The following is a 143,448-nucleotide window of genomic DNA, read 5'->3' on the forward strand; positions in this document are numbered from 1 at the left end:
TTCAGTTGTTAATTGGTCTCCCCACCCCAGTCTTATTTTTTCAATAGCTTTGTGGGTGATTTAAATACTTCTCTAACATTGATTTGGTCAACATCATTAAAACCTGCATTTTGGGAGGCAAGATACGCAATTTCACTTTGCAATTGCTTTGTCTCTATTTGTTTTGTGTGGTAGTAACTGCCCACAGCCAGCAGAGGCTGACAAAGACCTTTGCCACAGGTGTTAGGTCAGGCTGAGACTGCAGTTAAACGGGAAAGAACAAAATTGAGTGAGGGGTTAAGGTTAGAGGGTGGTAGGTTGATTAGTAAGTATTTTTGTGTTATGTTGACTTTTGTGTCCCAGCACCACCTGTGAGAACCGGCGAGCTAATACTCAGTTAACAAGAACCTCTGAATTGCCCTTCTGACACTTTGATGGTAATTAGGAACATACTCTGAGTTTGCAGTTGTAATTTCCCGACCATGGAAGGCATCTCTACACAGCTCAGCCTGCATGTGGAAGGGGTGAGTGTCTTCCAGAGTTTAGAGCTAATGAGTGGGAGTCACGGGGCTGTGGTTTCAGTTCAGTCTAAGGAAAAACTTTTTAAAACGTAGAATCGTTAAACTTGATGGGCCACCTTGCGAGGTAACGAGCTCTCTGTCACTTAAAGTATTAAATCTGGGATGAGATGATGGGGCCTTCGTGGAGAGAACTCCTGTGGTGGGTGGGAGCTGAGGCTAGAGAACACTTCCAAACCTGAGAGGCGATTATTCTACATCTTTTGTGCTAGGGCACAAACTCCTGTGGACAGGACTGGATTCTTTTCATCCCCATGTCCCCAAGCACCTCATAAATACAGTCATAGCAGCTTGGTTGAGTGTTAGGGAATGAATGACTGACCGGGTGGATTGAATGAATGAACCAGTTCTCATCTTCCAAATGGTCCTCAGCACCTGGCCACTCCAGCAGCCAAAGCCAAGGTTAAGTTTCCCCCAGTCCTTCCCAGGGGAACCAGAGTGGGCAATGGGGCTCTGAGGAAAGATTAGAGGTCCTGGAAAGAGGCGCAGCCGGGCAGTTCATACAGTGTGTTTCAAATGCACTGAGCTCCTGCTACAGTGGCTCTCAACCCTGACTGTACATTTAAGTCACCGGGAGGCTTTTTTAAAAAGTAGTAATGTCTGTATCTAACCTCTAGAGACTGATTTAATTGGCCTGCAGTTGCTGGGCACCTAGTTTTCAAAGCTCCCCAGGTGATTCTAATGCACAGCCAAGGTTGAGAACTGCTACCTAAGTGCCAGGTGATTTCCATCTATTTTCTCATTTAATCCTCACGGGAACTCATGAGTTAGGTCATTGCTTCTCATAGAGTGGTCCTGGAGCAGCGGCACCCTCTTGGGAGCTTGTGTTAGAAATGCAGATTTTCAAGCCTCACCCCAGGTTCGAGGTTGAGCCCAGCAGTTTGCGTTTTGACCGCCGTCCAGGTGTGCTGAGAACCGTGGAGGTACTATAGCAACTCTCATTCACAGATGAGGCAGACAGGGGTCGGCAGCACCCCAGGGTCTCAGGGATAGTAAAGATCATGGCAGGGATTTAAATCCAGGTGTATGTCTCTGTGTAGACACACCACACTGCTTATGGGCAGGAGACTGAGATATCTTGCTGATCCTGGGTCGATTCTTTCTCCTTCTCTTCACTTGGTGCCAACACGTCGCTCCACCTGGAGTCCAAATGCTTTTGCCCTGGGGGAGCAAAGGGCAGAACATCCCGGGATTCATTCTAAAACAGTCTTATTAGGTGCTTAAAATAGCTTCTGGCAAATGGCGTGTAGAATGGGGACTGGAACAGAGCTGCAAATGACATTTACAAAGTTGTGTGTGTTTGTGCAAACACATGGACGCACGTGTGCACACAGCTCATGTGTGTGCGTGGGGGGGGGTCAGAGAAGTTGAGGAATTGGGGAAGGGGAGTAAAGGAGAAATAGAACATGATGGATGATTCTAATCTACTCAAGATTAAAGAGAAGGGCTTGAGCCTGGGTTTCCCAAGGCACTTGGGTGAATCCTGTGCCCTCCCTGGGCACATGCTTGTCAGACGGATGTTGTTAAGTGGCTGAGCGAGCTCTCCTGTGGCTCTCGGGGCTGGGGGACCCATGGGGCTGATGTGGGAGGGGCAGCGGAGTTCTAGGGAGCTTGTAGGTTTCTTTTTTTTTGCGGTACGCGGGCCTCTCACTATTGCGGCCTCTCCCGTTGCGGAGCACAGGCTCCGGACGCGCAGGCTCAGCGGCCGTGGCTCACGGGCCCAGCCGCTCCGCGGGATGTCGGATCTTCCCGGAATGGGGCACAAACCCGTGTCCCCTGCATCGGCAGGCAGACTCTCAACCACTGCGCCACCAGGGAAGCCCGAGCTTGTAGGTTTTGATGGGCTAAAAGCTTGAAGCTTTGATTGAACGTTAGGAGCAGACATAGGAGCCCCTGCTTTGCAAATGACAACACTGAGACTTCACTTCATCTTCCTTATTTTAAAGGAAATGTCTATGTAAGCAAATCTGAATCCATTTAGGTGCAGAGATGGCGAATGTTCATCAACCGAATCCTCCCTGACAGACCTGCAAAGTGTTGTGGGTGGCTCTGTTTCCCTTGGCAACTCCCAACTGGAGTCTCGAGTTCTACAGCTGTGAGTGGGACTGTAGTACCCTCTAATGCAGTAATTCTTGATCTTTCTGGGGGTTTTGACCCATTTCAGAGTCTTATTAAATCCAAGGTGCCCTCTCTCCAGAAAATGTTACGTATGCATGTGCACAGAAAAATTTGCTAGCCTTCACAGCAGCCCATGGACTCTCCATCTTTGAATGACTGGCTCTAATGGAGAGCCCTAGTCCAGCCCTGCCCTGAGCCAAAAGGTTGAGATTCTGGTTCCCCTCCTCTTCTCACTGTGAAATCAACAGAGATAATGATATCCAGGCCATTAGAAGGCAGGGGCCTAAACCAGATGACTCTGTGAGGCTGGCTTCAGCTGTGAGAGGTGGGACTTCACCAAGCAGTGGCCTCTGAGCCCTGGAGCCAGGCACTGCCGCCGCTTACCCTTCTCAGCTGTGGCTCCTCTGCCTGGGCCAGTGCCGCCTCCACGGTCCTGGAGTCCATCTGTGGGCTCTAGCTCCTGCCCACCCAGCTTCTGTGATCCTTGTCAGTACAAGTGATTCCATCTCCTCTCTATTCTCTGTCGTCAGTACCTGGTTATTTCCATCCAGCTCCACACTGCATCCCCCCACCCTGAGAGGAGTGCACGCCACTCACTCCTTGTTTTTGATGGAGAACACGGTGTGGGTAGGTGAGCAGAGCATGGGAATTCAGAATTAGAAGACTTGGGTTCAAATTCCAGTTCTACCTTTATTGGTTGTGTGACCTTGGTTACTTAAATTTTCCAAGCCTCGATCTCCTTACCTGTAAAATGGGAATAAAAATCATATCCATACAGCATAACTCACTGAGTTATTACTAAGAGCAAGAGAGAGTAAATATCAATGAGCTTAGTAATGTGCCACCACATACTGCCACTTATTCTTATCATGTAGGTTGAGCCTAGGTTCTTTCTTCCCTTCTCACAGGCTGATAGCCAGATCATTTTTTATTTCTGAGGGTAGCAATGAAGGAATGAGGAATAGTGCCTTAGCACTTCCTCAACCTCCTTGTGTTCTCTTGTTGCCAAGGGAGCTGCCATTTCCAACACTGGCCCTTCGTGCTCTAAGACATCCACAAGCAAGACAACCAGGTCTCTTTTTGTGCACAGTAGGGGTGGGAACTATGGCAATTGGAAATTTCTACAAACAAGGCAGAGGGGAGCTCTTGGTTCCCTGGCTGGGGACTATAGGAAAGGGAACATGGAGGGGCACAAAGATTTGGAGTGTGTGGTGGAGGTGGAGAGTGGGGATGCTGATTCACAGCTGTAGCAAGGCAATGGACGTTCACAAGAAGCAAAACCAGATTTTGGATGCAGATGAAAGGAGAATGGCTCAGGAGGGCCCTGTGGTATGAGAATGATACGGGTCACTGGGTCAGAAGGAGGCCATGGGGACCGTGTTTTCTAACTGATGCTATAAAATGGGCGCAGAGGCCAGAGGAAGCAGTGACAGGACTCCTGCCACCTAGATACTTGCTTGGTGCGTTGCTTGGCTCAATGTTGAGCCTCCGATGAGCTCCTGACTTGGCCAGCCGACGTCTGAGCTCAGAAAAAAAAAGGAAGCCCGTGGGTAAGGGCTGCTCTGGATGCAGTTCTGATCAACAAAGAAGAACCAGTTGGTGAGGAGAGAGATCAGAACCTCCAGAGGAAGCCGCTGTGGAGGTTTAGAGTTCACAGTATCTAAGGAAGGAAAGGATGAGGGGGCAAAATCAGACACCCAGGCTTCTAAAATGCATGTTCCAAAAATTCAGAGAAAAGAATTATAAGCTATGATTCTCAAGGGAATATAGTTCAAGAGGTTTTAAAATTGAAGTCCTGACAATAAAGCCACAAATTATCCTGAGTTTAAAAAAAGAGGACAGCATCTAAAAATATGTGTGGCTGCACAGAGAGTGCTCTAAAATCTGCACACAGATTTTAGAAGTTCTCATGTTCTCGAAAACTACTGACATACTTTTAAAGCGTATGAATTTGAATATAGCAGAGCAGTAGTTAGAAAAGAGCTTTTGGAGTCAGACAGCGTTTGAATCCTGACTCTGCCACCTACTAGCTCTGTGACCTTGGATAAGTCCTTTAGCCTTTCTGGGCTCTGATATCTAAATTTGTAAAATGGGGGTAATTGTAACCACTTTATAAGGTAGCTGTGATTGAAATGAAGTGGTGCGTGTGAAATCCTTACTAGAGGGGCTAGCACATAGTAAATGCTTGACTTTAGGCATTATTACCATTCTATAAAAATTACAAGGAGATACTCTTAACCAAAGGGCATCTGTAAAAGGAGAGCCCAAATGGGTAACAATCGTACTGGGAAGGCTAAGGACAGGTTGATCTGACATGTGTGAAACTTATGAGGAACACACAAGCGTTCTTTTGGTAAAATCATCAAGAAGGAAGGTAGACGTCAGGCCTGGTACAGCCAATGCGTTGTCAGCACATTGCATTTGCAGTGTCCACGGCAGTGCGCTGTCAGGGAAGAGGCAGGATAAGGACTCCTGCCACTGCTGTTTCTCCCTTGGAATGACTGACTGCTTGAACGACAAACACAATGAAGATGGAAATTAAAGCCAGTGAGGATCATCCCTCACTACCTTACATAAGTTCCCGTCTCTGTTATGAGGCACTGACAGAAGTAGCAGATGTGATGGAGGAGCCTTGATCTGCATGAGCTGCCTTGAAGAACCATGGGGGGAGAGAGCGAGCGGTCAGGATCCTGCGGAAGAGTAAATGTGGCTTTGATTTTCAAAAAGAGGGGAAAAGATAGATTCAGGAAAGAGAGGTACACTTCGTGTCCATCCCCAGCAAAGTTCTAGAAGCGATGGTTAAATGGAGATGATTATTGCAGTGTTCTCCTAAGTGACCTCTCCGCTTCTGCCCTCGGCCACCCCACACGTCCATGCTCTGTTCTCAGTCTAGCAGCCAGAGGGATCTGCTTGAGCCAAATCATGCCACGTCTGCTCAGCACCCTCCAGTGTCTCCCCTCTTACTGGAAGGAAAAGTCCAAGTCCTTCCAGCGGCCTATGAGGCCCAGCATGATCGCCCGGCTACTTCTCTGCCCTCAGGTCTCACAGGTCCTCTCCCTGCCCCCCTCCCCCTTGCTCCGGACACAGCGTCCTTGCTCTTGGCATCCTCCCTTACTTTCCTCTCTTTCTGGACCACTCTTCCCCCAGATAACTGGTTGGTTCCCTCCCCCACAGCATTGCTCAAATGTCAGCTTCTCAACAAGGTCTTTCCTGAACCCCCCCCATGTAACGCCCCCTATCCCGACTCATCCTCTTCCTTGACTTATGTTTTTCTCCATAGTACTCACTACCGCCCAACATGCTATATAGTCTTACTTATTTGTCCTGTTCATCAACTTCCTTCCCTCACTAAAATACAAGGTTCATGGGTTCAGAGATTTTTATCTGCATCCCTAGTTCTTAGAACTGTGCCAACCGTATAGTCACGTTCATTAAATATTTGTTGATTGGGAGGCAGAAGGGAAAATGGGAAGAAGGAAGGTGACCAGTACACTTAGAAAGAGGTCACTAGACCAGGGTGACCAACCATCCTGGTTTTCCCAGCACTGAGAGAGGTCCTGAAACAAGGGACTTTCAGTGCTGAGACCAGGAAAGTTCCAGTTGGTCACCCTACACGAGATCAGCCAACCTCGTTGACTTCTGCGATACAGGGACCAGTATGAGAGCTGCCAGGACTGCCTCACACTCACTCTCTCCTCCTATTGGCACAGCCCTCCAGGAAGTCCGCCTCCTGGGAGAATGCAGGAATGTGGGCTGCAAGAGAGTGTATTTAAGTGGCTTGTATTGACAGCTGGCTGAGCGGCCACCTCAGATGGGTTGATTGATGGGCCCGTGTGGGGCTGGTAGGAAGGCTGCTGTGGTGAGCCACAGAACTGTGTCCTGGCCCGAGTCTGCTCCACAGTCTGTCTGGGCTGCGGCTGAGGACAGAAAGGCAGGATAGGATCCTGCAGTGGTGTGCTCCCGCCAGGGACATATACAGTCAACAATTGAGCTGCATTTTGAAATCATCTCAATAGATGGAAATGACAGGCTCTCTGTAACAACTTAAAATTCAAAGTGATAAATATTCCTTTCTATTTAGGGTTTAAAAAAAGCTACCTTAAATGTCCAGAAGAGACCAGGCTAAATAGCTGTCTTGTTTGTTTTAAACCCAGCGTGTTTAGTTGCCCACGCACTCAGACTAGTTAAAAAGCTAACTGCAGCTCAGCTCTCTTTCCAGGAGAATAGAGGCCACTCACATCCTTTCTCTAGCTCACCTCACTTCTCTGGGGCAGCCACATGCTCAGGACCAGGGAATTCAGCTGAGAGAAAGGCTAAATCATCATAACTGCCTTTCCCCGCCAAGAAGGGATTCATTTTTAAGGGCTCAGTGCAGGGAGCCCCTGAGGACATGGAAACTGGGAGCCAGAGCTGCACCCCTTTTCCTCAGGGCTCACAGCTTCCACGGTTCCCTCAGGGCTTCCTGCCTATAACCGAGGAGTCTTCGGGAAAGGAGGGTAGCAAAGATGTCTTTCAACTTCCAGCCTTTCCATCCTCCAACCGCAGGTACCTTTACAAGTATTTCGTGCTTGCAGGATCTAATGTGTGCCGGGGTCACTTTTTGGGTTGCTATGACCGAGCCCTGAGGTCTTAGAGGAGTTCTGGGATGGTAGGGGAGGAGTTGATGGGAGAGGGTTGCAGGGCTCACAGGCTTTACAGGGCTCTGGGTACTTATGGGACCAGCACCAGGATTCTCCTTTGCCATGTGGGCCCATCAAGAAAGGCAGCACCTCCCCTTCATCCTAGACAGGAGAGGCGTTGATTTCTAACTTGTTTTCCATGATCAGCACAGGCCCTGGCCTGCCTCTTCCCCACAGAGCCTCTGGATCACAGAGGATGAACCCTCACCAATGGCAAATAGGCTGGATCCCACAGGCCAGCCCCAGTTAGTTGGCGTGGCTGCCCGGAACTTGGCTATGATGGTCCCAAAGCTTTCCCAGCTCCCTCCCCTAAAGAACAGGTAAGTTGCCCATGGGAAAGAGCACATGTGGATGGAGCCTGGTGATTCAGGGCAGTGGGCTGTCATTTGAAATGGGGCCGAGTAGCCCAGCAGTAGAGGGGGCAGGAGCTGAGGGGCCATCCTCCAGCCCCTCCCCAACTCTCTCACGGGACCATAACCTGTACTGCTGTGTATAAAAAAGCTGGGACCCTGAGCAGAGGAAGTGAAACATTCTAGCCACCGCAGGCTGGAGCTCCATGGTTCTCCAAGTGTGGTCCCCAGACCAGCAGCATTGGCATCAGCCGAAAACTTGTTAGAAATGCAATTCTCAGATCCCACCCAAATCTAGATCAGAAACTCTGGGGGTAGGACCGGCCCGCTGTGTTCAGCCAGCCCTCAGGTGATTCTGATGCAGGCTGACGTGTGAGAACCCTTCTGCCCAAGAGGAAAAGGCTTCTAAAGTGGCTGTTTGCTGAAGGTCTTCAGAGAACCCTGCTCTCTTTGTGCTTGCCGAGAGAGAAGCATCATCCTCTGGCTTGGGGTGAGTGTTCTCTTTCTAGGTTCCATGGGGCCTGATGCTCTATTGGTCTGGCTTCCACCTGTGTCTACATTTGCAACCTTAGGGTGACTTAGACGCCGCTTCCTACGAGTCTGCTAAATGTGTCTGTAGCGCAGGAGACGTCAGGTTCACGTGTTGCTTCTTTTCGGTCTCAAGAGACCCATCTCAGAAACAAGAGCTGTGGCCCAGCGGCCTTTTGCTCTGGAACCGCCCTTCGGCTGGCCACAGCAGCCCCTCCCCTTGGCTCTTCTGCTTTTCCAAAGATGGTTCTCTTCACATTTGGTCCTAAGAAGTCAATCCATGAAAAAAAAAAAACACTGCAAAAGCAAACCAGGCTCATTGCAGATTATACTGAAATGGACCAGAAAGATAAATGCAGCAATTTTCTTGTCCCACAGCCCTCCCCTCCCCAAATCCTCCATCACCCCACAACCCGCTCCTGCCCCAGTGAGCCCAAGTTCTTGCCGTCCTGATGATCTGCAATTCTCTGCATGACTCTGCCTCTTGGGTTTGTTTAATTAGAAATAGGATGGGAAGTGCTTCCCATGCACTGGCATGTTAATTGCTTATCACAGAAGGAGAAGGGGTGACAACATTTGGTGATGGAAATTTCCACTCTCCATCTCCAGGTTTTCCTCCACTTTCCTCTCCCGCCCTCTCCTTGTCTCTTCCTGCCTCTCGTGTCAGCCTCTCCTGCTCTTTGTCCCTCTTCTCCAGATCTCCAGGCCCTTTGGGGAGCAGGCCCAGAGGCACCTGGCAGGTCAGAATTCAAACCTAAAGGGAAAAGCTGTGCTCTCTCGCACCACGTTCCTCTCTCTCTCCTCCCTCCTCTCCCATTCCAGCCCCTCTTTCTGTCACCCTCAGGCTTTGAAGAGATTCAGAGCAGAGAGAGAGCTCTTTCATTATACTCAGTATTCAAAGGATTCTTTTTCTTTTGTTTCCTTCCCCTCCCCTTATTATTGTTCTTCTTATTTATTTTTATTTTTTACAAAACAGGAGAAAAGAATGAATTGGGTTGGGGGGAGGTGACACATTTCTCCACAAAGGTACAAAATTGCCTATAGAAAGTCAGCCTCAGAGTGCAGACCGGAAGGGTGCCGAGGAGAGGGTTCCTGGGCATCCCCCTCCCACATGTCCTTCTGCTCCAACGGGGGCCCCACTTTGGGAGCAGTCCCCCGAGGTGGGGAGGAGAGGCCTCCTTCAGCTCTTGCCCAGAAGGGGAAAGAGCAAGCAACTGAGACTGTACAGAGACAGAGAAGAGGAGGGGGCGCATCCTGTGGGCCAAGGGCCTGAGGACACAGGCAGGGGACATCCAGGCCCGGGAGCCTCTGGGCACACAGACAACTGGGGAGGTGGGCAGCTTTAGCCAGAGTCCTTCCTGTTCCTTGGAGATGCTCTTCAGAATGGCATCGGAGGAGCCCCCAGAAGGTGAGGGCAGTTTCTGGAGGCTGCAGGAGCACCCCCTAGGGCCACAAAGCTGGCTGTCTTGGTCCAGCTGCCAGGCCTCAAGCACGTGGATCCATGTTACCTTCCTGGCAGGGAACCTGGCCCAGATTGCTTCCCTTTTGGTAAAAAGTAGTCCTAGTTATTTCTCTACTGCTGAGAACAGGCTGAGCTTCAGGAGTTTTGTGACAATGGTGGTGACAGTGTCTCCCCTTCTGAGGACCTGGGCAGCTTCCTCCCTGGATTCCAATGCAGGACAAGGGGTGCAGATACCACCCGGGCTGAGGGGGTGCTCCAGCCCCAGAAAGCCCAGGCTGGAAGGAGAGGCCGCCCACCCACTCCCTGCCTGGGCTGGCCAGTGCCAAGGTGGGCTGCCAGCCCGGCTGCCAGCAGGAGGATGGTGAGAGCCAGGATGGCTATGAGCCCAGGATGGTCCCCTAAGGCTCTGTGACAAGGAGTGGCCTCTTTCGTCCTGGCCCATACACATGCCAACTGGGTGTGGGCATCAGCAAAGGCCACTTGCAGGCAGGCCCAGTACTCCGTGGCCTGAAGGAGGCGGGTGATGTTGTAGCTGTGGGTACCCCGTGGCAGGCGGGCCAGAGCAGTGGCCCTGTGGCCCTGGAGGGCGGAGGCACTGGACCAGGTGAGGTTGGTGGAGACCGTGTTGGGTGGGGAGACCCAAGACAGCAGGATGTGATAGGGGTGAGTCTCCTGCACCTGGAGTTCCAGACCCCATCCCTTGCCTCTGCCTGGCTGCAGGGGAGCCCGGCCAACCACCACACTAACCGTCTTAGTGTCAGCCCCTACCAGGTTCTGGGCCACACAGGTGTACAGCCCTGCCTCTTCCGCCGTCACCCTCCGCAGCTCCAGGGTCCCCTCAGGGTACACCCGGTACTTCCTGCCTGCCCAGGCAGCCGTCAGTCGAACCCCAGCTGGAGTGACCCAGTAGATCTCAGGTTCTGGTTCAGCCAGCGCCCGGCAGTGCAGCACCAGGCTCTCTCCACTGGCCACCTGGAGGCTGGGGGGGAAGCTGCGGGGGGAGATGAGGGGCAGGCAGTGGTCCGTCATCTCCCGGAAGGGCACCTCCCGCACTGGGCGGCGCTGGAGGTCTGGTGGCTCGGCGCACAGGGTGGACTGAGGCTCGATGAAGCGGACATGGGTGCCCGTGGCATTGGCCCAGCGGATGACACAGTCACAGCGGATGGGGTTGCCATGGAGACCCACCTCCTGCAGGTTGGGCAGGGACTCCACCGTCTGCTGGTGCAAGGCACTGAGAGCATTGTTGTTGAGCATGAGGGTCTCCATCTGGGGCAGGTGATGGAAGGCGCGGGGGTGGATGAAGGACAGCCGGGGGTTGTTGGTGATGTCCAGCTTGGTCAGCTCAGGGAGGTTGACCAGGGCAAACTTGTCAATGGAAACCAGTTCCTCCATGTTGTTCAGCCCCAGCTCCTTGAGGTGCAACATGTTGGCAAAGTCCCCGGGCCCCACCCGCTGGAGCGGGTTCTTGTTCAGGTCTAGGAACTTGAGCCCAGGCACCTGCTCCAGCGCCCGCCGGGGTACCCGGGCCAGCAGGTTGTCATAGAAGGAGAGGCTCTCCAGGCTTTGAAGCCCCTCCAGGGCGTAGTCAGAGATCTCGCGCAGGTTCATGCCTGCGAGCACCAGGCTGCGCAGGTTGGCCAGGGGCCGGAAGTTCATGTCCAAGATGGCGTCCACTTTGTTGCCGCCGATCATGAGGATCTCCAGGCTGGGCAGCATCTCGAACCAGCGGCTGTCCACGGCCCTCAGCAGGTTGGAGTTGAGGTGCAGCCGCAGCAGGTTGCTGAGGCCGGCGAAGGCCCTTGGGGCGATGCGGTAGAGCTGGTTGTGGTTGAGATAGAGTTCCTGAAGGCTGGCCAGCCCTGCAAAGCTGTGGTCCTCCAGCCGGGTCAGCTGGTTCTCCTCCAGGTGCAGGCTCAGCAGCTGGGGCAGGGCACGGAAATCACAGTCTCGGGTGTCTGAAAAGCTATTCTGGGACAGGTCCAGCTCTGTGAGATTGGCCAGGTAGCCGAGCTCACTCTGGTCCACGCGGACGATGCCGTTGCTCTGTAGCAGCAGGGTCTGCGTGCCTGCGGGCAGCGCCGGGGGCACGGCTGTCAGGAATAGGTCATTGCAGTCCACGGTGGTGGCCTCGCGGTAGGACGATAAGGGTGTATACCAGGGCCGGATCTGGCAGGCACACCGAGGGGGGCAGGGCACGTGCCAAGGTACCACGGGCACAGTGGCAGTGGCACCAGCCACCCAAGCTAGCAAGAGGGGGGCCACAAGCAGCCTCATGGTGGAGCTGCAGGGCAGGGGACCATCCACAAGACGAGTCTGGAGTCCTCGTGCTCTTAGCGGTTTGCAGGCTGAGGGTCAGCAGCCCTGCCAGGGCCCGGGGAACCACTCTCCCTGGGCAGTCATTCTATGCGGGGATGGGTGGACATCACTTCCTGCCCTCCCGGGTGCGGCTCTCCATCCTTGTCCGCTGGCGCTCGGTCTGCTCACTCATTGCCGTGCCCCATCGGGGCAGCCCTGGAAGAAGAGGATGCAGAGTTAAGGAGGTTGCAGAGAAGCAGAATCTACTCCCTCCTCCTGTGTCTCCCCCGTTTGACTCAAGAGGTCAAAGGAGCTGAGGGGGGTGGACAAGATCAGAGCCAGGGCTCCTGGATTCTGTCCTACAGTCCTCAGGATTTGTTGTCCTTTTTTTAATCTGCTGGGGGAGTGACCGGGAGTCTTCAAGGAAGGCGCAAGAGATTGAGCCTTGGAAGCTTCCAGGATAACTCGCAGAAGGTGTGTGTGTGTGTGTGTGTGCGTGCGCGTGCGTGCATGTGAGGGGATGGCTGAAATTGTCATCTTCAGAGTCCTTCTGAGCCCAGAGAGATCTGGAGTAGATTCTCCAACCTTCCTTACATCTCTCCTCACTGAGTAAATGGGAAATAAAGCGACAGTTTTCAGACATCCCTCTGAGCAGTGTGGGTAGAGGGTGGTAGAAACAAATGCGGCTTCTAAGTTCCAGGGTGCGCTCCCAGGACTTTGAAAGTTGAAAGGCAGTGGACCCTGACCCCACACCCAGACAGGCTGGGGGAGTGGGGTGGTCACCTGGGGCCTGCTTAGGCTCTCCTGGGATAGGGGACAGCTTTGGCTTTTGCCAACTTCCCTACCTGGAGGCAGGGGCTTTCCCTTCCCCTGTAGCCTAGCCGAACTGCCAGGAGGAGGTGGTGGGTTTAAGAAGCCTGGGTCTGAGCACCTCAGTCCTGACCATATGTGATCTGGCCTCAGCCAATTCTCCTGGCTTTTGCCATCCTATTGACTCACTGTGACCAACCTTTCAGGTCAGATTTACCCAACACCCCCCCAACCCCTGTCTCCCAGACAACTCCCAGTTGTTCTTCAAGACTCAACCTAAGGTCAGTCACCTCCTACAGAAAGCTGCTTCTAACCCTCCCCACCTCTGGATGGCTAAGGGGCCTGCCTTGTGCTTTCACAGTACCCCATGCTTTCTTGTCACAGCCCTGATCACATCATGTGGAAATGTCTCCCCAACTGGGGACCTGTCTCACTCATCATCATGCTTGTAGCCCAGGACAGGTGCCCAGTGAGGGTTGATCGTATAAATCAATCTCTATGGTCCCAGGGCCCCTTCCTCCAGGAGGTTGGGTCCCTACCCCCACTCCAGTCTAGAATCCAAGCCCCTGCTGTTCCTTCCTCCTGGGTATGAACAATCAATCTGGGTTCTCTAGAAGAACCCATGGCCAGGATGCTTCGCCCTAGACGAAAGTCCAGCCTTGGCCTAGAACCGAGATGGGCGAACCAAAGGGGGGCCCCTGGGCCTGGTCTGACTCCTGAGTGGAAGTCTGACTGGGTAGTTTTCCAGCTGCAGACATCAGTGGAGTGCACAGTTATTGAATGCCTGCTATTTGCCAGGACCTTTCAAAGACTATGTCTTATTTCACTTAACCCTCATAAAGAGTCTACAAGATAAGCATTAGTACCTCCAGTTTGCAGATGAAGAAACTGAGGTTTGGAAGAGGTTAAAGAATTTGGCTCAAGCCATACAGCTGGTAAATGTCAGGAGACACGAATTCAGAGGTTGTGCCGTTTACACTGTACTTCTCTGCCCCCAGATCTGGCCCGACCCTACCCTGGATACCCTGAGCTGTACTGGCTGCTGAAGCAGCAGGCTGCGTGCCCATTCTTGTCCCCTGAGGAGATGACTCCCTTATCAGGGAGCTGCAGGAAGCTGGGAGCTGTGTCTTCCACCACCTTCCAGGCAAGTGCCTCTCAGCTGGCCAGCGGGGCTCTTTGCCCACCTCATCCCACTTCCAGGATGCTGGGCCCGGGGAGGGGAGCAGTTGGAGGCCTCCCTTGAGCAAGGGAGCGGCATGCCTATTTACATTTGACTACTTCCCACCTTCCTCTGCAGCTATTTCTGAAGGTGGGAAAAACAACATGACTTAAAATGCACAGAGGTTTTGAGTGGAGGTGTGTGTACACTGACACGTAAAACTCAGGGCAAACACACGTGCACACCCGCATCCACGTGCAGAGGGGAGCCTGGAGTACTCAGCCACCCAGGCCGGTGAGCGGTGGTCAGGAAGAGTGGTGGGGATTCTGCCGTGTGCTATGTGAGTGGAGAGGCAGCGGGGACAAGCTGAGCCCTGGGATGGCCCTGTCACGGAACTAGGGCTGTGGTCCTGCCACACGTGCACACCAGAGGCTCCTGCCTCCTGCCCAGGCCTCACCCAAGAAAGGTGAACCCACCAGCAAAGAGATCTTACTATTACCACTTCCTACCAGAGCACCCTGGGAAAAGTTCACTGCTCTGAGCATCTGTTCCTTATGTGTAAAGTGAGCTTGTCATTAGGATTAAAGGAACTGGGTGCGGTGCACACAGAGAGCTCAGCAAGGCTTAGTTCTCTTTCATCTCCCAGGGTTGGGAAGCTCCCCAGCTATAGGACTTCTTAGTGGGGGATAGAAGTTGGATCCCAGGACTCAACAAGCCCCTATTAAGCTTGCCCACCGTGGGCCCAGTGTCGCCCCCAGGTGGGATGGGGAGCTGTGAGCAGGACTAGATAAAACGTCACGTCTTTAAGAGTGCCACTCTGGCAGGACCAAAAATGTAAAATGATTAGGAGAGCCCAAGAAAAGTTCGTTAAGGGGAGAGGAGGCTGCAGTGGGTGGAGAGTGCCTTCAGACCTTGCCCGAGCCCCAGGTTCCTCCTCCAACATCTCTGTCCTGGCACCTTTGTCCTACAGATGCTCAACTGTATGGATGGGATCGAGAAGCCATTTAAAAGTTCATTCAAAACGTCCAGAGATTCGCCTTTCCCTCCACTCCAGGCTCACCCTCCTCCTTGCCCCTGTGGCTGGGCTGGGGGGCGGGTGGTGAGCCAGAGCTCCAGCCCCTCAGCCAGGAGCCTCGGGCTGGGGCTCGGCATCCAGAGGCCCAGAGACGATGACTCATGTTTGTACGCACCTCTGGTCCCAAGGCTTGGCAAAGGCCCAGACAAGTCCTCCCCCTCACTGCTGAGCACACAGCCCCTTCCAAGATAGAACTCAGAGCTGCCCACTCACCTGCCATCACCACTTAAGGCTGTCTTGCACATGGCCCACTCATGCAGGCTTGATTAGCAATTTCTGCTGGGAGCCAGAGCTGTAGAGAAAGCTAATTGTCTTTTATCTATAATCTCCCGGGGTGAGCAGGAGTTCAGACTACCACGCGTACATTTTCCCCAACTGGATTTCAAGCTCTTTGCAGTAGGGGCTATGTCTTGCATGCTTTTTGTGTTCCCGGTGAGCCAAGTGTAGGATTGAGCATGCAGAGGGTACTGGTGAGTGGATACAAATTGTGAAGTGTGTAACTCTCCCATCAACCCTGTGTGCAGACAGAGAAGGGATTGTTTAGTCTCATTTTACAGGGGAAGCAACTGAAGCAAGGAGAGGTTAATTGACACGTCAGAGCTTGCACAGCTTCTGACGTGGTGGGGTCAGAATTCAAACCCAGGTCTTTGACTCTGTAACCTGCCCCACCAGCCCAGCCAAGGTTCACTGCCTGGCAGCTCAACGCCCGCCTTAACAGAAGCAGAGTGCAGGGCTGGTGGCCCAGAATGCCTACTTCAGGTGCCTGTCCTTTCAGAAATGAATGGGTCCCCTGCCCCTCCCCAACGCTACCTGAGGAGGCCCCTCAGACACCATTCCTTCATTTCTGGCTAGAGTGACTTCCTTGGGGGGACACATGGGGAAGACCCTGTTCCTCTGAGTGTGTGGCTGGGCCCGGAAGCACAGGGACAGACACAGCCAGCAGGCTGCACAGAGACCTCAGCCTGCCTTCGGACTGGGGGCTGGGTGCTCCTCTTTGTTCAGGGACAGCTGGAGCCATGACCGTCAGTGACAGGGGAAGCAGGGTTGCCCACTGCAGGAGCAAAGTTTCTCTTGGAAGGGCTGGCTCTGCAAGCCCCAACGGACCCACCTCCTCCCGGCAGCGGCTCTGGATTTAGCAGAAAGTATGGAATTGATCCCGTACACTCCCCATTAAACTCCAACCCTTGGCAAAGCCCCAAATGAAGAATTTTGGAGAAGCTGACATCAGCAGCCGGAGCTGCTCGTCTCCCTTTCCTCCATCTCTGGCCCTGCCTCCAGTACAGTCCCAGGCTCCTGGCAGCACTGACAGCAAGTTGCTCCTCCAGGTGGCTGGTGGATACAGAGCCTCTCCCTCCCCCAACTCCTCTCCCGTCCCCACAGCCTCTGCCCAGCCCCTCTGAGCTGGGAGCCCTCCGGAGGGAGGAACAGCCAGCGGCAGTGATCAATTGCCTGGCCTTCGCTGCTGCTTCAGTGCCAGGTCCCCCTGAGCTGCGGAGACAGATGGGCAGCATAATTGAGTGTAGCATTGATAAACTCCGGCCTCCTCACCAGCAGCTAAGCGCTGGGTTGGGGGATGCAGAGGTGGGGGGGGGGCATCGCTCCATCTGTACACCTGGCCTCCACTCCTCCTGAGAGGTGAGCATGGCCCCTCACTCCCACCTCTCATTTAATCACAGACAGCCAGGACCTCAGAGCTGGAGGAGACCTCGGCATTTATCTAGTCTTCCAGAGTCTGAATTCCATAAATAACTTATGCAAAGGAGGAGTGGTGGAGCGGAAGGAGCCTGGGCGCTGTGATCAGAGTATGAGTCTGGCGCTGCCGCTCACTGTGTGACCTTGGACGAAGTTAGACGACCCAAGCTGGGAAGTGAGGATGAGACCCTCTCACAGAACTGCTGTGCGGAGCCAGGATGCAAGGTCTATGACGTGCCTGTTAGTTGCCTTCATTGCCCCCTTCACCATTGCCTCTCCTCCCATCTTAGCCCCTACTTCTCATCTCTCACCTTTCGTCATAAACCTTTCCTTTCTATTATGGTATAACTTATGTACAGGAGAGTATATAAATGGCACAAATCCCAAGTGCACAGCTTGATGGATTTCTACCTTAGTAGAAACCAGTAGATACCAGTAGATACCTAGTAGATACCAGTAGATATCTACTTAGTAGATACCAGTATAACCACCACCCATAGCAAGATATAAGCATTTCCAGCCCTCCCGAGGTTCCTATGTGGCCCTTCCCAGTCAATGTCCAGCCCCCACCTGGAGTTAACCATTGTCCTGACTTCTATCATCACCAATCAGTTTCATCTTTTAAACCCAGAATTCCCCTTCCTTCTCCATCACAACTTGGAACCAGGGTCTTTGGAAACAGTTGACTCTGGCTTTAGGGAACGCCAGAACCTCAGAGCTGAAATTCACTTAATTCATCCTCCTGCTTCATAGTGGCTATAGCTTCTCAGGGTCTCACACTTAATCAGCGATCTTCAGGAAGGGAGACTGATTCCTCTTGTTCCTCTTTCTTGTTTTACAATTCCCATATCTAGAAATTGCTCTATGCCCTAGGGTCCCCTCTCCGGTTGGAATCCTAGGACTTGGGCCTGTGAGCGTCATGCTGCCTTGAGGCAAGAAGATGGCAGGATAACCTCCTGGCAGCCCTTCCCCAAAGCCCTGCTGGGTCTTGGCCACCTCCTGGGGCAGCATTGCCTGGCCCTTTTTGTTGCCAGACCCCTAGGTATTCTGATTACAGAATCTGGGGCACCAGGCAGAGGACAAATGGGGGAGTGACCAGGAAGGAGAGACCCAGACGCACTTGTAACTGCCCCAGACCTCTCCACTAGCCCATTTCAGAGGCTCCTTGCACTCAACTTGTCCCAAGCCCAACATCTCCCACCAAACCTGCTCAGGAGGCACTGCCATCCACCAGTCTCCAAGACTGGAAATCTCCGCCATGGTGACGCGTCCCTCCCACCTCACACACACCCACCACAGTGCTCACGCTCACGTTCCCTTTTCATTTCTTGACTGTCACAACAGCCTCCTCACCCTGGAGTGACCCTCTCATTCCCAGGCACCTCATGCTCCTCCTAGACTAGGCTTGCTATTTCCTTCTCCTCCGCGGGCCTCTCACTCAAACAGCAAAACCTCTCCCCAACTTCAACTATCAAAGCCCTCTTCAGCCATAAAAACCCATCCCAAATGCCACCTCCTCTGTGACATGTTCCCAGAGGGCCTCCTAGAAGGGTGGTTACACCCACCGCAGTCCCGGAGACTCTGAACAGACCTCCACGGTAACAGCTCCTTCCTTATTGTCATTCTGAGAGCCTGTGTTCTCAACCAGGCTGGGAGCTCCTGGAGGAAAGGATGGTTTGTTATTTATTTTTGTCTTCTCAGAGCCTAGTGCAGTGCAGAAGTTCCTGGTAAGGGTGGGAGGTGTTCTACAGCCATGAACTATGAATCGCAACCCATTAGCAGGTCATGAAAACAGTTTAAAGTGGATAACAATGTACATTAAAAAAAATGAAATAGAAAATAGAGTGCATAGTATGTAGCTAGACTAAGTGTTGTTTTGAGAAATTTTTCCCCTCTGTTTTACACACACATGCACACACACACACCTGTGTACAGACGGATGTGATGCAAAATCATGCATTTTTGCCCTTGAGTCGCAGCTATAAAAGCTTGAAAATGATGAGTCTGCAGAGCCTCTCTCTGAGTGAGGTGAGTCCCTTCAACTCTAGTTGATGCCGCTGGAAGGATGACATAAATCAAAGTGTCAGAGGGAAGATACGACGCCCCCGAGTGCCTTCTATGTGCAGGATTTCTATTTGCTCGCCACTCTAGAGATACCTCATCCTATCCTCCCAACAACCCTGTAAGTAGGTACTTTTTAGAAGAGAAACCTCAAGCTCAGTGGAGACAAGGGATCAGACCCAGGTCCCACAGCTAGAATGTGGAAGAGCCTGAGTGCGAACCCAGCTGTGTCTCACACACCAGCCCTTTCTACTTCCATGATTCTGGTGCCAGAAGCTGAATTCCAAGAGTGGAGGATACTGGGGAGACGGGAGGAGAGAAGGGAGGAAAATGAGAGGGCATCTCCTGGTGAAAGGATGAGGTTTCTCTTGTCTACCCTTGCCCTCCCCTTCCCTCTGGAGTGAGAAGAGTCAGTTCCAGTAAAAACCCTTTCCTGGCCCGAGAGGGAAGGGACTTGTTCCCAGGAAGAAATATCTACATTCCCAGGTCTCTGGACTGGCCCTGGACAGAGGGTGTTGCAATTCTACTGCCTGGAAGGGAGCCTGCCTCGTTATTTCTTAAGTAGGAGTGGAGGGCGCCAGTAGGTAGCCCCCAGTCATTTTTGTCTGGTTGCACTGCACCAAAGAGGCTTCAGGGGAGTGGAGCCAGCTTTGCAGGGGCCTGGAGAGCAGCGCCAGGCTGAGCTCCACCGCCACCCGCCGCCAGCCTTCTGCTGACTTCTCTGCCCATCCTCAGGAAACCTTCTCTGACCCCTCCATGCCTCTCCTGGGCTCCTCTGGTGCCTCAGCGTCCCTCCCCTCCATCATACACTGGCTGTTTACTTGTCTGTCTGCCTCTCCCTCCAGACTGTGAGGCCCTCGGGGGAAGAACTGTGCTCCAACTTGCCAGTTCCTCCAACAGTCTGGCACACAGTAGGAGCTCAGAAGATACCTACGGAAGGAGAGAGAGAAAGGCAAGGAAGGGCAGGGCACGAGAACAGAAGGGGGATGGTTGCTTCAGAGCTCCTAAAAGCAGGTGGACCTGAGTCTGGCCTCGTGAAGGAGATCCAGAGCGCACCTCCTGTAGGCACACACCCGGGCTCCCCTGCCCTGGCTCTGGCCACTGCACGGCCACTATAGCCCTTCCCTTGATGGAGAAGGCACTTCAGACTTAACTTTCTGCCTCTGGATTCCACCCTACGATGATCCTCCCCCTCTGGAGCTCCCTCAGGCGCCCCCTCTGGAAATCCTGTGGACACTCTGAGATCTTAGGTTAGCGGTTCAAAGGAGGGCTTTGGAGTCGAATCCTGGTGCTGGCTATGTGACCTCGAGCATCCTTACTCAGATTCCTCCTCTCTAATGCGGGGAGAGAGCCTACCTCATGGGGGGAAATCTGCAAGAATGAGGCCTGCTAAGTGCCTGGCGCTCACCGGAGCGCTCTGCCCTTTTCATCTACCTCGGTTTGTCTGAGGCACAGTCCCTGGCTTCCAGGCCACCTGGCCCGCACCAGATGGCCTGTCCATGGTCGTGTGGCCTGTAACACAGGCAGCCTCTCCTAGGAACCCTTCCATCTCAGCCTGACACTCCTTCCTGACGGAGCTGCCCTCTCCTGGGTCAACTTTAAGCACCCCCCTGGGCCTCCAACCAGGGTCCAGTTCTCGTCTTTAGGATTCGAGAAGGCTCTAGAACTCAGTTCATTTACAGGTCACCAATGTCTGACACACTCTCACCCAACAGCTCACTCTTCCTGCCTTAGGTGAGCAGCTCCTCTATTTGCCCAGGTGCTCCTTGGAAGGGTTGAGAGGGCCCCTCCTAGCAGAGCTCTAAATGTCCCAGCTTGACCGCAGCCTGCGGACATTCCACACTGGCCACAGGCGCAAGCCAGAGGGGCGGCCAAGCCCAGCTGCTGACCTCCAGCCTCTCCCACCTCTCTCCCTATAATTCTCCCTACCCTTGCTAGAATTAGCCAGGGGTGCTGGGCAGACCCTGCAGCATTCTTGAAAGGCTCCCTCCTGCAGCCCTTCAGACACAGTGGATCCCTGGGAGTTAGGTGCAGCGGAAGGAGAGGGAAGGCTTCAGATAGATGCAAGCAGTGCTCTTTCCTGCCCCTGTGCCTTTGCACATGCAGGGGCCTTGCCCAGAAGTCCCTGTCACTGCTTGTGTGCTCCCATCTCTGAAGTCTCAGTTCACACTGGCCCCCTCTGAAGTCTTCCCTGACCACCGCCCACGCCCCATTAATCAATCCCTTTCTCCTTCTCCCATCCTTGAAGAACCCATATCCACTGTGATGCTCAACTCCTCTCTCAGACTGTGAGCCCCTCGAGGGCAACTCTGTGACTCATGAGCCCAGAACTAACAGTGAGAGAAGCACCAAGGCAGGGTGGGGGTGGGAGGAATGCCTGGGGAGAGGGCTTGGGGCCTGGGTGGCTGAGGAGAAAGAGGCTGAGCAAATGGGGAACAGACCAGTTAAACAAGGAGAAAGGCCAAAGCTCTTCTAGCGGAAGAAGAAAATGAAATCAGAATGAAAATTGATGAGGCAGAGAGAAAAGGAGACTCGTTTCATCAGCAGGTTTGCCAGATGAAGCTCAGAGATAAATCACGAGGCGGAAGGAGCCCTGGTCTCGGTGTGGCTCACTGCCTTCTCCTTCTGTCAGCTGTCTCGGGCAAGCCTGAGAGATAAATGGCTGCAGCTGAGGCCCCGCAGTGGGTTTTTTTCCATCCCCAACCGCAGTAAGAATGGCCTGTCAGTCGTCATCGCCTCCTCCAGGCCTGCCCTGCCCACGCCTTCACGCGCTCCCCTCCCGTGGCCCTCCTCTTCCCCTGATCCCCTCCTCAGTGCCGCTGGCCTCTCCCTCAGCAGCACCCCCATCATCCCTCCCCAGCTCGGGGTCAGGCCTGTGGAGAGCATTTGTCAGAAGCCCTGTCCAAACTTCTGTGCCCCTATCCAGCTTCTCTGAAGTCAGGGTGGGAAGGAGAGGTCAGGGCATGAGAACTGGTGGTAGAGGACATGGGACAGGACAGGACTGGGTTCTAGTTCTGGCCTGGGACAGACCTTGGAGTGTGTCCTCTTACTTCTCTAGCCCTTGGGCTCCTCATCTGTGAAATGAGGAGGTTGGGCTAGAGCAGTGGTTCTAAAGCTGAGGTCCCTGGACCAGCAGTATCAGCATCACTTGGAAACTTGTTAGACATGCAGATTCTCAAGCCCACCCCAGACCTCCAGAATCAGGAACTCAGAGAGTGGGGCCTAGTTACCTGTGTTTGAGGAAGCCATCCAGGTGAATCTGATGTATGTGCATGGAGAATCACTGGGCTAGATAACCTCCAAGGACCCTCCAGATGAGATTAGAATTCTGTAAACGAGAACAGTGCCCGCTAGGAACGCTCAATTAAAACTAAGTGGGGGGCTTCCCTGGTGGCGCAGTGGTTGGGAGTCCGCCTGCCGATGCAGGGGACACGGGTTTGTGCCCCAGTCCGGCAAGATCCCACATGCCGTGGAGCGGCTGGGCCCGTGAGCCATGGCCGCTGAGCCTGCGCGCCCGGAGCCTGTGCTCTGCAGCGGGAGAGGCCACAGCAGTGAGAGGCCCGCGTACTGCCAAAAAAAAAAAAAAAAAACTACGTGGGGACTTCCCTGGTGGCACAGTGGTTAAGAATCCACCTGCCAATGCAGGGGACACAGGTTTGAGCCCTGGTCTGGGAAGATCCCACATGCTGCAGAGCAACAAAGCCCATGCACCACAACTACTGAGCAGGCACTCTAGAGCCCATGAGCCACAACTACTGAGCCTGTGCACTAGAGCCCGGGAGCCACAACTACTGAAGCCCGTGTGCCACAACTACTGAGCCCACACGCCTAGAGCCTGTGCTCTGCAACAAGGGAAGCCACTGCAGTGAGAAGCCCGCCCACCACAACTAGAGAAAGCCTGCATGCAGCAATGAAGACCCAATGTAGCCAAAAATAAATAAATAAATAAATAAATAAATAAATAAATAAAAAGCTATTAAAAAAAAAAACCCCAAAACCTATGTGTATGATGAACTCCTTATCATTATCCTGATAGATAAGAGTTGAGTTTTCCAGACCCCTCTCACCTTCTCTGTCCCGGCCACAAGGAAGCTCTCTACCCAATGAGCATTAATAGAGCCCTGACTGTATGCTGGCGCTGTGAGGGGATAGGGATACAAGGTCATGGGGAGGGCAGGCGGGAGTCACAAATTTAAAAACAAAACAAAACAAAACACTCTACTAAAGTATGATAAGAGTTGTCACAGAAGTACTTACCAAGGGCAACAGGGGCATAGTCTGGAGGAGAGAACACAATTCTGTGAGGAAATTTCTAGAAGTCATTGAATTATACACTAAAAATGGGTAGATTTGTTGGTATGCAGTGTACTTCAATAAAGTTGTTTTTAAAAAAAACCTCCCAGGGAAGTGTTGCCTAGGTCAGCAGATGCACAGATGGTAGAAGACCATTCTATACATACTGGGGACACCAAGAGCAAAGGTGCTGGGATAAAAATGATGGAGTGAACTCTAAGAACTGAGTGGTCCCCCTTAGTTTCCAAGAGTGTAGGTGAGGTGAAGAGGCTGGAGCAGCAGGCTGGAGCCAGAACAGTCTGGACATGATATTGGAGGTAGAGGGCAGCCAAGAGGGCATCTAAGGCAGTGACCACTATAGCCATCAATAATATCCATTATGACTGGATGCACCACCTTGCAATTTAAATTCTTCCATCTCCACGATCCTGTGTGATATTCACAATAGCCTTGCAAGGTCATAGATGCCATTATCCCCATTTTAATGGAAAAGATATTAAGTGACTTGCTCAAGATCATACAGCAAACAAGTAATGGAGCCAGGGCTAAAAGACAGTATGCTTCGAAGTCCAGACTTACTTTCTCGGTGGGATGGCAATGTTAATAATGGTAGACATTGACCAAGGACTGCCTATGAGCCAGGCCTTGGGCTGGGCTCTGAAATGTGATTGCACTCAATGCTCAAAACCACAGTAAGATATGGGGATTACTAGCCCCATTTCACAGATGTAGGTACCTTGCACAAGAACATCCAGCTGGTAAAGCCAGGACTCAGACAAGGTCTGGCTGGCTGCCAAAGCCCATGCTCTACACTCCGACCCCACATCGCCCTCCTCCAGCTCCCACTGCCCAGCTCTCTTCAGGCCCAGGATGGAATGGGAGATTTCCAGCTGACTTCTTATTCAAATTCTCTTGAGCCTGGGCCAACCCAAGAGAAAGAAAATGGCCCCCAGCCTAAGCTGAACAGCCCTTCTTTAAGGGAAGGCCCTTTCCAATCTGGCAGGGCCTTCTTTCCTCCAAGCCCATCAATGCCTTCTGAGCCCCACACACCCACTGGGGGACCAGTGCCTTCCAGGGCCCGGAGCCCAGTGGATAGAAGCACTTCCATCTCATGATCAATAACAGGCATAATTCAGTGACTGCAGCAAGCACAAAGGAGTGTGTAGGTTAAATCAATATTTAGAAGCTTCGAAATGAAACTAATTAAGAGCAAGCCTTAATGATTTTTACTGCCTGGGAATAAAAAGGACAAAAAGCCTGCCCATATTTCATGAGTCCACCTTAGTAGCTTGTAATCATTTGGAAGAGCAGAAGATGAAAAGCGCTCCCAGCCAGCCCCACTTTCTGCATTGCAGGAGAGGGGAGCACCTCGTCCTTGGTAGCAGAAGACGAGGAGGAGAAGATGAATGGGATGGAGCACAGGATGCAAACTGCATTGTGGAAGGCCACTGGCTTAGGTCAGGGATCGTTACGGATTGAATTGTGCCCCCCCCCCAAAGATACAGTGAAGTCCCACTCCCAGAACCTGTGAACGTGACCTTAATTTGGAAACAGGGTCTTTGCAGATGTAATCAAGTAAAGATGAGGTTATACTGGGTTAGGGTGGGCCCTAATCCAATGACTGGTGTTCTTATAAGAAGAGAGGAATTTGGACACAGACACAGAGACACAGGAAGAATTCAATGTGGTGATGGAGATTGCGACTGAAGTGCTGCAGCTGCGAGCCAGGGAAGCCAGGACCAGAGCCTGGGAGAGGCAAAGAGGGAGTCTCCCCTACAGGTTTCAGAAAGACCACGGCCTGGTCCTGCTGCCCTTCTGACACACTGATTTCAGACGTCTAGACTCCAGAACCCGAGACAACTAAGTTTCTGTTATTTAAGCCATCCAGTCCAGTTTGTAGTACTTTGATACGGCAGCCCCAGTAAACTCATGCCGGGATCCTGGATTCTGGTTCCCACTCTACCACTTACTAACTGTGCAAGGTTGGCAAAATGCTTAACCTCCGTGAACCTCAGTTTTCGCCTCTGAAAAATGGGGATAAGACTAGTCCCTTCCATCTTTTCTGTCCAGAGATCTGGTTCCGATCTAATGAAAACATGAGTGTGAAATATGCTATGAGCTGTGAGGGCTACACAAATACCACCTAGGCTCACTGCTAGTGGAGACAATCTGGGAACGACTCAGGAGCTGTCAGAGGGGCAGGAAGTTCCTTGCCAGCTCACAGGGCTGTGATCCAATCAGATCACAGGTGTGAGGCGTCTTTGCCTCATTAGAGATATTATATACATGAGGAGTATTTTCATTGTCGTTCTCAACAGAGATTTTATTTGCTGCCCACTTGGCCCTAGCTTTCTCATCTGTAAAATGAAAGGGTTGGACAACATTATTAAGGTATTTTTCAGCATCAATTCCTGGGCTTATTCCTATATACATATTAATATATATTTGATATATATACTTAAAGTAGTATATCTTAGCCTCCCAACCTCATTCTCATCCCAGTAGCCCAGGACAATGCAGAGGGGTGCCAGCTAAGTACTGTGGTGAGAGATAGGAGTGCTGGGGTTTTGCATCCCTTTGCCCTCCACTGCCTGGGTTAAGAGAGGAACCAGAGCACTTTCCTCTCTCCTCCCTCAAGCTTACCAGGCATGAAAGGAACAGGAAACCACGCAGGCAGCAGATAAAATCTCTATCGATCATGGGATGGCTGGCATCCCACGTCCGGCTGGCTCAGGGCTGTTCATCTTCGATAAACGTTCCTAATGACGCGCTCACACTGAATGCTGGGGCTGTCTTGTTAAAGTGCAACAGAACAGGGTGGCCAAATGTGGGGCTGCTGACTCTCTGCCGGGGCCTCTTCCAGGGCTCCAGGGGGGATAAGGTTCTCAGGTGGCCTCTCAAAATTTTGGAAGGAGCTGCACCTTGCAGCAGTGGGGTTCTCAAATGTGGGGACCAAGCTAGCTTCCTGCCACATGACAACCAACATTCTTCCCAGATGTGTATCCGTGTGGCGAGTGAGCGTGTTTGCATGCCGCCCTCACAGGAAGGGAAACATCAGCATCAACAGAACCACCACCACGATGCTATCACCTGAGATTTACCAGCACGGCGGTCACCCCACCTGCAGCACACCACCTCTATCAACATCACCACCCCATTGTCATCATTGTCCTCAGCCGTGATCACTAGGACCCCCACGCTCACTGTCATCACCACACATCACTCTGAACACCCTCCACCAGCATCATTATCCCTCCATCCACTGCTGCTACAATCCTGGTCATCAGAGAACCCTGATCATCGTCAGAGAACTTGTTTGGCTTCATCTCTGTGACTTATTCAACATCTGAAACAGATATGGGTAGAGAACTTGTTTGGTTTCATCTCTGTGACTTATTCAGTATCTGAAACATATATGGATTTCGCCATTGGGACATATGAGACCTTACAAGGCTAACGTGAGAATGGGTGGATTCACATGTACACAGAGATCCATCCTAACATAAGCAAAAACATGGACATGTGATGTACACACGGAGAGCACCAGGGGGAAGGGGAGTGGGGTTGGAAGGACAGGCAGGGGACAGGTCAACCAGAGCTCCACATTCTCCTTAGGAGAAAAAAATTACAATCCTTTGTCTCCTATTATCTCTGTTTTCCAACTCTGGCTGCACCATAGATTCATATGGGGATCTTTTAAAATATACTGATGCCTACATCCCACTCCAGACCAGTTAAAATCAATCTCTGGGGGTACAACGCAGGCATGGAATTAAAACTCCCCAGGATTTCTTTGTATGTAAATTTTACATGAAAAGAAAAACAAAACAGTAAAATAGAGTTGAACTCCATAGTCGTTAAAGTATTTAGGGAAAAGTGTACTAATGTCTGCAATTTACTTTAAAATGCACCAAAAATAAGATGGATTGATGGATAGATGAAAGAGATGTGATAAAGCAAGTCTCGTAAAAGGTTAATGGTACAATCTAGGTAGTGGGTATATTATTGCTCACGGTAAAATTCCTTCAACTTTGCTGTATATTTGAAATTTTTCATAATAAGATATTGGGAAAAATATCCAATTGGTGGTACTGTGAAGCTAGAGCTGAGAACCACTGCATCTAAAGGAAAAATCCATAAGCAAGTGAGTTTCTCTTTCCTCCACCCTCCATGAGTGAAAAAACATACCCCCTTTCTCAACAAACCAATCAGACTCTTGTCCAGCGTTACCCACCCTTCTTGGGTCTCATCACACGTAGACAAGTGGATTTGGATGGTGCACCAGGGGAAACGGAGGCAGCTGCTTGCTGTAGGAGTGGGCGGCTAGGGAGACACCTGGCTGCCCAGGCCTCGCAGGGCTGGGCCTGGGACCCACTGCCATACCAGTTGGCCAGCTCTGCTCTGCTCAAATGGCCCCGAGTCTCCTCTTTCTAAAGCCTCGGCTCAGCATTCTTAGCAAGGATTAAATCCTTTCCCAGGAAAACCAGGCCAGAGTCTATTGCAGAGAGAGAGAGAGAGAGAGAGAGAGAGAGAGAGAGAGAGAGAGAGAGAGAGAGAGAGAGTGTGTGTGTGTGTGTGTGTGTGTGTGTGTGTTAGATACTGCGGGCAGGGGCCAGGCTCCACGTCTCATCTGTATGCTCCTCCACAGCTGGCTCGTCCTGGCGGGGGAGTGCCATGGCAACACCGTGCTCTTTAAACACAGGAGTTTGTGCTGCCATCGCAAAGCAGCATTAGGCAATTTAATTAAGGAGCAGGCAGCAGACAAACTCTGTGAGTTAAAGGCATTGTATTAAATCCCATTGTATTATGCAGCTCAGTTCCCCCAGGAGCTGCAGAGCTGGGGGAGGACAGAGGAGAATTTGCTGGGGTTTCTTTTCTCTTCTTTGCTTTTTTCTGGCCTCCTTTCTGCTTCATGAATGCATTCACTGAACGTAGGGGGACCCCAACTGTGACTGCCTGCTCCCCCCAGCCCAAGCGTCAGGCCCTGGCATAAGGTCTGCTGGCTGCAGTCTGGGCAGTATCATCGCCAGCACTGACCCCGTGTGTGTATCACCATTCACAGGGCACTCTCAGCGCGTTATCTCAGGGCCAGGCCTCCAACCCGAGCTTCTGTATCCACTCGGCACCAAGCTCAGTGTTTCCCATGCAGGGTCTCACTGAATCCCCCCACACCCTCGGAGTAGGAACTTCTGGCAGCCCCATTCTACAGATAAGGAAAGTGAGGCTTACAGATATTACGAAGCCTGCCCAGGATCTTGTAAGTAGTATGTAGCAGAGAAGCAAGCCCAGACAGGCTGACTGCAGAGGCCAGGGTTCACAACACTGCTCCCTGTTACCTCTTAAGGTTGGTGATTTTCTCCTGTTCCAACCTTCGGAATGGGTTCTACTCCAGGTGACCAGCTAGGAAACTAAATTCCAGTGTGAAGCTGGGGTGGAACTAGGCATTCTCCAGGACCCTGACCTCCTAACCCACCACACCTAGAATGTGTGAATGTGCCTCGCGAAAGGTCACACCCAAGCGCTGAGAACATGCTGGCACGTTCAGGGAGTCCAACCTGTCCCCCTGGCCGCCTCAGGGAGAGTGTCTGGCTGGGGCCTGAAGCCAAGTCCATCTCCTCGAAGGACCAGAGGTCAGGAAACCAGATGAAAGACCATAGGCTGCTGTGGCTGGATGTGGGGAAGAATCTCCTGGGTGAGAGAGAGGTTGAAATAAAAAAGGCATGTCTTGCCAAGAAACTGCATTTTAGCTCATTTGCCCCAAGAGGGAGCCCACCCAGGCTCCTGCCTCCCGGCTGCGGAAGCATGTCTGGGGCTCGCATGCCTGCCAAGGATCCCAGCCTGAGGCCTCCCTTCCCTGGCAGCCCTCTCAGCTCCTGGCTTGTAAGAGTCCTTCCTGTGTGAGCAAGCCTAGGGGAGTCCAGCCCAGCCCCAGCAGTTCTGGGGAGGCCCACTGTCCCCCTGGGATCCAGCTGGCCCCTGGGCCACAGGGCCTCCCTCCTCAGCCTCTTCAGGTGCCCGGAGCTGTGCCAGCGAGGGGCGAAACGCCTTTCACTCTGCAAACGTTCACCGAGCTCCACCCACTCCCTGCCCTCCAGACCTGTAGACAGTTCTCTTGGGCTCAGTCTCCTTAATCCTAAACTAGGGGCAACGGCATACACCTTGTCCCACTAAAACAGATACAAAACAATTAGCTAATTTCATTAAGGGCTTTTTCTCTGCCAGGGACTTGCCACTCATCACCTCTTTTAATCCTTAGATGTGGGAACTGAGACTAAAAGAAGTTAAGCCTCGGGCCCAAGCTCATACAACTAGGAAGGGGCAAGAACCAGTGTTCTTAACAACCCCATTTTATATATATATAGACTTATACATGTGCATGTATATGCATATGTAGGTATATATATGTATATACATGTATAATTATTACATAATTATATATAAATAACAGCATTGAGATCTAATTCATGTACCATAAATTCAATCACATTATATTTGAAAAATAAATTTAATGGCCGGATTTGCCACCAAGCTTAAGGATGTTTTACTGTTACCCAACAGGAAGCTCCTCTTGGAAGGTGCATTCAGTAGTCTCAGCAAACGGCGCCACACGAGTCCAGCCATGGGGCTCCTCAGGAGCCAGCTGTGGGGCCTGTGTCTTCTCCCAGCCTCCACCTCTTTTCTTAATGCTCCCCCCTCTTCTCACCCCTCCCCCACTTTGCTCTTCATCCACCACCATCGTCTCCCCGCCCCCACCAGGCCCTGATGCTTCCTTCTGGCTTCCGGGTCTCCTCTACCTATCCCCACTCCCTCACCCCCACCTGGCAGAGACTGAGCCACAGCTGCAGGTGCTGTCCAGGTGACCCCTTTGAGAAGTCCCCAGAGGGGTGGCCAAGTGTGCAGGCAGGCCAGGGAGGACAGAGCTGGCAGCAACGGGAGGGCAAAGGGCCAACTCGACGGATGCCCAAATCCATACTGCCACCATGTAAGTCTCCCAGGGAAACAGCAGCATTCTAATCCCAGCTCCACCACTTACCAACTATGGGACTATCTCACCGAGCCCCAGTTTCTTCTCACTTGTAAAATGGGGATAAGAATATCTGCTCTGAATTTTCGTAGGTAAAATTCATTGAATACTTACTCTGTACTGGGCCTTTCACGAAGCTTAATTCTTATCTAACCCCCATAACAGCCCCCTGAGAGTGGCAGTTATATTTACTGAAGAGGAAATGGAGGCTCAGAGAAGTTAAGCAACTTGCCCAGGTCCCACAGCTAGTACATGTAGGAGCCATGATCCAGGTCCAGCACTGTGTGATGCTGAGCCCTCACTCTTCAGCACACCAACTGCCAGGCTGTGAGGGAGCCTACGGGATGGATGTGTGCAAAAGTGCTTATCAACAGAAATCTCCAGAACAACTAAAGCAGAGGGTCTTTCCCCCAACTCTCACAGGGCTCTGCTATATAGCCTGGCCAGTCTTCTTCCACCGAGATAAGAACAAGTGCTCCAGGGGCTACGTACCCTCCCTTCTGCTGGAGCAGCTTGGGCTGCACGTGTTTGTGTGCATGTGTCTGTGTGTCTGCGTGTGTGCACTTGTGTGTTGGGGAGAGGTGCGCTGCCCAGCCAGGTGAGCCAGCTAAGAGGGGAGCAGATTTGGAGGCTGTATTTTGCCACTGCTTGCTCTCCTGGGCTCAAGGCCTGGGTGGTGCCAGCTCGTTTCAGTCATTTTCCCAGGGAATGAACAGGGGAACATTCTCGTCTGTAATAATGATAAAAATAATAATAATTAACTCAGCTGTACCTTATATTTCTCCAGCATCTCTCTCCCCAGATCTCAAAACTCTGGGCAAAGAGCAAATCTGCTGGCTTTCTAGCCATACCCAAGAGCCTGGGAAGCCTTAGGTACTGGCAGATTTTCTGTCTCCTCCAGCTGGGTGGCAAGTCAGGTGCACAGGAGGCTGGTCCCAGAAGCTGCCCTTTGCCCCTAGCAGAGCTGGGAAACCACCCCAGGTGCTCTGGCTCTCCACCTTCTCACTCCATCACGTTCTGGGATCACCCTGTGTCCCGGAGCAGGAGAACAGGTAAGGAAGGGAGCAAGGTGTCAGCTGTCTTTGCCCAACCTTAAGAAGTTCCCCCATCTCTGGGCTCCCACAGAGTGGGCACTGCCTTAGGGAGAACGACCCCCTGCTCCTCCAGCCAATGGAACCAAGTCTGGCAGGTCTGGTCCCTGCAGAGGATGGCTGATGGCTTTTTCTGATCCCAGCCAGGAGTCATTACGCACCAAATGTCTAGTTTAAACAAGTGATTAGGCAGCTTTATTAAGAGCCCACGTGCTTCCCGCCAGGGAGGGACAGGAACTTCCAGAGGAGGCGGAGGACCTCAGGGCCTTGCAGCAATGGGCTTTCTCCTCCAAAGCATTCTCCAGTGAACCCAGTGCAAGGAGGAGCTCCCAGGGTTCCGGGAGCCAGCATCCTGGCAGATTTTTAGACACAGAGCCCACTCCTCAGTGTCCAGGCAGCCCACCCACGCCCTGATAGACATGAAGGACTCTGAGCAATTTAAATACAGAGAAGCCAAAGCTCTCTTGTGGCCTGTGGCTTCAACCTCCCCAAAGACATTCTTGAAAAGCAATTACTGGATCTGAGTTATTGATACATTTCCTTTGCTTCCTCCAGGAGCTGCAGGACAAGGAAAGGGTCAGAAGGGTAAACACAGTCAGCAACTGTGCTTATCGTAAACATATTCCCCCGGCATCTCCAGAGAGAAAAAGCCTACTTAATCTCCAGTCCACAGATGGACTGAAGAAAACACCTGAAATTGTGTTTGTGTGCACATGTGTGAGCGTGAGCGTATGGGTGCGTTTTTCTGGAGAGAGGTCCATAGCTTGTATCAGATCCTCAGTGGGGTCTGTGACCCCCAAATGCTAAGGAGCACTGCTCTACTGATTCCTTGGTCAGTTCTAAAGATGATGGGTTGGCCCCTTTCCATAAAGGTCTCTTCATCCTTCAGAAACAGCAGTGGATTTTTTTTTTTTTTTTTTTTTTTTGCAGTACGCGGGCCTCTCACTGTTGCGGCCTCTCCCTTTGCGGAGCACAGGCTCTGGACGCGCAGGCTCAGTGGCCATGGCTCACGGGTCCAGCCACTCCGCGGCATGTGGGATCTTCCCGGACCGGGGCACGAACCCGTGTCCCCTGCATCGGCAGGCAGACTCTCAACCACTGCGCCACCAGAGAAGCCCCAGCAGTGGATTTTGAGGCCTGGATTCTACCTGCTTGAAGAGGGGGGCTAGGACGAGTCTGGGGACACAGCTGAAGCAGAACTATGACAGGGAGTCTTTTGCCAGGTGGAGCTGTGGTCGCCTCTAATCTAGCTGCAGTGCTGAAGTGACTTCCTCGTCACCTCATTTCTCCCGTTGTGACAGCTCCATATCTGCTGTTCTCTGTCACCCCAGTGACAGCCTTCTAATGATGAAGGCAGCATCAATGTCATAAAAATCCCTCCAGAACCCCAGGGGCTAGAAGGAGATCAGGTTCAGGAAGCTGGGAGCCAAATGCTCTACACAGCAGAGTGGAGAGAACGAAGTCTTCAGAATAGGAAGGACTTGAGTTCAAATCCTACTTCTGCTTCTAACTAGCTGTGTGACCTTGAACAAATTACATAACCTCTCTGAGAGTCAGTTCCTATATCTGTAAAATGGGAATAACACCTCAAGGGGTATCTTGAGGATTCAATGAGGTAATACTGACAAAGAATGTGGCATAGTGCTGGCACACAGCAGGAGCTCAATAAATGAGTTCTTTTTCACAGCAGGCACGGATAGGGACGTGCACACCTACACCCTCCTGCTGCACTACTGCAATATCAGAGAAAAGGGGCCCCAGGGGAGAAGGGCTCCTTGGTAACACGTGAATGGCAGTCAGAGGCCACATCTACCCACCCTGACCCGAATCTCCCAATCCATAATTGCCATCTACGTTTTCCATCTGTATCGTGCAGCCTCTCCTCTCCTTCTCTCTCCTTGTGATGAGGGAGGCCACTGGCTCTCCTTGACCAAAGGGCACACCCCTTGCCTGCTTTAGCAGCAGCCCCCCACTCATCCATCCCCACCCACCTCTCCAGGGCCTCCCCTCCTCTTCTCTTTCCCTGAACTGTATAGCAACTGGCTGTTCTCTTTTGTGCTTGCAAGGCCTTTGAACTTGTTGTTCTGGAATGCCCTTCCACTCTCTGCTTGGGGAGCTCTTAATTACCCTCCAGTGCCGCTCAACTGTCACCTCGTGGTGACAATCCCTGCCCTCCCCCCTCTTGCTCCTCCAAGAACCTACCCTAGTTTAGCAGGAGCCCTGGAGTGTCTGCCTCCCTAGCCTGAGTTTCTCCAGAGCAGGGGGCTGGGCCTGCTCTAGCCTGGTTCCCCTTTGCCTCACACAGGGCTTGGCACACGGTTGGTGCTCAACAAATGCCAGTTGGGGGAAAAGAACAAATGGTGTCATGGCCCATGGCTGGCAGTGGGGTTGTCCTTAACAGGAGGCTTCCTGTAAAGGGGGCAGACCCACCCCATCTGTAAAAGGTGGCGAGCTTGGGTCCTGCTGGAGGAGGCCTAACCCTGTGTCTAGACTAGATGAGTAGCAGGTGACAATGAGAAGGCAGATGTGCCCATCCCATTTGGATTCTGCACTTGTCTATTTCAAGCCACGGGGTCAGGGCAGAGGGCTTCTGCCAATCACCCCAGAACCTTCTCTACCTTGCACCTGCAGGTGCACCTGCTACTCAAGGGGAGGAGGAGGGGAATTAACCATCGTGAGCACTGGCAGTGTTAGGGCGAGCTCTGTGAGGCTGGCGTCCTCGACTCATTTCACAGATGAGGACACTGAGGCTCAGAGGTGACTCACTGGCCCAGAGCCAGGCCAGAAGCTGCACAGAGCTGAAACTGGAGCCAGGTTGGTCCAGCTCTAGAACGAGATCTCTTTTCTTCACAAGATACTGTCTTCTGCAGAAATCATAACACAGCATCCAGAGGGAACAGGAATGGAGAAAGGCTCGCACTGAAAGATTGTGTGTATGCATGTGCGCGTGCGTGATACTTCTTCACCAACGACAAAGACAGAGAGAATGGATGGACGAAGGTTTGGACAGCCTTTCCTCCCGCGTGTCTGGATGTGGGTCAGAGGATTCCACACTGGGGTTCAGGTTCACAAGGCAAGCCTCTGAGCAGGCGTCACAGTCTCCAGGTACCGGTGGGGAACGGCTCTCTTAGCACAGCAATAAACAACTCAGGGGGCTTCAGCCCATCCCTGTTTCTATGCCACCATGCTTGGTTACTTGCACTACTTGGCCAAAGTCTCAACCCCAAAAGCATGGGAAGGAAGTGCGGGGAGGGGGAGGAAGCCCTCCACCGTGAGAAAAGAGGGGAGTCCAGACACAAGGGTGAAATGAGGGGAAGGAGCCGGGAACAAGCTGCTTGGACTGAACCAGCCCATCTCAGAGATTTAAGTACCTATATTTTTGATCAGAAATATATGATCTGGAAAATCTTGGGACTTCTATGCTTTTTGGGTTTTTGTTTTTGTTTTTGCTATGTGTTATTGTTTCTCTTAAATTTTTAGTGCTCCTTTTCAAAAATCTACTCGTTTCCATTGAAATTGAGAGAAAACTGGGATCGTAAGCACCTGGGTTAGTGCGTAGCCGGGGAGCAGCACAGTCTGCTGGGGACTCTGGAGGAGCTGGGGAGGGCAGGAAGAAGAGAGGGGTAAAGGGAGGGAGGACCAGCAATCACAGCCAGGAGTGAACAGTGGCTGTGAAGAAAGCTGGCGTTCCTTGCACACAGGAACTGTTTCAGGTCCAGGTGAGCTTCACGGGCAACCCCCACACCTGGATTCAGAGCCAGGGCCCTGCAGCAGCTGAGCAGCTTTTCCGGCTCCCGTACGGGTGCCTGGAGGGCAGCTGGCTTGCCTCCTGCTGGAGTGGGAAAAGGAGCAAGACTCTGACTCCAGGTAGCCAAGGAGCAGGAAGGCAATAAAAGAGGCTGGAAAGTTAAGGGGAAAGGAAGGCCTTGAGGAACCTGGTGTGGCAGGGTTAATAGTTTCCTTCAAGAGAGATTTCATGCCCCATTGAATAAACGAAATAACTGTGCATTTGCAAAAGAGCCGTCCTGCAGCATATTAGATACCACCACACTGTTCTCTGTCAGTCGCCATCACAGTGACTGATGACTTATCAAGAGCCACACTGACATTTCCAAATGAGATGTTTTGATAGAGGTGTCATTCAACAGGGCCCCAAAAGCCAGAGAGAACCTGAATGTAAATGAGGAACATTTGTCACCTTTGTCTCAACTCTTTAAAGGTTTCTTGTCTGACAACAAGTCCTCAGGAGAGAGCTATGGAGTGAGAGAGGTAGACTGGAAGATGGGCAGGGGAGAGGGAAGGGAACAGCACGATCCTGAAAGAGCCCAGAGGAAGAGGAGGACTGCCCCCTGGGAACAGTAGGAAGTCAGGGGCAGCAGAGGCCAGGGAGATGGCTCTGATTTCTATGCCGAGTCACTCTGTGACTCAGCCGAAAGGAGCAGCAGCAAGAACACAGGCCTGCACTGTCCAATGTGGCAGCCCCACATGTGGCCACTGAACATTTGAAATGTGGCTAGTCCAATCTGAGAAGTGCTGTACATGTAAATGCACACCAGCTTGTACAGATTTAACGTGCAAAAAGAATGCAAAATATTAATAATTTTGTTATGCTGATTACATTTTGAAATGATAATCTGGGGGGATATATTGGGTTAAATAATATGTTATTAACTTCACCTGTTTCTTTTTACTTTTTTAATGTGGCTACTCCGTATGTTGAAGTGTGGTTTACATTATATTTCTATTGAACAGTACTAGCACAGACTGTGGATCAGAAAGATGTAGGTTCAATCCCACCTCCACCACTTACTCAAGGCTCCCCCGTCCCATTCCTGGGAGCCAGGACTGAACACTCTCCTAGCCTCATCAATTATTAGCTGCACGCTCAGCTTTTCCACTGGCCCTCCATGAGAATCTGGGAAACTACTACCCCTTGGCACCTTGGTTTTCCCAAGTGTAAAATGAAGGGATTAGGGCAGATGACTTCTGAGTGCCCCCCAAGGCTCTATGACCCACAGTATGAATTATCCAACCTCGGCGCACCTGTTTCCTCACGTGAGTCTCTGTGAGGGGCAAGCAGCAGCAGTGGGCTATGGGCTAAAGGAAGTGCAGTAGTGATGCTCCTGACCTCCTAGGGTGACTCGATGTGCTTGTGCCTTACGGCAGACACCAGTGCCCTCCGGGCTGGGATCTGGGCCATGGGGTGCTGTGCCGAAGCCCCCACGCCACCAGGGTGTGGAGCCTGGGGCTGTGACCAGCCGAGCGAGCCCAAGTGAGGAATTCAAAGTGCTCTGGTCATGAAGTGTGTCTAAAGAAGGTGGGCGAGGCCTTAAAATCTTTACCCAGGAGCATCACGGCATTGCCTAATCCCTGGGGAAGTAAATATCCTTCCTACAGAGCCAGCCCGGGCTCCCAGCTGCTGCCCACAACCAGCCCCTCTCCTCTCCTGAGGCTCCCACCTCCCCAGGCCAGGGCAGGGGTAGGGACGAAGATCAGGATTACCAGGGGGACCAAGGTAGGAAGAGGGTGCTGACAGCAACCTGAAGACCTAGTTAGCCGGTGCTCCAGGCCTCTGACCAAGTCCGGCTGGGGGCTGATGGCTTCTCTCTCAGACTCTGAACTTCAAGGCCTTAAAGAGCAGGGGACAGAGCTCTTCTTGTCACATCCAGATCAAACAACCTTTCACAGAGGGTGGTCCGTTGTCCCCTTAAACCAGAATTAGGTTCAGAACAACCATACAGGGTGCTTGTTAATCCTGCAGATTCCTGGAATCCACCCAGACTTCTGGAATTGGATTCTCTGGAGGTGAGACCCAGGAACCTGCCTGCTTAACACACTCTGGAGGTGGTCTTTGGTAAGCACTGATGGAGATCCCAGTGAGGGTTAGTGTAATGACTTCGGGAGGGGGAGAACCCTCCCTACCCCCAGCCCGGAGCAGGATGCATTTCTGTCAACCCCATCAGCAGGCGAGCAGGAGATGTTCGAGCAGAAAGTGAAAGACTAGGTACGCATTGCAAGGGGAAGGGAAGGCTGGGGTCAATGCACCCCTCTTCTCGCATCTGTGCAGCCCTATACATCAAAGACGGTTCCCAGGCACCTGAGGAAAATGGGTCAAGCTGCAGCAGCAGGGGCTGCAATAGGAATGTCCTGCCATGAGGAGCCAGCCACACTGGAGCATCTGGCTTTTCTTTAGTGACAAGAGACAGGCCTAGGGGGATGAGCTCTAAGCGCCCTCCAAGGGGAAGGGGTCCTGAGGCTGTGGACCCAACCTTCCCACGCCTTTCTCTCAGGTCAGGCCGAGGAGGGAGATCTGGCAGCAGGTGGAGGCAGACACGGGTCGGGGAGGGAGAGGAGGAACTCAGGCAGGTGGCCCAGCTAAAGCCAAGAGGAGCAGTGGGGAAACAACACAGGGCTGGAGCTGGTTGGTTGGGGGGGGAGGGGGAGGGGAGGGGAGGGGAGGGGAGGGGAGGGGAGGGGAGGGGAGGGGAGGGGAGGGGAGGGGAGGGGGCAGGCAATGGGGAAGGTGCAGAGAGAATGCTGGAGAGGGCTGCCGTCTGTGTCTCCCTCAGGAGGTGGTGACGGAGGGGCCTGGGTGGAACCCAGATGAAGCTGTGGCCTCTCCCAAGGCTGCCCTCACTGGGGGATAAATCTCAGCTGCTGACCTGCCTGTTAACAGTGGAAGCCTGGGAGAGGACGTGACCCACTGGCCTGGAAGCTGAGGCTCTGAGAGGAAATCCCTTCCCCTCCTGATTCCCACTTCCATGCGCTTTCCACCTCCCCACGAGCCTCCAGTTAGTGCTCCCACCAAACTAAAGGATGGCACTCAGATGCGGTGGCACCCCCCAGGGCACACCAAAGACGCCCTCTCGTGCAGCACCGCAGGCTTTGTTCCAGGGGTCATGCAAGGTGCTCCATGCCTGCCTGCTGACGTGCAGACCTTCACCTGCCGGCCTCATACCATCCGCCCTGCTTTACCTACGAGGAACGGGAGGCTCACAGACTCAGGTTACCCGGTGGTGGTGGCAGCCCTGACCCAGGCTGCCCCTGACCTGATGGGAGTCTTCCACTAGCATGGAGCCGGGTGAGCTCCTGCCAGAGTCCCCAAAGGCGGCGGTGGAGGCACCAGAGCCAAGGCCCTGGCTTCAGGAAGGAGGAGGGGATTTGTGGAAGGTCACAGAGAGAGCCAGTGGCAAAGCCAGGATGAGGATCCTGAATTCCTGGTTCCAAACCTAGCTCCTCAAGCAGCAGCAACGCGACGACATGGTTGAGCTCAGGGTCCCTCCACAGCCAGAGGCAGGGGCCAGGGGCCAGCAGCTACTCCCTCACCCGCTGCTGCTCAGGATTAGTCAGTTCTCACTGAAGAGTGACCTACTGGAGGCTGGGACCCAGGACTGAACAGCTCCACACAGCACAACTACGAGGCTGTGAAGTCCTGGAGGGCAGGGATGGGTCTTGTCTTTGGATCCCAGCACGTAGCGTGGTTCCCAGTGGCAGTGATGGATGAATGAAGGGATGTGTGAATGAATGAATCAAACCAGCCTACTGTGTGAGGCTAAGTCGGGAGAGGGGCTTGGTAGACTCAGGACTCTGCATGTGCCTCATTTCCTGCCTCTGGGAGGATGTCAGGCATTGTGCTGGGGGTAAGCCATGGGCAAGAGAGCAAAGAAGCACCCAAGGAGAGGAGAGACAAGCAAGCAATAAGCATGATGGGCTGCGTGTTCCTCCTGAGGCCGGACCCCTGTGTGACCTTGAGCAAGTCCCTTCCTTCTCCAGGCCTTAGTTTGTTTCGTAGGAGCGGGGCTGAACTAAATGATGCAAAGTCACTCACAGCGACCCCATGAATAGCAGGTGGTGGGCACTGGATCCTCTCCCAGCTGCAGAGAATCACAGCTCCACCACAGCGGGGGCACTGAGGGGGTGGAGAAGGGCAAGGCCACGCAGAGACGCCCCGGCCCAAGGGAGGCAGACGCTCCTGGAATTTGGGTCCCCAGAGATTGCGCAGCCAGAGGTAACTGGCTGTGACAGAGGAGCGAGTCAGTAGTCAATTCCATCAATAAAACGTTGATTGCCTAGGAGCCTCGTAAACAGGCAGCTCCCCTGTGGGCCCGAGGCACTCTCTTTCCTTCTCCCTCCTGCCAGCACCGGCTCAGCCCAACCCCGGCCTGTACCAGCCACCAAACGTCCCTCAGTCTCTGGTGCAAGGTGGGCAGCCAAGGGTTAAATGCCCACTGGCAGGGGAGGGCCCAGGGCCATGGGACAGTGGAAGGGGGAGGGAGCCAGAATCACTTAGCCCTCCATTAGTCCAACTTAAAATCAGGAGTAAGACGACAATTGCAATTTGCAGTGGGCTAACTTTTCCCTCAGAAGCGGATCGTTTTGCAGACTGGGGAAATTAATTGTTTGAAGTCCCAGGTGGATTGGCTTTGAACCCAGCTGAGGCAAGCAGTCCCTGCCTCCTCCTGGACTGGTCCTCCCCCTCTTCACCACCCCTCAGGGCAGCCACCTAGCCTCAGGCTTCTGCCCTTTGGGATCCTCAGGCAGGGACAGACTGAGGGTCTGGGGGTCCTGGGTAGGCGGAGGGGGGAACACTGGCAGAGAGGCTGGGCTGGGGAAGCAGCTGCGCAGAAGGTGCAGCCGGTCAGAAGCCAGCAGTGCTAGGGGCTTCCAGCCCAGCTGCCAGGAGGGCCCACTGTAGCTGCAGGAGTCTCCCTGCCTGACCTCCTGCCATCTGCCCAGCTGAGGGTGGGCTCTAAGAAGCCTCTTTGGATTTGCCAGAAGCTGCCATATCCAATAGTCATTAGAACATTCATTCAACAAACACCAATGTGCCAAGCACTAAAAAAGGACGAGGGACACTGCAGTGAACAGTACAGATACCACCCCCTCTCTCGTGGAGCTGACATGGGGAGGAGAGGGATAGACAATAAATGGAGAATAAATACGTAGGTAAATAGAACACCCCATAGTGACAGGGTCTGAAGGAACAGGGTAAGCTGAACGGCCCTCCAATGACCTTCACACACTAGTCCCTGGAATCTGTGGAATCTGTTACCTTACATATCAGAAGAGACAGTGCAGATGTAACTAAGGTTGTGGACTTTAAGGGGGAGTGTCCCGGATTACCTGGGTGGGGCACATCTAATCACAGGAGTCCTTAAACACAGAGGACTTTGTCCAGCTGGAAGGAGAAAGGGAGTCCAAGCATGCAAGGATTTGGCGTCCTGTTGCTGGTTCTGAGATATAGGGGCTACGCACAAGGACTGAAGAGAGGCCTCCGGGAGCTGACGGCCAGCGAGGAAGCAGGGCCTCAGTCCTACAACCGCAAGGAACTGGGTTCCACCTGCCACCTGCATGAGCTTGGAAGTGGATTCTCCCTACAGCCTCCAGATGAAGCGTCCAGGCTGGCTGACACCTTATTTTGGCCTTTTGGAACCTGGGGCCGAGAGACCAGGAGAGCCATGGACTTCTGACCTACAGAGCTGAGACAACAAATACGTGTTGTTTTAAGCGGTCAAATTTCTGGTGATTTGTTACAGCAGCAATAAAAAACGAATTCAGGAACTAAACGTATAGGATAGTGACTTGGTGCTGCCGTGCCCTGGGTGGCCGGGAAGGCCTCTCTGAGGAGGGACCTGTCCTGAGACCTGAATGAGGAGGAGGAGGCAGAATACGATGATCCCTTTGTCCCCATTTCTCAGCTTTAACTCTGAAGTCCTGAATCTCAAAACGCCCTCAGTCCCAAGCAAACCAAATAGTCGGTCACTCCAGGGCAGAGGGGCTATAGCAGGGCAAAGGCTCTGAGGTGGGGCTTTCAGGTGAGTCACCGCTAAAGCATCCTGGGCCAGCTGCTGTCAAATCCAGGAGCAGGGGATGGAGCTGTGGGGACTCTCGCTCGGACTGGGCACTGAGCACTTCTAGCGAAGGTGGGCGCTGGCCCAGAGGTGGGGCACTGGCTCCTTCCAGAACCCTCTCCTTCCAGCTGCGGGGCTTAACTACCACTGCCCCTCCAGTCCTGTCCCTGGGCTACTTCCTCTCTCCCCTGCTCTGCCCCCTTCCCCAGCTGGCCTCTGCCAGCGCCCAGGTGTCTCCTCAGTGCCAGGGTACCAGGTGCTTACTGCTGCTTTCCCTAGTGGGATGCTGGTGCACCACAAGTGGCTCACAGCAGGGGGAATTATCTGAGATGTCGGTAGTTAGTGAGACAACAGGAGGCTGGAAAGAAGGGAAGACAGAGGTCATGGATGGCTTCATGCCCCATCAAGACGTGCCTGGGAGCCTGAGGAAGCCTGAGAACTAGAGGGAAAGGGAAAAGCAGAGATGGGCACGGGGCTCCTCTATTCCCTCTGTCCTGCTGTCCCACGGCAGCCCCACCTTTACACGAACCCGTCCCCCTCTCAGTGCAGGTCACCTCCAACACGGGAGGCATGCAAGAGGCAGCTGTTGGCCTAAGCAGGGAGCGAGAGTTGCGTAGTGTGAGAGTAAAGAAGGACCCCAGGTAAAATTTTGGCTCTTTGTCTCGTTAGCTGTGTGATGTCTGGCAAGCTCTGGGTCTCAGTTTTCTCTTCTGTACAATTAGAGTAATAATACCTACTTGGCAGGGTGGTTGTTGTGAAGATTAGAGATGTCGAAAAGTGCCCCACATGGAGTAGGTACTGGATACATGGTAGCTATTTCCATTATGAGCACTGAACCTCCCATCCCGAATCCCAGTCCCCTGAATCCAACAGATCTCAAATCAGAGTGTGCCCAAGAATCAGATGGAGTGCTTGTTCACATACAAATACCCATCCCACTCCTCTGGTCCCTGATTCCTCTGTGTCCCTGGTCCCTGGGGTTGGAGCCCAGAAACCTGAAGATTGACTCACTTCCAAGCAGGTGAATCCGATGTAGGTGCCTGGGTCTGCACTTACAGTCCCAGGCCAGTGTCTGCCTCCTGGGGGGAAAGCGCTGGCCCCAAACTGTCCGGCACCATATCCATTTCAGAAGCTGCCTCCGCAGATGAAAAGAGCTGGCTGGGAGGTAGAGCCTTTCCCCCCACCCTCTACCCTCGCGTGGAGGTGTGTGCCTTAGGCAGCCTCCACACCTAAGCAAGGTGAGTTGGTCCTCTACCTCCTGGGGTGTATGTTCTAAGAGCCTCAGGTGGTCAGAGCTCACCTCAGCCACTTCATTTTGCCTCCTTGCTTTTCAATGGAAGAAACTGAGGCCCAGAGCAGCAAGGGACTTATGCAAGGGTACTCACCGGAACTCGGCTTCTGAATCTGATCTGCAAGATAAAAGTCCCTGGCTATGGGACCACCGGTCCCTTTCAACTCTAATGTTTAGGGGATTATTTACTCCAGGAGTTGGCTCCACTCGCCCCAGGTTGAGGACGCCCAGGGCTGATTGCCTTCTTTGATCTCTAATCAACCTCTCTGATTTCCAGGTCAGGAGGTCTGTAAAACTTTGATTGCATCCCAACTCCCAGGTCTCCTTCACTTTATGGTCTATGTTTGGTGGGAATTCTCTCTTTCCTATTTTTCTGTTTTCCTCCTCCCTTTCTCTTTCTACATATTCATTCAAGGTTTGATTCTGTGCCTGCTCGCTGTTAGCACTGGGGATACACGAGATGAACAAGACTCAGCTCTGCCCTGGGGAAGCTCTCAGCCTAGCAGGGCAGACAGACAGACATAGGTCTCATGTAGGCCCAGGGGCTGTCAGATGTGTTAGACAGGGGCACCCACAGTGGGGGGTGGCAGAGGTGAGAGCCAAAAGGGCCCTCGGAGAGCCATATCCTCCCTCCCTGTCCTTTGTACCTCTCTCCTGCCTTTGGCTCTCTGCATTTGCCAACAAATATATAGTCATTGAGGTACAATGCAGCACTGTTATTGAAAAATGAGAAAAACACATGGAAAAAATTTAAATAATCCCCTTTCCCACCCCCCAATTCTAACTAACTGCTATTAACATTTTGGTGCATGTCCTCTCAAGCTTTTTCTTACGGTAGTAAATACTCTTGCTGTTATGTCCCTCTGCCTGGGTTTCACATCATCTTGCTCGTTTAGGTGGAGCACACTGTCAAGTTACTTTTGAAAAAGAGGTGAGTTTCTTGAAAATGTGCATGTTTGAAAACGTCCTCATTTAATCTCTGTAATTAATTGATAGACTGACTGAAAATATCATTTCAGATTAAAAAAACCTTCCCTTATATGTTTGGAGGAATTTTTCCATTATCTACTTGCTGCCAGAGTTCTATTGAGAAGTCTGCTGTTATCCTAAAGCCTGTCTTCTTCTTTCAGATACTTGTAGAATCTTCACTTTATCCCCAACATTTTGAAATTTTAATATGTGTCTTTGTGAGGCTCTTTTGTCATTAATTGTGCTGGGCGCCTAATGGATCCTTGCGATCTGGAAAGTATGTAATCATTTTCGTTTAAGGAAATGGAATATATTTTAAATATCTAAGAGTTCATTCTTGTTCTCTGCATTTTCACTGTCTGCAAATCACCCAAATGTCCATCAAGTGATAAATGGATGAATGTGAAATATCCATACATGCAATATTATCCAACCATAAAAAGGAATGAAGTACTGATAATGCTGCAACACGGATGAACCTTGAAAACGTTATGCTAAAGGATAGAAGCCAGACACAAAGGCCACATATTATACGATTCCACTTAGGAAATTTCCAGAATAGGTAAATGCATAGAGACAGAGGGTAGATGAGTAGTTGCCAGGGTCTGGGGAGAAAGAATGAAGAGTGATTGCTTATGGGTATGGGGTTTCTTTTTGAATGCAGTAGACTGAACAGATGATGTAACTAGAATTACATAGTGATGATGGTTGCACAACCTTGTGAATATACTAAAAACCACTAAAGAGCTTCCGTGGTGATGCAGCGGTAAAGAATCCGCCTGCCAATGCAGGGGACAGGGGTTTGAACCCTGGTCCAGGAAGATCCCACATACCATGGAGCAACTAAGCCCATGCGCCACAACTGCTAAGCCTCCGCTCTAGAGCCCGTGAGCCTCAACTACTGAAGCCAGCATGCCTAGAGCTCGTGCTCCGCAACAAGAGAAGCCACTACAATGAGAAGCCCATGCACCGCAACGAAGAGTAGCCCCCGCTCGCCGCAACTAGAGAAAGCCCGCGCACAGCAACAAAGACCCAACTCAGCCAAAAATAAATAATTTTTTAAAAACCCCACTAAATTGTTCATCTTGAAAGGGCTAATTTTATGGTATGTGAGTTATACCTCAAATTTTTTCCATTTTTGGCCATGCCATGTGGCTTGCGGGATCTTAGTTCCCTGACCAGGGATTGAACCTGCGCCCTCAACAGTGAAAGCACCGAGTCCTAACCACTAGACCTCCAGGGAATTCCTGATATCTCATTTTTTTTAAAAAGGCCCCTTGCTCTGTGAGTATAAAATCCTCCCCTATTTCTCTGAGGATATCAGTTGTGATGGTGGTGGTGTTTACATTTTCTTTTGCTCCCTGAATATATTTACCTTCTTCAATTTGTCTTATTTTGGCTAATGCTCTTTTTTTTTAACATCTTTATTGGAGTATAATTGCTTTACAATGTTGTGTTAGTTTCTGCTGTATAACAAAGTGAATCAGCTATATGTATACATATATCCCCATATCCCCTCCCTCTTGTGTCTTCCTCCCACCCTCCCTTGGCTAATGCTTTTTCATATTGGATGCCTTCCTTAAAAATCTTGTAGTGCTTGGCTGATGGCTCGTATTTACAAGTGAGGCATTTAGAAGCTGACTGGAAGCTCTGTGTGCATGTGTGGGTCTCGCCATGGGAGGTTTCAGTGGAGTCCCCCAAATGTCACTATTTGCCCAGCTACCAACATTTCCTAGAGCCAACAGGAGGAAAAGGTCAAGGGGCTCCCCCATCTGGCTTGCAAACATTCGGAAAATCCCCATTTTTCAATATATTGCCTCATCTCCACCCATACTTTGTACCCATGTTCCCAAGCCAGCTTTTCTTGGGTTCAGTCTCTCTGGAGAATAAAGTTCTCTCTAAGAGGCTGCTAGGGTACAGCAGGGACAGTTCTGTGGTGAAAAGGGGTGAGGAATCACTCTCCTGTTTTTGGCCCTACTCCACATTCTATCCTCAGACGTCACTGATTTCTGAGCCTATGTGTCGTTCAATGGCAGGAGTCTGTCCATTTCTCATTGGCTGCTCCACTGCGGACCTTTAGGTTTTACTTTCTCTATCAAGCCAAGTCAGTTAGCTTCTCAACTTCCAAAGCTGCACAGACATCACTGATTCACTTTGGCCTCCTCTCCTTTGCCCTTATGGGCTGGCACTTCTTCTCCTTTACTCTTGTTTACGTGTGGTAGTGGAGAGAGTGTTCAGTCTACCACGTTCAATCGCAGTCCCTCTCTGCTTCCTGTCATTCGAAAAGCAGCAGACACTTGGCATTCTCAAGTTTACCATAAGGTGGTTTCCACTGCAACAACCAACCCCGATCTGACATGAAATAGTGCACAGTGCTGACTTGCAGGCTGTGAGTCTGATTCAGGAAAACCTCCTGGCAAGCTGACAGTAAGGTGACTTTGCCCTCACTAGCCATCCTCATTACATTTCTCAGCCATACTTTACTACATTTTATGGGGGAAATCATAGGGTAGTCTCTAATCCATGGATTCATGACAGGCTATGATGTCTCTCTTGAGAATGTCAAGGGTCTAGTGTATTTCTATCGCTATGGAAACTAGTTCCCTGATGACAATCAGGCTTAGAGGCATCACAGTGGTGGGATGCACATGGATTCTGGCTCTGGTAACAGGCAGAGAGCAGTCCCTGGAGAGTTGGTTACACTCACCCTAATGACCACCTACATCCTTCAAGATGTCTCCTCTCTTCCTGAGCACCTAGCATGGGGCCTGGCTCGAAGCACTTCAGCTCAGAGAAAGAGGAGGCAGAGGGTGAGCCTGTCTGACCCACCAAGATCTAGAATCGTTCAAGTACTCCTGGAACTGCCCCCGAATCCAGCCCCCCGGGACTTCTGCTTCATGCTCACCCAAGCGAGGGAGAGTTGGCTCAGAGTTCTTTCAGGGGCCAACAGTTCTTTTTCTTTTTTTTTTTTTTTTTAACATTTTTTATTTCTTTAATGTTGTATCTATTTTATTTATTTATTTATTTTTGGCTGCATTGGCTTTTCCTTGCTGTGCGCGGGCTTTTCTCTAGTTGTGGCAAGTGGAGGCTACTCTTTGTTGCGGTGCGCAGGCTTCTCATTGCGGTGGCTTCTCTTGTTGCAGAGCACGGGCTTTAGGCGCATGGGCTTCAGTAGTTGTGGCACGCGGGCTCAGTAGTTGTGGCTCACGGGCTCTGGAGCACACGCTCAGTAGTTGTGGCGCACGGGCTTAGTTGCTCCGCGGCATGTGGGATCTTCCCAGACCAGGGCTCGAACCCGTGTCCCCTACACTGGCAGGCGGATTCTTAACCACTGCACCACCAGGGAAGCCCCTGGCCAACAGTTCTTAATCAACTTTCAGAGTGGGGAGGAAGGAAAGAGATGGATAATTTTAAAAAGTCACTAATGGACTTCCCTGGTGGTGCAGTGGTTGAGAGTCCGCCTGCCTATGCAGGGGACAGGGGTTTGTGCCCCGGACCGGGACGATCCCACATCCCGTGGAGCGGCTGGGCCCGTGAGCCATGGCCGCTGAGCCTGTGCGTCCGGAGCCTGTGCTCTGCAACGGAAGAGGCCACAACAGTGAGAAGCCCGCGTACCGCAAAAAAAAAAAGTCACTAGGGCTTCCCTGGTGGCGCAGTGGTTGAGAGTCCGCCTGCCGATGCAGGGGACACGGGTTCGTGCCCCTATCCCGGAAGATCCCACATGCCGCGCAGCGGCTGGGCCCGCGAGCCATGGCCGCGGAGCCTGTGTGTCCGGAGCCTGTGCTCCGCAACGGGAGAGGCCACAGCAGTGAGAGGCCCGCGTACAGCAAAAAAAAAAAAAAAAAAAAAAAAAAAAAAAAGTCACTAGTGTTCCGCTTTGAACTACTCTCCCGCCCCCAGCGTATTTACTATGCAAATGAATTAATACAGTTAAGTGCTTCGAACAGCCTGGCTCCTGGTAAGTGCTTTATAAGTGTTTGCTATTATTATTACAAAAATTGTATTTAGCTTGAATCCGTATGAAAACAAATTTGCACTGCCTGCTTCTCTGTAACTCCCTCAACTCAGAAAATGCATAAGATAGAGACCCAGGGATGGAGAACTCCTGGGTGTTTGACCCCTCTTCACACAAGAGCAAGTAAACCATCATCCAAATATTCTGCTTATTAGTTCTCCCCATTCAGGAGATTGGTGAGCTCATTCCATCAGCCCTACTCCTTGACGCTTTTTACCAAGAACCAATTAGTTGATGTCTGTAAAGCCATTTGTGAGCGCTCCCTCTCCAGGCTGTCCTCATGGCTGCCCCTTCCCGGTCCAGGCGGGACAGGCAGGCCCAGCTCCTCCTCCTCCCAGTTCCCTCCTCCCTGCCATTTTTTTTGTTTGTTTGTTTTGCGGTACGCGGGCCTCTCACTGTTGTGGCCTCTCCCGCTGCGGAGCACAGGCTCCGGACGCGTAGGCTCAGCGGCCATGGCTCACGGGCCCAGCCGCTCTGCGGCACGTGGGATCTTCCCGGACCGGGGCACAAACCCGCGTCCCCTGCATCGGCAGGCGGACTCTCAACCACTGCGCCACCAGGGAAGCCCCCTCCTCCCTGCTTTGTACCTATGGCTCCAGTACCTCCCTGGTCTTGAACCGGCCTTGGCTGGCCGTAGGGCTCTGGCTCCTCTGTTCGGCTCTCCTGCCCATCCCTACTTCTCCCTTCCAGCGCCTCCCCCCCTTTTCCAGATGTGTCTTCTTGCTTTTTCACTCACTGTCCCCATCATCTCACTTTCACTCTTTTCATCCCCTGGGCTGGGAGCCCCTTAAAAGCAGATCTTCTCTACCTTTACAGTCTGAACACCTAGCATGGAGCCGGGCACATAGGAGATGTTCAAAATATTTTTTTTTTTCTTTTTGGAATGATGGAATCTTCTTTCTGTATTGCCCTGTTTCTGTATCTGCTTTGCGTCCTCTATCTGTAAACCCTCACCCCATCCCACCCCACTCACACCCTGGCTGGCTTCCTCTCAAAGCCTCTCGGGTCGCCCCTCTGCTGGGCTGGGTGCAACGGAGCTAGTGTTCCCAGCGCCGGAAGAGCCCTGCTGACCTCAGCTGCAGAGAAAGGCCTGAACAGGTTGCATAGCTCAGTGTGTCAGAACTGGTCCCTACTGATGAGGAGTAGGCTTGTGCTGTGCAATTTCCATCTCATTTGTCTTTTCATTTGTAGCTTAAGTTGGCGAATTTCATCTGGAATGTGCCTGGACTCTGGCAATCCGCACACAACAAATGCGCGTCCCCTGTAGCTGTGACAGAGAGTCTGGCAGGGGAACAGGCTCAGGTCCTCCACGGTGGCACAGCCCTGGGTCCTGAGCCTCCAGAAGTGCTAATGCTTGAAGGATGGTGACCAAGAGTGATTTCTCCAAGGCCTGGGGTGGGGCAGGGACAGGGAGGAAACTGCAATGAGCGGGGTTAGGGTTAGGCCCTGGAAAAATTTGTTTTCTTTTTTTCCTTTTTTTCTTTGTTCCTATCTACCTACCTATCTTGAGGGAGAGAGTAAAGTGCAGGGAATGGAAGATACGTTGTTTGGGCCTTTAAAAGTGGGCAGCATAGGCACGATGTTAAGCGAAAGAAGCCAAGAAATCCCATCATATAAATTCAAAAACTGGCAAAACTAAAGTATGTTGCTAGAACTCTGAACAGTGTCAGAGTGTCAGGGGCATGAGGGAGGCTTCTGGGGGGCTGGAAGTGTTCTACATCTTGATCTGGGCTATGGTAACGTGGGGGGGTATGGTACACCCTGACAATTCATCAATTTGCCCACTTATGGTCTGTGTGCTTCACTGTATGAGTTCGACATCAATAAAAATGAGAAAAAAAAGTCACACCAAGGGTTTTCCAACTTTACAATGCATAAGAATTACATGGGAGCTTATTTAAAATGCAGATCCCACTACTGGGCATATACCCTGAGAAAACCATAATTCCAAAAGACATATGCACCCCAATGTTCATTGCAGCTCTATTTACGATAGCCAGGACATGGAAGCAACCTAAATGCCCATCAACAGAGGAATGGATAAAGAAGATGTGGTACATATATACAATGGACTATTACTCAGCTATAAAAAGGAACGAAGTTGGGTCACTTGTAGAGACGTGGATGGACCTAGAGACTGTCATACAGAGTGAAGTAAGTCAGAAAGAGAAAAACAAATATCGTGTATTAATGCATATATGTGGAATCTGGAAAAATGGTATAGATGATCTTATTTGCAAAGCAGAAAAACAGACACAGACGTAGAGAACAAATGAATGGATACCAAGGGGAAAGGAATGGTGGTGGGGTGAACTGGTTGATTGGGATTGACATACATACACTACTGATACTACGTATAAGATACATAACCAATGAGAACTGACCATAAAGCACAGGGAACTCTACTCAGTGCTCTGTGGTGACCTAAATGGGAAGGAAATCCAAAAGAGAGGGGATGTATGTATACGTATAGCTGATTCACTCTTCTGTACAGCAGAAACTAACACAACATTGTAAAGCAACTATACTCCAATAAAAATTAATATAAAAAAATGCAGATTTCTGGACACTGGAGTGCTGTCTGGGAATCTGCATTGTTGACATCCCTCTCCCCCACCAAGAGTGATTCTGAGACAATGGTCCACAGACAAGACCACATGGGGCTTGGACGTCTGTCCAGTCATGACCTAAGTGCCATCCTGCTGGGAGCCATGAGGGGCAGCTGCGTGGTTAAGGGCTCCCAGACACCCTTGGCAGGAAGGGTTAGGGGCTGCCGTGCTGCGGCACAGAGGAAGCGCTGTCAGACAGAAGTGGTGGTGGGAAATGAGGGGCAGCTCTATGAGCTAACTCAAATCAGGACAGGGAGTAGGCCCCCTCATCAGGGGAGGGAATTACTCTGAGCAGAGAGCCCTCTCCAGCACTCCTGTCCCCTGCGCACCCTGCCCCAGGATGGCCAGGCAAACGTCATGGAGATGCAGTGGTGGGGAGAGCTGGTCCCCAGCAGAGATGGAGCTCCACAGAATGGCCTAATGACTCCATAGGGATCAGAGACTGTGTTCGATGAGCCATGCATTCCTCAGCAAGCACCTGCTGTTGGACAGGAAGAAGAAACCCAAGACCGAGACATGCAGCTAAAGAGGAGACCCTGGAGAGGGTGCAGACAACGTGGCATTTCCGCAGACAGACGCAGGGCAGGAGTGTCTGGAAATGTGTGTAAATTATGTCTTCTGAGCCGTCCTTGATTTGAAGGCCTGGGAGGGGAGCTATTGATAGACAGGGGTGTGGGGAAAGTGAAGGGCGCAACGTTTGGGGAGCATCTACCACATGTCGGACCCTTTCCAAACGCCACGTCATTTGATTGTCATGATATTCTGACTGGCTTACTCATGTCCACTTTACGATGATGAAACCAAGACTGAGATGTTCACCAGCTTGTTCAAGGCCACAGACTTACAAACAGTTGGAATCTGAACTCGGGTCCGTATGACTCGAGCCCCACGACCTTTCCATATTCCCTGCTACCTCTCCCTCTCAACCTCCAACTGCGGTCAGACATTTAAGAAGTTGCCAAACGCTTTCTCACACGTTATCCTGTTTGATTTTTCACAAACACCTTGTGTCAGGCATGTATAAGTCCCACTTTATGGATGAAAAATTGACCTTCAGGTAAAGAATAACCTGCCCAAGATCAAACAGTTGGTAAGCAGCTGGGAACTCGGGCCTTAAGCACAAGTCATATGGCTCTAAATTTGCCACAATCCCTTGTCTGGACACTGAGAAACACAGTCCAGCCCTGTCACAAGTCTCAGAGAATCTGGGGACGCCACTGCTTAGAGCACAGCTTGGTTTCATGACGACTGGTTTTGCTAAAGCCCTTTAGGAACTGAGATAGAAAAATGTCCTAGCAGAGGCCCAGAGAACTCAAGATTATACAGGACACTGAGGCCGGAGCTGAGACTAGAACCCATGTTTCCTCAAACAGATCATTTCCAGATGCCTTTTGGGATATTCCTTCAATCTCATTCATATTCTTTGCCTCAGGGGCCCTCCCCTCCATCCTTCACTTGAACCATGAAGTGATGCCACAGGTGCAAAAGAAGCATTAACCATCCCTGACGGTGGGGTTGGGAGGGCAGGGCAGCAGCCCTGGGAGTCTTCAAAGTTCCTCTGGCAAAGAGTGTCCGGAGGCATCAGCTTGAAGACTGGGGGCATGTCAGTGAGGGGCAGGTAGGCACAGGGATGTGTCACCTTGGACATCTGCCCTGACTCCACCCACAGGGGTTTTCCCAGGCATTCTCCCTGGTACACCTGGTCATCAGAGGTCAACACACAACACACGAGGAGTACAGTGTTCTGGGGTGCCCTGCAGTATCTGGACGGCTCTGAGGTGCTGAGTGTTCACATAGGGGCAGCCATCACGGCCCCTCCATTCTGCTTGTGCGTGCGCTTGGGGATTATGCGCTGGGTGGCTTCTCCCCACGACTCCAGCAATCACTCTTTGCCCATCCTGGTTTCTCCTTGCTGCTGCCTTTCCTCTAGGCGACGCAACCAGTGCTCTCCAAAGCAGACCTCATGAGACCAGCACATCGGTGTACGCAAGTCGTCACAGCACACTCCAAGCACAAGGGGAAATGCTGTGTGGAGTATCCTGCAAGGTGCTGGTTGTGTCTGTTGTGTTTCCCTGGATTATCCATTCTCTGCTTACCGCCTTCCATCACCTCCCTAATGGAGAGGCGGGACGCAGTCCCCCACAGGCCAGCATTCATCTTCCCGGTCTGACCCTCTTGCAGGCTATTAAGCTGCTGTTGCAAGATCGAGGAGGGGAGAAAAATGAAAACAGTGCAAAGAGAGCAGCGAGGGCAAATGGGACTCTTTTAGAACCGGATCCATTGATAAGTCAGGACAAGAAGAAATAGCCTTAAGCTTTGAGAAGTGGAGAGAGCTCCCCAGATGGCAAGGCCAGGTGAGTGGACCTCCTGGCTGGGCTGTTCACAGGAGGAGGCCAGGCTGGGAGGGTCTCTGTAGAAGGCTGGGCCTCCTAGGAGCCCAGGCCCGAGGAAGTGAGGCAAAGGTTACTGACGTCAATGCTGCCCCTGCCTCAATTAAAAGATTAGCTATTCTCCCTATCCCACTCCGGTCCTCCCCTTCCAAAGCACTGTAGGAAGAAAATAGAGAAGCCTACAGACCAGCCATACAATAGACCCACGATACCAGCCTCACCAGGCCCTCTCTGCTGCAATCCTTTTATTCTTCTCTTGCTGCCACCCTGGCACACTCTGCAGAGCCCTTTCCTAGACCTGCTTCTCATTGTGCCCCCGTCTGCACCCTGTCCTCTGGACAGGTGGCCTTGCCGACTCGTGGGGCTGATGGGATGGGCAGGCATGACCTCCTGTGCCCCCCGGCACTGTGCCTCCCTCCCCACACACACCTCTGCCCAGCTGCTAGTCCTCTCTTCCCTCTGTCTTAAGGAAAGAGGTTTTCTCCTTTTAAAAACCAACCTCGTCCCTTCCCACTTGCTCAGGAAACTCAGTCCCTCACTTACCCTCTCTCTGCCTTTAAAACCAACAATAAAAATGCCACTTTTGTCTGGTCCTCCTCCTAAGCAGAGCCTTCTTGCTTAGCCACCTGTGAGCCGCTTTTCAATCTCACAGCTCTTCTCAACCCAGCAGCATTTTCTCCAGTTTCAGCCTCCGGGAGCTCTTGATGGACTCATCCAGCACCGCTAGAAGTCCTTCCTTCTCGGAACTCTCTCCCTGTCTTCGGTGCTCACCCTCCCTCCGGGACCAGCCTCTCCTGCAGGCTCATCCCCCCGCTTCCTTGGCCGCCTCCCCGGTACTCTCTTGTCCCACTGGCAGCACCATCACAGTGACCATCAAGTCCTTTCTCTCCATTCAGTCCCTAAGCTACCAAACTTCAACTTGAGTCCTTAGAACAGTGGTCCTAAATCAGACACGCCACACCCTCTACCCCAGTATTGGCTGCACCTCCTAACAAGCCCATCCTCTCAACAGTTCATTCTGCCTCCCCACCCATGACTCCGCTCTCTTTAGGGAGAGGAGTCAACTCTTCCTTTGAAGTGGCCCTGATGACAAGAGAGTGGTCATACATTCTCAGGGGTCTGAGGACATAGTCCCAAATGGCCTGCAGAAAGGTCAAAATGACTCTGGAGTCTTGGTTAAACCTCTGTGAACTTCCTGCCAGACTGTATTTGCTTTCCTCTAGTGTTTCCTCCCTGAGCCCGGGAGTCAAGGAGGTACCGCTCCCGAGAGGCAGGTCCCAGGCCTGTTCTTCCGTGTCCAGCTGAGTCGCACCTCCTCTATGACACCTTCCCCAGGAAACACCGTCTCTCTTTCCACCAACTACCACTGGCTTTAGGGCCTATACCATTTAGTTTGGTGTTTAATTAATTGCTTTGAGGCTGGGTCAACACCGTTAGCAGTTCCTTGAGGGCAGGGCCCACGGTCCCACCCTTTTTGTCTGTCCCTCCGGCACAGGGCCCTTGCTAAGGCCTTGACTGGACTAAAATCACAGGTTCCCTCTGAGGTCATGGGACACGTTTCCAAACTCCCTCCAAGAAAGTCCCGCCCTGGAGACCCCACTTGTCCCCACTGTGTCCCTGGAGGCTGAGGTTAGCTCTCTTGCCACCTCACCTCTACAGACAGAAGGATGGCACAGGGGTTCCAGCAAGCCGTCCCCGGGGTGCGGTGCCCGGGATCGAGACCAGTTAGCTCGTGGGGGCTTTCCAGTCACTTAATTGCATTTGGCTCCACACCTGAGGTTGAAGGATTCCAACTGCTCCACAAATCCTCCTTAATTAAACCTCCTGAGGCCCCTGCCGAGTGGCAATAACTCAGCTCCTCTTCTACAGGCAAAAACGCCCTGGTGGCCTTCTTGGCTTAGGGCGGGCACTTTCTGGACCCAACCCATGGTCTCTGCAGCCTGCACCAGCACAGCCTGCCTGGAGCAGCTGAGAGGGCGGTGGTGACAAGAAGCAGGGGCTGGAAGGACTTCTCTGCATTGTGCTAAAATGAGCAACCTGCAAATCAGATGCAAAACACCATGCAAATATGGCATATAGTAATTTGGAACCAATAGCTTTGGGCATTTTAGGCAATAAAATGCCAGCACTGTATGTGATCATATTTACTGCCCCGATTTTCCTTTTCTGATATTCCAAGTAAAACTGAAAGTGCAGTTACATAAGATATCGAGAGGGATGTGTTTCTCTCTTGTGAATGTCTAGGCACAGGGACAAGCTAGACATTACTGCTACCTATGTAAACACAGATGCTATTTCATCCACATCCCCTCTGGCAAACATTACTGAGCACCTACTGTGTGTAAAACACTAGGCTGGGCACTAAGAGCATGAAGAGCCATCAGTTGAGCTCAGTACAACAAACAAATCGATTAGGTGCCTATTACTAAACACTGACTAAATGCCACTTAACTAGTTGTGTGACCTCGGGCAAGTTAGTTTTCTCACTTGAAAATAAAGTAATGCAAACGTACTTCAGTGGGTAAGTAGTTAAACTGTAGCACACCCCTATCAGGGAACACTACTCATCAACAAAGGGGAACAAACTACTGATACAGGGGACAGCTTGAATGAATCTCAAGGAAACTATGCTGATAGAAAAGAAGCCAATAGCAAAAGACATAGATTGTATGATCCCAGTTATATAACATCTGTGAAATAGCATGATCATAGAGATGGAGGGCAGATTAGAGGTTGCCAGGAGTTAGGGATGGGGGTGAGTAGCTATGAAAGTTAGCACCAGGGAGCCTTGTGATGGTGCAGTTAAGTATCTTGATTGTGGTGGTGGTTACACAAAGCTACACGCACACAAATGAAATTTGGATAAGCTCTATGAATTTTATCAACATCAGTTTCCTGGTTTTGATATTGAACCATAGCTTCATAAGATGTGAATGTTGGGGGAGGCTGGATGAAGGGTACTCGGGACTTCCCTTTACATTTCTTTGCACTTCCAGTGAATCTATACTTATTTTGAAACAAAACGTTTTTCTAAAAATAGGGTATATAGTACCCACAAGATGAGTTTATTCTTAAGGTTCAGTGAATTAATATAAAGCACTTAACATATCTAGCACACAGCAAGCCTTCATTACATGCTGTTGTTGCTGTTACTACTACCTGCCAGGCGCTGGGAGCACCAATGTGAGCAAGTCACGGTCTGTGTTCTCAAGGAGCTTCCAATCCAGCATGATAGGAAGACGCAGCAAAGACATGTTTAATACAGCATGCTGAGTGTGCTCAGTACATGGGAGGAGGTCTCTGGGCTTTGGGGAAGGTTTCCCGGGAAAGATGTCACCAGAGCTGAGTGTTGAAGTACAGGGAGAGTCAACCAGGTGAGGAGTGTATGAAGGGCACCCAGGCAGAAGGAACAGTCGAGCAAAGCTTACCGGTGTGGAGCAGCATGGGAAGGCCAAGAGGCAGTTGATTCTACTTGGGCATTTAGAAGGCAGAGAGTGGCAGGGTGAGAGGCTGCAAAATAGGCAGAAGCCACTCCAGGGAGGCTGTGTATGCCCCAAGAGCCCAGGCATCCTCCCTCTGGAGGTGAGGGTGAGGGGGCCACTGTCCGACACCCTCCTCAACCACCCTCGTTCTCTCCTCTGGATTCTCCAGGCCCTCCTGCTCCTGGGACCCAGAGAGCCTGATCTGTCACTCTGTCCTGGCACTGAATGAGGGACTCTAAGTATCTGAGAAAAGTGAGAGGCCCAGTGCAGGCTCTGCAGAGCCCACGTAGACTGGCCTTAACCGCACAGGAGGTATATCTACACAAACCAAACTGCACATCACGTTCCACCCACCTCCTCCTTCCCACTCCATGTAGGGTTTTTTGCTTTTTTTTTTTTTTGGTACCACTCCTCCTTCCACTACTGTGGATAATCCAGAACTTGGGGCAGCCTCTTTTCTACAAGCATGTATATGCAATGGTGCAGAGAAGCACAGAAGTGGGGCCACAAGCACCAGGTTTGAGCTTAACTCTTTGTTGACCAGTCCCGTGGCTGCAAGCAAGCCACTAAACCTTTCTGAGCAGTAGTTTCCCCCACTGTGAAACGAGTGATCGTAACACATACCCCAGCTTCCTCATAAGGGTGGCTCAAAGTACATTAAAAAAAATCAAAACACCATGATATATGTGAAAGAGTTTTGTAGGTTGTTAAAAATTATTGCTATTGTTTCTGAAAGAACTATTGGTAAAGAGGAGTTTACACCTCTGATTGGAAAATCAGAGTAAATCTCCTTTGAAGCTGGGCAAAGTCTTTAGCTGGGGAAGGACAGTGAAGGGAAAGGAAAGGGGAGAGGAGAAGCAGCCCTGCTTCCTTCTACTGCAGAACACAGGCAAGGCAGCAGTCATCTGGTCACACTCTCAGCTTTTTCCATGAGATCCTTTTTTTTTTTTTTTTTTTTGCGGTACACAGGCCTCTCACTGCTGTGGTCTCTCCCGTTGCGGAGCACAGGCTCCGGATGCGCAGGCTCAGCGGCCATGGCTCACGGGCCCAGCCGGTCCGCGGCATGTGGGATCTTCCCGGACCGGAGCACGAACCCACGTCCCCTGCATCGGCAGGCGGACTCTCAACCACTGCACCACCAGGGAAGCCCGAGATCCTTTTTGTATTTAAAGACCTTTCACTAATTAATTCACTCCCCAAATATTTTTTGAATGCCTAATCTGTGCCGGTGTTACAACAGTGAACTAAACAGACAGTGTCTCTGCCCTCATGGGATCACAGCCTAGTGGCAGAGACGCACATTTATCTAATAAGCACACCCAATTATATAATTAGATATCATGATGTGTGTTATGAAGAAAGCATATAGGGCATTATGAGAGTGTTTAACAGGGGGCTGATAAAATTCTGGAGGTACCCTGGGGAAGCTTTTTTAAAGAAGGGTTATTTGAGTTGAGATCTGAAAGCTAACTAGAATTGAGGGAGAAATATGGAATACGAAGAGTGATTAAGGGACAGGGAACAGCATGTGTGAAAACCATGAGGCAAAGAGCTTAGCAAACAATGGTAAGAAGCCAATGTGTAGAGTATAGAGCATGAGAGTGGTGGGCGCACTGGGAATCATTGAAGAGTTTTGAGAGTATGGGAGACTGTGACCAGATCAGATTCGTGTCCTTAAAAGATCATTCTAGGGACTTCCCTGGTGGTGCAGTGGTTAAGAATCCACTTGCCAATGCAGGGGACATGGGTTCCATCCTTGGTCTGGGAAGATCCCACATGCCACGGACCAACTAAGCCCATGTGCCACAACTACTGAGCCCGCATGCTGCAACTACTGAAGCCCGCGCCACAACTACTGAGTCTGCGTGCTGCAACTACTGAAGCCCGCACGCCCATGCTCCGCAACAAGAGAAGCCACCACAAGAAGCCCGTGCACCACAACAAAGAGTAGCCCCTGCTCACCACAACTAGAGAAAGCCCGCACACAGCAATGAAGACCCAATGCAGCCAAAAAAATAAATAATAAAAACACTTAAAAAAAAAAAAAAAGAGCATTCTAGCAGCTATTTGGAGACTGAATTGGCAAGGGCAGATGTAGACACCCAAATCAGAAGGGGATTCCAGGGTGCAGGCGAGAGGTAAGGGCAGCCTGAAGTGGAGGCTGTGAGGATGGGAAGGAGTGGATGGACATGGATGCTGTTCCAGAGATCAGACAGGACCTGGGCATGGACTGGTTATAAGGGGGTAAGGGGAAGAGTTGACAGTGACTCCAGTACACAGAACTGGCTTGAGGTGGTGCCATTCAAACATCAGGCAATGCTGAAGGGGGATCAGGCAGCAGGTGGAGAGGCAGTGGAAGATTAGGAGAATCATGACTGTGTCTTTAGATAGGCCAAGTCTGAAGTTTCTTGAGACTCCCAACTTAGTCAACTAGGCAGGTGGACATAAGGATATGGAACTCAGAGGGAAAGATGCAGGCTAGAGGTGTACTTTTGGGTGTCACCTGCACGTGGCTGATAACAGAAGCCTTTCACGAGATGGCTTAGGGACAGCTATGCAGTCAGAAGAGAATTCCTTGAGCCAGACCATAAGCAATGCCAATGTTTAAAGATAGAGAAGGGAAGGATGAGTCAGCAAAGAAGACTTGGAATAACCAGAAAAGCCAGGAATATGGGGTCAGAGAAGCCGAGGGAAAAGAAGTGTCAGAAAGGAGTAAAAAATGCTTCTGAGAACTAAAAAATGTTTCCTGCACTTAGTGATATGGAAAGCTGTTTCAGTAGAGCGATGGGGGAGGAGGCCAGACTGAAGTGGGGCAGAGGAAGGAGTGGGAGGTGCAGAAACGAAGACAGCTAGTAGAGCCAGCTCTTTCAAGAAATCTGGCCCCTAAGAAGAAAGGAGATAAGGCGGCAGGCGGTGCAGTTGGACTTGAGGAAGGTTTCTGTTGTTGTTGAAGATGGGAGAAGCTTGAGCGTGGCGGGAAGGATGTTCCTGAGAAGACCAGAGGACAGGATCTGGAACACAAGTGGAGGAAGAACTGGGCTGCAATGGAAGTGCTGCCTCCTCTGCTCAGACAGGAGGGAAGGGGGAGACGACTGGTGCACAGGCAGCTGGGTCTGAGGCTTTGGCGAAACGAGTTGAGGGTGTTTTCCCGATGGCTTCGATTTCTCTGTGAAGTAGGAGGTGAGGTCCTCGGCTGAGAGTGAGGGCGTAGGTAGAGTTTTGGGGAGGGAGGTGCGAAACAGTCATTGTGGAGAGTCAGGAGGGAGATAACCACAGGAATGTGGTAGGAACACCAGGCACTTCTGAAGAATAAGTTGGGTTGGTAATGGTGAATTTTTAGAGGTCCCAACCTGCCTCATTTTGTCTTTTTCTACCAGGTTTGTTGTCTGGATGCAGGCAGAAAGCAGCAGATAGAGTGATTAATCTGGAACTGGGATTTTGCCAGACCAGGGCAATAAAGACAGAGGGTCAGGAGAGTTTAGGATACTGGCAGGAGAGTTCTTAAAGTGATGGAACATGGAATTTATCTGGACTCAGAGAAGTCAGAGGAAGGTCACGGACGGCAAGAAAGTAGAGGTGCCAATGGACCAAAGGATCTAGAACATAGGTCCCAATGGACCTACGTCCATATGGACCAAAGGTCTCAAAGAGGTTAAAAAAACGGCTGTGTGGGAGTCTGAGATAACAAGCTGGGGAACCAGGAGGTGGTGACCAGAAAGCAGGGTGTTTTATTAGGTGATTTCCAGGCGATGGCAAGATATAGGGTGTGACCTTGGGAGTGAGTGGCTGAGGCCGGGAAGCTGGTGAAGGGGCTGATGGGTCTGGGGGTAGACTGAGTTGCCCATCTAGTCATTGATCTCCCCCAAAACAATGGACAGACCTGGAAAGGGAAGGATGTCTATGGGCAGATGCCAAAGGCTTCACTGAACAAGAGGGTTGGTGATGATAAGGGGGAAGCAGAAATGCAGCCTGACTTTTATGAGATTAGGGGAATAATGGTCTCTTAGAGAAATTACATTCCCTTGTACCTTAAGTATGTTCTCCAGAGTGAAAGGTCAGAAAAGGAAGTGGAAGGAGTCTTGAGAAGAGGTAATAGATATGGCGCACGGTCAGAAGTTAGGAAATGTATACCTAGTCCTGATGACACTTACATGCTGTGTGACCTTGGGCAAGTCCTTTCCCCTCCCTGGGCTTCAGATTTTGCATCAGTAAAGATAGGTTGGGGGAACTGGCTAACCTAAAGCTCCCCAATCGATGTTAGGGTGCCACAGATGGGTTACAGGTGTGCTGAGACATTGACCCCCCCCTTAGCCCTCGGGTCAGTCAGAGTCCCTGAGCCGCTATCACTGTGTCTGTGTGCTATATTGTGAACAAGAGGGCGGGGTAGCGTGGGCCAGATACTCTCCAGGGCCCCAGCCGTCTCTGACGTTCTGTTTGCGCATCTCTGGCACTCGGTCTTGGAAGAGGCTGCGGGGAGGCTGATAGAAGAACAGACAGACTCCTGCTGCAGGCAGAAGTCCATCTGCTGGCAGAGATGGAAGCCAAGTTCCCAGCTCCCTCTTGCTCTCCTCGCCTCCCTCCCAGCACCAGCTGAGCGAGCTGTGATCCGCTGAGCTGCCCAGGTGAGGGGCAGGTGCCCCTCTTCTGTCTGGTGGCTCGGTGGTCGCTGGCAGCCCCCTCAAGCCTCAGCAGCAGCTTATGAAAGTGGAGGAGCACTTCATCCACCTTCCAGTTCTAAAAACAGACTCACCATCTCTGAGGAGTCAGGCAGAATGTCTCATTGCACATGACCCAGACAGAGCCTTCACAATGCTGACCTTTCTCTTGGGGCCAGCCACTTCTCAGAGATCCATGGAAGATCCACTGTGTGGCTGACCTTGGGCCACCCTCTCTCTGCCACTAGCCCTCCCTGGCCTCCCCCTCCACCTCCCGTCAGATGCTATATGCTTAGAGAATGCACAGGCAACTTAACTGCACCCTAATCATAAAATATTAGGAAAGACCAGCACCTGGCCCAGAACTTTGTACACAGTAGATACTCAGCAAATATTTACTGAATAAATGAAGACTATTCTCGAATACTTACAAAAAGAAAACCCTACCAAGCCCACCAGAATTTTTTAAATTATTGATCACTTTGCTCCTATTTATTGGAGTAGATAAAAGATTACTTTTTAAATTCTTTAATATTTATTGGTGCCTACTATATGCCAAGTATTGAAGTGTGAGCTGGTTTCACTTCCACAACCCTGTGAAATGGGTATGTAAATCCCATTTTACAATAAGCAAACTGAGGCTCAAAAAGAGGTTAAGAGACATGTCCAAGGTCATAGAAGTGGTAGACAGCGGCCCCAGGATTCTAACCGAGATGTATCTAACTTTAAAGATGGTGCTCTTTTTCAGCACACCGGGCTGCCTCTCTGCCTAAACAGAGACCAGGATGGAGACAGAAGCGAAGGAGGAGGCAGCGAAGTGTGGAAGACTGCGTGGCACACAGGTGAGGCTCCCTGCTGCCTTGCCCTGGGAAAGTGGTTTTGAGGTTGGGTAAGCTTTGCTGAAGAGAAGTGGAGAGGGTCAGGGCCTCGCTCATCTCTCTGCCTTTGATTGCTTGGCTGGTTCACCCACTGCCTATGCAATCTGGCATCCCGCTCAGCCACCGCCTAGCTTGGTTCTCTGAGCGTGTGAGAGGTCAAGACGTGGCAAAGACCTGTCCTGTGGTTATACCACCCCTGTCCCCTCCCCACAAGGTGAGGAGACTGCAGGTCCCAGCAGAGACCCTTGTTCTCAGGGCCCAGGGAGCCGGCAGGAGACGTCAGAAAACACGAGTGGTCTGAACTGCACGGATGAACACGGCTGTCAGCCCCCCACGCCTGCCCGCTGCTGCCTGACAGGTGAGCAGCTGTGCTCGGCATCTGTCTGTCCATCTGTCTCCAACTCAGGGGCCTGGAGAGAGCTCATGCTCCTCAGAGAGGGGAGGCCCTGGACCTGAAGCAGCTCCTTTACTGCAGATATTAATCAGCAGGGAATAGGAAGGGTGGGGAGGGAAGAAAAGTGTGCCTCTATCACCATCCCAAACTTGAACGTCCTCCCCACTGTCAAGCCCCCCTCACTCCCCCCGCCACCGACTAGCTCCCCTAGCTCTGCCTGCCGAGCTCTGCAAATTACCACACACGCCAATAAGTCATTAGAAACCAGAACGGCAAATGTGTGGTTGCCATGGAGACCAACACCGGGAGATGGCAGCCCTGGGGGCCGGCCAGTGGCTCAGGTGTGCTGTGGGGGAGAGCTGGGTAGGCCAAAACGCCTGGCAGAGGGGAGGTAAGGCACTAGCGGAGTGCTGACTTCAGGTGGGGCACCAGGCTCTGCCACCTCTGCTTCCCCCTCCCCCAAGGCCCTGTGTGCTGCAAGAGGGCAGGTGCAGCAGGGCCAGCGGGCCAAGCCCCCTCCCTTCATAGAACTGCATCTCTGCCCAGAGGAGGTGGCTGTGACCAAGCCCACCTGGGGACCAGCCCCAGGGTGAGGGAGGCTGACAGCCTTGAGCAACCTGAGCTGCAGGCCTATGTCTAGAGGAAGAAGCCCCTCAGTGAGGGGCTGAGGGCAGGACCAGCACTCAACCACTTTCTCCCATATTCTTGAACGTCGAACTCACTTGTGCTTCTGACCAGTGCTGAGCATAGCACCCAGCTCTTTGTAGGTAAAAGCACACACATATTTGCTGCAGATGGATAAGCGGATGAGAGGACGAAGGCGGGTAAGCACCCGAGATCTGACAGGACAGGAGCAGGCCCTGGACTGAGTCTACCAGTTCAGTGTGACCTCTGACAAAGCCACTTGTCTCTGGGCCTCGGTTTCATCGTGGCGAAAATAAACAGATTGTGTTTCAGACACAGTGTATTTCAACCTGATTCTTCAGAGCCTCGGAGTTCTGAAAGCGATTCCTCCAGGGTCACGGGCAGGAGGAGGCCAAGTAGTGGGGTTCTGGTCCACTGGCTTTGCTTCAGCTACAGCACCCTGTATTAATTTCCTGTTGTTGAGGTAACATACTGCCACAAATTTAGTGGCTTAAAGCAACATAAATTTATTATCTACAGTTTGAAAGGTCAGAAGTCCAAAATGGGTCTCACTGGGCTAAAATCAAGGTGTTCGCAGGTGTGTGTTCCTCCGTGGAGACTCCAAGGGAGAATCTGTTTCCCTGCCTCTTCCAGCTTCTAGAGGCTGCCGCACTCCTTGGCTCGCAGCCCCTTCCACCTTCAAAGCCAGCAACGGCCAGTCAAGTCTTTCTCATCACTCTGACACTGACTTCTGCCTCCCTCTTCTACATTTAAAGGACTCTTGTGATTACATTGGGCCCAGGTGGATAATCCAGGATAATCTCTTTATTTTAAGGTCAGCTGATTCGCAACCTTAATTCCCTTTGCCCTGTAACATAAGAAATTTACAAGTTCTGGGGATTAGGAGGTGAGCATCTTTGGGAGGCCATTATTCTGCCTACCACACATATAGCTTTGTCTCGAAATATGGATCAATTTCTAGAAATGTTTGAAAGCCACATGACCAGAGGACTCAGTTGCCATCAGTTTTAAATGCTTTGGCCTGGACTCCTTCTTCCCTCCCTGGAGGATCCTTACAAGGAAATTCAGAGGAACTCTGGGGTCTGCCCACTGAGTGTGAATGCTGGCAGGTTTAGGCTGTCCTGGTGCGGTGTGCAGAGAGGTGGGTCTCCGTGTCCACCAGAAAAGAGGTCTCCAGGGAGGAAAGCATGAGGGCTGTTGTGGAGACCCCACCAGTCTCAATTTTCTCCTCTCCCCTCCCTCTGTACCCATATATTCAGATTACCCTGCAGTCATCTGTTCTTGTTTTTACTTCCAGGTAAGGTCAGATGGAGCTAGCTGTGTGTGCATGTGCATCCATGCATGCATGTGCATGATCTTCCCCCATCAGACTGGGTGATCCCTGAGGCCATGTCCTTGTTTTCCTTTGCTCCCCATTACCTGTCCCCATCCATTGGCACTGCACCTGGTGCAAAAGGTGTACTGATTTGACAGTAAAAAAACTGAGACAGTGGCCCTTCTTCCCACATCATGACCTTCAACACTGTCCCTTCCTAAATCCATCCAGGGGAGCCCCCACATTATTTGTAATAAACTCCAGAAACAGTACCCAAGTTCAGAAGGCACAGGTTTTAGAATCTTCCCGCTAGCACATTTCTAGGCCCACAGTGATCAACACTTGCCCCTGGGGGAGATAGTGGCCTCGCGTTCTCCTCCCACATAGCATAACCTCTGTTCTCACCTCTGCAAGATACTCTCTGCTGACTGCCTGGAACCCAGTGGGGTTGAATAACCAGATTCTTATGAGAAAGGTGCCCTAGGTATTAATCACAGCCCTAGTGTTTTATGATTTTATGCAAATTACTCACCCTCTCTCAGCCCTTTTTTCCCCCTTGGTATAAACCATTCCCATTCCGACTTCTATCATATGTCCCAAGGGATCCTGGAGAAGAAATGTGATGCAGGAGGGGAAAGCTATTCTTTGGAGGTACGGCCCTGGGGAGATTGAGGAGAAAAGGAACTAATATTTACTGAGCTGCTTCTACTTTGTAGCAGGCACTGTACGCAGATTAGCTCATTTAATGGGGTGGTTGAGAACCAGGGCTCTGGAGTCAGAAAGACGTGGGGCTGAATTCTGGCTCTGCCACTTGCTGGCCTCGGGCAAGTTACTTAATGTTTCTCAGCTTTGGTTTCCTCAATGGTAAAATGGGGGAAAATAATATCTACTGCATAGCGTTCTGTGGATTAAGTGAGATAAATGCAGTTAACGCTTTTGGCACATCATAAGCACTCAACAACTTAGCTCTTATCATTAGCAACCCTATGAAGTGAGTGCTATTAACCCAGATGTATAGGTGAGGAAACTGAGGCTCAGAGAACCTAAGAAACCGCCCAAGGGCGTAAGGTTACAGGAGGGACTCTAACCAGCTCTGATTCTAGCTCCTCTGGATTGCAGGCGAGCCCCAGGCTCAGGCCTGCATCGTGGAGGTGGCTGTGCCAGGGAGCCTCGGGGGATAGAGCTGGTGGGCCTTCCTTCCTCAGGCTGCTGAGGGCCCAGCAGAGGGAGCGCAGACCGTGGAGCAGAACACTTAGCCCTTGTGACTCTTGGCTCCGGCTCTCTGGCTGGGGGCCGGGACGGCCCCACCAATGCTCCCACTCCACCTCAGGGCAGTCTCTCTCCACACTCCAGAAGGAAGCCCAACCCCCAGGACCCAGGCGGCCTCTCTAGGGGAAAGAGAGACTCACCCCTCATGGGGGATGGATGCTCTTTTGGACAGAATTTCATTTCCATTTTGCCATACACGAAACTAATTGGAATGTTCTAGGAGTAACCTACCAAAGAGGAGCTCAGGCAGTGAGCGGAAGGGAGAAGAGAAGCTGGCTGCAGACAGGGTAGAGAAATGGAGCTCAAGGGAATTCCAGAGAACTGGGCCCCACACAACAGGGGGCTGAGTGGGGGCTGGAAATGGGACCTGAGAAGAGCAAGAGGGCTTCAAAGGACAGAGATCAGCTAGCTCTGCAAAGGAGAGGCCCAGAGTACTGGCCAACGGTTTCCATTCTCTAAAGGGCTGCTCTCCTGTTTCCTGGGAGAATAAAGGGGACACGAGAAACCTGGGTGATGGCGAAGGGGCTGCTCCAGAGACAAAGTGCCTGCCCTCGGCAGCTTACTCACCTGCTGCCTTACTCCCACCCACGTGCCCTCCCCTGGCCTGGCCACCCTTCCCCACACCCACAAGCTCCCCTCCTGAGAATCCTCCCCTCTGCAGATCCAAACCCCACCCGGTTTTCAAGGCCCAAATCAGCTGCACCTCCTCGGGGAAACGTTCCCTATATACTCCCACACAGAGCTCACAGTTCTGATAACATTTATAGTCTAAATCACACAGTTTAGCACTTGGTTTTAAATACTGTCTGGTATTATTCCCTCCTTATTTCTTGTGAGTATAAGTTTTGCCTTTCCAGCTGATTGGTAGGTTTCCTTACCAGTAACGAGTGCATCTTATGCTTCTTTTTATTCCCCCCTATCCACCCCCACCCCCACTGCCTAGGAGGCAGTGCCCATCATGTGAGGACTTGGTGGGTCAATACTGATTGACTAAATTAGCTTCAATGCCTGGAAAACTTCTTGACCAGCCACCTAAGTAAAACGCAGAAATGGATGGCCCAAACCTTGGGGTTTTAAAAGGTCAGATCATATCACCCCTGCCCTAAACCCTGCAAAGCCTCATCTTACTCTGAGGAAACAAACTCCTCACCCCAGCTCCAGGCTCTCCAAGATCTGGCCTCCTCAAACCCACCAGGCACAGCCCTGCCTCTGACCCCTTGCACCTGCAGTTTCCTCTGCCAGGCGTGCCCTTACCATCTGCCTCCACTTCATCTTTGCTCATGTCATCTTCTCAGCGAGGTTGCCCTGTACAAAGCTACAAAGTATCCTCTTCCTAACAATACACTCTTATCCCCCTTCCTGGCTTTATTTTTCTTTTTAGCACTTGCCACTTTCTAATGCACAGTTGACACTTGAACGAGGTTGGGGATCGGGGCACTGACCCTCTCTCTGCACAGCTGAAAATCTGCATCTAATTTACAGTCGGCCCACTATATTTGCGGTTCCTCCATATCCACAGATTAAACCAAGTGTCGTGTAGTGCTGCAGTATTTACTATTGGAAAAAAAAACCCACGCAGTTGAAACCCGTGATGTTCAAGGGTCAACTGTACTATTTACTCTGTCCTCAGACAATAAAGTATAAGCTCTAGAGATCTCTGGTTGCTCATTGTTATCTATACGCCCAGTGCCTGGCACAGATGCTTCACAAATACTTGTTGAATGAAGAGACCCCAGCCCCACCCTGGGTCTGAGATGGCCACGGCACAGTTGTGCTCAGAGATGGGCAATGGACAGGAAATTCTGTAGGTTCCCCCTAGATGTGGGATTCCACCATTTCACCCCTGGGCCAGCTCTGGGGAAACACTTTGAGGTTCGGAGGCCTGGAGCTGTGTGAGCCCCAGTGACCTTCATCCCATTGGGAGGTCTGTCCAAGAAGTAGGAGGTGAGGGGGCGGGGGTGACTGCCAGGCAAGGTAAAATGTCAAGTCCCTCCCCTCCGTGTGCACAGCTTTTAGGTTCCTAGCGTGCCCGACAGCCAGCCCTCTGTGGTCTCTCCGTCTCCTGGGCATCACAACCCCTGCCCTCCCAGGCCAAAGACAGATACTTTCGTCACCTGCCTCTGATGCTCATTCTGAGAACGCTTTGTAAAGGAACACGACCTTCCCTGACTTTCTTCTCTCCTCGCCCCTTTCCTCCCCCTGCCCCCCACCCCCCGCCGCGGTAGAATGAGGGAAGACAGACCCGCCTTTCCTGCGGGACCTGTGCTGGTTGCCTAATAATTGCTGCCCCTTCTTCCACATGTTTGCTCCTGAAGGATCTGTCCCGTGAGATGTTTGTAAATAGGAACAATTGTACTTGTTCTTCCCAAGACACAGGATTCTCCCTTGTTAGAGACACCCCACTGACAATGCTAATCTCAAGCTTTCCCCACCTCCCTCCGCCTCATCTGGGGTCTGCAGCCCACCCTCCCAGAAGTCACTGGGACATCAGTCACTGGGAGAAGACATCTCCCATAAGTCACTTGTGCATTGGTTCCACTACTGTGGCCCTGCAGACTGACTCTTAGGGTCCAGCTTCCCTGAGGCCACTAGCTCCATGTGGCTTCCGAGGCATTTAGCTGAGGCAGAGGAAACAATGTTGGTTCTCCAGGAGTTGTGGCCTCTGGGAGGAAAAAGAAGGGAAACCCTCTCTGAAGGTCCCAAAAGTGGAACAGGCAGCCCCTGGCTTGGACAGGACTTGGGGAGCTTCTTACTGTAGGGGGGTGGGAGAATGGGCAGGATGCCCCCAGAGCACACTCCAGGCCCAAGGGACACTGGATTCTGGGGGCGTGAAGGAGAGGAGCCCACCGGTCAGAAAGAAGATTAAGTCCTCCCTCGGTTATTTTCTAGCTACATGTCCTTGAGCAAGTTATTGAACCTCCCTGAGTCTCAGTTTCCTCATGTTTAAATTAGAGATAATAAGAGGACCTACCTAATGGGGTATTTTTTTATTTTTTATTTTTTATTTATTTATTTTTTTGCGCTACGCGGGCCTCTCCCGTTGCAGAGCACAGGCTCCGGACGCACAGGCTCAGCAGCCATGGCTCACGGGCCCAGCCGCTCCACAGCATGTGGGATCTTCCCAGACCGGGGCACGAACCCATGTCCCCTGCATCGGCAAGCGGACTCTCAACCACTGCGCCACCAGGGAAGCCCCTAATGGGGTATTTTTTGAGGACTTAATGGGAAAATGTAGGTAAAGCACATAGACAGTGCCTGGCACATGGTAAGTGCTCAATAAATGCCAGCTGCTATAATTAGTGCCATTACAATGTGCCAGGTGGAGGCTGAATAACAGTTAGTGCCCCAGGAACCCTCTGCCTGCTCTTCGTCTTGTAATTCACTTCAAGACCATCGAATGCTGAGCAGCGGGGAAGGTGTGGGTGGAAGAAATGTACAGAGAGAAACTGAATTCTAAACCAAGCCTGGGTCAACTCACCTCCTAAAAGGCAGGTCCCTCAGGCCAAGGTTTCTCCTGGGTCCCCAGGAAGCGCAAGAAGCCAGAGGACAAGGGCCATGGCAGCTCTGGGTTTGGAGCAGAGACTGCTCAATGCTGGCTTAGACCATTTAGGAGGCCAAGGTCATGAGACCAATTCCAGCAGGGATGTACCAGGTCCCCTGCCCAAAGGCCAAATGTTTTAGGCTGGAGAGTGTGGGGATGTTCTAGGCAACCTGCCAGCCCCACTGGAAGCTCAGCTCTGCGCACCGGGAACAAAGAGGCTGAGGTAGGATGTGTCCGAGATGCTCCTGGTATCTATAGAAGGCAACACACACACAACACAGCCCCTTTCCACACACGATTCCTGGGCCCCAGGGTTTCCAGGCCCACCACCTCTGCCTGGCTGACTCCTTTTCAAGGCTTGCCCCAATATCGTGTCCTTTGATGACCATTTCCTAATCTGCCGACAGAGACAGTCACCTCTTTATCTGCTTATCCCTATATTATAGCACTTGTTTCATTATTTTAAGACTGACTCCCCCTTTTAAGAATAATATTTATCTGGCACTTACTAAACTCAGTGCATGTATTAACGCATTTAATCGTCACAACAACTCTATGAAGTAGGTACTAGTATTATTCCATTCATAGATGAGGAAACCGAGGCACAGAGACGTTACATAACCTGCCCAACGTCACCCGGCTAGAAGTGGTGGATTTGAGCCGCAGATGTGTGGCTCCAGAATCTGTACTCTTACTGTCGACTCCTAGAAGGCAGGGGCAACACCTGATTTGTCTCTGTCCCTAGCACCTAGCACAGGGCTGAACGCACAATAGGTACTTAGAAAAGATAGGCTGACTGAGTAAGCACACGCCTGCATAAGGCTAACATGGTGAATGTTCCAGCCTCTGTGCTGTGGGACAGAGAGACCAAGGCCCTCCGGAAAGCATCAGATAAAGGCATCCTTCTTATTCACCCTCTCTTAGCAATCCCACCGCACACTGCTGTCTGTCCTGCCCATTGTGTCTTTTCGTGCATGTCTCCTGCCTTCTGGTTTTTGTTTCTGTTTATCTCCTGCCTTTTTCTGTTCCTAGGTCACTCTCCCCCTTTCCTGTCCCACCCAGCCTCCATCCATTGTCCCTGTCCTTCTCTGTAGTTCTTGCAGGCTTGAAAGCCTCCCACCCCCATTCTTTGCCTTGGAGCTTTTCTAGAATCCAGACTTGCCCAAGGAGGCTGAGAACACCAATAACGTTGACTCATTAGACTGGCCATGGACCAAGCTCCTACACACTGACCCTGAATGGAAATGGCAATTTCTCATCAACTCTACTTAGATGTTGTGTGTGTGTGTGAGAGACTGCTTGCCTAGTTTGTCACAGACCTGTGTGGGATCAGGAAGATCCACTGCCCTCCCTGCCTCCTCTCCCAAGGTCCCAACTCCTCCAGGAAGCCTTCCCGGATCCCATGAGAAAGCTTATTCATGCAACCATTCATCAAATCCTTATATATTTTAATATTCTGAGGAGACAAGGCATGCTGCTGAAAAATTTGGTTACAATGTAATCTTCAGATAACTGTATAAGTTACCAGATGTCACAGACATAGGGGCCAAGTGAACTGCAGATAATCAGTGATTTCAATACGGAGACCTCTGTGACCTGGGACAAGTGGTTTACCCTCTCTGGTCCTCAATTTCCTCAGCTATAAAGCAGATGATAATCCAGAATTTAGAAGGAGGATTGAATGAGATAATTTCTGTAAAGCTCCTGACAGACTGGTGCTTATAGGTACTCAAAAACAAGTATGTTTCTTTCTCCCTTCTCCATCTAAAGCACTGGCCTTCTACTCAGCCCTCCCAGATAAATGGTAAGATATGAACTGGTCCATCCTTTGAGGTCAGAAATGTCTTAAGGACAGGATGACCCTGGGTCTGTAAGCTTTGCAGTACCTGGTTTACTGTAAGAAGATGGGCCTGTCATGTAAGAGGTCACTCAGTATGATAAAGATGACAATTTACTAGGATTGTTCACACGCATCCCCCACTGACCCCACAAGTAGTGGGTCTTTGAAACATCCTGGTGAGCACAGACCTAATTAGCTGGGAAGTCCAGATACAACTTTGGCTCTGCCCTGAGATATAAAGGTTTGTTTAATTGCTGTATCCTCAGCTCCTAAAATAGTGCTAAGCACAGAGTAGGTGCTCAATAAGTTGTTGAATGAATGAATTTTTTTTAAAAGCAATGGATTTCCTTTCCCCTTTCTAATAATAATAATAAAAAAAAGAGGGTAGGTAGGAGGGGCAAGTGGTAAGGTACAGGAGTCATGCAGGGGGAATGCAGCTGCCAGGCCCTCCACCCAGGCTCCTCCTCTGCAAAGCGGGTACAGCAAAGGTAACAGTGCATGTGTTCCCACCATCAGGATGCTCGGGAGCCAGGAGCCAAGTGCACACGCCTGGCTTGAGGTTGAAGCGGCAGTTTATAGAAGAGACGGGGCAAAGGTGGAGACAGACCTGGAAAGGAGGGAGGGAGAAGTCTGGGGAGAGGACGAGGGTGAGAGAAGAGTGAGAGCAGTCTGAGGGAAAAGGAGAGGAAGAGATGCTTGAGGGGGACGTGAAGAGTGAAGGAGAAAGAGAGGAGGAGGAAGGAGGGGGGAGGCACAGGAAATAAAGAATGGGGAGTGGAGAGGAATGGTGGAGAGTTACAGAGGAAACGTGCTGTCTCAGCCTGGGTGGAATTCGTCTTAGCAGACCTCTGAGTTCCCCCTGCCATTCAGTGTCTCCTCTGGGTTGGGCTGTGCAGGGGGAGGCTGTAGATTTGGGGGTGCTCCTAGATGCCAGGTGTCTGCCAGACCCTGGGCAGGTCTCAATCCCTGAAGCCTGAGGCCTTTAGTTCCATCCTTTCCAAATAATGAGGTCTCATCCCAGGTCTAGAGGGACAACCCCTTCCCACCCCGCATGGGAAGGAGGAGACTCTGTGAGCCAAGCCCAGGGGAAGGAAAGTGGTCTAGAAGGCTCAGACCCCTAGCTGTGTTCTCTTTCCGTCTTCTCCCCATAAGGACACCTGGCCAGCCAGGAAAGTGGGTCAGGCCACCCACATATGACTTTTTTCTAATAACAGCAGGGCCCACAGGCAAGGGGGCCCCAGTGCTCTGTACACAGCCCTGCCCATCCCGTGCCCAGTGCTCTTGTTGGAGGGACCTTTAAGGAGCAGTGGGCAGTGGGAGGGGATCCCTGCCTTCTCATTCAGGAAGAGGACATGGGCCAGAGCCCACCCCAAGCTGGCAGGGAAGGGGGAGCCTGCCGTCTGCCAGGGTGCATGATAAGACCCAGATCGCCCCATGATGATGACCAAGCTGGCAGGGAGCCGCCTCTACTCCCCTTCTGGGGTCTTCAAGTAGAGGGCCCGACGGGTCCATTTCTGGCAACTGAGCGCTGCGCCCAGCCCACCCCCTCCAGACCCTGCAAGGTGCCCTTTTAGAAGCTGCGTTGGTTCCAGCAGACCGGAGCTGCGGCAGCCTGAAGAACAGAGCACAAAGCCCAGCTGACACCCTCCTTCCTGTTCCTTTGATGGGGAAGGAAGGACGAGGACAGAGGGGGAGCGCCGCAATAACCCTAGGGCCCACCCTCAGGGTCCAGGTCTCCCGCACCTCTTTAGCTTCTCAGCTCAGCCCTAATGGGGCTCAGGTTCCCCTCACCCGGCGGCTCCCCGCTGGCTGGGCCGCCGGAGCCAGCGCCGCCCTTCGCCTGCAGGACAGACGCACCACCTGTGGCTGGCCAACCCCTCCCGTCGGCTGGGTGCCGCGGTGGGCCCCGAGCTGGCCTTCCACTCCCGGGGCTCGCAGGCTGAGCCCGGGGCCCGCAGGCTGAACCCTAGGCCAGCCCATCCCCCACTCCGAATGTCCCAGCCCAGGCTGTGCACAGACCCCTGCCGCCCGGGAAGAAGCAGGCTCCGGGTTCCAGATACTTCGGACAGACGCCAAGGCCACCTTGGACACCCAAGCTCCAAGGAAGGGAAAGTCCCCGGGCTCTGGAGCGCTTCCCCTGGCGAGTCCGCCCCTGTCACGCCCTCCCTAACCTCTGCCACCTCGCGGCTCCGCGACATCTCAGGGCCCCGCTCTGCCCAGCAACAGTTTGGGGCGGTTCGGGCCTCTCCGGTGGATTCAGGCCGGGACGCCCCCTCCTCGGGTCCAGCCTGCGCAGTCGGCAACCGTCTTTGCAGTCTCCAGCCCTCCTTCCCTCTGCCCTCGCGGCCGCCTCCCCGCCCGACTCCCCGGCTCCCTTACGGGCGACGCGGCAGAAGCCCGCCCCTCCCCTAGCGCCCGCCCGGCCCAAGCGGCCCCCCGCCCGCGCGCCCGGGGTCGCGAGCCGCACACTCACCCCCGGCCGCCGGCCGCCGCCTGCGCCTCCGCGCACCGCTCCGCTCCGGCCCGGGCTGGGCTGAGGAAGACCAGTCCGCCCCTCCCTCCGCGCGCCGCTCGCGCAGGCCGGGGTGGGGTCGCGGGCGTCTCCCTGCCGCGGAGTTTTCCTGGGAGTGGTCCTGGGGCAGATCAACCACCTTCCCACCCGCGCCGCGCCCGCGCGTTCGGCGGGAGGCTGGCGACCGAGATCGAGCGCTCCTTCCGCTCGCCGCCCGTTTGCTAGTGCAGCGAGCAGGCCTCCGCGGCGCCGCGCGCCCCTCCGCGCGCCCCTCCCCCCGGCTTCTCGCTCGCTGCTCCGCCGCTCTCCCAACCTCCCCAGCCCACTCCGGTCGCCTTCTCCCAGTCTGCCTGCCACGCCATCCCCCACCCCCTCCAGTCCCGCTGCCATTTTAACTCCAGAGTGCCCAGAGGCCCCTTTCCCTAACACACACACACCAGAGGGAGGGGTTGGGTGGGGCCAGATGCTGAGGCTTGAGCGTCTGGGGCCGTGGTGTTCTTGTGCTTTTACACGCAAGGCTGAAAGAGGAAGGGAGCACAGCGCGTGGACCTGAGAGGGGAAAGGGAACGGCTTCTGATATTGCTTCTTACTCCCTTGTAAAGGCCAGGAGGACGGAGGAGAAATTCAGCAGCTTTTAGAGCACAGGTGCAACTCATAAGCATAGCATTTTTGCTTTGCGTGGTGTTATCCTCCCCCAAGTTAACAGCGGACTAAGGAATGCAGAGTGGGTTAGAATTTGTCCATGGGTACGGGTACCACGCATCCTAAAGAATGGTATGGAATATCCACCCCACCCCCACCAGTTCTCATGCCCTTCCAGCATTGCCCCCTGAAATGGGCAGCTCTGGCTTTCTGGAAGATTCCACCCTGGCTCTTGGCAAAGATATCAATCTCCATAGGTGTTAGGCAGGAACTGGCAAGCCCACTCAGGGGCTTGGCTTTGGGGGATGCCCCTCTTGCAGGCTGGACGTTGTGAACGCTGGGAAAGGAGAGCAGGATGCTGAAGGCGGGTGCTGGGCTGCTACCTGGTGGCTTAGAAAGGCTAGGACACCGCCACTGGTCGGTGCTTAGGAGAGTGCGTCTCCTGCTGGAGCCAACTGCCTGAGGCCCATGCCTTCGTGGAGCCTTGAACCTGGACCACTCAAAATGGACGTGACAAGCTCAGGTCCATGACAGGCCACACCCTGCTGGTTCTGGTTCTGACCAGAGCCTGCAGAAGCAACCATAGGGGAGTAGGTGGGGGTGGAGCCCAAGGGATGGGGAGTCCTGCCAGGAGTGGCATCTGGTCTGCCTTCCTTCATCCAGGGCTTTCGCTCAATGCCTCCTGTGAGCTGAGCTTCAGAGAGAACAGGGACAGAGCTTTCTGGATCTGTCTTCTCCAAGGGCACAGCCGGTGGTAACTCCATGCTTGGAGGCTTTTATCAAATCGGCTTGAAGGTCTGTGTGTTCTGTATGCACAGAGGGGGTTCTCACCTTCATGTATTCAATAAGCACATATTAAGTTCTCATTGTACCTCCTAAACCACTCCCATGCCCCCACCCTCCACCCCTGCTGTGGGGTGTAATGGCCTCAAGGAGCTTAGAGGGACAAGTTGGAACTATATGAAACACATTTTAACATTTCAAGGCAAAGGAAGTGCCGTAGAAATACAGAAAGAAAAGGCTGTTATAGGTTAGGGTTATTCATGAAAGCTTTTACGGAGGAGTTGAGCTTCAAGCTGAGCCCAGATGGAGGGACAGGTGAAACTGGCAGAGAAAACGGGGACTAGCAAATGCAGAAAGCAGGAAAGTGGAGACCAGCAGAGCAGAACGGATTGCCTGGTAGGTAGGGGGCAAGGGAGGGAATTTATAGAGCTACGATTGGATGCCAGGCCTTTTCCCACATCTCCCTCATTTTATCCTCTGAGTTGACTCTTACCCCATTTAACAGACAGGAGAATGGAGGCTCAGAGAGTTTAAGATCTACAGGCATAATCTGAACCCTGCTGGTTCCTAAGTGGCAGACCCTGTAAGACACATAAGGGATAAGGGAATTGTATCATCTTTGGGCAGAGAACTAGGTAGGGAGTGTGGCCCCAGAGCAGTGGTCCTCAGGCTTAAGCATCATCTAGAGCGTGTGAACAAATGCAGACTCACAGGTCCTACCCCAAAGTCAGATTCTGCAGGAATCTACAGTTTGACAAACTCTCTATGTAATTCTGATTCAAGTGGCTAGATGAACCCTGCTTTGAGACACACTGGCCTGGTGTGCCCATCACTCTCTGATCTCTCCTGCCTGGGCTCAGCAAGTACAGAGCCCTGTATTCTGGATATTGGGGAACCACAGTGAAAGGAGAACACAGGGTCCCTGCCAGAGGCAGGTTCACAGTGAAGCTGGTGAAGCTTAAGCTTTATGGTTGTTCACTTGCGGGGAGGAGGGGAGGCCAGTGTGCAAACAGGAAGCATTTTTATGCAAGCATTTCTGGTGAACTGAATGAAGAGGTGTCATAAGGAAGGGATCTGAATTTCCAAGGCTTACATAAATTATTGTGGTCTTTCTAGTTCTAAAGAAATATCACCATTGGGCCTAATTTTGTATTTGTTCTTTTTCTTAAGAGGGCCCCACAAAACCTGGCTCTTCCCCTGGCCCCTGCCTTCAGGGAGCTCCCAGGATCCACAGACACCCTTGGAGCACAGAGAACCAGAAAGGCAGGAGGATACTGCAGATGGCAGAGCTGTGTGGAACTGCAGGGAGTCCTCAAATTTATCTTGGGTTATATTCCTGGAAAAGGTACTGAAAGTAAAATGATGTAGGTTGAATCTGGTTTTGCCCAGAAACAATGTGATAATGGAGATTACAATCCTCACCAAGGTCCTGGTGCCCAACTTTTTATAGGAATAAGTATAAATACCATATTTAATCAACTGTAAATGATACACCTGCACTATGTATTTGTTAAATTGAATTTGAATATATAAAACAGCTAAACTGGGCAATATGGTAACCAAATCCCATTCTGTTTAACGTAACGTATTCAAAAGATTCCTGGGAGAAATGCTCTTGTGGAGGGAAGGAGGGAGCCGTGGAGAAGACTGGAGAGACTCCCCCTTCCCTTCATACGGAATCTGTTTAGGCAAGAGGGGGACTCTCAGAGGTCTGAAGCTGGGGGACAAGGGTTTTGTGCCCCATGGCAATCTGAAAACAGCCCAACCAGGCAGCATCATTTGTGGGTACACCTGGCCAACTCTGAAGTGCATATGTCTCATAAGACAAATTAAGGGCTGCCTACATGCACAGCCCAAATGGGGGACATTTGCGAGGGATTTGAGTACATGAAGTTGGATGAGGGTGATCTGGGATGGCTTTCTGGAGGAGGAAATTTTTGAGAAGACACTTGAAGGCAGGAGGGAGAATGGTTAGGCTTCCTGAGAGGTCAGTGTCAGGGACCCTCAAAGACCTTTTCATTTGACTCTTAACCCACCTCATTGTGTAACCCATAGGCTGCCAAGAAGACTTTGTCCCAAGGTGCCCGTCTCTCACCTCCCATCTAGTTCAGTGTTTCTCAAACTGCAGGTGGAGACCCATTAGTGAGTTACAATAAGAACTTTAAAAAAAAATGAAATAGAATAGGATAGAACATATTTCATTAATACTTTTGTTCCAGTTTCATGAAATCTTATGTGTGTACTATGTCATGGTGTTCAATGTATTTCTTACCATGGGTCTCCATAAAACCTTGGCTATTTATTCCCAAAGTCTGCAGATAAGATACTTATGAGGTATCTCACATGTTAAGAGTAAAGTATTTCTCAAATCCAGCCTTTTCACATGGCATTACTTCTGTGATTTTCTTCTTTTCCAATCAGACTCTGTTCATTTCTGAACATTTTATTTCAGAAATGGTTGACAGGGCAAAGAAACCGGGACTCCATGTATCTTAATCCTGTACTTTTATCTTTGCACTGTCTCTGACCCCTATATTTTCTTTCTTATTTTCTCTCAGAGAAGGAAGTCTTTATGGTCTTATTGCCAATATTTAAATTAGTTCCAACATAGGTCTTAGAGCTCACAGGGCTCTCCAGAGATCATTCCTAAGGTCTGTCCCAGCAGCCAGCGCCTGGGTCTATTTTTGCTTTGTAAACTCAAGCTTCTGAAACTGTGTGAGCAAAAGAATTACCTGGGGAACTGATTAAAATGCACTTTCCTGGATCCCATCCATAGGTCTGAAGTGGGGCTCCTGAACTGCAATTTCGACCAGTTCTTTAAGTGATTCTGAGGACCACACTTTGAGAAACACAATTTATAAACCATGGAGAAAATTCAGCTCCTTCCAGGAAGCTTTCTCCCATTCACTCCCGGTTCTGATCACGCCACTGTTTCCCTTCTGCAGGAACAGTCTTGTTTATGCCACTTTATGTTTATTTGCAATCATTTGCACTGTGTCTGAAAAGTTATTTTATCTGGGCATCCCGCCTTCCTACTTAAATTATTAGCTCCCCCAAGGAACTGTATCATTCATTACTATTTCCCCAGAGTACCCAGCAGAGGACCTTGCTCATGGCAGATTTCTCATGTGCTCTCTGTGCGTAGGACAAAATCCTCCCATATATCCCCCTGCCCCTCTCAGCCCCTAGCGCCCTGGGTGGTAGTCTCTACCCTGGAGTGCTCAGGGCAGGGGTAAGTGTCTGAGTTGTTCCCTGGATCAAACAGTGTTATTGATTGGGTGATTTCAGCTCTGTCTGACTTTGTCCTTTCCATCTGACCTCCATAGGTTTAGAGAGAAGTGAATCGGTAAAAACTAATGAGTCCAGATGAGCCCCCTGGGATAGAGGCTTCATCAAAGGCTATTACATGCTCCCCACCCAAAAACACATTGAACAGCAAAGGCAGAGGGCTGAGCAGCAAGACTAGAACCAGAATGAGGCAAGCTAGCTGCCTAGGGAGCAAGATTTAAGGCAGCACTTACTCTCGGGTGCTGACCCTACACATGCAGGACCCTAAGAGTGGACACCTCCTTAAATTTCGGCTCTAGGCACCTTTCCTCACCCTAGTGCCAGCCCTGCTAAGCAGCCTAAAGCAAGTATCCTGGGCCCCAAGTCTTGACACTTAAGCCTTAAAATGGACGGAAGGAAAGGGGGCTGAGGAAGGCGTGGCCTGGACACTGTCCTATTCCTAGATTAAATGGTTCTTCAGGCAGAGGTCAGCTTGGTCCATTCTCCTGTCCCAAGGCATTGTCCTGCATGATAAGCAACTTGGATAAAATTGACTCTAAGCTCCTGATTCTGCGCAGGGAGTGGTCAGTGTGTGGTCTCACTTGGTCCTTATGAGCTCCACAGCAGCTAGTCTCCAGCTAGGAAGAAGCTCAGACCCGACTCAGTCCCATGTCCTCTGGTCGAAGTCCACTGGCTTTTGTTGTTGTTGTTCTTTCCTTTTCTTCCCCCTCTACAACTCCTCTGCCTCTCGTGGAAGACATCCCACAATCCCCGAGAGCCACTTGTCAAAGGGATTAAAATCTTCACTGTCAGAAAACTCATCCTTATGTTTTATCCTTATGGCTCCTCCTGCCACAAACCACATTTCTTCCTGTTTCAACCTCAGCGGGGATGAAGAGCAGCCTGTCACTGGTCACCAGCCTCTGTATGTGGGAATCCCGGGTCCTTTGGCTTTGTGAAGTCTTTTCTGTCTTCTTTTCCTCAGGCACTGTAAACTCATCTTCTTTGCTGGGGGGTTTCTTTTCTTTTCTGGGAGAAGAAAAATTATAAGGAGAGGAAGGAGGAGAAAAGTAGGAGAAAGAAGAGAGTTGAGGATGTAAATTAGGGCCACCTCTTCCTGAGCTGAGGGACACTGATCTGCCTGAAGGCAGGACCCGAGGAGGTGACCAAAATGCTGGTTTCCTTGCAGGCCAGGACCCTGGCAGAGAGCCTAGAGCCTTGGGCCGCATCTGTGTACGTCTGCATGAATGGCTAATGGTCCACATCCCTTCACAGACCCCAGGCCCTTGCCTCTGCTGGATGGGTCCCACCCTGGAAGGGAAGATGGATGAAACGGCTACTGGAAGAAGTTGCACCTGGCTCACCTGGATGCCCCCGTCAGAGAGGAGTGGGACTTTCGGACTCCAGATGGGAGAACAGAAAGCTGAGGCCCCGGGTCGGGCACCCAGCAGTTCTCCTTCCCTGTCCCACTGCAGTGTCAGAGATGATCTCCCCACACACTGAGTAGGGTGGCTGGAGTGGATGACTAATGCATGTCATTTTCAGGATGCTCTCTCTGCACAGGAAAGTACATTCAGATCCAGGTTTTAATTGTGTGTGATTTTAGCTGAGATGGTGTTAATTTATTTCCTTTGCTACTTCAGCAGTTCTTCCTCTTTCATCATGGTGAAAATATCTGGAATGTATCTTTTTTTCTTAAGGACAAAGAAAAGAAGCTGATCTTGCTCCTTTTCCACTGATTGAGGTTTAGAACATTCTAGGGGCTGCCAGATGCTGTTTAGTGGGTACTTCAGGATGGAGGCCCTACGGTCTCCCACTATCCAGCCTTCCTGTCCTTCTGCTACCAGATTTGCCAAAGGGAATGCTTGATGCGGCAGGACCCTTACCACCCAGACAGACCCTCTGACAAGTTCACCAAAAGAGGGGATTTTTCAGCCAGGGCCGGCTCCAGTTAGTTTCCAAAATGTGAGGTGCTTTTCTCTTTGTAGAACCTTCAGAGAAAAGGGGAACAACTTGACATTGCAAAGGGCTTCGTGGAGGAAGGGGACAGTGTCAGTGAAAGAAAGATGGGACAGGAGGCATCGAAGGTCCCCTGATTGGTGGTCCAAAGCTCGTGTTTTCGGACTTTGGTTGGAAGAGGGTCTATTTGAGAAAGTAGGCAGGGTCAAGGTGAATATGATAACCCACTAATACATTTTTTTCTTTTTACTCAAATTCTCTTTGTGATGAGCATAAAAATAGCACACACACCTTCAGAGATTCTCTAGCATCTCGCCCCAGAACTTTGCCCTCTTTGAGAATTATTATTTTTCTGTGTATCTGTACTAGCTAAGATCATTTTATCAAGCCTTACTTACTCTAATTTTTGTTATAAAAATAAAATAATTTTAATTTCCAAACGTATAATTGTAGTATCATTTTGAATATGTTCTTTCAATCTGTATGTAAGTCCCAAATTGGAGATCAAACTTCCCCACCCCTCTGCATTGGAGAGTCACTGAATCACTGCCCTAATATCCAGCACAGGATAAGCAGAAAAGCATCAGCCATGCCAGGCTGGGACTATTCAAGGGCACTTTTGCCTCTTGTCCAAGTCACTCCCCCCCATCTCGTGAAATCAATGTCTTCTTCGGTCATTTGGGCACATAGTAGGAAATTCATTAAGTATATATTGCATGAATCTTACACTATTAAAGTCCAGATCTTCCTTGACTTACAGTGGGGTTACATCCCAATAAACCCATCATAGGTTGAAAATATCTAAAGTCAAAAATGCATTTAACATAACCTACCGAACAGCATAGCTTAGCCTAGCCTATCTTAAATGTGCTCAGAACACTTAACATTAGCCTTAGATGGGAAAAATCATCTAACACAAAGCCTGTTTTATAATAAAGTGTTGAATAGCTCATGTAATTGATTGTAACTGTACTGAAAGTGAAATACAGAATGCTTGCAGGGTGAGGAATGGTTGTAAGTGGATGGGTTGTTTACCCTTGTGATCCTGTGGCTGACTGGGAGCTGCTGCTCACTGCCGCTGCCCAGCATCATGAGAGAGTATCATACTGCATGTCACCAGCCCAGAAGAAGATCAAAATTCAAAAGGTGAAGAATGGCTTCTACTGAATGTGTATTGCTTTTGCACCACTGCAAAGTCGAAAAATCGTTAAGTCAAACCATCATAAGTCAGGGACCGTTTGTATTATCAAGGGCTTGGCACAGTGCTGGCGCCTGGCGGTGACAAAGTACTCAATAAGAGTTAACCACTGTCCCTAAGGTCCCCAACACCCTGCCTTCTCCACATGTCCTGTAGCCTGCCCTCTGTTAAGAAATTCTAGCTGGTTGGGATGCTAATTTTCTTAAGGTACCTTGGGACAGCCCTCAACATTCTCTCCAAATGGTGACCACCTACTGGTTTCTTTTGGTTGAATCAGAAGCCTAACACAGTGCTGTACACATAGTAGGGCCTCAAAAAATGCCTGTTGAGGGAGTGACTGAATGGTCTGGTGCCTTCCGCTTGGCAGCCCCTCTGGTCAAGGGAGACAGAGCCAGGGGAATGGTTGGGGCTGGACCACGACGCAGCTCCTTAGTGAACAAGTAAGCTCGTCTGATCGTGCTCTTCATGTGCAGGGCTCTGACTTACCAGAACACAGCTATGGCTTGAAAATCATTCTGGGCAGCCCATCTTTCTAGCATGTTTAGGGGCTTGTTGGAGGCCAGAATTATTTTGCTGTTTAAAATTTGTTTCTGAGGTCTCTCTAGATTGCTTGGGATAGCTTTGGAGTCCAGATAGCTCTTCCTTCCAATTGCTTTTGGCCATTTCCCGCTGTGTCAGCTGCGGTCTCAGTCTCTGTAGGGCGATAGGTATCGGTCCCTTTCCCACCTGGGCCCGGCCTGGACTTAGCAGACACCTCTGACCATGAGCTGAAGGTGCTTGCACTTCCCAGGTGTGCCTGTTTATTTGCCCCAGTTGCCATTTCTTAAAAATTAAACATATACTTACCATATGATCCTGCAGTCATCTTCCCAGACGTGTGTCCCAAAGAAATGAGAACTTAGGTTCACATAAAATCTTGTACACGAATGTTCATAGCAGTTTTATTTGTAATAAATAGCCCCAGAATGGAAACAGCCAAAATGTCATTCAATGGGTGAATGGTTAGACAATCTGGTACATCTGCACTGTAGAATACGATTCAGCAACAAAAAAGGAATGAACTAGTGATACATACAACAACTTGGATGGCTCTCAGGGCATTGTGTTGAGTGAAAAAAGCCAATTTCAAAAGGTCACATGCTGCATGATTTCGTTTATATGACATTCTCAAAATGACCAAATTGTACAGATGGAGAACTGATTAGTGGTTGCCAGGGTATGAGGAGGAGGGGGGTTTAAGAGGAGAAGAGGGGTGTGATGTGACCATAAATGGGTAGCACGAGGGATCTGTGTGAATGGAACAATTCTGCATCTTGACTGTGGTGCTAGTTACATGAATCTACACATGCGATAGATAAAATTGCATAGAATTACACACATACATACACACACACACACACACACAGGAGTGCATGTAAAATTGGTGAAATCTGAATAAGGTCTGAGGATTGTACCAGTGTTCAATTCCTGTTTTTTGGTTTTTGGTTTTTAAAAAAACCTCTACCCTTTGTTACCACTGTTGGTCAACCCCTGGGTTGCCTTTGATCTCTAGCATGATGTTCAGGATAGGTTTGGAAGTACCAGATTCTCCTGGCATTCTTAAATATTAGGAATATAGCTAAAATACTTCAGTTCTCCTTCTAACCTATAATGAATCCATTTTCCCCAGAATCATTATAATCTGGTTTGGGAGCTCTACCTATTTCCAGCCTATGCCTCCTCTTGGGGTATTGTATTCTAAGTGGATTATCTACCCTGTGAAGAAGGAGTATAAACATATTTTGTTTATTTGATTATTCTAAGCCTAATCAGCTTCACTTTCAAGTTTAAGGAGGATCCTGAATTGAATTTCCAGAGGACTTGCTTCTTCTGCCACTTTATTTTGGGGCCAAGTCTGCATTTTCTGAACCCATGGTGTGCTCCTGGTGAGCCGAGGCTCCACCCTGCCGTTGGCATGGGATACAAAATGTGGCTTGCCCTGGGGCGGGGGTGGGGGCGGTCCAGGGTAGGGGGGCCTGAAAGAGCCATCCTAAGACTTGATTCATTTAACCACCCTCTCGCCACACCACATGGCAGCCCCAGGAGCTCTGCTCTCTCTCCCCACCCTAAGTCTTTGGGAGGAAGAGACACAGGCTTGTCCTGCCTCGGTCGCACACCATCTCCTTACTGCTCATCTAGGCCCACCCTCATCTTTTGCATCCTGATCTTGTGGGGCTCCCAGGAAGGTAGACAATCATCCAGGAGTGCATGTCCCCCCTTTCCTGTCTTCTGTCTAGGCTTGCCTGGACAAAACCCCTCATTTTGTGGGTGAAGACCCTGAGACCTTGCAGCAGTTAATGGCAGAGCTGGTCTAGAGCCCACTGTGGGACTCCATGCTACCTCTTTTGGAGAATGAGTTTCATAAATTTATTTCTGACTGACAGTTCTGGTTTGTTAATTGGGGGAGTTTGATGACAACAGACGCGGGACTTCACCTGAGCTGCTCTGGCAACAACTCAGAGCCAGCTCTGTGGCTCTGTGCCCCCGCCCCCTACTTTTCCTGGGGCCAGTTCTTCAAAAGGGAATGAAGGGATGGGGAAAGCTCAGGAAAAAGGAGGAGTTGCCTCTGTCTCTTCTGGAGGCTCCTTTGCTTTTTGGTGCTCTGGCCTTTTGGAACACCAGGTTTACACTGAAGGATCAGCCCAGGCCAGGGGCAGGAAGTCTGAGCTTAAGGGTGTGAGCAGTTGGAGTGATGCTGGGGAGTACTGTGGGCAGACTGGAAAACATCCTCCAATGGGCTAAACAAACACCCTTCCCAACCAATACCCATGCACACATGCACATGCACACATGTATGCAAACATGCATGCCATGGGATTTAAGCATACTTCTTCTTGACCTCTAGTATGGTACATGGTTAGGGACATAAAGGTTAAGGCCCACCTGACCTAGTTTGAATCCTGACTCTGCCACTTCCTGGCCATGTCACTTCGGGCAAGTCTTGTAAAAACTCTTAGCCTGCATTTCTTTATCTCTAAATAGGGGTAATGAATAGCATCTAGGGATGTCACAAGTACTGGAAGAGAATATATGTAAAGTACTCAATCTAGCCCCTGGTACTTAGTGAGGGCTCAATAAATGTAAGTTATTTTGACAATGCTGATTATGATAATGGTGAGTATGAATGTTTTTTTAAATCATTCTATATTTGTGTCCCTCATGTTTCAGCTTAGACACTACTTCCTCTAGAAATCTTGCCTGACTCCACAGGCATGGATGGAAGACCACTCCTCTGGGTCCCCTAGCACTCAGACTTGTCTACCTTACTATTTTCACATTGTATTGTTGGTCTTGCCAACTAGACTGAGTTATTTGAGAATAGCATCCACACCCTGTTCATTTCTCTATCCCCAAGGTTTAGCACAATGCCTGACAAAGAGTAGGTGCTCAAGAAATATTTGTTGTGCTGGAGAGGGTGTGGAGAAAAGGGAACCCTCCTACACTGTTGATGGGAATGTAAGCTGGTGCAGCCACAATGGGAAACAATATGGAGGTTCCCCAAAAAACTAAAAATAGAGTTGCCATATGATCCAGCAAACCCACTCCTGGGCATATATCCAGACAAAACTATAATTCAAAAAGATACATGAGGACTTCCCTGGTGGCGCAGTGGTTAAGAATCCGCCTGCCAGTGCAGGGGACACGAGTTCGATCCCTGGTTCGGGAAGATCCCACATGCCGCGGAGCAGCTAAGCCCGTCCACCACAACTACTGAGCCCGTGTGCCACAACTACTGAAGCCCGCGCACCTAGAGTCCGTCAGCCACAACTCCTGAGGCCGCATGCCACAACTGCTGAAGCCCATGCACCTAGAGCCCGTGCTCCGCAACAAGAGAAGCCACCACAATGAGAAGCCCGTGCACTGCAACGAAGAGTAGCCACCCCCACACTCACTGCAGCTAGAGAAAGCCCGCATGCAGCAACTAAGACCCAACACAGCCAAAAATAAAAAATAAAAATAAATAAATTTATTTTAAAAAAGATACATGAACCCCAACGTTCATAGCAGCACTATTTACAATAGCCAAGACATGGAAACAGCATAAATGTCCATTGACAGATGAATGGATGAAGAAGATGTGGTACATATATACAATGGAATATTACTCAGCCATTAAAAAGTATGAAATAATGCCATTTGCAGTAACATGGATGGACCTAGAGATTATCATACTAAGTGAAGTAAGTCAGAGAGAGAAAGACAACTACCATATGATATCACTTATTTGAGAAATCTAAAATATGACACAAATGAACATATTATGAAACAGAAACAGACTCACAGACTTAGAGAACAGACTTGTGGTTGCCAAGGGGGAGGGGGGAGGGGAGGGAAGGATTGGGAGTTTGGGGTTAGCAGAGGCAAACTAGTATATATAGGATGCATAAACAACAAGGTCCCACTGTGTAGCACAGGGAACTATGTTTGATATCCTGTGGAAAAAATATGAAAAGGAATATATATATGTCTAACTGAGTCACTTCGCTGTACAGCAGAAATTAACACAACACTGTAAATCAACTGTACTTCAATGAAAAGAAATATTTGTTGAACAAATGGGTGAGTAAAGGGATGAATGAGTGAATGAACAGATGGTATGTAAACTCAGGACTCAGTATGCCCTCTCCATACTGAGACACAGCCTGCCTCCAGGTCTTTGCTCATCCCATTTCCAACTTTTGGAATGTCTGTTCCTACCTTTCTGTTTTTCTTGAACATTTCCCTCCTTCAGGGCCCATCTGGAGTGCCTACTTCCTCTGTGAAGCCTTCCATGATTACCCCAACCCGCTGTGATCCCTCCTGGGTTAGAATTCACATGGGAATTATTTGGCATTGACTTGGACTATCAGTTATCTTTTTATATTTGTGTCCTTCCTCCCCAAACTATAAGTTCCTAGAGGGCAAAGGTGCCACCTTATTCTGCTCTGCATCCCCAGAGTGTTTTGTAAACCTCCGGGGCTCAATAAATGTTCATAGGTTGAGAGTCAGAGGAATTGTATATGAGGTGCAGGGACCAGGAGAGCCACAGGCAGGCCTGCAGGATGGACCCCACAGTGGTGCTTTTCCCACCTGCTAGCTGGCTCACCTTGGGCAGTTTACTTTCTCTCTCAGAGTCTCATTTTCTTCAACTGTCCTGAAAAGTAAAAGTATTTACTCTGGAGGATTGATGGGAGGAAGTACACAAGGAGTCCCTGACACACAATCACCTTCGCTGCCGTTACTGTTCTGCCTTCTTCCGCCATTTGCCTCCCGTGCGCTACCATCTGCTGAGTTCATTCCATTGCCTTGCACTTTGCTTCGTCGTACCCTGATAGTTATGAGAACCCTGTAAGCAAGGCATTCGTCCCCTCATTTTAAACAGGAAGAACCTAAGATTCAGGCATGTTGGGTAACTCTTCAAAGGTCACACAACTAGAACATGGCAGAATGGGGAGTCAGGTCCAGGTCTGTCTGACACCAAATCCATACATATCACAACATCATTCTGGAAAGAGCACAGAGGTCTAGCCCTTGCTCTGCCACCAGCTTGCTCTGTGACGCGATATTGAACAAGTCACTAAGTTTTCCCAGTTGCCTCACAACGAGGTGGTCAAGCTAGATGGTCTGTGACATCAATCCTGCTATCACGCCAGGATTTTCTACTCCGCTGTGAGCCCCTCAAGGGCAGGGATGAAGTATCCCTCAGGGTTCCTTCCCTAGCATCTCTCATTCTCCTTACTCAGAGAAGGCCCGCACAGGTTCCTGAATGGAAGCAGGACTAACTGGGGCTGTGGCAGGTGGGTAGGAAGTAGGGGGTGATGCTGGTTAAGAGTGAAGGACCGTGGTGAGGGCAGCCGGCGGAACACAGTGCAGTTGCAGAGAGAGCCTGGCCTGGGCAGGAGGGGCTCTGATCTGACCTCTGTCTGGGTCTGGGTCAAAGGATGGGGACAGGGGAGTTGCTTAGGCCGGCAGTTCTAGGGAGAGGGATTTCTGAATGGTTTAGGTGAGCTTGTGGTTTGGGTGGCTGTAGAGAGAGGGTGGTCCTGACTCAGAGCCGTGGCTGCACCCGGTTACCTGTGCTGAGCCACGGCAAACGGGATTCAGCAACGGAGTAACCACGACCTGCCCAGCTTTCCATGGCTTGAATAGCTGTCTCCCCTTCTCTAGCTGGGAGCCTCAGTTTTCAATACTCAGCTGGGTGACACCCTCCTGGATGCCCCGGGAGACACCGTCCTTCTCCTCTGCTCGTCCAGAGTGATTAAGGAGAAGAGGCCGGGCCTTAACACTTCTCTCTGCAGGGGAGACCGGCTGGGGCCTCAACATCTCACCAAACACATCCTGTGTTTGACCCACCACAGAAGAGCGGCTGTCAGACATGGCCAGCTCCCCGGCCTTCCTCCCCAGGGTCCAGCAGGAGTGCTCCCAGCTCCTCCCTGGGCCGCCCCTCACCCTTCACACTCAGCACCCTCCTGGCTGCCTGCTGCCCCCTTCACACGCTCTCGCTCCTTCCCCTCCCAGAATCACACCATTTAATCCCTGTGTGTACCAGTCCCCTGCCCACTATGGGCCCAGCACAGATGTGATAAGAAGGGGGCCCCAGAGCAGTCTAAGGTATCATTTCGTAGAAGACATCGTTCCCCATGAGGGCACAGTGCCCATAATCAAGTGCTGTCACTATGGGCCCTGAGAGCTGGGGGTGGGCAGAGCAATGGCCGGGCTGTCCCCAGGCAGCATGGAGCCCCAGGTGACAATGTCATCACGGCCTTCCTTCTGCCACGCATCATGCTTGGCACTTCTGTGCCCAGCAGCACCGGGGAGAAAGGGTGGCAGGGCAGTCCAGGTGTGCTCAGCCAGGAGGCAACAAGGTTTAGGCACATCCTCATTTGTCTGGAGAGGCTGAGGTGTCCAGTGCAGGGATCCAGCTTTCAATGTGTTTCCCACCAGCCTCCTTGAATGTGTCTCCCTCCTCACAGGGGCTTGCGGGGGGGGGGTCATTTTGGAGGGTCTGTCACAGAGCACCTCAGCTCCCCAGCCCTTCAGACAGAGACCCTGACCCTGCAGAGACACTGGGAGGGCCCAGGCAGAGGGGAGACATTGTTCCTCTGGCTACTTATTTCTTCGGTTTGTGGCTGTTTGACAACAGCAGTAAAAACAGCTTATAAATTAGGTGCCCTGCTATAAAACACAGAAACAGCTGTGGTGCAGGGGGCAGGGAGCTTTCCTCCCCACTGGTCTCCTGGCCCTCCCCAAGCAGGACAGGACCCCATCTCTCCCAGCACCCCTGGCCCCGGGCAAGGCAGCGGGGAGGGCTGGTGCCTGACACCCCCAGTGTTTTCCCCAATCACAGAAGGGCCAGGGAGCGTCTGTGGCTCCTCAGAGGTTCTTCAAACACAGAGATGTTTATATCTTTTCACTGTGGTCCAAATTACAAGCAGGAAATGAGCCTAGGGAACATAAACCAAGGGATACAAGGTAGGAATTTGTCTGTGAAGCTTGATTTAAATCAACCTCCAGAAGATCTCAGATGAGGCCTGTGGGGAGGAAGAGCTGCAAGAAGAAGGCAGGGAGGCCCGGCCTCCAGGAGTTCAGTGACCTGCTGCGTCCTTTAAGTGTCCTCCTTTGTGCAGTGGCCTCTCAGCCTGTTCAGAAGGCCAGTTACTCTAGCCAAGAGGGAACCCCCGACGGAACTGAGGATGGGCTCTCAGTGAGGCTTTCCACACGACCAGGACAGGTAGCCGTGCTTCTCTGGCCACAGGAGGTCGCTGGCCCAGCCCTCTAGGGAAGTGCCTCCTCTCTACCCCTTGGCAGGGACAGTATCTGGTCTCCGCGGCTTTTCCTTTCTGCCCTAGACCCAGTGAGAGCCTAAGGGCCTGGGTCAGAGCCTGGGGGTGTCTGAGCAACCACCCAAATGTGCTCAATGCAGACTGTCTGTAGAGGGACCTCAGGACTTATGTACCGACTAGAGCTCACCCTTAAAGTTAGCTCCTGAACCCCAAACACAGCTGCCTGGACTCAGCACTCCCAGTCCTATGCTCTGCTTGTGCTATCCGCGCACTGGCATGGCTGTGTAAAGCTCCTGCAGCTGGGTTATTCCTCTGCATTTGTTTATGTGTTTTCTTTGCCGGTGTCGAGTCACTGTGTGTGTACAGCCACCACTTATGAGGAGAGCCTGGAGAACAGGAACGGGGCTGCTCCCTCGTTCAGATGGAGGATTCTGCTCTCAAGCAGGCCTGGCCACAGGACGCCAGTAGGAGGGAGAGGACACCCAGGACACCCAGGGAGAGGGCGCCCAGGTGACGTGTGTGTGTGTGTGTGTGTGTGTGTGTGCACTCACATAAGCAAATAAACTGACATTGAGGTACAGTACACAAGTCTTATAGGTGCTGCTTTTTCCTAGGCATTTTAGTTTTTCACTTACTCTCTTGTCCTGCAAGGCAGCTGCCCACACATTCCACCCTGGCCCAAGCCCAGGAGGTCTGAGGGGCAAATTCCTGGGCTGTATTACACCAACGTGAGACCTGATGTGTTTTAGACCAGTGAGCTACCAGGCAATGTGTCATCTCTTTTCGAGAAATAAGACATTTCTGACCCACTGGAAACATCCAGGAAGTACTTTATCGAATCTAATAAGCTGTGTGACCTTAGGCAAGTCAGTTAACCTCTCTGAGTTCAGCTTTTATCTTGGAAGTTAGGAAAGTGATCCTGGTGAAATTCCTTTGAGGATCAAATGAGATAATAGATGAGAAAGAGCTCTGGAAGGTCAAAGTTCTCTAGAAGGTCTAGAATTCTAGAACAACCACAACCACTGTTATGATCAGCAGGTATAGACTGTGGTGCATGCCAGAAAGAAGCTAAGTGCTCCATGAGGCCTTATCGAGAGTATGCTCTCATCACTTGTGCTTGCTATCCTGATCTTCTCTTTTTCTCTTTCTATGTGGTATATGTGATCCAGTCATTTTACACACACACACACACACACACACACACACACACACACATGCATGCACACATAAGTCTCAGATGCTGTTGATTGATGCTTGGCCACCTCTGCTGCCCAGCGTACCCAGGATCCCATATTTCCCCACAGTGTGGGGCCCTGGACCACGAGTGAAGGCTCTCTGCATGACAGTCCCTCTCCTCACTACCTTTCATCCATACTCTAGGACCCTGGAGACTTAAAGATGACTCTGGATACAAGTCTGCAGGCATCTGGAGGGGTCTCTTGGGCCAACAGTTTCTATGAGGGGCAGGGTGACACACTGGGACACCCTTTGGCTATCCTATATCTAGTGTAGCTCTCCAGTGTCAGGGGGGCTCCTTCGTGGGTAGTTGCCCCTCAAAGATAAGGATCTGTAAGCTTCACGAAATGTGTTTACGGGCCATTAGGAATAGCCCCCATCTCACTGGGTGGGTTTACAACTTAAGGAGTATTTCTATTTTAGCAAAATGGGAATCAAAGGACCTTCCTCATTACTGGCCTTTAGTTTCAATTCCAGAGAAAGTCTTCCCAACCAAGCTGTCCACATCAGACGTTCAGACCGACCCGCATCCTCCCTGCCAGGCCCAGCTGGAGGGCCTTCCGGTGCAGAGGCCTGGCATGGGGGTTCCTTCAACTCTGGGAGCACCCGCAGCAGAGACCTGGGCCTCCTGCCCCTCCCATGTTCATCAATACACGACGCTGTCCACAAGGCTTTCGGTCCACTTTGGCCAAACTGCAAATGCAGAATACCTAGGATTTCTGCGGGGCTGGTCCCAAGGTGAACCATGTTTAGGAAAGTTCCAGTTTTCCCATGGGTCTGGGATCGCAGTTAGCTGCAGGGTGGCGACACAGAAGAGGGGGCTGGGTGCGGCCTCTCTCTCCTCCTCTGAGTCTTGGTCTCCTGCCGCCCAGGCCACGACGCGGTTTTGGGGTGGGGTGTGTAGGTGACCTGCATCCTCGGGATAATGCCTCCCGGGATCTCTGCTCTGTTTCTACTGCGGCAGGAAGATGACACTAAAGCGTTCCTCCCTGCTGATCCCAGCACAGTGTTCTTCCACCTACTCTTCTGGCTTCCTATCGATTTAAATAGAGAGAAGGCAGGTGGGGAGAGGGAAGAGTGCGACCCAGGGAACAAGAGGCAGACTAAAGCGGAGAGGGGAAGAGGAAGAGGGAGAGCAGCATGGTGGGCGGGGAGGGAGGAGAGGGAGCAGGAAAGAAGGTGAGAGCTGCAAGAAGATAAGCAGAAGACAGGGAGCAAGAAAATACAAGCGGGGGCTTCCCTGGTGGCACAGTGGTTGAGAGTCCGCCTGCCGAGGCAGGGGACGCGGGTTCGTGTCCCGGTCCAGGAAGATCCCACATGCCACGGAGCGGCTGGGCCCGTGAGCCATGGCCGCTGAGCCTGCGCATCCGGAGCCTGTGCTCCACAAAGGGAGGGAGGCCACAACAGTGAGAGGCCTGCGTACCGCAAAAGAAAAAAAAAGAAAATACAAGGGTGGGGGAGAATAGGGGAGTGAGGGGGGGGAAACTCAGCTTCCCGGGCGGCAGAGCTTCCTCCAAGGCCACCCCTCCTCCGGCCAGCTGAAGGGATCCTCCTCCGAGAGCCGCAGGCCCCAACCCAGGGAGGACAGAGCAGGGCCACGCCTCGCCAGATCCCTCGCCCTGGTGATGAGCCCTAGTGCTTCATGGGATATGCGTGGGCAGAGCTGTGCCACCATCTGTGCCCACCTGAAGGGACACCCCTCTTCTGCTCCCCACAGCCCCACAATTCCGGGTGCACAAACTACACCATTTGATGGCTTTCTGTAGATGAAGGCAGTTTGCATGAGGGGCTTCCCTCTGTTCCAAGGGGAGAGTTGACCTCTGAAAGGAGGGCAGATGATCCTGCCCACTCCACACCCCTGGCCAGGGCAGTGTCCAGACATGACGGGCACAGGCTCTCTGGGGGTGATCCTCATACCCCGGGCTCTGCTGTCCCGGTCCTTTCTGTCCTGGGGCTTTGGCTTAGGAAAAGACTCAAACACAGTGGTGTTTACAGCACAGTTGGATGCGCCTGTGTTGCCATGACAACAGTGAGGTTTGCCCCTGTTCTTGTTCCCACCCCATACTCTGCTCCTTTCACAAGCTAAACACCTCTCTCTGTCTCTGTTTCTCTGTCTCAATTCCCCCTCCCCCACCACTATTCCTAATTTCCATGGGACTTAAATCCCTGCCTGCCCCATCTCTCCCTTTGGAAGGATTAAAGCTGTGCATTTTTCTCTTCAGTCCTTCCAAGACTGTAGATTCCCAAGAGCCGGTTCCAAGCTCTGAAGGGAAAGTGTCCTATGCTATAACTGGGAGGACGGGGCAAAGGACCTGGGCGCAGTTTGTGGGAATGCTAGGGCCTCACGTCTCCAGCATCCTCTGAGAGATTGTCTTCTCCTTCCTCAGAGTACACCCCCAACATACCCCATCCCAGATCCCAGGCATCTGAAAGGACCCCTCTGCCACCTCTGATCCAGAGGCCTGTTGCCCTCTTTCTTCAGATTCCCAGTCAAGATTCACCTCCCCCTACAAGCATTCCCTGTTTAACTCCACCTGACCTCAAATGCCAGGCTCCCCCTCAGCATTTAAGTGCACTCCTGAGTATTGATCTGCACTTGCTTCTGCTGTACATGCCCACATGTATGATCTGGGATGGGTGTGGGTGTGTGTCTAGCTTCCTCAGCAGCCGGGGGCAGCATTTTTACCTGTCCATCCTCCCACCCCTGTACCAGAGCCCTCTCCTATGGCAAACCTGTTCTGTGTACATTGGTAGGGCTGACCAGCCCACCCCCTCACCCTGCCCCACCCACCAAGGGATGGACACCTGGCCAGGCCACACAGTGCCTTCTCTGAGACTTGATATTAGGACATGGGACTCTCCCTCTGGACTGTGAACTGTAGGACAATTTAGCCTTGGACCTCTAGGGGCCACATTTCCCACCACAGGAAAAGGAACCCATAAATGGCAGGCAACAGTGTCATGACGAATATATTTACCCATTATACTGGGAACTTCCTGAGAGCAAGAGATGTGTTACTCCTACCAGATTGGTGTTCCCTGGGGCAGGAGCTGGGTTCCCCCATCTAACAGGGAGCTCCCCAGGTAGGGGTGTTTCTTAGTCAGATTAGGTGCTAAAGTCTTGGTAGTTTAATTGGTAAAATATCAGGCATCTAAGGCTCATCATTCAGGGTTTAATTCCTTATTTGGATGACTTTATAAAAATCGTACCTGAGGGCTTCCCTGGTGGCGCAGTGGTTGAGAGTCCGCCTGCCAATTCAGGGGACACGGGTTCGTGCCCCGGTCCGGGAAGATCCCACGTGCCGCGGAGCGGCTGGACCCGTGAGCCATGGCCGCTGAGCCTGCGCGTCCGGAGCCTGTGCTCCGCAGCGGGAGAGGCCACAGCAGTGAGAGGCCCGCATACCGCAAAAAAAAAAAAAAAAAAATCGTACCTGATTATAAACTCCACCTGGGTAGTAATGGTCTTGGTCTCCCTGCAAGGGGCTGAACCTAAAGAGAAAGGCAAGGTAATCTTTGCCTTTAGGATTTAAAGTATGGCAAAAAGGCTTGTCTGTGTTCTGACAGAAGTACAGATAGTGTCCAGTGGGGGCCTGTGAAGCAATGGCCATAGCATCACAGGGCAGGTCTGGAAACTCTGAGAAAAGGTCCCCAAACCAAGTCCTCAAAGAGGCATAGGCACTTGTCATCTGGGTAGGGTGGAAGACGGTAGTAGAGACGGGAGGTGGGAAGTAGCCTGGGGGCTTGGAATGTGTAAGTGGGTGTGGGTGCCGAAGGCAGGATGAGGCTGGGGGCGCCCCTCGTACTGAGGGGCGTCTTTACTTCTCCTGGCCTGGACCCTCCCTTGCAGCAAATCTTCATGGAATCATCTTCAGGTGCATGGACTCTGCAGTCTTTCAGGGCAGGGTGAAGAAGCTGGTTGCACACCACACAAGAAGACCTCCTTCCTTACCTCGCCCTCGGGTTACCATTAGTCAGAACTCTCAGTTGCAAGTACCAGTAACCAGTCTCTGTTAGAGACATAAGTAAAATATGAAGTTTATCAAAAGATCATCAGTGTGATGTGCTTCCTCAGCTTAGGGTACAAAACAGGTCACAGATTTTTTAGTATTTAAGTTAATCCTCTAAGCATCCATCTGCCCAATTTAGCAGGAAGTCTGGAATCTCTTTCTTGATGACCCTTTCTTCCTCCACAACTCCTGCCCCTTGTAATTGTTAGAAAAGTCCTAGGGCTTGTGAAGTGGGAAGGGATGGGTGAGTAGATAACTGGAGGGCCTGACCAGTCCACGGTCCTGTCACTGCCTCATGACATGATGCTCCGCCAGTGGTCTCCCACAGTCCAGTGGTGCTTTTCCACTGCTGCTTTGATGTCCTTGCTGATCAGGTTCCTACACAGACCAGCACGGGGATGTTCCACTCTTGGGCCCCTGATATACCGCAAATGAGTGTATACTCGTGTGATCAGCCACTGTCCCCAAAGGTCACCAGCTAAGTAGCTGGACTGGGAAGAGTTGTTAGACACAGTAACACTCTGTGCCAGAATCAGCCACTCTGCCACCAAGATAACCTGAGCTCCAGCATTAAGGCCAGATGACCAGTCTAGACTAGTGCTTCCCAAATTTTACTGGGTACAGTATTAGAATTCTGCAGAGCCTATTCAAGCACAGACTTTGGGCCACACCCTCAGAGATTCTGATGAGCGGGTCTTCGATGGGACCTAACAATCTGCATCTCATCCCACAGGATACTGATGCCAGTACGGGGACCATACTGTGTAGCCCGGTCTAGACTCTTCTTTCCTCGGGATGAGTTCTCCCTTGGAGACCTTGGTGTCCATCCTCACCAGTGATGTCTAAGGTTATTACATCTCAGTCCATCACAACTTACTGAACTTGAGATCAGCGACTTGATCCTATTCCTTTCAAGAAGTTTCATGGGCCCTATGCAAATTTGTCTTTTCCTTCCCCAGTTACCTTTGAACCCACCTTCTCAAAGTGGGCCAGCAGCGTCAGCATCACCTGTGAACTTGTTGGAAATACAAATTCTCAGGGCTCACCCCAGACCTATTGAACTATGTTCTTTTATGTGATGGTGAGTTAGGTGCAGCCACAAGAAGAGACACAAGAGAGGTTCAGGGAAACATGTTTATTATACTCACATCTTCTAGGAACAGGAAGCATGCTACATAGGGCCACATGAGGAAGCATTGTCAGGAAGCAGAAGGGGCAGGAGGGAGGGGAGAGCATAGGCCATGGCCTCCATCGGGGCTTCTGTGGGAAAAGCAAGGCAGGGCAGAGTAAACAGTTTAGGACTGGCTAGTTTGAATAATTCTGGTGGGCTCTAAGCGATAGGGTGTCCCTAGTTGCCTGGTACCTGGCCTTGGATGATTAAGGCAGAAGGATTGTCTCTTGGGGTGTCCCAGCCAAACAGAAGAGGTTTGGCTCTGGAATAGTTAGTTTGCATATCAAAGGAAGATGTGTTCCCAGCTGGGCCTTTTGCTACCTCTAAGAATTGATTAGCCTGGGAGAGACTCTCTCTCCCCAGCCAGAAGGGTTTTTCAGATTTCAAAACATCTTAAGATACAGAAAATAAAACGTATAAACATACACTAGCTGATCTAGAAACTCCGGTGGGGGTGGGGTGGGGCTCAGCATTCCATTTCAACCTCCTGCAGGTGAGCCTGATGTACACTGAAGTGTGAGACGGTCCTCCACCAAGAGATATCAGAGGGGCAGCCTTTGTCAAGCCATAAAATAGGTCTGTTAAATGTCCCCTCTCGGGGAACCCCTTCCTGAGCTTTACCTAAGCTCCCCCCGACTCCGTATCCCCCACGTGCAGCCCGGGGAGGAGGGCACAGGGTGCCGTGACTGCTGGGCTGTCAAGCTCTTTCCAGTCAGCCCTGCCCCTGCCTGGCTGTGTGTCTTTGGGCTTGTCACTAACTTCCTTGTGTCTCCTCAGCAGCAAGTGAGGACTGCACCCGGCGATCTACCAGCCCTGTGTTTCCTTGCTTCTCCTTCTCACTCCCCATTGCCCTTATCTGTAAAGTAGAGAGAATGCCCACTCCTGGGATTACAGAGACGATGAAATGGGGTGATGTGTGCGGAAGCACCCAACGTGTGGTAGAGGCTTGACAAATGTTAGTTGAATTTTTAATTATTTTCTTGTCCTCCCAATTTTGCCAAGATCTCCCTTTTACTTCTTATTTCTGCCCTTACTCTGGGCTTTAATCAGGCCTCAGGAGCCCTCTCCTCTCCAGAACTGTCTTCTCTTTATTAGTTTCCTTACACCTGACAAATCTGTGGGGAGAGGAGTTCCCCTTATATTTCCCCAAGAATCAGGTGAAAGAGGGAAGAACTGGGGTCATGCAGGTTGTACCAGGCACCCGGGGGATGTATGACACAGCTGGCCTGCCCCCCGCCTCTGCTTAGCTGCTTCCTGCTAAACCCCAATTCCCGTTCTTCTATCAGGCCTCAACCAGCCCCTCTGATGAGCGGCTCAGATCCCAAAGAAGACCCCCGAGTCTCTTCACTGCCTGTCCACCCCCACTCCATCTCCTCCCCCCACCGCCCCACCGCCCCTCTCTGCCAGGGTTGCCTCTGCCAACGGCTGGTTATTTATATCCCCGAGCAGCTGCTGACAGACAGCTGGGAACCAGGAGGCATCTGACAGGGAGGAGTGAGGCGGAGATGGCAGGGTGGTGGGTGGTGTTGCCACTCTCCGAGGACTGCCGGGCAGAGCCTCCTCCCCTTCACCCAGGCAGGGCTGACAGGGACATCTGGCAAGGGACCCTCCAAAGGCAAGGGAGCAAGGGGTATGAACCTTGGGACAGGAGGCAGAACGGGTGGGGCTGGGGGAGATCTTTGCCCCAGATCTTTTTCAGAAGGGGAGGGACCAGCTGTAGCTTAATTATCTGAGCACTTGCCCTTGGCATCTGCTGCTCAGGAGCTGTATGACCTTGGGTAAGTCACTTCCTTACTCCAGGTAAAGTGAGATGGTTAAACACGATGTTCTCTAAGTTCTTTTCTAGCCACATTAGTAGAGAGGTTATAAACACAGACCCTGGAGTCTGAATCCTGGCTCTGCCACTTGTTTGCTGTGTAACCTTGGGCAATTTACTTAACCTCTCTGTGCCTCTCTTTCCTTCTCTATAAACTGAAGGCTCTTAGAGCATCTATATCACAGGCTTTTTGTAGGGATGAAATAAACTAATTAACACATGTGATGCCATGACCTGGCACATGGTCATTTAGTCTAAATAGAACTTCAAGTCTATGATTCTTTGGATGTGCCTCCTTGCTCTAAGAAGTTAGCTGTATTAGAAAATATTAAGAAAAAAGGATGGCACCCTCTTTATATATACATTGCAGGAGGAAGGGGAAGGTTTAATGGGTTCATATACCTTGTATTATAAAATAGGTAACCTGCAAATTGGGAAATGTTTGGGCTAAGGCTACATTTGTTCTGAGTCTGAGACCTCATCTTCTGACTATTCCTTCACTAGTAATCTCTGGGGACTGTTGTTTGTTCAATATATCAAAGGGTCAAAGCTTATTGTGCTGTTTTTCCGACCCTGTCTGTCTGTCATCCTCCCTCTCTTTGCCTCTCTCAGCTCCTGTCTTTGGCTGAATCCTTTGCTGTCCTTCTGTTTTAAAAACAAATACCTGGTCTGTGAAAGAACAGAATCCCAAGCATGTAATTAAGTCCCTGGGCACAGTTGTGCCTACAGCACCAGCCTAGCTATCAGGGTGGGGCTGGGCCTGAGCAGGAATCTGGGGGCTGGTGACCTTGGAGCAGGGAGCCCATCAGTCCCTCCACCAGCTCTGAGCCCCACAGGCAGACACCTCAGGTTTCCAGCAATACCTCCTCAGCTACAGTGTCTGTGAGCAGTTGAGGCCGGGGTGGATGAGGGTCCCTTCTCTCTTTTACTAATCTTGGCCCTCCTGTTTAGAAAAGGAGTATACCCATAACAGAGGAGGGGGAGAGAGGGAAGCAAAGGAAGCTGATGGGTTACCATGGAAACCAGCTGAACACAAACTCTTAGCTTCAGCTAATACTTGACTTGCAGAAATACTTCCATAACCACAACTTAAATGCACACACACACACACACACACACACACCCCAAAACACATACACCCTTGTAAAAGAAGAATAATTTTTGACTCATTCTTCTCTAATCACAGCAATTAGGCTTCTCATATTCAAGTCCAGATAAGAAGTGAGGATGGGACGAATCTGTTCTCTTTTAGAGAGGCCCCTTGCAGTTCACTCTCTTCTTGGAAACTTGGGACATTGGTTCCAACATCCTAACATTGCCCAGAAGTAACATATGGAGGATTACATCCCCAAAGTCCCTTAATCTTTTGTTGAGTCATGCCAGTTATAGATCTACATTGTCTGGTTTCAAGGAGTCCCCTGCCTTTGATGGATGCCACAGCAGTGGGGAGGAAGGGAGTGTCAAAACTGGGTAGTCATTCATTAAACATTTCCTGATCACCCATAATGCACCAAAGTGCCAGAAATTAAAAGTGATAATAAAAATAATAAAAATCTGGTCTCTGTCATCAAAGGGCATGATAGTCCAGGCAGTGGGTGGTATGACACAAATTATCTGCTACTACTAATAAAGGATCCACATTTGCAAATGATTTTTATATATGCACAAATATTGCATTCAAGGTGACCCCTCTGACGTTATGCTTTCTTCAGGGGAGAAAGTGAGAACTGGGGCTCAGGGAGAGAAAGGGCGAGACCACGTTCTCTAACACCCTCAGCCCTTCCAGCTCCTCTGTCACTCTGCCTCTGCAGTCACCTGCCCCAGCTGCACGGCTGCCAACCCCTTCGCTCCCCTGAGTTAACTGCCTTGTCAACTCAAAAGTTACCTCCTCCTGGAGGGGGTCAACCTTATGCCCTACAGGAAGCAAACAAGTTTCTGTAAGACCTGCACTGAGAAGGTGCTTTTAAGTTAGCACACTGCCCACGGATTTAAACTCCACAGACACACAGTATCTCATTTAATCACCAAGTAGCGCTTTAGGTCCCATTTAACAGGTGAATTACAGGGAGTCAGTCGTGCACGAGGTCGCGCAGCTATCTGGGGTAGAGCCCGAGCTCCCCCCAGGCAGGTCTGTGGATCTTCAACACTTTCACCCCTGGATCCGGACAAGTAGAAGATCTGGGTGGCCAGGGGGAGTCAGGCCTGGACCTCCAGCCTCACTTTTTGCAAAATGCTCTGCTCAAATGTCCCTTTATTAGAGTTCCTCCCTGACTATTTTTTTTTTTTTTTAAATTTATGGCTGTGTTGGGTCTTTGTTTCTGTGCGAGGGCTTTCTCCAGTTGTGGCAAGCGGGGGCCGCTCTTTATCGCTGTGCTCGGGCCTCTCACTATCGCGGCCTCTCTTGTTGCGGAGCACAGGCTCCAGACGCTCAGGCTCAGCAGTTGTGGCTCACGGGCCTAGTTGCTCCGCAGCATGTGGGATCTTCCCAGACCAGGGCCCGAACCCATGTCCCCTGCACCGGCAGGCGGACTCTCAACCACTGCGCCACCAGGGAAGCCCTCTGACTACCTTTTCCAAATTGAGTCGTCCCCCTCACTCTCTCTCCTCTCCATCCTGGATTTTCTTCTTCATACTCCTTGCCACCTGCTATAATATATCCACCCATTTGTGTATTGTCTATCTCCCTTCATTAGATTGGAAGCTTATGTCTAATTTGTTCACTGCTATATTCCCTGCACCTGGAATATTGCCTGGCACATAGTAGGCACTCTGTGTGTTAGTTAATGACTGAATGAATGAACAAATGGAACCTCAGACAGGGTCACCAGAAGATGGCAGCTGAGGAGGTGGTCCTGGACCATCCCGAGGGCAGGGAACTCGCCCCCCTCCTAGGGACCCGGGAAGCACACATTTCACGGCCAAGTCTGCCAATAGATAATTTCAAGGCTGAAATGAGCCAGAGTTTCCCAAGAGTCTCTGCTTAGAGAGGGCCCAGAAACTTTCAATAAGACAAAATAACAAATGTAACAGTTTGGGGTTTGGCATTGCTTCCCTCCACCCCACCCCCCATCCCCCGCTCTGCTTAGAATCAGTGCAGTCCCTGCGGCTGCAGAGGGACCTGTTTTCCCCACGGTCTCTGCTCCTGTTCCCACAGCCAACTTCCTCCCGCCCCACACTGAGGCTCCCAGAGCTCATCTGGAACCTTCTGATTTGCATCTCCAAAGAAAGAAAATAAATTCCACTAAACGCTGTTTATTTTTCCTTCTGTTTTTCCCGAGGCAGACCTTTTGTGGCTCCTGGGATGCGGAGTGGGTAATCAAGGCGATTTCAGTGGTTGGGGAGCTGGGGACCTCAGGGGCCTTCACAGTAAAAAATAAAGGGAACTGCAACTCTAGTTTGAAAGGGGTTGGAGACACGGCGGAGGAAAGATAAAAGGGCAACAAAACCTGCCTGACACAATTACAGCCACATCTGCATAACAGAGACAGAGAACTCACTTAGGAGTGGTAATTAGATTCTCCAGTGATTAGGAACACTTTCCAAACATGGGGAGAGGAGATGAAAATCCAACCTTGAAGTGGAAAAAGCGTGTAAAGAATTGAGTATCGCTAGTGAGTGGCGGGACAGGAGGATGGCCGACCGGAGAGCTAATGGATTCCAGGCCTGACCCTGCCAGCAAGCAAAGGTTTTCAACCCAGATCTGCTTGTCAGGATCAAGGAGGATAGTGTTGAAGACCTGCAAACCTGCTGTCTAGGTAAAGGGAACGGTAAGAGCACAGGCCCCGCTGAAGCATGCCTGGGTGTTCAGGAACAGCAGGGAGCCTAGTGGCTGGAGCCAGGGCACGAGCGGAGAGTGGGCAGAGAGGAGACCGTAGCTCACGCAGGCGTTGGGCATCCTCTATGGGTCCTGGATTTTACTCTGAATGAGAGAGAGGCCATTGGAGGGTTTTGGGAAGAGCAATGATGTGACAAGATTTTCCATAAGGGCAATTCCAGTTGCTGTTTGCCAGACTGTACACGGCAAGGCTAGAAGCAGGGAACCCAGTTCCGGAGGCAAATGCAGCAGTTAGAGGGCCTAGTTGGTAGCCATGGACATGGTAGGAAGTGCTTGGAGCCAACAGAATTGGTTGCTGGATGGGATGTAGAATATGGGAGAAAGCATTCAAGGATGATGACCCAAGATGTTAGCCTGAGCAACTGGGGCTACGATTTTGGGATGGGAAAGAATGGGGAGGGAATAAAAGTTCTGTTTTGTAGATATTAGGTTTGAGATTCCTGTTAAATATCCAGGTGGAGATGTGGTGAAGGCAGTTGGAAATTGGAGTCTGGAGTTCAGGGAAGAGGTCTGGGCTGGAGGTATAGATTTGCATAGAGATGGTACTTAGTGTAATGAGAATGGATGAGATCACCTAAGGAGTGAGCACTGATAGAAGGGAAGGGAGGGAGGTCTGAGGCTGAGCCCGAGGCTCTAGCTATTTAAGTTCTTTCTGGCAGATTGGTGGTATAAGAGCATGATCAGTCTGGGTAAACTGAGGCCTAGATTTCAAGCATTCTATTCCCGTCCACGCCAACTCTTACAAACCTCTCAGGGCCTCAGATCCCGGAGATGGGTACTGAGACATCCTAGTATTACGGGAAATGGAGACAGAACAGAGCTAACTGTGATCTGGACAAGTCCCTTCCCTTCCCCAGACCTCAGCTTTCGCTTCTGTAGAAGGCGTGGTGGATACTTGGTCTCTGAGGGCCCTTCCAGCCTGAACTCTCTGAATTTCACTCCGGAAAGTCTAGTGCACTCTGGGGACATAACTGACCTCAGTGAGACTGTTGGGTTGATACCCTGTTCCCCTCATCTGGCTCTCATTATCTACAATATATGGTTGATCCCTGTTACTGTGGATTCTGTATTTGCAAATTCTCTTACTCACTAATATTAATTCGTCACCCCCAAATCAAAACTCAGGGCGCTTTGTCGGTCGTTCACAGACCTGTGCAGAGTGGTGAAAAATTTGAGTTGCCAGAGGCACGTGTTCTCAGCTGAGGTCAAATGAGGCGACCCTCTGCCTACTTGCTTCAGCTCTCCTACTGTAAACAAGTGCCCTTTTCATGGTCTATTTAGTGCCACATTTTCCTCATCTTTGTGCTTTTTGTTGGTGATTTGGCTGTTTCAAATGGTCCCCAAGCACAGTGCAGAAGGGCCATGTGGTGTTGCTGAGCAGAGGAAGATGTGATGCGCCTTATGTGGAAATCACGGGTGTTAGTTGAGCTTCCTTCAGGAGTGATTTTTGGGGCTGTTGACCACGAGCTCATTGTTAGTGAATCAACGATATATATTAATAAGATGTCTTTAATAAAAAACACACATAAAACAAAGTTATGTGTTGATTGATTGACAAAGATGTTGTAACCAGGGGCTCACAGGAAGCTAACCTTGTATTTCCCCAGGAGCAATAGTTTAGGATTTGCTAATTCAGTGTCCACAGTGACTTGCAGACCCTAACTACTGTGGATAACCAGAAGTGGCTGAATTTAGTTTGTTAAACCCCAATACGCGCACACATGAGGTAACTGCACAAATGCTAATGCATAGCCCTGTGAGAAGCAGATTTCCTGACTAGCATACAATACCTGTATACAGTCCTTTTGGTCTGTTCTCTTATCATATCCAGTCAAAACTATTTTCTAGGGCTTCCCTGGTGGCGCAGTGGTTGAGAATCTACCTGCCAATGCAGGGGACACGAGTTCGAGCCCTGGTCTGGGAGGATCCCACATGCCGCGGAGCAACTAAGCCCGTGAGCCACAACTAGTGAGGCTGCGTGTCTGGAGCCTGTGCTCCGCAACAAGAGAGGCCGCGACAGTGAGAGGCCCGCGCACCGCGATGAGGAGTGGCCCCCGCTTGCCACAACTAGAGATAGCCCTCGCACAGAAACGAAGACCCAACACAGCAAAAATAAATAAATTAATTAATAAACTCCTACCCCCAACATCTTCAAAATAAAACAAAAAACTATTTTCTAAAGTTACTTAGTTTAGTTCTTTTCTTTCCCATCCCCTTCAGTGTAGGTATATGGTTCATTTATACACAATCTGGTTTATTTCTTAGTGTATTCCATTTTGAGTTCCCCCAACATTCTGGTTATTTCTTTACAATTTGCGTACAGTGACATTCACTTTTTGTTCTGTACAGTGCAGTAGGTCTCGACAAATGCACAGAGTTGTGGATCCACCACCCCAGACATGATATAGAACAACTCCATCACTCCCAAAATTCCCTTGTTCTGCCCCTTCGTGGTCAGTCCCTCTCCCCAGCACTACTGGCAACCACTGATCTTTTTTTTGTCCCTAAAGTTATACCTTTTCCAGAATGTCATATAAATGGAATCATATAATATGTAGCCTTTTAGATCTGACATCTTGCACTTAGCAAAATGCATTTAAGACTGATCCACGCTGTATGTCAACCAGTAGCCAAGTCCTATTCCAGTCCATGGAGGTACCACAATTTGTTTATTCATTTGCCGGTTAAGGAACACTTGGGTTGTTCCAGTTTTGGGTGATTTTGAATAAAGCTGCTGTAAACATTCATGCACAGATTTTTGTGTGAACATGTTTCCATTTCTCTTAAGCCAAGAAAACTGGGATTGTAGGGTCATATGGTAGGTGTATGTTTAACTGTATATGAAACTGCCAAGCTGTTTTCCAAAGTGGCTGTATCACTGGCAATGTATGAGAGTTCCTGTTGCTCTACAAACTCATCAGCACTGGGTAATATTGTCAGGTATAAAAAAATTTTTCTAGCCATTCTAACAGATTTGTAGTGGTATCTCATTGTGGTTTTAATTTAACATTTCCCTAATGACTAATGATATTCAATATCTTTTCATATGCTTATTTGCCATCCCTGTACCTTCTTTGGAGAAATGCCTTTTGTAATCTTATGTCCATATTTTAGTTGGTGTTTGCTTCTTTATTGTTGAGTTTTGAGGGTTCTCTATATATTCTGAATACAAGTCCTTTGTCAAAAATGTGATTTGCGCGCTTCCCTGGTGGCGCAGTGGTTAAAAATCCGCCTGCCAATTCAAGGGACACGGGTTCGAGCCCTGGCCTGGAAAGATCCCACATGCCACGGAGCAACTAAGCCCGTGTGCCACAACTACTGAGCCTGAGCTCTAGAGCCCGCAGGCCACAAGTACTGAGCCCACGTGCCACAACTACTGAGGTCTGCACGCCTAGAGCCTGTGCTCCACAAGAGAAGCCACAACAATGAGAAGCCTGCGCACTGCAACGAAGAGTAGCCCCCGCTCACCGCAACTAGAGAAAGCCCACGCACAGCAACGAAGACCCAACACAAAATCAATAAATAAATTTATTTTAAAAAAGCAAAAAAATGCGACTTGTAAATATTTTCTTCCCATCTGTGGCTTGTATTCTACTAACAGTGTAATTTGCAGAACAAAAGTTTTTAATTTTTATAATATCTAATTTATCATTTTTTCTTTTTTCCCAACAAACAAGTTTCTGCCATTTTTAATTGTATTTTGAGCAACAGAAGATTCCAAGGTTACAAAAAGAGAATAGAACTCTAGCCCTTGGGCCTGGTCCTACTGCCCTGTGGAGGCCAAGTGCCGCTGTGAGAACTGACGCCCCATCAAAAGAAGTTTAAAGGAAAATTAATGTTTCTTTAAAAAATATATTTATATGATGCTTTCTTTCTTTTTAAATTTTTTCCCTCAACATAAAAATTAATTCTTACATCTGGTTACATAGTCTGCTCCCTCCTGCTGCCAAATTATCTCAAGGACAGTGCAAGAATGTCATTTTGAGGCGCTCCCTAATCAATATTCCGGTCTGGGGGAAAGAAGAAAGGTGTCACTGAGTGGTGGGGGGGACTCTGTTTTCAGCTTGTGTCATCCCAATGATGGTTACTCTCAGCACCTAAGTGGCTTATGGGATAGGACAACCCCACAGGCACTTCACTGCAGGACAGTTAGCACCAAGGGCTAAAGTTGGGAGAGACTGCAGCCCTGATCTATCTACTGTGCAGGGAACAGAGTTCCAAAATGTGAAGCATCAGGCCAGGAGGGCACCACCAGAGAAGCAGCAGCATTCCAGAAATTCCTTTCCTTTGGGACATATGTGTGGGTTCCAGTCTTTGGTGGCCAATGGAATCTGTAGCTATGTGACAGCCCTTTCATGTAGTACATATGCAAACTGTTTTAGGCCACAAGGGTCACTCAGACCATAGCTTCTCATCTAATTCCATAAAAAGATAAGAGACAAGTGAGATAAGGAAAGGAAGCAGTGCTCCCACTCTACTGAATTGGGCTTGGAAATCAATCAATGCATATTATCTATTTTCTGGCCAAATCTAATGGGGAGAAATCAAAGATGAGTCAAATGTTGCTTTTCCCTTTAAGACTCTATCTGCTAAATTAAAATATTTACCACTTATTTTTGGAGTGGGAACATTCCAAATGGCTTATTACCTCAGGTGAAGTGTCTTTAGAGGAGTGACTAATTGTGGATTTTTCTGCCTTCACCTAGAATTGGTTCAGGGTTGGGAGGCTCTCGGCAACAGACTCCAGTGTCAATCTGTTAAATGAAGAAAAACACCCCTACCTGTGGGCAGAGATGGACCTGTACCTACAGATATACTACTTCTAGTACACTGATAAATTTTTTTAACAAAGAAAAACACATTTTCATTGTCAAGATCTTTACAGAACGTATCTAAAACCAGAATTAGAGCACATGGACACCCAGTAGCAAGAGCACCTCAATCGCAGGTGAGTGTATTATTTGAAATGGAGCGCTTGCTCCAGGTTCCCAAGTGCAGGAAACTGCCCTTTTCTTACAGGGATGGTGAAGAACAAAGAATACCCTTCCTTCTTCCAACTGCACAGGTCCCATTAGAGGGTCACTGGCTAATCGCTTGGGTGGGCCTTTGGCCCCAAGTCTTGGCCTTCCCTGTGGTAAATCCCAGTTGGTTCCAATGAGACTTCACCACCCTTTACACATTCTTCTGTCTTGGGTTAATAAAGTGCAGCACATCACGTACCCTACCCTTTCCCCCTCTCTGCTCCTTTGCAAGCCTGTGGGTCAGGCCTCAATAGGAACAGAGATCTTTTGGTTATCTGATCAACCCAGGTGTCTTTTCCATGGCCTCTCTCACAAGTACATGGTATCAGTTATGACCTGGAACCAAATATAAAGGTGCAGAGAAAGGTAAAGCTATCAGAACACATTATATCTATATATATAAAATTCAATTTTGAACATAGATACATTTTTTTCTTTTATAAATCATGCTTTTGGTATTATATATCTAAAAACTCCTTGCCTAATCAAAGTCCCAAAGACTTTCTCCTATGCTTTCTTCTAGAAGTTTTATAGTTTTTTGTTTTACATATGATCCATATGTAAAATGGTCCTTATGATCCATTTTTAACTAATTTTTAAAAAATTTATTTACTTATTTTATTTTTGGCTGCATTGGGTCTTCGTTGATGCGTGTGGGCTTTCTCTAGTTGCGGTGAGTGGGGGCTACTCTTTGTTGTGGTGCATGGGCTTCTCATTGTGGTGGCTCCTCTTTGTTGCGGAGCACAGGCTCTAGGCACATGGGCTTCAGTAGTTGTGGCACGTGGGCTCAGTAGTTGTGGCTTCAGGGCTCTAGAGCACCCACTCAGTGGTTGTGTCTCACAGGCTTAGTTGCTCTGCAGCATGTGGGATCTTCGTGAGCCAGGGCTCGAACCCATGTCCCCTGCATTGGCAGGCGGATCCTCAACCACTGTGCCACCAGGGAAGTCCCCATTTTAAACTAATTTTGAGTTAATTTTTTGTGTAAGGTGTGAGGTATAGGTTGAGACTCATTTTTGTGCATATGTGTGTCCACTTGTTCCAGCACCATTGTTGAAAAGACTAACCTTTGAGAAGTCTTTTGCGGGCCTCTCACTGTTGTAGCCTCTCCCGCTGCGGAGCACAGGCTCCGGACGCGCAGGCTCAGCGGCCATGGCTCACGGGCCCAGCCGCTCCGCGGCACATGGGATCTTCCCGGACCGGGGCACGAACCCGTGGTCCCCTGCATGGGCAGGTGGACTCTCAACCACTGCGCCACCAGGGAAGCCCGAGAAGTCTTTTTAAGTCAATTTAAGAGAATCTTTTCATGTGCCTCTTGGCCATCTGTATGTCTTCTTTGGTGAAATGTCTATTTAGGTCTCCCACCCATTTTTTAATTGGGTTGTTTGTTTCTTTGATATTGAGCTCCATGAGCTGTTAGTATATTTTGGAGATTAATCCTTTGTCCATGACTTCATTTGCAAATATTTTCTCCCATTAAAAAAATTTTTTTTATAAGTTTATTTTCATCTTGTTTAAGGTTTCCTTTGCTGTGCAAAAGCTTTTAAGTTTAATTATATCCCATTTGTTTATTTTTGTTTTTATTTTCATTACTCTAGGAGGTGGGTCAAAAAAGATCTTGCTGTGGTTTATGTCAGAGTGTTTTTACTGTGTTTTCCTCTAAGAGTTTTATAGTGTCTGGTCTTACATTTAGGCCTTTAATCCATTTGGAGTTTATTTTTGTGAATGGTGTTAGGTAGTGTTCTAACTTCATTCTTTTATATGTAGCTGTCCAGTTTTCCCAGCACCACTTATTGAAGAGGCTGTCTTTTCTCTGCTCTATGTTCTTGCCTCCTTTGTCATAAATTAGGCGACCATATGTGCATGGGTTTATCTCTGGGCTTTCTATTCTGAACCATTGATCTATATTTCTGTTTTTGTGTCAGTACCATACTGTCTCGATTACTAGCTTTGTAGCTAGTAATAGCTACAAAGTAGCTTTGTAGTATAGTTTGAGGTCTGGGAGCCTGATTCCTTCAGCTCCGTTCTTCTTTCTCAAGATTGCTTTGGCTCTTAAGGGTCTTTTGTGTTTCCATACAAATGGTAAAATTTTTTGTTCTAATTCTGTGAAGAATGCCATTGGTAGTTTGATTGATAGGGATTGCATTGAATCTGTAGATTGCTTTGGGTAGTATAGTCATTTTCACAATATTGATTCTTCCAATCCAAGAACATGGTATATTTCTCCATCTGTTTATGTCGTCTTTGATTTCTTTCATCAGTATCTTATAGTTTTCTGAGTACAGTTGTTTTGCCTCCTTAGATAGGTTTATTCCTATGTATTTTATTCTTTTTTTGCAATGGTAAATGGGATTTTTTCCTTAATTTCTCTTTCTGATTTTTCGTTGTTAGTGTATAGGAATGTCAGAGATTTCTGTGCATTAATTTTCTATCCTGCAACCTTACCAAATTCATTGATTAGTTCTAGTAGTTTTCTGGTGGCATCTTTAGGATTTTCTACGTATAGTATCATGTCATCTGCAAACAGTGACAATTTTACTTCTTCTTTTCCAATTTGTATTCCTTTTATTTCTTTTTCTTCTCTGATTGCCATAGGGAGGACTTCCAAAACTATGTTGAATAAGAGTGGCAAGAGTGGACATCGTTGAAAAGATGCTCAACATCACTAATAGTTAGAGAAATGCAAATCAAAACTACAGTGAAGTATCACCAGTAAGAATGGCCGTCATCGAAAAATCTACAAACAATAAATGCTAGAGAGGGTGTTGAGAAAAGGGAAACCTTTTGCACTCTTGGTGGGAATGTACACTGATACAGCCACTACGGAGAGCAGTATGGAGGTTCCTTAAAAAACTAAAAATAGAACTACCATATGACACAGCAATCCCACTACTGAGCGTATACCCTGAGAAAACCATAATTCAAAAGGACACATGTACCCCAGTGTTCACTGCAGCACACTTTACAATAGCCAGGACATGGAAACAACCTAATTGTCCAATGACAAATGAATGGATAAAGAAGATGTGGTACATATATACAATGGAATATTACTCAGCCATATGAAGGAACCAAACTGGGTCATTTGTAGAGAGGTGGATGGACCTAGAATATGTCATACAGAGTGAAGTAAGCCAGAAAGAGAAAAACAAAGATTGTATATTAGCACATATATGTGGAATCTAGAAAAATGGTACAGATGAACCTATTTATAGGGCAGGAATAGAGACGTAGACCTAGAGAATGGACATGTGGACACGGGGGGGATGGGGAGGGTGGGATGAATGGAGAGATTAGGTTTGACATAAATACACTACCACATGTAAAATAGATAGCTAGTGGGAACCTGCTGTATAGAACAGGGAGCTCAGCTTGGTGCTCTGTGACGACCTAGATGGGTGGGATCGGGGGGGAGGGAGGTCCAAGAGGGAGGGGATATAGGTATACATATAGCTAATTCACTTCATTTGTGTAGTTAGCAGAAACGAACACAACATTGTAAAGCAATTTTACTCCAATAAAAAAATACAAATAAATTGAAAAAAAGTCAATTGAGGAAAAAGACTGAGTTTCACAGTGGGTTGAGATGGTGGTTTGCTAGAGCAGCTCACAGAACTCAGAGAAAGAGTTTACATATTGTTCATCAGTTTATTAGGAAAGGATATGATAAAGGATAGAGATGAACATCCAGATGGAAGACATGAGTAGGGCAAGGTGTGTGGGAAGGGACACGGAGCTTCTATATCCTGCCCGGGCACACACTGCCCTAGCACCTCCATGTGTTTAACAACCTGAAAGTTCTCTGAACCATTCTTTTGGGTTTTTATTGAGGCTTTATTACATAGGCATGACTGATTAAATTATTGGCCATTGGCAGCTGATTCAGTCTCCAGCCCCAGCCCCTCTCGAGGTTAGGATCATGGGACTGAAAGTTCCAGCCCTCCAATCACATGGTTAGTTTCCCCTGCAACCAGCCCCCATCCTTAGGTGCTTTCCAAAACTTACCTCATTAACATTAACTCAGGTGTGACTGAAAGGAATTTGTTGTGAATATCAAGACACCTTTATTGCTCTTATCGCTTAGAAGGTTCCAAGGGTTTTAGGAGCTCTGTGCCAGAAATAAAGACCAAATATATATTTCTCATTATAAATCACAGTATCACACATGGGAACTGGAAAAGGATGGAGGAGGAATCAGAGAGATGGTCCTCAAATAATCCATCAGCAGCTCAAAACCAGAGGTGTTTAAGAGGAGATAAGTCACCCAGGAAATTATAGAAAGGCTTTGGATTTTCCATTAAGTCATTAAAGTGGGGAAAGGCTGTTGAGTCAACCTCAGGCAGATCTGAGGTCTGAGATCTAGCAGATGTCTGAGTACCCCCAGCAGTGAGGTGCATTCTCTCCCAGGTTCTGGCACCTTGGCACAGCTGGCGAGGTGGGTGCTGCAGCCTGGGCTGGGAGCCAGGTTGACTCATCAGCCCAGGGTGTGCGTCTAGGGGAAAGGTTGTTTTGTTTGCTCTCACAGTGAGCCCCGTTACAATAACAGAACCAAGGTGTCCTGGTGCTTTGACTGCTTTCTCCCTGGGCTCCTGATGGAGATTGACAGGATCTAGCATCCCAGGTAATTCTATTGTCAGTTTCAGCAGCCTCCTGTACCTCATTAGACAAAAGCAGAGAGAAATGTCAACTGCAGAGCAGAGGGGGCCTATTAGAGTGAGCAGCTTTCGGAGATGACAAGGTAGTGAGAAAATTATCTGGGCCTTCCAACCAGCCCCTCTAGGTCCCGGGTGGGAAACTGGGACATTTGCAACAAAGCACTGTGTCGGGGGGTGGCCAGTGTGGACTGTTCGGGTTCTGCTGCAGGCCCTGCTCATTGAGGGACGGAATGAGAGGAGGTTAAGAAAGGCTGTACTGGTCCAGCCCTTGGGTCAGAGGCTCCGCCTGGTGGTGGGACCTATCAGGGAGGTGTCTCTGGGTAGCTCTGGTGTAAGCAGCACGTGGATACATTGTTGGGGGTCAAAGCCTTAACTGATTCATCCAAACCTTTAGGATTTCACTCAGGATGGATAAATTGTAACAGACTATGGGAGAGAGAATCCTGGGCCTACAGGAAAATAGGAATCTGTCATTGTCCCACACTAATATCCTGTCCCCAGCCCTGGCCAGAAGCACACACAGACTTACATAGATACACACATAACACACCCAACACTCACATATAGAGCCTCATGTACAAATGCACACAACACTCACTCATCTACTTGTACACATTTTTGAATGCACAGGGCACTAGACCAAACATATATGCCCAAACCACACAGACACACGACACATACAGGTTCATGTTAGAAGCATTCGTCTACAAAGTTTTTGTCTGTGGCTTATGGCATCAGCCTCTTTGCCATCTATTTACATCCTGGATGTATATAGCTCACATGCACATTCACACACACCCACCGTTCTCACAACATACAGCATGCACTCAAACACCCATGCCACAAGCATACTCATGTACACATAAACATACATGCCTCTTCCATGTTCACCGTGCATGAAAGCTCCCCACCACACCAGGCCACTCTCCACGTGTGGACACCCACGTACTTACACTCTCTCCTGCAGGCTCTTGGCAGGCTAAGCCGACATCCATGCAGACCAGCGGAGCCAGGAGTGGTTTCCGCCTCCCTCCAGTCACTGACGTGCAGCACCTGTCCTGTCTTTAGTTCTCCACACTCCGGCTTCGACTGGGTTGAATGCCAGAGGCTGCCTGCACAGAGCCCAGAGCAGCAGTCCAGAAGCAGCTGTCCTGGGGGAATGCGGCTTCCTGAGCCTGGGAGGGGTGTGTGCTAACCTGGAAGGGCCATCAGGAAAGTGACCCTGGAGTGACCAGGTGCTAGTGACCACCCCACCCCTCAGTGGTGCTCTGGAGTGCCATGGCCTGAATCAGCACATGGCACCTCTTTCCAGCCCTCTTTACTCCCCCTCAGAATCCTGGACATTTGGGGGATTCTAGGCCTTCCCCAAACTAGAAGAATGAGTGGGGCCTGAAAGAGCAGCTCAAAGAACTCAAGTCAGAGTCTGGGCTGCTGCCTTTTCCGTTAGCATTCGCTTCTGCATCACTAAAGCCCCGTAATCTAGAACATGCCTGGAACAATGCATTTCAACTGAAAAAATATGAAGGTACATCATCCTGGAAGTAGGACCAACACTGCTTTGTCTCTCAGGGCTGTCTGTACATTACAAGGAGACATGCAAATATGAGGAATTTTTGCTGTTACCGTGACCAGCACCAGGGAGGTAAATCATTTTCTTCTCCAGTTCACATGTTTCTGGCCCAACCCACTCCCCATACCTTGCATTATCTGTCACTAGTCACCATTATTTGAACATCTGTTAAGTTCCAGGTACTATACTAAATACTTTACAAATATCTCATTTAAGCTTCACAACATCCTTGTTAAAGGAATATCACTCTCCCCATTTTATGGTCAGGGATCCGAGGTTTTGAGAAGCTGAGTAGCTTATCCAAGATCACACAGCTAACGAACAGCAAAGATAGGATTTGAACTCAGGTGGTTGTTTCTCCAACCCATGCTTTCCCCTCTGCACCAAGCTTACATCTATTATCACCACCCATAGAATGTAAATTCTGTTCATATATCCATTATCTAAGTCTAAAACTCCCTTCCCGTCTATGTTCATCTATCAGTCTTAAACTATAAACCAGATCATAGATGGCAGGAACTGTGTTTATTGAATTCATTTCACAGTGCTCAGCATGCTTCCAGGAATATATAGTAGATTACTATGTTTAAAAAGTTACGGTTCTGTGAATTTCAAATTGTGTCTGGAGTTAAGAGATCAAGTTCTAGCTCTCTTTTTATTTTTATTTATTTATTTATTTTTAAATTTAATTTTATTCATTTTTTATACAGCAGGTCCTTATTAGTCACCAATTTTATACACATCAGTGTATACATGTCAATCCCAATCGCTCAATTCAGCACACCCCCACCCCCACCCCACCCCCACCCCCCACCGCTTTCTCCCCTTGGTGTCCATACGATTGTTCTCTACATCTGTGTCTCAATTTCTGCCCTGCAAACTGGTTCATCTGTACCATTTTTCTAGGTTCCACATATATGTGTTAATATACATTTGTTTTTCTCTTTCTGACTTACTTCACTCTGTATAACACTCTCTAGATCCTCCCACGTCTCAACAAATGACCCAATTTCGTTCCTTTTTACGGCTGAGTAATATTCCATTGTATATATGTACCACTTCTTCTTTATCCATTCGTCTGTTGTTGGGCATTTAGGTTGCTTCCATGACCTGGCTATTGTAAATACTGCTGCAGTGAACATTGGGTTGCATGTGTCTTTTTCAATTGTGGTTTTCTCTGGGTATATGCCCAGTAGTGGGATTGCTGGATCATATGGTAATTCTATTCTCAGTTTTTTAAGGAACCTCCATACTGTTCTCCATAGTGGCTGTATCAATGTACATTCCCACCACCAACAGTGCAAGAGGGTTCCCTTTTCTCCACACCCTCTCCAGCATTTGTTGTTTGTAGATTTTCTGATGATGCCCATTCTAACTGGTGTGAGGTGATATCTGATTGTAGTTTTGATTTGCATTTCTCTAATAATTAGTGATGTTGAGCAGCTTTTCATGTGCTTCTTGGCCATCTGTATGTCTTCTTTGGAGAAATGTCTATTTAGGTCTTCTGCCCATTTTTTTTTTTTATTAGTTTCTGCTTTATAACAAAGTGAATCAGTCATACATATACATCTGTTCCCACATCCCTTCCCTCATGCATCTCCCTCCCTCCCACCCTCCCCATCCCACCCCTCCAGGCGGTCACAAAGCACCGAGCTGATCTCCCTGTGCTCTGCGGCTGCTTCCCACTATCTATCTACCTTACGTTTGGTAGTGTATATATGTCCATGCCTCTCTTTCGCTTTGTCACAGCTTACCCTTCCCCCTCCCCATATCCACAAGTCCATTCTCAAGTAGGTCTGTGTCTTTATTCCCGTTTTACCCCTAGGTTCTTCATGACATTTTTTTTTTAAATTCCGTATATATGTGTTAGCATACGGTATTTGTCTTTCTCTTTCTGACTTACTTCACTCTGTATGACAGACTCTAGGTCTATCCACCTCATTACAAATAGCTCAGTTTCGTTTCTTTTTATGGCTGAGTAATATTCCATTGTATATATGTGCCACATCTTCTTTATCCATTCATCCGGTGATGGACACTTAGGTTGTTTCCAGCTTCGGGCTATTGTGAATAGAGCTGCAATGAACATTTTGGTACATGTCTCTTTTTGAATTATGGTTTTCTCAGGGTATATGCCTAGTAGTGGGATTGCTGGGTCATATGGTAGTTCTATTTTTAGTTTTTTAAGGAACCTCCATACTGTTCTCCATAGTGGCTGTACCAATTCACATTCCCACCAGCAGTGCAAGAGTGTTCCCTTTTCTCCACACCCTCTCCAGCATTTATTGTTTCTAGATTTCTTGATGATGGCCATTCTGACTGGTGTGAGATGATATCTCATTGTAGTTTTGATTTGCATTTCTCTAATGATTAATGATGTTGAGCATTCTTTCATGTGTTTGTTGGCAGTCTGTATATCTTCTTTGGAGAAATGCCTATTTAAGTCTTCTGCCCATTTTTGGATTGGGTTGTTTGTTTTTTTTTAATATTGAGCTGCATGAGCTGTTTATATATTTTGGAGATTAATCCTTTGTCCGTTGATTCGTTTGCAAATATTTTCTCCCATTCTGAGGGTTGTCTTTTCATCTTGTTTATGGTTTCCTTTGCTGTGCAAAAGCTTTTAAGTTTCATTAGGTCCCATTTGTTTATTTTTGTTTTTATTTCCATTATTCTAGGAGGTGGATCAAAAAAATCTTGCTGTGATTTATGTAAAAGAGTGTTCTTCCTCTGTTTTCCTCTAAGAGTTTTATAGTGTCCGGTCTTACATTTAGGTTTCTAATCCATTTAGAGTTTATTTTTGTGTATGGTATTAGGGAGTGTTCTAATTTCATTCTTTTACATGTAGCTGTCCAGTTTTCCCAGCACCACTTATTGAAGAGACTGTCTTTTCTCCATTGTATATCCTTGCCTCCTTTGTCACAGATTAGTTGAACCATAGGTGCGTGGGTTTACCTCCGGGCTTTCTATCTTGTTCCACTGATCTATGTTTCTGTTTTTGTTCCAGTACCATATTGTCTTGATTACTGTAGATTTGTAGTATACTTTGAAGTCAGGGAGTCTGATTCCTCCAGCTCCGTTTTTTTCCCTCAAGACTGCTTTGGCTATTCAGGGTCTTTTGTGTCTCCATACAAATTTTAAGATTTTTTGTTCTAGTTCCATAAAAAATGCCATTGGTAATTTGATAGGGATTGCATTGAATATGTAGATTGCTTTGGGTAGTATAGTCATTTTCACAGTATTGATTCTTCCAATCCGAGAACATGGTATATCTCTCCATCTGTTGGTATCATCTTTAATTTCTGTCATCAGTGTCTTATAGTTTTCAGCATACAGGTCTTTTGTCTCCCTAGGTAGGTTTATTCCTAGGTATTTTATTCTTTTTGTTGCAATGGTAAATGGGAGTGTTTCCTTAATTTCTCTTTCAGATTTTTCATCATTAGTGTATAGGAATGCAAGATTTCTGTGCATTAGTTTTGTATCCTGCAACTTAACCAGATTCATTGATTAGCTCTAGTAGTTTTCTGGTGGCATCTTTAGGATTCTCTATGTATAGTATCATGTCATCTGCAAACAGTGACAGTTTTATTTCTTCTTTTCCAATTTGTATTCTTTTATTTCTTTTTCTTCTCTGATTGCCACGCCTAGGATTTCCAAAACTATGTTGAATAATAGTGGTGAGAGTGAACATCCTTGTCTTGTTCCTTATCTTAGAGGAAATGCTTTCAGTTTTTCACCACTGAGAATGATGTTAGCTGTGGGTTTGTCATATATGGTCTTTAGTATGTTGAGGTAGGTTCACTCTATGCCCACTTTCTGGCGAGTTTTTGTCATAAATGGGTGTTGAATTTTGGCAAAAGCTTTTTCTGCATCTATTGAGATGATCATATGGTTTTTCTTCTTCAATTTGTTAATATGGTGTATCACATTGATTGATTTGCATATATTGAAGAATCCTTGCATCCCTGGGATAAATCCCACTTGATCAAGGTGTGTGATCCTTTTAATGTGTTGTTGGATTCTGTTTGCAAGTATTTTGTTGAGGATTTTTGCATCTATATTCATCAGTGATATTGGTCTGTAATTTTGTTTTTTTGTAGTATCTTTGGTGTTGGTATCAGGGTGATGGTGGCCTCATAGAATGAGTTTGGGAGTGTTCCTCCCTCTGCAAATTTTTGGAAGAGTTTGAGAAGGATTGGTGTTAGCTCTTCTCTAAATGTTTGATAGAATTCACCTGTGAAGCCATCTGGTCCTGGACTTCTGTTTGTTGGAAGATTTTTAATCACAGTTTCAATTTGATTACTTATGACTGGTTTGTTCATATTTTCTATTTCTTCCTGGCTCAGTCTTGGAAGGTTATACCTTTCTAAGAATTTGTCCATTTCTTCCAGGTTGTCCATTTTATTGGCATAGAATTGCTTGTAGCAGTCTCTTGTGATGCTTTGTATTTCTGCAGTGTCTGTTGTAACTTCTCCTTTTTCATTTCTAATTTTATTGATTTGAGTCCTCTCCCTCTTTTTCTTGATGAGTCTGGCTAATGGTTTATCAATTTTGTTTATCTTCTCAAAGAACCAGCTTTTAGTTTTATTGATCTTTGCTATTGTTTCCATTGTTTCTATTTCAGTTATTTCTGCTCTGATCTTTATGATTTCTTTCCTTCTGCTAACTTTGGGTTTTGTTTGTTCTTCTTTCTCTAGTTCCTTCAGGTGTAAGGTTAGATTGTCTATTTGAGATTTTTCTTGTTTCTTGAGGTAGGCTTATATAGCTATAAACTTCCCTCTTAAAAGTGCTTTTGCTGCATCCCATAGGTTTTGCATTGTCATGTTTTCATTGTCATTTGTCTCTAGGTATTTTTTGATTTCCTCTTTGATTTCTTCAGTGATCTCTTGGTTATTTAGTAATGTATTGTTTAGCCTCCATGTGTTTGTGTTTTTTACATTTTTTCCCGTAATTCATTTCTAATCTCATAGTGTTGTGGTCAGAAAAGATGCTTGATATGACTTCAATTTTCTTAAATTTACTGTGGCTTGATTTATGACCCAAGATGTGATCTATCCTGGAGAATGTTCCGTGCGCACTTGAGAAGAAAGTGTAATCTGCTCTTTTGGGATGGAGTGTCCTATAAATATCAATTAAATCTATCTGGTCTATTGCGTCATTTAAAGCTCCTGTTTCCTTATTTATTTTCATTTTGGATGATCTGTCCATTGGTGTAAGTGAGGTGTTAAAGTCCCCCACTATTATTGTGTTACTGTCGATTTCCTCTTTTATAGCTGTTAGCAGTTGCCTATGTATTGATGTGCTCCTATGTTGGGTGCATGTATATTTATAATTGCTATATCTTCTTCTTGGATCTATCCCTTGATCATTATGTAGTGTCCTTCCTTGTCTCTTGTAACATTCTTTATTTTAAAGTCTATTTTATCTGATATGAGTATTGCTACTCCAGCTTTCTTTTGATTTCCATTTGCATGGAATATCTTTTTCCATCCCCTCACTTTCAGTCTGTATGTGTCCCTAGGTCTGAAGTTGTTCTCTTGTAGACTGCATATAGATGGGTCTTGTTTTTGTATCCATTCAGCAAGCCTGTGTCTTTTGGTTGGAGCATTTAATCCATTCACGTTTAAGGTAATTATCAATATGTATGGTCCTATGACCATTTTCTTAATTGTTTTGGGTGTGTTTTTGTAGCTCCTTTTCTTCTCTTGTGTTTCCCACTTAGAGAAGTTCCTTTAGCATTTGCTGTAGAGCTGGTTTGGTGGTGCTGAATTCTCTTACCTTTTGCTTGTCTGTAAAGCTTTTGATTTCTCCATCGACTCTGAATGAGATCCTTGCCAGGTAGAGTAATCTTGGTTGTAGATTCTTCCCTTTCATCACTTTAAGTATATCATGCCACTGCCTTCTGGCTTGTAGAGTTTCTGCTGAGAAATCAGCTGTTAACCTTCTGGGAGTTCCCTTGTATGTTATTTGTCATTTTTCCTTTGCTGCTTTCAATAATTTTTCTTTGTCTTTAGTTTTTGCCAGTTTGATTACTATGTGTTTCGGCGTGTTTCTCTTTGGGTGTATCCTGTATGGGACTTTCTTTGCTTCCTGGACTTGGGTGGCTATTTCCTTTCCCATGTTAGGGAAGTTTTCGACCATAATCTCTTCTAATATTTTCTCGGGTCCTTTCTCTCTCTCTCCTCTTTCTGGAACCCATATAATGTGAACGTTGTTGCATTTACTGTTGTCCCAGAGGTCTCTTAGGCTGGCTTCATTTCTTTTCATTCTTTTTTCTTTATTCTGTTCCACAGCAGTGAATTCCACCATTCTGTCTTCCAGGTTACTTATCTGTTCTCCTGCCTCAGTTATTCTGCTATTGATTCCTTCTAGTGTATTTTTCATTTCACTTATTGTATTCTTCATCTCTGTTTGTTTGTTCTTTAATTCTTCTAGGTCTTTGTTAAACTTTTCTTGCACCTTCTCGATCTTTGCCTCCATTGTTTTTCCGAGGTCCTGGATCATCTTCACTATCATTATTCTGAATTCTTTTTCTGGAAGGTTGCCTATCTCCACTTCATTTAGTTGTTTTTCTGTGGTTTTATCTTGTTCCTTCATCTGGTACATGGCCCTCTGCCTTTTCATCTTGTCTATCTTTCTGTGAATGTGGTTTTTGTTCCACAGGCTGCAGGATTGTAGTTCTTCTTGATTCTTCTGTCTGCCCTCTGGTGGATGAGTCTATCTTAGAGCCTTGTGCAAGTTTCCTGATGGGGCGGACTGGTGGTGGGTAGAGCTGGGTGTTGCTCTGGTGGGCAGAGCTCAGTAAAACTTTAATACATTTGACTGCTGATGGGTGGGGCTGGGTTCCTGTTGGTTGTTTGGCCTGAAGCAACCCAACACTGGAGCCTACCTGGGCTCTTTGGTGGGGCTAATGGTGGACTCTGGGAGGGCTCACGTCAAGGAGTACTTCCCAGAACTTCTGCTGCCAGTGTCCTTGTCCCTACAGTGAGCAACGGCCACCGCCCACCTCTGCAGGAGACCCTCCAACGCTAGCAGGTAGGTCTGCTTCAGTCTCCCCTGGGTTCACTGCTCCTTCCCCTGGGTCCCAATGCGCACACTACTTTGTGTGTGCCCTCCAAGTGTGGAGTCTCTGTTTCGTCCAGTCCTGTTGAAGTCCTGCAATCAAATCCCACTGGCCTTCAAAGTCTGATTATCTAGGATCTCCTCCTCCCGTTGCTGGACCCCCAGGTAGGGAACCTGACGTGGGGCTCAGAACCTTCACTCCAGTGGGTGGACTTCTGTGGTATAAGTGTTCTCTAGTCTATGAGCCACCCACCCAGCACTTATGGGGTTTGTTTTTACTGTGATTGCACCCCTCCTACCATCTCATTGTGGCTTCTCCTTTGTCTTTGGATGTGGGGTGTCTTTTTTGGTGAGTTCCAGTGTCTTCCTGTCGATGATTGTCCAGCAGCGAGCTGTGATTCTGGTGTTCTGGCAAGACAGAGTGACAGCACATCCTTCGACTCTGCCATCTTGGTTCCAAATCCTAGCTCTGTTTTTAGAAAAGAACAAAGTTCAGAGAGACCTGGGTTTGAATCCAATGCCATCACTTACTAGCAATGTCTTTGCTCTTGTCATTTCCTCTCTCTGACATCAGTTTCCTCATTTGTAAAATGAAGTACTAGACGTAATGATCTGTTGGGTTCCTTCCAAACATGACTCTCCAAGAGCCTACTGTGTGCATGATGATGATACAGAGTGCAAGTGACGATCTAAAATCATTTCACGTGCTTAGAGAACAGACCACTGCCTGAACACCTTCTCTTGCCTCGTCCTGTGCGCCTTCTCAGTTGGTAGGCTCCTGCAGGAATCCAGATCAAAGACACCCTTTGACAGCCTGCCTAGAAGACAGGAGCTTCCCAAAACCATAGTCAGTCACCCTACCCATGAGCCCAACACTTCATATGCTCTTAATGAGCCTGTGTTAGGAGAATAGTCCAGAGAGATGACTGAAGGCTGTGAGAAAGAGAGCTGCAGAGGTACAGGTGAGCTGAGGACATGGGTGGTCAGACTCTCCTGTGTGGCAAAGGCCCCTGACATCTGTTGACAAAAGGAGAGGGAGGCAGGTCCTCAATGGGACCTGATGGGTAAACAACAGCCATGCAGGTCCACATATCCATTTCCTGTCATCAGCAGGTGCTTGGTAAAACAGCATCACTGTCCTACAAAGAGCTGGTCTGGGAGAAGGAGTTGGGATTCTAGACCTGGCTCTGAGGCACTGATTGACTCCCAGCAAGTCATTCATCTCTCTGAGCCTCAGTGATCCTGTCTTTATGCAACCAGGTTCTTTCAGGCCTCACCGCTCTGGAGGTATAACCAGAATGTGAATCACAGTAATGGTTGCAGACACTAAGGCTCTAGGGTTCCCCAGGGAAAGTGCTGGAGCCTTAGTCCCCAAATACTCCTAGTTCAAAGGCTTCTTGGTCCAAGAAAAACGTGGCCTCCTCTTCTTCTATACCTGTGGCATCCGCCCTCTGTCCTCTATCATTCTCCACTCTCTCGCCCACCATAACCCCTGTGAACCTCCTGTAACCAGAAGCTCTGGTCCCAGCAGCGTGCAAGTAAATGTTTAAGTCCAGCTTTGTGGTGAGGGAAATGCCTGATTTATAGGGTTTGCCATGTGTCAAGTTGTAAACACTCTCACCAAAACTAATTTCAAGATACCAAACGTGACATCATTGAATGCAAAGGCAGGAAGAGCTGTGCAGAAGCACACCATTCTACAGTATCTTCACCATGCAGATACAAAAGACATAAATAACTTCAAAAGCAGAGATAGTAATAAATGTTGTAAAATAATTAGGAAGGGATGAATTTTGAGTATTTATTACCTTTTCTTTTATAATTTATTTAATTGTAACTTTATGTAATTTGCTTTTTAGTAATGGGTGTGTTTTAACAACTGTCTCATAAAATTTCTGAAAAATGCATGGTCCTCCCCATTCTGTCCTTCTCAGAGGTACGTAGAGATTTGCAGAGGTTCCTACCTGAGGCCCTGGCTGTGGAAGCCTTGTGGGTGAAATAGGGGCATTTATTTCTGCATGATTGTTTTGTCTCCCTTCTTCAACTTCAGTTTCCCCATCTGTCGTATAAAATATTCCTTCCAGATTCTCCTCCCTTTGTTAAGATGGTATTGAGAGAAATGAGGTCCAGTAGTAGTAACACCCTGCGTTTCATGGAAACTTACAGTTTACTAAGCCCAAAGAGCGTGTTAATTCTCACAGCAATTCTGTGAAGTGAGGTAGATGGAGAAGTGAAGTTAGTGAATGGACCATTTCACACCGGATCAGCAAACTTCTTCTGCAGAGGGTTAGAAAGTAAATATTTTAGGCTGCGCAGGCCATATGGTGTCTACCGCAACTGATTCTGCTCTTGTAGGTTGAAAGCAGCCATAGACAATGTGTAAAAAAAAAAAACAAGAGCAGCTCTGTTCCAGTAGACTTTACTTATGGACAATGAAATTTGAATTTCATATAATTTCCACATGTCAACTTATTCTTCTTTTAATTTTTTCTAACCATTTAAAAATATAAAGATCATTCTTAACTCTCAGGCCATATAAAAACAAGTCATAGGCAAAATTTGAACTGCAGGCAATAGTTTATCATCCTTAACAGAGGAGGAAATTAAGCTTTGAAGAGAACATGACTAGTTCAAGTTGATATAAATGGGCAGAGTTGGGACTGGCTGGGTTCCAACTCTGCTGAGCTTTCCACGAAACCAATCGGCCATCCAAAGGAGCCGCTCTTGTTCTTTAACACATTCACCTGTGGGTGAATTTTCCACTGTGGGAGTCTCTGTAATCCCCGGGGGATTGTGAGTCATCTTCCCTTACTGCCCATTTCTGACTCTTTAACTGTAGTGGGCTGTCCTATGCATCAAAGTCAATCAGAAGAGGGTTTTGGACAATGTATACTTACAAGCAATTTGTAACCTGCTCCACTTCTGTTAAGGCAGAAAATAAAGAACCACTGTTTTTTATGACTCTGTCCTATTTTCTCCCAGGTATCCTAAATTTTCACAAAGCAGGGACTACCTATCCATTCATTATTCTGTATTCTCAAGTGTGTAGTCCAGGACTCTTCCTGTAGGAAAAACTTGGTGACTAATGACCAAGATCCCTCAAGCCACAGTGATGTGTGACAAGAGGTGGGTGTGACTCACCTGTGTGATTTCTTCTCCCTCCAATATATTATTGCAAACATTTTAAACATCCAGAAGATTTTTTTTTTTTTTTTTTTTTTGGCCACGTTGGGTCTTCGTTGCTGTGCGCAGGCTTTCTCTAGCTGGGCAAGCAGGGGCTACTCTTCGGTGAGGTGCACGGGCTTCTCATTACGGTGGCTTCTCTTATTGCTGAGCATGGGCTCTAGGCGCACAGGCTTCAGTAGTTGTGGCACATGGGCTTAGTTGTTCCGCGGCATGTGGGATCTTCGTGGACCAGGGATAGAACCCATGTCCCCTGCACCGGCAGGCAGATTCTTAACCACTGTGCCACCAGAGAAGTCCCTAGAAGAATTTAAAGAATTGCATAATGAACACCCACTGCCTAGATTCTATAACTAGCATTTTACTATATTTGTTTTATTACACATCTGTCCATCCATCAGTCCATTCTTATGCTTTTGACACATTTCAGTGTAAGTGGCATACATCAGTACACTTAACTTTTAAACATTTTATCATCTTATTAACTAGAGTTCAGTATTTGTTTATGCTTATAAATTTATCGATCTATTTATTTATTTATCCTTTGAGAGGCTCTAGAAGCTGCCTCCAGAAAATAGCTCCCCACTACACTGACCCCTGAAGACTTTACTTGGGCATTTCTTTCTTTGACTTTTCCAGGGCTTTGCTAATGCAAATGCCTTTGGTGAAGAGAATTCATCTCTACCCAGCAGCAGCTGGAGTAGTGGAAAGAGAATTTGGCAGGCCAGGGTTTGAATCCCCACTCCATCACTTAATAGTTGCGTGTCCTTGGACAAAAAACATTTTTTTAATTTCTTTGAGCCTCTTCATATGTAAAATGTGGTTAATAATAACTACCCTGAAATAATAATAGTGAGGACCAAAAACTGTGTTTGTGAAATACTTGACAAATGATAGTGTGGTAGGACAACCAGATTGAGAAATGAATTGTGTCTCTATTTTCCTGTCTATAGGCATGTCACAAAAGAGTGAGAGCTGGGGGGCTTCCCTGGTGGCACAGTGGTTGAGAGTCTGCCTGCCGATGCAGGGCACACGGGTTCGTGCTCCGGTCCAGGAAGATCCCACATGCCGCAGAGCGGCTGGGCCCGTGAGCCATGGCCGCTGAGCCTGTGCTCCGCAACGGGAGAGGCCACAGCAGTGAGAGGCCCGCATACCTCAAAAAAAAAAAAAAAAAAAAGAGTGAGAGCTGTTTCCAGCTTCACCCCAATTCCATGCCAGGGAGATCATCCACACTTTGAGTACTAAGGTTTAGGCTCTTCTTAACCCCTTGGGTGGACAGGACTGCTTCCTTGTGTCTCCACTCTAAAATATGAAGCAAAAGAAAATCTAACTTACCAAAGCTGTGGCTGGAAAGAGTTGGCTCCACAGGAGGCTGCTGCTTGGACTGGAGCTGGTGGGAGTGGTTTGAACCCTGAGGGAGAGTGAGGAGGAGTGAGGGAGTGGCAGGCTCTGTGAGTGGGGGAGACCTGCCCTCCACACCCACACAGTGACCCAGGACACAGCTGAACCTCTTATAGGGTCTGGGGTACTATGGCCAAGTTGGCACGGAGAGACTAGCCCCTAGGGGCAGCCCTCACTCCCTTGAAGGGACCCCACAGGTTTGGACTATGGGCAGAAGACTTTCCCCAAGCTTTCCAAATTGAGTAAGTATCCTGAACACTCAGACCACCTTACAGAGGGGAAGCATAGTGGAATGTCCCTCCAGCTAGCTAGGTAGAATCTCACAGTCATATTTCATTTAGAAAATTAACAATCCATCCTTGCAGTTTCTTTCCTTCTTTTTCCTTCCAAAAGTCTGTGTCTTGAGAGACGTGCCAAGGGGAAATTGTTACATGGCAGAAAGGGAGTTAGGGACTCTGGAGAGATTCTTTCCCTCTGGCAGAGACAGACCTGAGAGGTACTGAGAAGAGAGATCTGGCTCAGGAGTACCCACCCCCCACCCCCATCTGTGGGGAGGAAGAGAGACTGAGGAAATGGCGGAGGGAGCCGAGGGGAGCAAGACGGAAGACTGGCATCTGGACTCCCCTAACCTTCTGTCCCAGAACCAGACAGGCTCTTCTGCCCCCACTTATGTCCCAAGCTGCTTTTTTCCCTGTAGCTTGTCTGCTGGAGAGTAAAAAACAAATGGAGCATGCAAAAAAAAATCAGCAGAAATAATTACAGGTTACTACAAATCAGTTGGAACTGTGTGAATAGCTGCAGGCAGGTAGCCCAGGCAGGGTTCTTCAGCTTAACACCCGGCCCTCCCATGGCAGCTCCAGTGCTAGTCTCCGGGGCACGAGACCAGAGAGTCCTAGATGTGATGCCTGAGGATCTGGGTGTGGGTCCGAGGCCCACCCTGACCAGCTGTGTGAATCCAGGCAATCCACTCCGTCCCTCCTCGCCTTGGTTTCATCACCTAGACTGAGATCCAAATTACATGTACTACTCAGTATCTGTCACAACTTGTTGAGGGAGATGAAACTCAAAGGATGTAGTAGATGCAAAAGTGCTGCAGATGATCTCTTGAATCCATCCACTTGTCTCCATCTCTATCAGTGGCTCCTTGAACTTACTCCCACCGTCTCTCATCCAGCCCGCTGCAATGGCCCTACCGACTGGCCTGTATCCACTCTAGCCCCATTTCTAATCTCTTCAGTAGGCTTGCAGCCAGCTTGATTCTCTATGATCCAAAGTCTGACCATGTACCCAGGGTTGTCTAGTCCCTGAGGACTGAAGGGAAAGTGGGACTGAGGGTTGCGGTGCTAAAGGTAGTTTGGATTAAGAGAGAGAGATAGTGATGGAGAGGAGGGTAGAAACGAGGTGGTACAATTCAACAGCATTCACTGCGTGTTCCGTGGTGTGGTGAAGGGATGTGAGGGGTCTGTTACGGTCCTTGTGTTGCTTAACAACTATGGGGGAAGACAGAGTTTGCAAATGTGAAACAAATGGAGTGCAAATAAGTGCAAAGTTGCGTGTACTTCTAATTATAAAATATTTCCATCTGCTGCAGAAGCCCCAGGAAGCTCATGGTAAAGGCTGGAATTAAGACGAGACCTTGAAGAGCAAGCTGGATTACAGCAAAGAGGGAAGGATGGGCTTCTGGAGAGGGGATCAGATTGGGCTATTCTTGGTCGGCTGGGGATAGCGGTGTGGGGACCGAGTAGTGGGGAGAAGGGGCCCAGCACTAGCAAGCTGGCTGGACTCCGTGGCGTGGCTGGCTGGGTAGTGGAGTCAGGTGAAGCAGGACTTCAAAGTCTAGCCTGAGGCGATGAGATCTAATTTAGACTAAATGTGGATAACCTGATGAATTATTGATTTGCTTAACGGATAATTTCATAGCTCAGAAGTGGAGGAAGCAAGGGAGAAATTCACTGCTCTGGACTTAACTCTGACCAGCCCCAGGGAACACTTGTTAGCCATCAAGTGACCGAGCCTAGGGAAAGTGACTGTCAGCCTGGAGTGGTCACAGCAGGGAGGGCACCATGGTCCAGCAGGCATCGGTGCTAAGCTTGAGGGAAGGGAATCTGAAAATCCCTGCTTGGGAAAACAGAGGGGTCAGTCCCTTGGCCAGAGACTCAGGAAGAGTGGCAACAGTGGTGGTGTGGGGAGGGCTGGCTGAGTTCACAGAAGATACGGGCTCTGAAGATGGAAATCTGCAATTGGCCACAAATAATTCTAAAGAGAAAAGGCATTGGCTCTTCCTCACCCCGCCCCCCACACATACACACTTGTTCTCTGCTCCTGTGTCTGTCATTAGGCATTCAGGCAGTTAATTCTCCCAGACACCCCACTGAGAGTACCAGGAGCCTTGCACAGTGGAACTGGAATGGTGTTGCAAGGCTCATTACAGAATCCCTGAGGGAGGCAATAAGGAAGGGATTTCTTCACCCTTGGCCTCTCCAGGTGGCCCTGTGCCTCTCGCCTCAGCTCCGACCTACCCTGGCAGGCCGAGTCCCTCGCCCCGACTCCCAGCCCTCCTCAGAGTACGTCCCCTGTCTCTGGCCATGCCAACCCTCTCCAGGTCCCCCTCCAGCTTCCTGATCTGAGACAGGTCCTCGCCCTGTGCTCTTTGGAAGAGAAGAGGGCAGGAGCTGAGGTGGTCGGGAAGTGGAGCCCAGGGACTCCCAAGCCAACCATGCCACCTCCCCCCAGAGTTAGCCCAAAACAGCACAGAGGGAAGTAGGGGCAGCATTCCATGCCCCTTCCACCGTCACAAGGGGGCTTCTTGCCACCGCAGGGCAGCACCTGGTGCAGGGCAGGCACATCAGGTTGAAGGAACAGTGGATGTTTGAAGCACTTACCAGGCGCTGGCCCTGTGCCGTCACTCCAGGCACTTGGGATGGATTAGTGAACCGAAGCGGTGAGAATTCCCGCACCAGTCAGGCTTCCGTTCTAGGGAGGGGAGAAGGGCAATAGCAGCACACCTAACAAACAAGTGCATTGGGTGCTACATTAGAGGGTGATAAGTGTTACGGGGAACACAGAGCAGAGTATAAGGGGATGGGGATGGGGAGGGTGTTTTAAATAGGGCGGTCAGGCCGGACCTCATTGGGAAGGTGACATTTAAGCAAAAACTTGAAGAGGTGAAGGAGAATCGCAGGCAGTGGAAACAACTAGAGCAAACAACTAGGAAGGAGAATCGCATGCACTAGAAACAACCCTGAGGTGGAAGGGGCTTGGTCTGCTGGAGAAACAGCAGGAAGCAGAGAGGGTGGCCAGACGTGTAGACTGCTACACAAGTGAACAACTGAATTCAGGCCTTAGATCAAATGTTACCTACCTCCGAGGTCCTCCTTGACCTCTACACAAAACAGCACCCCGGGTCTCCCCCTTCACCCTGCTTTGTTGACTTCATTACCCCCACTATCATGAGACTTGTTACATATTTATTTGCATTGTCTTCCTCCCTGAGAGACGATATAAGCTTCATTAAGGCAGGGACGTTACCTGTGTCTGCTCTGTCCCCAGGGTCTGGCTCATAGTCAGGGCTCCATCAGCACGTGCCAAATGTCAGAATTGCTTGTGAGTGTGATGCCTTCCACCCCAGAGGCTGCAGAGGAGCCTCACAAGGTAGTTCTTTATTCCCTGAGCTGTAGGGAACATTCTGACCCACCATGACTCTCATCATCCTGAGGGGAAGTCCATAGCAGTGCCACAGGGCTCTTTCACTGGTCTTGATCAGTTGAGGAGAAGGATGAGCCGTGCAGGCAGAGTCTCCTGTAAGCATTGTCCTAAGACCTTCCTCACAGGCAGGCAAATATTTTGCTTTCGTTTATTCACCAGATATTTGTTGGGCAGCTACTATATGCCAAGCACAGAGGAGCAGTTGGAATGATGCCACTCTAGCCCTTTGCAGGACCCCTAGGGCCAGCCTTCATTGGGCAGATGGGTGGAGTACGCCAGGTGCATGCCAGGCCCTGGGAATGCAAAGATGAACAGCACAGTAGTATCTGCATTAACCAAGCTGCTGACAATCTAGTAGATGTGAAAGACATGTAAACAACTATCTCACAGTGATAAGTACAATGACTATGTATACAGAGAACAAACTGAAAGTGAGTGTTGTGTCACCTTGCGGTCTGGTTTGAAGTACTCCCCCAGTCCTCCTGCTCAGCCTGGAAAGAGGAATTCACTTGTATGGGTTAAGCATTGTGCTCCCCTGGTGGCCTGGACATAATTAATATTCCTGAGAGAGTAACTAACACATGATGCAATTTAGGCAATCACCTTCTGATGTATGAGGACACAAGATGCCGTGTGAGGGGGCTGATGGAGAGCAAGGAGGGGCTGAGGGACCCTCCTCTCCCAGCTCTCGGTCCCCTCTCTTTCAGTCATCTCCATTTTTAGGTGCCAAGGCTTTCAGGCTGTCTGGGGGGTTCTCTAATCCTAGAGGGAAAGATTTGATAACCACATTAATTAACACATTCACTCTAATAGGCTTATGATCTGGGGTCTCCTCACAGCTATGCTTTCTTCTCTCCCTTGCTGCATCCACTGGGGCAATTAAAATTTCCATCTCCATACAGCTGGATGTGGCTTCCTGAACCTCTTCCGTACCCCTTGTCTCTGAGGCCAGCCCTTACCATCCATGTCCTGGCTGTGGATAGGGCCTGATGAATATGGGGTTTCTTGATTCTTAGCATGAATTGGAGAAAGACTCCTATAACTACCTTTGTGGACAAACTAGAGGAATAAGTTGGATGATAGCATATTAGATAGAGATCTTTTTGGTTTAATAGCCAAAAAGTATTGATTATTATCATCACAGAGATAAACAACAGGGCTTTTTCACTGGTTTTGACTTTTTCAAGATTTTAATCAGTGGCTTGGATAAAGACTGAATAGCACAAAGGTTAGAGGAAAACATAACACAAAAGTAAGCTCAGATATGTAAAGACCCGTTGAGGAGGGACAAACCAGATTGTCTACTGCATGACCCTTGGGCAGCCCAGTAGAATGCTGGCTCTGTAGGAGGGCTTCAAGAACTTGGGTTGGAACCAATGCTGATTTGCAAACTTCTCACACAACTCATTGGGGAATAGAATATTTCTCATGCCAACAAGGTTGTAACCCAGGTTGCAAAGCTCAGGATCTATCCCCTCTGACCTTCATCATTAATATGCAAGGCAATGGGGCACCAGGTTCCCTCTCTTGGATCACAAACACACACACGTGGCACTCCAAGTCATGGTCGGCCTAAGCATGCCTCTCCTTGAGATGACAAGTGTCTGGGAGGACTGTGTCCATCCTGCCAGCCACATGCCTGAGCGCCTCTACTTTGAGTCTACATTGTACGTCATTTATACAGTGTTTATCCTTGCTCCTTACTCCACAGATGAGTCAAAACAAGATTTTTTTTAGAAAGATATAATGTTATATAGATAAATATGCTGCATGTAGGCTAAAAAATCAATTATAAGTCCATGAATGTGGTGGAGACTTGCCATCATAGCTTGAGAGAAACCAACGTGTTTAGCGGGCTCAGAATGAGTAAGTGGAGTGATATGTAGTCTGTGGCTTGATCCAGATTTCAGGAGAGGACCTTGCCCACCCCTGGACAGCTATGCTTAGTGCTGCCCACTCTAGTCCCAAGAAGAAGCCAGGCTAATGGCTGCTGCTGATGTACAGACAGAGTACTTACAAGGCTAGTGGAGCAGCCAAGAGAACCAGACTGGAGCAGACTAATTGTTTGAGGCTGACAAATTTAGAGTAAGGCTAGCCCAGGCTCATGTCCAGGATTCTAAAGCAAAAGGGAAGGTCGAGAGAGACAGGGAATGGACCTGGATGACTATGACAGGACTGAGGGAGAAGCCAAAGCATACCATACTGGGGCAAAAAGGAGCAAGTGGTTAGGGGGCTAAGTCAGTCACTGAGGAGGGAAGCTGATGTGGGCTGAAGAAAAGGAAGAGCAGGGTGGAATGCTGCAGCCGAGGAGCTTCTCTGGAAAGGGTGGTTTCTTTGAGGACACTCCAGTACAACTATCTTCCTTATTTTAAAAACTATTTATTCTTTCTTTAAAAAATCAAAGTAATGCATGGGTACCGTTTTTTTTTTTTAATTCAATAGTACCACTAAGTCTACAGTGAAAAAATTGCAATCCTTTCCCCCTACTTTTTTGAATTCCTGCTTCCTAGAAAAAAACTGCTTTTGACTCTCTTCTCTGTTGCTTTTGTTTCCCCCCAACCCCTTATTTCTAAATAGCAGGATTATACTGCTATCTCTTGGTTTTTCAGTTTTAGCTTTTTTGGATCCTATACCAACATTTCCTGCACTCCTGCCACACTCACAATCAATTCTTCCCATCCTCCCATTATAGTATTCTCACCTTGTGGGTGAAATCAGTGTTCAGTGTTGATGGTGTTATGGTTATGGAAATGTAATTCACTGCTTATCTGGGGAATACAATAAAACTATTTTATTTTTTGGACAACTTTATGTTTTGCTGGAGTTAATAGTTGCCTCATTGTTTGCCTGCTTGCTTAGTTTTCCATGTACTTATCACAAATTCATTTCAAATTCTCTGGCCAAACAATAAAAATCATCTCAATATATGCAGACATATTAAGTAGTCTTTTTTTTTCCTTTTTTTCCCCTCAAAGATTTCTCTCCTATACCCTTTTTCTTTCTGTTGTATATAACTTGTAACTGTCAAAGCTTGCTGCACAACTGTTATCACGAGCATCCCTTAATCATTAATCTGAGAATTTCTTTTGCCTCTCTCTTGGGTTAAATTTTTGTTTTCTGAATTCCATATTTTTCTCTTTCTGAAGTTATTTACTCTTTTTGGCAGAATACATCTGCAAGTAGCTTCTTGTGAAAGATAGATGGGAAATTAAAATTTGAAGCCTTGAAAATGTCTGAAAATGTCTTTATGTATTTTTTACAGCTTTATTGAGATATATTTCACACACCATAAAACTCACCCACCTAAAGTGTACAATTCAACGGCTTTTAGTACATTCACAGTAGTATGAACACCACAATTTAATGTTAGAACATTTTCAACACCCGAAGAAAAAAACCCTGTCCACATTAGCAATCATTCACTATTTCTGCTCACCTTACTTCCCCAAACTCCCTGCCTCAACCCCAGACAGCTACTAATTTACCTTCTGTCCTTATGAGTTTGCCAATTCTGGACATTTCACCATATAATATGTGGTCTTTTGTGACTAACTTTATTCATTTAATCTTTTCAAGGTTCACCCATGTTGTGGCATGTATCAGTACCTCATTCTTTTTCATTGCTAAATAATAATTCTGGCATATGAATATACCACGCTTTGTTCATTCATCAGTTGATGTATATGTGGGTTGCTTCCACTTTTTGGTTATTTTGAATAATGCTATGCTGGACATTAATGTATAAATTTTTTGTGTGGACCTATATTTCATTTCTGGTGTGTATACCTAGGAGTGGAATTGCTAGGTTACATAACTCTATGTTTAGCATTTTGAGCAACTGTCAAACAGTTTTCCAAAGTGACTGAACCATTTTACATTCCCACCAGCAATGTATGAATGTTCTAATTTCTCCATATCCTCACCAATACTTGTTCTCTTTTTTATTTTAGCCATTCAAGTGAGTGTGAAGTGGTATCTCATTCTGATTGGCTTTACATTTCCCTAATAATGATGCTGAGCATATTTTCATGTGTTTATTTACCACTTGTATATCTTCTTTGGAGAAATGTCTATTCAAATCCTTTGCCAACTTTTAAATTATACTATTTGTGTTTTTATTGTTGTAAAAGTTCTTTATATATCCTGGATATATGTGATTTGCAAATATGTATTGTTCTATGGGTTATCTTTTCACTTTCTTGCTAGTGCCCTTTGATACACAAAGGTTTTCAAATTTGATAAATTCTAATTTATCTATTTTTCCTTTTGTCACTTGGTTTTAGTGTTGTATCTAAGAAACCATTGCATAATCAAAGACCACAAAAATTTACTCCTATGCTTTCTTCTAGGAGATTTATAGTTTTAGCACCTACATTTGGGTCCATGGTCCATTTTGAGTTAATGTTTGCATATGGTGTGAAGCAGGGGTCTAACTTCAGTCTTTTGCTTATGGATATCTAGTTTTCACTGATCACTTGTTGAAATAAAAAAATCTATTCTTTCCCTCGTTGAATTGTCTTGGCACCCTTGTTAAAAATCAGTTGACTATATACTTGAGGGTTTGTTTCTGGACTCTCAATTCTATTCCATTGATCTATATGTCAGTTCTTATGCCAGTACTACATTGTCTTAATTACTGTAGCTTTGTAGTCAGTTTTAAATTGGTAAGTATAAGTCCTCCAACTTGCTCTTCTTCTTCAGCATTGTTTTGGCTATTCTGTATCTCTTGCCTTTCCATGTGAATTTACAATCAGCTTGTCATTTTTTGCAAAAAGAATCTAGAATTTTGATAGTTATTGCATTGAATCTGTAGATCAATTTAGAGACTACTTACCATCATGACAATGTTAATTCTTCCAATCTATAAACATGGGATCCCCTTCCATTTATTTGGATCTTTAATTTATTTTTAAAATGTCTTGTCGTTTTCAGTGTACTAGTCTTGCATTTCTTTTGTTAAATTTATTCCTAGGCATTTTCTTATTTTCACTGTGATTATAAATGGAATTGTTTCCTCAATGCCTCAATTAATTAATTTTTAGATTGTTCATTGTTAGTGTATAGAAAGATAATTAAAATTTTAATACATTGATCTTGCATCCTGCCACACTGATGAATTCATTTATTAAATTTACTAGTTTTTAGAGGATTTCTTAGAATTTTCTACATACAAGGTGTTGTCAATTGCTAATTGTTTTATTTCTTCCTAAGTGGATGACTTTAGTTTTTTCTATTGACTAATTGACCTAGTTAGCCCTTCCTGTTTAATGTTGAAGAGAAATGATGAGAGCAGACTTCCTTGTCTTGTTCCTGATCTTAGGATGAAAGCATCCAGTCTTCCACTATTAATTATGATCTAGCTGGGGGGTTTTCATAGATGTCTATTATCCGATTAAGAAACTTCCCTTCTATTCCTAGGTTGTTAAGTGTTTTTCTCATGAAAGAATGTTGAATTTGTCAAATGCTTTTTCTTTGTCTATTGAGATGATTGTGTGATTATTATTATCCTTTATTCTATTAATAAGGTGTATTACATTGATTGATTTTAGTAGGTTAAATCAACCTTGCATTCCTGGGACAAATTTCATTTGGTCACAGTGTATAATCCTTTTTTATGTTGCTGAATTTTGTTTGCTAGTATTTGTTGAGTATTTTTACATTTATATTCATAACAGATAGTCTGTAGTATTGTAGATGATCTGTAGTATTCCTGTGATAATATTAGTTTTGGTATCAGAGTAATACTTATCTCATAGAATAAGTTGGGAAGTGAGTTTTATATATTCTTAAACTTTAATAGTTTAATTGGATTGAAAGAAATTTCTTTAGAATAAGTTTCATAGAACTTCTGTAAAAGAGCAGATAGTAAATATTTTAGATTTTAGGGGCCACACATGGTCTCTGTCACATATTCTTCTTTGTGTTACTTTCTATAACACTTAAAAAATTTATATATCATTCTTAGCTCAGGGGCCGCAGAAAAACATGCTGTGACATACATTTGGCCCACAGGCCATAGTTGGCCAATCCTTGCTTTAAAATTTCAAAGGCATTGTTCCATTCTCTTTTGGATTCTTTCCTTAACCTTTTTATGTAATCTTTGTTGTTTTGCTTTGTTTTTTCTCTGAAAGCATATATATTCTTCTATTTATCTCTGGAATCTGGAAATTTCTCAAGGGTGTGTTCTGGTGTAGGTTTTTTTAATTCTTATTACTAGGAAATCTGTCAATATGAAAACAGTTAACCTGGAAATATATATACTTTTAGTTCTGGGAAGGCTTTTTTAACATTATTTATTTGCTAATTTCTCCCCCATTTTGCTGTTCTCTCCTTCCCAAACTCCTGTTATTAATAAATTGATTGTTTAATTTTCTTAATTCTTCTCTATTGTCACCCTCCCTCATTCTTTTTATTCCAACTCCTAGGAGATTTCCTTAACATACTTTTTAAACTTTTTTGACTTTTGAAATTTTATATATATACATATATATATATATTATACAATTTCTAGAACTCTTTCTTATTCTCAGTTAAGGAGACTTCCTTAACATAATTTTTAGAACTTTTTTGACTTTTGAAATTATATCTATCTAACTATATATATCGATATATATATTACACAATATACAATTTCTAAGAACTCTTTCTTATTCTTTCTTATTCTCTGAACTCTTTCTTATTCTTTTATTCTCTTTTATAGAATCCTGTTTTTGTTTCATGGATGTAATGTATTCTCCTATAGCTCTAAATATACTTAAAATTTTTTAAAGTTTTCTTATGCTTTTTTTCATTGTGTGTTTCTTCATTATTCTTTCTTCCCTGTTGCTTTACTTTGGGGAAGACTTGTCTAGATATTTTCCTCCTGGTTGTTGATCCTTGATTACCCATTCAAATTTAAGAGTAGGAGACAAAATCTGATTAGAAATTCAGCTGGGCTTGTCAACTAGTGGGCTTCACTAATGACTGAGCAAGAATCCTGTCTTTTGAGGAGAAGAGGAACAAATATAAATTTCTTTATTTTTTTCCTCTTTTCCACCATGAAGAATTCTATAATCTCCCACCTACAGGTGGGAGGTAAGTGTAGGACTGGCTGTTTATGTTCTGGGAGCCAAGTAGGGGAAAAGGAGGACTGGGGTGACAGGGGACTCATATTTCAGGATATAAGCTTTGATTTAATTCCCCTTTGCTCACTCCTGGCTCATCTGTGTTGGTATTCCCAGGTACAGAGCCCCTCTAGTTCAGTCTCAAGAGAATAAACCTCTATTCTTTTGTTAAGGTGGGATTGGGATAGGTACATAGTTCCAGGGGTGGGAGATTCGATCTGGGAAATCTAAATGCTTCTTATAAAGATCTTCAACCAATCCTCCTATTTTAGCCCCACCCCACAACTCCCACTTCAGCAATACCAGGAGCCTCCAGTTCCAAAACCTTTACAAAGCTCTGGGGTAGTGATTGGCTTCTTTTTATTGGTTTTCCTAAGGTTCAAATTTCTTGGTCTGCTAAGTCAGTTATTATTTGCACACCAACATTTCAGTTTCTAATTTTTAAAAAAACATTTCTATCTTTGACTCTTATCCTCTTTGAACTTGAGGGTTTATGACTTTAAATTATTTTAATCTAACTTTAGTGAGATACTGGAAAGAAGTCCAGATAAGTATGTGAGATCAATCTGTCATGTTTTAAAGGAAATTATTACCTCCTTTTAAAAGAAGATGATTCTACATCCTCTGGCAGTATTCTCATTGAGGTGCAGTCAGCCCCTCCCTGTCACATCCTGTGGATATTTGGGACCCCACACTGCTGGTTCTTACGGTTCTGGACCCCCCACAAAAGAATTCTCAAGTCAATAAACCTAGAAAAAGTGAAGCAAAATAAACCCAAAACAAGCAGAAGGAAGAAAATAATAGAGATAACAGTAGAAATCAATGAAATTGAAAACAATAGAGAAAATCAGTAAGCTGGTTCTTTGAAAAGATCAATAAAATTGACAAACCTCTAGCAAGAAAAAAAGAGAGAGGACACAAATTATCACTATTAGGAATGAAGCTGGGAATAACACTGGAAGCTCTGCAGAAGTCAAAAGGATAAGAAGGAAATGTTACAAACAACTCTATACGAATATATTTGACAACTTTGATGAAATGGATCACTTCCTGGAAAAAAACAAACTACCACAATTGACCCAAAATGAAATAGATCATTTGAATAGTTCTATAGCTATTGAGGACATTGAATTAATAATTAAAACATTCCCCCAAAAGATATCTCCAGGCTCTACACCCTTGATGATTTTTTGGTCTACTTATTCTCTCAGTTGTTGAGAGAGGGATATTGATGTCTTCAACTACAGTTGTGGCTTGTCTATTTCTATCAGGTTTGCTTTACATATTTTGCAGCTCTGTTCTTTTGTATGTACACATTTAGAATTGCTATGTCATCTTGATAGCTAACCTTTTTATCATTCTATAATCCTTCTTTGTCTCTGGTAATTTTATCTGATATTAATATAGACACATTTGCTTTCTTTTGATTAATGTCTGCATGATATATCTTTTCCCACCTTTTTACCTTCAACTTGACTATATTTTTATACTTAAAATGAGTTTCTTGTAGACAGCATATAGCTGGTCATATTTTTTAATCCACTCTGCCAATCTCTGTCTTTTAATTGGTGTATTTAGACCATTTATATTAAATGTAACTATTGATATGTTAGGGCTAAAGCCTGCCATTTTGTTTTCTGTTTGGTTCCTCTGTTATTCATTTCTCTATTTTTTTTCTTATTTCCTGTGGAGTGCTCAAATATGTTTTAGAATGTCATTTTAATTTATCAATAGTGTTCTTAAGTGTATCCTTTGTATAGCATTTTCAGTGATTGCTCTAGGCATTACATTATATGTAGTAACTTTTCACAGTCTACTGATGTCATCATTTTAACAATTTGAGTGTATTTAGAGAAAACTTAAATCCTTTATGTCCCTTTACCCTCCTTGTTTGCAACACAATTTTCTTATGTATTTCCTCTACAAGCATTTAGAACCACATCAGACTATGTTATAATTTTTCCTTCAACCATCAAATATTTAGAAAATTCAAGAAGGAAACCTTCTTACATTTACCCATACTTGTACTCTTTCTATTGTTTTTTTTCCTTTCCAATGTTCCAAGTTTCCTTCTTTTATTATTTCCTTTCTGTTTCAAAATTTTCCTTTAGCCATTTTTATAGGGTAGATCTGCTAGTGACAAATTCTTAGTTTTCCTTTGTTTGAGAATGTCTTAAATTCTTTTCATTTCTGATGGATATTTTCAGTGGGTATAGGATTCTAGGTTGACAGTTCTTTTAGTACTAAAAAAAAAATACTGTGCCACTTCTCTCTGGCCTCCATAGCTTCTGAAGAGAAATTGCTGTCATTCAAATTATTTTTCTCCTACGGGTAGTGCCATTTTTCTTGAACTGTATCAAGATTGTTTGTCTTTAGTTTTCAGAAACTTAATTATGATGTATTTTGGTATGAATTTCTTTTGGCTTATCTTGTTTGAGGTTCACTCAGATTCTTGAATCTATAAATTTATGTCTCATCAAATTTGGGGAGTTTTTAGCCAGTATTTCTTTGAGTACCTTTTCATCCCCACCCTGTTTCTCTTCTCCTCCTGGGACTCTGATGACATGGATGTTAGATCTTTTGTTATAGTCCCACAGATCCCTGAGGCCCTGTTTGTTTTTTTTTTTTCCGGCCTATTTTCCCTCAGTTATTTAAGATTTGGTAATTTCTATTGTTGTATCTTCAAGTTCACTGATTTTTTAAATGTTTCCTTCATTCTGCTGTTGAGCCCATCCTTTGAGCATTTTATTTTGAGTATTGTATTGTTAAGTTATAAAATTTCCATTTGGTTCTCTTTTATAACCTCTATTTCTTTGCTGAGACTTTTTTCCACTTGTTTCAAGTGTGCTCATAATTGTTTGTTGAAGCATTTTATCATGGCTGTTTAAAAATCTTTGTCAGGTAATTGTAACAGCTTTGTCATCTTGATGCTGACATCTATTGATTATCTTTGTTTTTCATTCAGTTTGAAATCTTCCTAGTTCTTGATAAGGCACATGATTTATGGAAACCTGGACATTTTTATATTATGTTATGAGACTCCAGACCTTAGTTAAACCTTCTTTTTTATCTGGTTTTCTCTGACAAAGCTCCAACAGAGGAATATGTTGTGAGTAACCACGTTATTATTGGCAAGTGAAGGTAGAAGTCTGGTTTCCCATTCAGCCTGCAGCCAAGGGAGGGAGGTTCCTCATTTCTGCTGGTCAGGGGTGGGAATTCCAGCTCCCCCATGGTCTCCTCTGGCACAGTGGTAAGGAGGATTTGTTAACCACTTATTGATGATAAAATTCCTGACTTTCCACTAAGTCTGACACCATGCCAGTGGAGAAGGGGAGGGGAGCTTCACTATTGCTGGGGGGGGGTGTAAGTAGACACTTCCCATGTGACCTCCACTGACATTGTGGTTGGGGGAGCATCTTGGTATCAGTCATCTGGAATGAAAGTCCATGGTCCCTACTTGGTCTTCTCTGACAGCATCCTGGCAGGTGAGTTGGGATAAGAACTTAAGCTTCCCATTCAACCTTTGCTGGCATGGGTGGAGGTAGGGCGATGGTTTTTTCCGTGGTGTTTGGCTGGAGTAGAGCAGTAATTATCTAAACATTTTCCATCTTGCTAGGCTGCCCCTTTCCTGGTCCTTTAACTCAACCAGGTTTTTGCTAGAGACTTTTCTCTTTTTTTGTGTCTGTTGTCTTTTTTTGGTGCCTGTTGGTTTTTCTGGGTCACTGGCTTCTTCAGCTCTAAGTCTGGGATGTATGAGGCCAAAAGAAGACCCATGGACCTCACTACCATGTAATTTCTCAGGTCTTGAAGTACCTAGCCAGTCTGCCTTTGGCTCTCCACCTTTCCGAGTCTTCTTAGGTTTATGTTATATGTAATGTCCAGGGTTTTTAGATGTACTTAGCAGGAGGAACCAGGGAAAGGACATCTATTCCATTGCCCCAGAAGCAGAAGTCCCCAATACATTACTTTTTCCATTTCATAAATGAGGAAAGAGACTCATTTATGTTTGTTCCAAATCACAAGATTCCAAGCAGGATATAGACTAATTACCATGGAGCTTCTCCTCCTGCCAGAAACCAGGGTGCCCAGAACATGTAAGAGCCAGCACTGGGGCTCCAACCATCCACAGGATGTTGTATGCCCCCAAATCACATGGCAGTTACCTGCATAACTAGAATGTAATCTCACATTTGTATGAGTCTACAACTAAGACTCTTTTCTCCTATGACACAGGCTCATGGGGCCTAGGTCCAAATATGAGAAAAGTGGTCATATGAAATAAGGATTAGACTTACTTCTCATGGATTCAGAGAACAAAGCTGTCCAATCAGAGAGCAGAAACCATCCATCAGAGATGCTATGGTATGGTTCATAGGACCACCTGGATAAGAATGTTAAACATGTCATTAAAAATGCAGATCCTGAGGTGACTTTGTATGTGTGCCTCCTAAAGATTGTTAACCATTGCTACAGAGAAAAAAGGGGGAAATTTCCATGACAGATTAGAGCTCTTCAAACTGAGACTCTGTGATTCTTCTGAGGGCATTGCCTCAGTCACCCCACATGGGTGATGGCCCATGCTGCTCTTTCAATTACTGGTAAAACTAGCCTGGTGTGCAAGGCCAACCCAGTCCTGGCTTATGGGAACATGTCGTGAGCTTCCTCCAGAGGAAGGGAGATTTGGGGTTGGGGAGGGGACCAAGGGAGGGACCCAGTCAATAGTGGCAGATAGTAGAAGACAAATGGGATTAATACAAGAGAGTCATTAGCCAAGGATTCTGGGACCTTGCCAGCCCTCTCTAGCAAATGGCCCAAACTGCCCCCTTAGTAGCATTAAGTGAAATTAGAAATCAGAGATGCTGGCTGATCAATCTCCTTGGGGTTTCTCTGCAGACATTGTGCAGTGGGGGTGGGGACGATCCTTCAGGGGGGTGACCATGGCTTCTCTGCCAGCAGCTATAGCATGTGCTCTGCTCTGTCAGCTTCCCTAGCCCCTGGCCTGGAGGCAAGGAGCCAAACAAGCAGGCCTGAATCATGGTCAAATCTTCAACGTATTCCACAGCACCCCACCCCATAGCACAAAGTCACCCTCAAAGAGGAGCCAGTTAGAGGCAAAATGCTTTGTCTCAGAAATTTCCATGGCCACAAAATTTAGGTTGGAGTGGTGTCCTGGGCAGGGGTCCTTGTGGAATGGTGCCAGGAGGGACTTTCTTTTTTTCAACATAGCCTGAGCCTAAGTTCCTTGAGAATCTGAGAGGCCTCAGATTGAGAAGAGAAGGCCATGATCCACTGGGTACCACATCTCCTTCCAAGGCCAGGTTCTGGGGCAGGAACATACTCAGAAGCCCATTTGGGGCTTAAAGACTTAGAAATTTGGTGACCTGAGTTACCTCCCATCTCTTTCAGCATGGGGTCCACCAAGGCTCATTGACTTTGCCTGATGGAAGCTTTTGGAATCTCCAGCAGAGGCCTTGCTGCTTCGTCAGTCCACTTGCTCACATTCTCCACTGCCTTGGCTTAGCCTATGGTGTTAATGGTGATCCATCATCCTCTGTTGCTCATGACAAACCTTGGTTACCTCATCAACCACATCCCTCCTTTGTCCTAGGATGAGGGATGGGGAAGTTAACCAAGCCAGGTTGAGACGTGAGAGCAGAAGGTTAAGCAGTGGGGGCTCCTGTGGAGTACCTGAGCCCCCTGAAGGGAGCGGGACTGTGGTGCCAGACGGGGAGCACCTCAGCTCCCAGGATGCTTCTGTGTCAGCAACAACCATCAAATCTGCCTGCCTGAAGTTCACTGGCCAGGCCTGGGCTCCTGCTGGGAAGAGCTCTTCTGCTGCTCACTGAGACTGGTCACAGCACAGTCAGCAGCAGAGTGGGCCAAAAGCAATTTCTTCATGATGTTTCCAAGGGTGTGATTTCACACATTGTGCATTTCTCTGCACTCCTTGGGGGTCTGATGGCATCAAACCCACAGCCAGCAGCACCTCAAAGGTGGGGTGGGCGGTGAGCACACGTGTGGTGTGTGTATGTGTGTGTGTGTGTAATGCCTGCTGAGGCTGTCCACAGTTTTGCATGCACCAGTAAGCAAGGTGTTTCTAGGTGCCCAATGAATACTCTTGTCTATACTACATCAAAATGAGAAATCAATTCTGGTAATTACCCTATTTCCTTGATTCTAATATGCCATTGATTATAAGATACACCACTGATTTAATAGCTGCTTCAAAAAAAAAAGAAAAGAAATTTACACATCTATTTTAAGACACATCCTTATTTCAGGAATGTTAGAACATGTGTAGGGGAAGAGGGGAGATGCATATTATAATAAAGAGAAAATGGTAATTGGGAGATAGTCAAACCAATCGCCTGGTTCATCGGTAAATGCAGTCAGCATGATTTACTGCCCTGTTCTGTGAGAGAGAACCTTTTCAGGTGAGAGATTTTTGTGGGTTGGTGGGCACGCTGGCCAGTGACTCAACCACCTTGAGTTCAACGACTGTGCCCCACTCCTTGCCCTTTCTTGTGGGCCCCTTCCCAAAGAGCATTTCCTCATATTCACTGCCATGCCAGGCATCCGATTCTAACTAAGTGACTCCCAGAATTGAAGACAGAAATGTACCCTCATCTCCTTTCATCTGGTACTGGCTACTGTTCTCAGGGCCTCCCCGTAATTCCCCAGGGACTCAGATCTCCCTCCTATGGTGTCAGCATCACAAAAGACCCATACCCCAGAGCTGGATCAAAAGGGTTGGCCACTCTCCTCCCACCCACTGTCCAGGTGAGGACTTAGTGAGACCATTATCATTTGCTTCCTGCCTGTCTCTCCCACCTTCTCTCCCAGTACACAGCCTCCAGCCAAACCGTCTGTCACCACCTCTCCAGCATGCCAGGCTTCCTCCTGACCCCAGCCTTTGCTAAGGCTGTTCTCCTAAGCTGGCAGGACCTTCAATACCCGTGATCAACATTCCATTCTATTATTTTGAAGAGGATTGTGAAGTGGCCCTAATAACAAGCCAGCAGGACACTTGGAAGGTCTGAGGCCTGAGGTGGGAAGTGGTAGGGAAAAAAAATCTTTGAGAAAATGAAAATCAGAAAATTTTGATCCACATTGGAGAGTGGGAGGAACTGGCTAGGGGCTGAGTGAACAGGGGGCTGGAGTGGTCCAGGGAGAAGACAGTTAAGAAAAAGACTTAAGGGCTTCCCTGGTGGCGCAGTGGTTGAGAGTCCGCCTGCCGATGCAGGGGACACGGGTTCGTGCCTCAGTTGGGGAGGATCCCACATGCCGCACGGAGCGGCTGGGCCCGTGAGCCATGGCCGCTGAGCCTGCGCGTCCGGAGCCTGTGCTCCACAACGGGAGAGGCCACAACAGTGAGAGGCCCGCGTACTACAAAAAAAAAAAAAAAAAGAAAAAGACTTAAGAGGAAGAGTCTTTACAAAGGTGCTGGAGAAGAATCCTGCTATGAAGAAGGCAGGGACAATTTCAGGGGTCATAATCTTTTAAGTCTCTCTCAGATCTCAAGCTCTTCTACTTTTACCTGGTTTTTCTATCTTTCATTCAGGGTTCTCAGCCTGGGAGTTAGGGTGCTACCCCTGCCTAGGGCTGTTTAGAAATGTCCGGAGGAGTTTTGATTGTCACTATAACTGGGTCTCTACTGTCACTTAGTGGGCGGGGCCAGGGATGCTAAGTATGCTGAAGTTCTTGGGATAGTCTGCACATGAATGAACTACGCGTCACAAATACCTAGCTAACCCAGAAATATTAGTCCCTGCACTACTTCACCCGGCCTCTAGGGGCTGGCCTAAGTTTGCTCTGACTGCTCTTCCCTGTCAGACAGTCTGATTTGGAATTTTCAAATAGAAATTTCTTAAGAAACTACGAGAAGACAGATGGGAAATTATCAGAGAAAGCAAGAAAGCATAAAAACAGATGAGCATCAACAGATTTCTGAGTCTAAGGAAGATCAAGTCTATTCAGTCTAATCACAGAAGCACTTTTTTTTTTAACCCACATTTTTCCTGATTGAAACAATTTACTAGGTGCAGAGGCCTCATTTCTCTCCTTATTCTAAGCACACCACAGTAAGTCATAGTTCAGGCTGGTTCAGATGCTGTCCTGTTTAAGCTTTCCAGAGACCAATTCCTGGACCTCTCTCTGTGCGTGACCCAGAAGGACCATGCGCTCAAATTCACTTCAGTCTCAAGCTGCTCTGGCCTACTGGGCTCTTCCCAATTTCCGGGTTTTTTGTTTGTTTGTTTGTTTTGGGGTTTTTTTGGCGGTACGCGGGCCTCTCACTGTTGTGGACTCTCCCGTTGCGGAGCACAGGCTCTGGACACGCAGGCTCAGCGGCCATGGCTCACGGGCCCAGCCGCTCCGCGGCATGTGGGATCCTCCTGGACCAGGGCACGAACCCGTGTCCCCTGCATCGGCAGGCGGACTCTCAACCACTGCGCCACCAGGGAAGCCCCCAATTTCCAATTTTTCACACTAGCCCCAAGCACCAGGTCTGTCTGAGCAAGGTGTGGTCTTCTGATTTGCCTTTTAGGGTAAGTATAAGGCAATGCTAGTAGCTGTAACAGAGTACTGATAACTCTCCTCCAAGTGGTAATTCTGGAACCTAGGCTCCTTCCATCTGGTGGTTCCCCCTCTTTGATATGTAGTTTCTCAGCTTGCCATCTTATCTGCATCAAGCCTGCAGAGAGGAGAGAGCCTGGAGGATTGCCTGTGGGTGGTGTTCAAGGGCCAGATCTGGAATTGCCACACATTGCTTCTGTTCGTGTTCTGTTGGCAGGAACCCAGACACATGGCCTCGCCTAGCTGCACGAGAGACTGGGAAATATACTCTAGCTATGTGTCTAGGAAGACAAAGAGTTTGGTTTGATAATCAGCCAGCGGTGTCTGCCCAAATCCCCGCATCTATGGGCTTTTAGAAGTCCTGTTGTCACTTTTCTCTACCATTTCTGGCTGGTACACAGAAATTTCCTGGTTAAGAATAAATGGTTGGTTCTTTAAAAAGTAAAACATAGGATTACCATAGGACCTGCAATTCCACTCTTGGGTGGGTACCCCAAAGAATTTAAAACAGTACTTAAACAAATACTTACACACATGTATTCATAGTTATACTATTTGCAACAGCCAAAAAGTGGAAACAACCCAAGTGTCCATCAATGGAATAAATGGATAAA

At 48.6% G+C, this 143,448-nt stretch overlaps 1 protein-coding gene across 3 annotated transcripts; it reads right to left on the reverse strand.

Annotated features, from left to right (window-relative positions):
• Nucleotides 1-9,187: 9,187 nt before the first annotated feature.
• On the reverse strand, nucleotides 9,188-73,073 carry LRRN2 (leucine rich repeat neuronal 2). Of its 3 annotated transcripts, XM_081223981.1 has the most exons (3): nucleotides 72,812-73,073; nucleotides 22,017-22,114; nucleotides 9,188-12,205 (listed from the first exon to the last, which is right to left on the reverse strand). In XM_081223981.1, the coding sequence occupies exon 3, from the start codon at nucleotides 11,966-11,968 to the stop codon at nucleotides 9,830-9,832; it is 2,139 nt and encodes a 712-aa protein (XP_081080107.1). In that variant the 5' UTR covers nucleotides 11,969-12,205; nucleotides 22,017-22,114; nucleotides 72,812-73,073; the 3' UTR covers nucleotides 9,188-9,829. The 3 variants fall into 3 exon arrangements, with proteins under 3 accessions (XP_081080107.1, XP_081080106.1, XP_081080108.1); XM_081223980.1 differs by lacking the exon at nucleotides 22,017-22,114; XM_081223982.1 differs by lacking the exons at nucleotides 22,017-22,114; nucleotides 72,812-73,073 and adding an exon at nucleotides 18,651-18,733.
• Between the last annotated feature and the right edge of the window lie 70,375 nt (nucleotides 73,074-143,448).

Source organism: Mesoplodon bidens, assembly GCF_964165515.1.
Source record: "Mesoplodon bidens genome assembly, chromosome: 2".
NCBI classification, from domain to species: domain Eukaryota; kingdom Metazoa; phylum Chordata; class Mammalia; order Artiodactyla; family Ziphiidae; genus Mesoplodon; species Mesoplodon bidens.

What these genes read in the sequence shown, in the direction of transcription:
- LRRN2 (XM_081223980.1), bottom strand. Translation starts at nt 11,968, where the DNA reads ATGAGGCTGCTTGTGGCCCCCCTCTTGCTAGCTTGGGTGGCTGGTGCC.